The 118,992-nt window shown below is 38.7% G+C and overlaps 7 protein-coding genes across 8 annotated transcripts; 3 read left to right on the forward strand and 4 right to left on the reverse strand.

Moving 5' to 3' along the window:
* Positions 1-13,099: 13,099 nt before the first annotated feature.
* On the reverse strand, positions 13,100-16,042 carry apoda.1 (apolipoprotein Da, duplicate 1). The gene is made up of 5 exons (XM_032564636.1): positions 15,932-16,042; positions 15,684-15,821; positions 14,771-14,892; positions 14,585-14,670; positions 13,100-14,497 (listed from the first exon to the last, which is right to left on the reverse strand). Exons 2-5 carry the CDS (start codon positions 15,798-15,800, stop codon positions 14,262-14,264), a joined length of 561 nt encoding a protein of 186 aa, XP_032420527.1. The 5' UTR covers positions 15,801-15,821; positions 15,932-16,042; the 3' UTR covers positions 13,100-14,261.
* Positions 16,043-21,162: 5,120 nt separating this feature from the next.
* On the forward strand, positions 21,163-22,872 carry LOC116722079 (apolipoprotein D). Its single transcript, XM_075074329.1, is given in 7 exon segments — positions 21,163-21,324; positions 21,404-21,537; positions 22,157-22,278; positions 22,380-22,413; positions 22,415-22,463; positions 22,535-22,623; positions 22,625-22,872. Coding segments are annotated over 6 exon segments (579 nt in total). The 5' UTR covers positions 21,163-21,324; positions 21,404-21,417; the 3' UTR covers positions 22,790-22,872.
* A 1,246-nt stretch (positions 22,873-24,118) lies between these two features.
* On the reverse strand, positions 24,119-25,157 carry LOC116722232 (apolipoprotein D-like). Of its 2 annotated transcripts, XM_032566437.1 has the most exons (5): positions 25,123-25,157; positions 24,893-25,025; positions 24,697-24,818; positions 24,540-24,625; positions 24,119-24,432 (listed from the first exon to the last, which is right to left on the reverse strand). In XM_032566437.1, the coding sequence occupies exons 2-5, from the start codon at positions 25,010-25,012 to the stop codon at positions 24,191-24,193; spliced, it is 570 nt and encodes a 189-aa protein (XP_032422328.1). In that variant the 5' UTR covers positions 25,013-25,025; positions 25,123-25,157; the 3' UTR covers positions 24,119-24,190. The 2 variants fall into 2 exon arrangements, with proteins under 2 accessions (XP_032422328.1, XP_032422329.1); XM_032566438.1 differs by lacking the exon at positions 25,123-25,157 and having other exon boundaries at positions 24,893-25,115.
* Positions 25,158-31,887: 6,730 nt separating this feature from the next.
* On the forward strand, positions 31,888-41,393 carry samd7 (sterile alpha motif domain containing 7). The gene is given in 10 exon segments (XM_032564891.1): positions 31,888-32,156; positions 36,459-36,595; positions 36,765-36,888; positions 37,863-37,987; positions 38,082-38,163; positions 39,018-39,312; positions 39,314-39,695; positions 39,781-39,896; positions 40,535-40,645; positions 41,157-41,393. Coding segments are annotated over 9 exon segments (1,575 nt in total). The 5' UTR covers positions 31,888-32,156; positions 36,459-36,492.
* Positions 41,394-42,755: 1,362 nt separating this feature from the next.
* On the forward strand, positions 42,756-55,115 carry sec62 (SEC62 homolog, preprotein translocation factor). The gene is made up of 8 exons (XM_032566174.1): positions 42,756-42,849; positions 47,296-47,404; positions 49,335-49,440; positions 49,626-49,815; positions 50,474-50,569; positions 50,644-50,704; positions 50,777-50,896; positions 52,106-55,115. The coding sequence occupies exons 1-8, from the start codon at positions 42,814-42,816 to the stop codon at positions 52,609-52,611; spliced, it is 1,224 nt and encodes a 407-aa protein (XP_032422065.1). The 5' UTR covers positions 42,756-42,813; the 3' UTR covers positions 52,612-55,115.
* A 482-nt stretch (positions 55,116-55,597) lies between these two features.
* On the reverse strand, positions 55,598-72,393 carry nadkb (NAD kinase b). Its single transcript, XM_032566173.1, is given in 13 exon segments — positions 55,598-56,358; positions 56,450-56,532; positions 57,646-57,803; positions 57,886-57,985; positions 64,458-64,627; positions 64,723-64,825; positions 65,474-65,559; positions 67,649-67,757; positions 69,417-69,546; positions 70,079-70,162; positions 70,247-70,326; positions 70,328-70,541; positions 72,218-72,393. Coding segments are annotated over 12 exon segments (1,476 nt in total). The 5' UTR covers position 70,541; positions 72,218-72,393; the 3' UTR covers positions 55,598-56,198.
* A 3,189-nt stretch (positions 72,394-75,582) lies between these two features.
* On the reverse strand, positions 75,583-108,706 carry skila (SKI-like proto-oncogene a). The gene is made up of 7 exons (XM_032566172.1): positions 107,778-108,706; positions 86,636-86,731; positions 86,086-86,174; positions 84,264-84,406; positions 81,950-82,329; positions 80,708-80,938; positions 75,583-79,756 (listed from the first exon to the last, which is right to left on the reverse strand). Exons 1-7 carry the CDS (start codon positions 108,681-108,683, stop codon positions 79,502-79,504), a joined length of 2,100 nt encoding a protein of 699 aa, XP_032422063.1. The 5' UTR covers positions 108,684-108,706; the 3' UTR covers positions 75,583-79,501.
* Between the last annotated feature and the right edge of the window lie 10,286 nt (positions 108,707-118,992).

Consider the following 118,992-nt stretch of genomic DNA (forward strand, 5'->3'; position numbering starts at 1 on the left):
ATATTGTCAGATTTTCATTCATAATAGCATCTATAATTTTGCTATTTTTGACCGAGTCACAGTGATGGGTTGGATTTTCAGACAAATGAACAGCCAACATAAATTTCAATGGTATTTATTTCTTATGGCAAAAAAAGTATTGCTTTTTCAGCAGGCAACCCTCTAACAAACATATGTGCCTATTAATGGCAGAATTATTTCTAGTTTTTATATATATTTGCACATCTACTGGTAACAACAGAAAATGAACTTAAATTTAAAATTCAAATTGAAAAACTAAACGTCCACCAGTTTCAGCAGCTGTTCCGCAATGATGCCGACCATTTGGTCGTTCATCTCTGTGGACAGGTGTCTCTCAGGAACCGTCTGACTACTGGTGACTCAGCCCTGGCAATTTTCACAGTTTTAAATTAACGCGACTGTCACTGAGGGAAACATACTGTTGTGTTCCTTGGCAGGAAGTCCGTATCTGCCTGTGCTTGGAAATCAGACAGCGACAGATGTCAGCCAGAAACAACCATGAAAAGTGTAACTCATTGGAGATTAAGGGTAAATAAAACGCAGGTGTTTGGTAGAAGAATAATCCTGTCGTAATCTGATGGTCAAAACAGATTAAGCAGAGTCAAAGAGCATATAAAAACTCATGATTTGACTGTCAAAACTGGCAACTTGTAGCCAATTTGAGCTTGTTTTTTTTTTTTTTTGGTTTTTGTCTTTACTAATAGATATTTATTCTAAAAATGTGGATTTTTCAATGGTTTGTCCAGACTGAGAAGAAATATCCTAAATTAAATTATTTAAATTAGTTTGGCTGTGATTTTCAGTCCTTAGCAGACTGGAAATTTGCTCACTAAAATATACAACATATCTAAAAAAAAATTAGAAGAACAAATATGTTCATTTAGATTTGCTGAATGAAGAGGAACTAAACTTGATTTAATTCACACACGTGTGTTTTCGACATAATTGCTGTCAAAAAGGTAGAGAGCAGAATTCATGGTTCCAATAACTACAATTATTATACAAATTAATACAGTTATTGATGTAGAAATTTCTAATTTAATACATTGTTTATAATTAATTGGAATCATTCTGCTCCCACCATGTCTGTCATTGTGATGCAGTTTTTCTAAAATGGTATTGACTACAGAAGTAATAGAACGTGGCAGTTTTTAACGAGTTTTTTTCTCCAATGTTTTTCCCCGTTACTTACATAATCCTGAATCAAGAAAACTGACCTCAACTACTAGTTAATGAATTTATACCCATCTAACCAAAACAACAACCTAAAGCTACATAAACTGTGACTACATTAGGAAAATCACCGCTGTTGCTCCTCTGCCAAACCTTTGGCCGTGACTCAATATCACACTTTTCTTTGCCTCTTGCTCAGATCTTTGATGTTCTGTTTAGGTTTTTCGATATTGAAGTCAGAAGATGTTGCACTGGTTACTGTGCAACGAAGCTGTTCAGTAATTCATACTAATCCTTTTCGTACATCTGTTGGACGTTGCTGACAGCTCCGTTTTTAGTTTTGCTGAGCCTGTACAGACGGCTTTGAAAATCTTGTTTGCAATTTTATGTTCTCCATAAGCCTCTATTTGCTTACAAAATCACCCAGAATAGTAATAAAGGTACATACCACATAGCTGTGCATGTGACCTTCATATCTGGTATTGATATTCAGAGAGTTTCTCTATATGAAGTCACTTATCAGATATCCTCACATTTAAATGCCATCTAAACACAAAAAAAACATGTATGCATAAAAAATTCATTTCTTCTGGACTGCAGAAACTATTCCACTTCTCTTACGACTTCAGTAGAAATGTCACTTTTTTGCCTGGCTGATGTAATCCTCAGAAACGCCGTTGTTCATGTTCTGATTTCGGGTTGAGGTCCAGAGAACTACAAGTAAGGTGAGAACATGTTTCTGTTTGTGATGCTCACCCTGCACTCCGAGCTTACTTTGTGTTTAATGAGCATCGCTGCAGTTTTTCCTCACAGTCGGTGCAGATTCAACCCACAGTCTGCTAAATCATTACCTAAGCTATACTCACGGGATTTTTTTTTTTGATGACATTGCAATAGTTGCAGATAAATTTATGTTAAAGGTTTTAGTTGAAAGATACTTAGCTTTAGCTTAAAAATACTTAAAATATTTTTCTGATATTAATTTTTTTAAACATATCTGAAATAGTAAATCAAATAATAATATGCAGAGCTGGAGCTTCAACACTAAAGTTTCCCTCTTTCCAGATTTCTTCTGGTTTTGCTTTTTCACAATACCTACATGTTTTCCAGTCATCGCAAAACTTTTAAATACAAGACTGATAAAATGTTTTTAAATATTAAATTCTTTGATTCATTAGGTGAAGTTCTATAAACCTGTAGAATCGAGAACCGAATCAAATCAGATAAACTCATTAAAACAATTAACGTAACGAGCCACCATAAGCATACACAACACAAAACGTTTTATATTTAAGATATTGGAACAATCTAACAATGTTGTCCCTCTGAACTTTACAGACCTGCAAGCAAAATAGTCATTTTAAACCCAAGTGCTCAGCTTTTATTGTACTCCAGAAGTCTTAATTTACATTTCTGAGCACTTCAAGGACAGAAAGATTTTAAATTTTAAGATGATGAATGAATAAATTGAATTTATTTTTAATTAGAATGGTGTAATTTTTCTCTAAATGGTGACACATTTAGGATATTAAAATAATCAGACAGAAACTCATTTTGCTCAGAAAGGGTTCTTCTTATTTTTCACCAGAACATGTAAAGTCAAACAGATAATAATTCACTGATGTAGAAATCATTTAAGCCGTTAGAGTGAACCGTCGTTTATTACATGCCATCTGCAGAATTTCCAGGGGTGGCAGCACATGGAGTCTGTGTGCAGAACTATGTAGCTACAGTATAATTAAACTCTGAACAGGTGTTTCCAAGCACACTAAAACCCTCAATCCAGCCCCAGGAGTAGAAGAAAACACAAGCAGGATACAAGCCCATAATTTTAGCATACTGTATCCCTGGGTTGTTGGGAGTTTCACAACATCTGGAGAAGTTTGAGTTACTTTAAAAAAAAATCTGAAACTTGTGCCACTAACAAAGAAAATTATATATTATTAGACTGTAAATCATTATATTGCTGCACACAAAGTATGTAGAAAGGGGAGGAAAGTGCAGATTTCTTTCACCGTTCTCATGTGGACTGGATGCGGTCATCTGTGAAAACAACAACGGATTCATTACCACAAGCTCATAAAATAGAAAACAAAGATTTCCAAAAGTGGGAAATGATTACACTTGTGCTCGTTTTGAGGTTGCTGGGACCTGGGGAATGCCCTTCCTGTGAGTGTGACAGTTTATGAGACTAAAGGTTAGCAGGAAAACTGTAGGAATCTGTATCAACACGTAGCAGAAAATGTGCAACATCCTCCTGCAGGTAGTTGACATTTAACTCTCATTATAAACCAGCACCCAGGAAAACTAGCCGCATTTTCTTCCAGTGAATTTAGTGCTATTAGAATTTCACTCCCTGTATAAAAAAAAAAAAAAAGGTTCTGTTCAGAAGTTTGGGACTTATTTGAAAACCTAATTTAAGTCTTTTTGTTAAATTTCATGTTACTTAATACAAAGTATTTAAGGGTTAATTCCAATGTCAGCAACACATATTAAAAATAAAAGTCAAATTTTGTCAAACATTGGATTTTATATACCACAGCTTAGTTTCATTGCTATGTTGCAGTCTTTTCTGGAGTCATAATGTTTTTAACCAACTCTTCTGTGAGGAGAAAGTTATATGTCTTTGCAAAGTGCAAAACTGCAAGAGTGACTCATCAAGTCTTTACATTTTGTCTGCGCAGAGCCAGGCTATTTTGTGTTACTTTAAATTAAAGTAGTCTCTGTTGATGGGCTTTTATGCCTATATGTCTATTTTCGGTGAATGTTTCTTTTTTGTTCTGCCATCAAATGTTGACCTGTATATCATAAAATGATTCAAAGTAGAGATGCAAAGAGAAATCAGGGTGTGACGAGCAAAGGTGGGCAGTAACTGCTTACACACTTGTGTATATTTCTAGTACCTGTTGCACTGCATCCTACTTTTTTCTTGTAACACTACTTTTATTTGAATACGACTTCTGGCTACCCAGCCACCTCAAGTTATTTCACTCACTAAAGACCAACCACATGTTAACCAAGCAATGCAACAGACACACACTATGTTTGTACTCGCACTCCTTTGGTTTGTTTATCTCTGAAGTCTGCTGTGCCATTTTAAAATCACTAGTATAAATTATCACTGCAAGTATTTTTACACTTTTCTGTGATAGAAATGTATATTACTTACTTTTAAATGTTGATTTCTGAAACTGATCGTTGTGAACAGAAGTGGGTAGTAACTATTTACATTTTCTCAGTTATAGTTCTTTGTGGGGAAAATGTACTTTTAACAGTAGTTTTACCAGATCATGGTTTTACTTTTACATTATTAGTATTATTATGAAGTATTTCTACTCTTACTTTTGTATTATTATTCCACTAATAAAATACATATGCCCAACTTTATGTAAAATCATAAAGTTGCACGCATTATGCGTGTCAAATATTATTGCCTTAGACCAATTATAAAGAAATGATGAACGAGAATAGTTGGTAACTCTATTCTGTATATTTGTAAGGTTGTGTGTCTTCTGTGTGTATGCTCCTTTTTTCTAGCATGTTATTTAAAAAACAAAACAAAGTTGGACAGAACCAGACAGAAAACAGTACATTACGCCTAATTACAGCTTCAAAAGAGACTAAACAGAGACTTCAGTTTGTTTCTTTTTTTTACACACATTGTAAAACCAGAGTTGTAGTTGTTTTCGTACAGTTTCTGTCTCATTTATGGGGGTAGAAGGACATTTTAATCTCTTTATATTGACCCATCCAGATCTGAGACATTTTTCAAAAATTAATTAATGTGAAAAGACAGAGCATTTTATTAACAAAGCAGGAAATATATAAGCTGCTATCACTATTTCCAATCTTGCCACATATACTGATGTTTTAAGACATTAATGTTGGCCGCATCTGAGCATGGGAAAGTGGAATGAAGTCCTGTCATGTTTTTAATGTAGATGTGCCACTTCTTATACACTTTCAGTCTGAATACTGCATGCATACTGGGATTAATGGTGTGGAATTCATAGTGTCCTGCTGCAGTCAAAACCAGGTATATAACTTTTTTATGTCGTCTCGTTTAATTTTTTTTTTTTTCACATCAAAGGATCAACTGATAAGCTAATAATGACATTTAAATACTAAAAGTATGTGTAGTTGGACAGTTGTTGGTCAAATTATTCAGACAGGACGTTTTGGTAGTTTCACTTTTAATTTCAAGCATCCAGCATGCCGATTGAGGGTGCATTTACACCAGCTCTGTTTGATCCGCTTTAATCAAACTAGAAAGTTTGTTTGGAAGGTGTGAATCAAAAAGCAAACTAAAAACGTAACTTAGCTTATGTATCTAGCGCTAGCTGGAGAAATGGATCGTGGCTATTTTTCCCTAAGACAAGGGTAGAAGGTATGTCAACAGTGGCACAGACATTTAGTGAACGTGATATGTGAGGGATAATGTAGCAGATTTTATTCCACATTGTGATGGAGACCATGGGTTCCATCCCATGTTGATTATTGATATTATGTTGTTTTCAGTTCAAATGTGTTTGTATTAGTTTTTGTTTAGTTATATTGTGACATTTGGTGAACATTCTTTGTGGGGGGGGAGACTGGCCATCTTTCCTGTTCGGAGAATGTGGGAGAGAGGAGGAAATGTCAGTTCGTTTTGATTTAGATTAGTTCAATTTGAGTTAATTGAGTATTTGCCTTTCTGGGTGTGTCTCAGCAAGGTGGATCAGAGAGGGAGATGAATGCTCCTGGAGCATACCAACTTCCATTAAGAGGGGGAATACTCTGAGGATTTATATTTAGTTATATTTACTTTTGATTGACTTTAGATTAGTTTAATTTTAATAATTTGCATGCATGTAAATATTTGTTGGATCATTTATTGTTAGGTTTGTGTAAGTAGTGTTTGTTTGTCTTTTCTTTTTGGATCACCCCTTTACCTGGTGGAAGTGTTGGAACTTGCCTCAGGTATAAATGTCAGCTTCTTTGTTTCACTAAAGGGGAGGGTGCTGGTGTAATGAAGATTTGGAGCTCCCAAATAAATCCACCTCAAAGACATTTGTTGCCTCACTTCCTTCATTAAACGCAGAGCCTCCGCCGGTCAAAGTGACACACATGTCCAAAAAAGTACTTTTCCATCTCGTCTTTCCACATCCATAAAACGAAAAACAAACACACAGATGTGTTTAACCAACTCTTCTGTGAGGAGAAGGTTTCACTTTAACAAAGTCTTCAATAATGTACAACACCTAAAATAAAACATATAAGGCAAAAGATTTTTCAATTCAATGTTGATTAGTGTCTGCAGTAGGAGATGTTTGCTTTTCACATGGGGACAAGAGAAACATTTCTCTCTAGCAAGCAAAATGAACACCGACAGTTTGTCAGATGCAGCCTTCGTGTCACCAATGAAATATTTATGAACCTAATTATCTGCAGTAGAGGACAATATAGCAAACAATGTACCCATTGATTAAACTTTTCATTAGGCTTACCATGTTTATTGTCAGGATTGTTGCTGATACATTAAACATAAAGAACCACTGCTTAGTTTCCAGAGGCTTAAATATATTATAAAACTTACAAGGAACAACTTGTAAGGTGGAGTTGAGCTTGGACGTTTCCTATAAGGCTAAATACATTCAGGACAGCATAGTTGTTAGTGTAATTAGTTGCTGGTTCACATAAGGGTTTATTTTCTTTTTATGCATTTTTTTTACTTAAGCCACTGTCTTAACCTGTCAAACCACAATCATCTTTGGGACATTGTGGAACCAGGGAATTAAATGTTTCCAGTATATATGTTTTCTAATGTCCAGATCAATGGATAATGGACCCATGGAACAACAAATATAAAGATAAAAGCAAAAATGTTGCAGCAAAAACTTGGTGTAGATCATTTACTAGAATTTCTATTTTGACACTGAGTTCCTTGAGGAACTAAGCTCTATTTAATTCAACATGGTACAGTTGGCTGAATTAAATATCAGCAAAGGTAATGGGGTTGGTTCTCCAGACAAATTTCTGTTTTGTGTTCAGGGTTTTTGAGTTTAGTGGGCTGTTCTCTCGAGCACAGACACCTGGAAGCTTTTTATTTTCGCGTTTTTTTAAATAAAATATCAGACGCAAACAATCGCCGACATGTTTGGAGCACGCTTTACGTGATTCTTTCACATAAAACTCCCAAGCATATATCAAGTTTACTGTTGGGTTTTTTAAATGTTTTGGTGCCGGTGCTGTGCATGCACTTTAAAGTAGCTTATTTCCTCTTGTTAGATGCATTTTGTATTTGTATCAGTAATTTAATTGCACAAGTGTAAAGAATACATTTGCAGTTAAGGAAAAGTGATAAAATGTGATTTTAAGGTGAGAAAACTTGCCACAAGTTTGTCTTTCATCCTTGTAACTTGCATAAACAGCTGATGCAATTCATATTTTGGTCAAAATTAAATGAACATCAACATTACATTCAGAAAGATCATTTGTTTCTCTGAAATTAAACAAGAGACATCAAATCTCTAAGGGTGTATTCAGACCAACCCAGGATTAGATTCCTGAATCAGACTCTAATCCATTTGTCTAGAAAGTCAAAGTTTTTGAGGAGGTATGAATGCAAATTTGATTTCCAAAATTGACTTAAAAACCTGAACTCTGATCCGCCTAAAAACCGGTTGAAGTGGACTCTTAATACGGTAGAAAACCTGTCTGAATGCAACCTGACTAGAGACCATGTTTCAAAAGCAGGAAGTTAGGCTACAGTGCAGGACATTCTGGTCAATATACAGTATTACTTTCTGCCCTCTGGTTAACGAAGATGTTGTGTTGGTTGTCATATCAACGGGTTTGCATGCCAACACTAAGCAAGGAAAAGCAGAATATAAATTGTTTGAAGTTGTTTTACAACTTTTTGTCAGCTTATTGTCCCATTGCTGTGGCACTCTGCAGCAGCTGTAATTTTTAAACCTTTAATAAATGACAAAAACTGAACTAATTGCCTCGTTTGTTTAAACATAATCATCAAATAGGATGGAGAAATTTGCTTAGTCCTCTCTTGCATCTTGATAGAAACCAAACTGTTTATAGATTTATATCAAGGGAGAATACTTACAAACATCAGCAATTTTCTCAGCTTTAATTTAAGCCACGTTTATAGAAATTGGGCAAGAAATGAAGGCGCTGCGATCATTTTTGTGATTCCTGCTCATCCCGCATTAGAACAGCCTGGTTTAGTGGACAGACTCACCACGTAGTAATGGCGCCTACAGGAGCATCGCTAGCGTTAGCGGCTAACAGGCGATGTCCAGACTAATAATGTATATCAATGAAGAAATCCTACAACTGCTAAAATCTGACACTGCTCCGTTTTTGTGTACTTTTTGTGAAGAAGAAAGTTGGTTTTATGTCGATTCCTTCAGTAGTTCTTGGTGCAGCGCCCCCACAGGCAACAGGGGGAACAGGTTTTTCAGTTAGTTTTAGTCATTTGACACAGTGCAGTGTGAATGCGAGCTAGAGTTCTGAAAATGTAACAAATTTTGCAATTTTTGTCCCCAATCGAACCGAGTTTACCAGACTACACCCTAAATCTGTTTCTTCCAAAAGATTGATATTTTAGCTAGTAAAACATCAATAGCAATAGTGCCATTTTAAGATGCTAATAAGCAAAGAGCCTCATGAAGCCTTCGAGAGAGAGATGCACAATCCAATAAAGTTATTTTCCACAGAGCTGCTGTAGCCTGGATATTTCATAACATACAGTAAATGAGGCCAAACCGCAAAGCCATTTACGGCTGTGACTGAGGAAGAACCGAGGCGCATTATGCACCTGATTGTTCAGATTAATGAACATTTAAAATCTCTTTATGAATAATATGTGGGCCAGGGAGGATTGAGAAGTCGTGTCCATGAGGCAGTAAAATGGCACACATGTACATCAGAGGGGAATAAACGCTGTCACCTCGGATGAGCCTCGCACCAAGCACATCCACGTTGCTCCCGCCGAGGGGTCTGCGTCGAATCTGTGTCACACATGGTGTGAAACCGAGGCTGTTTGAAGCGAAGCCTTGGGACAGGGATCACACTCCGGCATGAAACGGGGTTTTATAAAAGAGGGGCGGGGAACGCTGTAGGTTTCAAGGCCAGTAAAGAGATTTCCTGCTGAGGAAACAGAAGAGCTCTGACGCCCAGGAGCTAATCACTGAGCGCTAATAGATTCAATCTGCCCTGACTGACAATTCCCCTATCCGAACATGACAGATTCCTCCTTAGTTCACTTCAATTCAGCCAACTGGAACAGACATAATGCATTTGAACATTTCTAACAAATGTTACATCCTAGAGCGTTGTCACTGAGTGTAAAGTTTTATCAAACTCTTTCGAAATATCAGTACTTGTAGATTTAAGCCTAGAACTTGCTAAAATGTAATTTTGTGTATTTGAATCCTTTAAAAATAATCTTTTTCTAACCAAATCTCAGAAGTCTCATTGCACAACGAGAAGCTGATGCAATCAGAACAAAGATTTTGCTTTCTGGCCGCCCACGTCCCAGCAGAGACCGGACTGAAGCTTTTCATCCAGCTGCACAGGAATGCTGGATGCACACTGCAAAAATAGACTGAAGTATCAGCCATTTTAAATAATTTAAGTTTGTTGTGGCTGTTATTGACTTGAGAAAAATATGAGCTTTCATTTTACTTTTTCATTCCCATGAAACTGCTGTTAGGATTAGTGTAGGATTTTCTCCCCCACCACTTTTATTTGTGACACAGGGGACTCCCTGGATGTGACATTATTCTCTTCTCAGGTCATGCACAGGGTAACCTCCAGTATATTGTGTTTTTGCGGCAGAATAACTTTGCTTTCTCTGCAGACGCAAGATTAAAACCATAAAGACACAGAGAACTCTTTGCTTCAACAATAGTTGAAACCTTTCCTTTTATATCTTTGAATCTTCTACTGATACGTTATCTGTGACTTAATGATGCGTTTTTAAAGTGAATCATGTGTAAATTATATATATATGTATATGTAACCATTTTCATATATGCATATACTGTTGTTTTGATATGTCAAAGACTTTAGAGGATATGTTTGATTCACTGTAAACAAATATTTCCTGTTTAATAGGGATTAAACATACATCCATATTCAATAAGTCAGAATATTATCAAAATATTTATTTCAGTAACTACATACATAATGTAGAAGTTTATAATATTGATATTGACATTTTCAGCCAAATTGGTATCGGTATTGAATCTATAGTAGCATAGAAAGATTGACACTTTAGTTTCAGATTCCATCTTGAAATTTTGTTTTATTTTTGTGTTGTAGTTTCTCAACTTTACCTCCAAACAAATTGTTTTGATTTGCTCTCAAATTCTAATATTTTGAGCTTAAGAAAAGGAAAAAGACATAAAAATCATGTCAATATATTGTTCAAGTAGTTTTGTACACACCTATAAACTTTGTCCAAAAAAATGACTCAAAGGAAAAACTTACAAAAACACCTGAAAGTCAGAAGTTTGAAAACTTAAATTAAAGCTATTCTGATGTTGGGTGATTTTGCCAAAACAATTTCCCTTTTCCCTGCTGTTCTGAGAGATAAACTTTTGTTGTGATATTTCCCAGCACTGGAAACAGAGGTGAGGTGCAGGCGGTTGCTGCCAGCGTGTCTCATGTATGCAGGAGACTCTTGACAGTTTTGTCCACACAGCTGGGATTGTTTTATTGGTTATAGTAAGAGTAAAAATAAAAAGTCCACAACTGTACTTCTGTTTTCCTCCTACCATGTATAATCCTATTTCCCAGAGGAGGAGTTAGACATCAGGCTTGAAAGAACTTTTTCTTGGGAAAAGTCTGTGGAAATCTTTGAGCTTTCAAAGTTTGAATCAGTTGAAAAAAGAACTTCAAGAATATTTATTCATTATTCACGTCAAACATATTCTGATCTTTTATGGTTTGTCTTTCCGTTTTTGTCAGTTTGGTTTCTTATTTATGTTTTTTGTGAGTAAAAACCTTGAAATATAGATTTGTTTGAATAATAAATATAGTCTCTGGAATACAGTAAAATTTCCAGGAGATTTTTTTCTAGAAGACTTTCGATAACATGTTGGTAGAGACCATTTATAGTGCTATAGTGTTGATGAATATCCTGTTTTTTTTTGTTTGTTTTGTGACTTTTACTACAAATTATTCTTTGACAAGTCAAATACATATTTTTAGAAATAATTTCTAAAATATTCAAAAGAAAATGCAGCTTTGAAAAGAGAAATTTATATTGGATGCTACTGACACGCTATTGGCTGGCGTTTGCAAAGCAGCCAATCGTAGAGCGGTATTCATTTTCCTTGCCGTTTATTGGCTGCACCTCTAAGCGGGTTTGGGTTTAATACCTCAATAAGTAGAATTAGATACTAGTGTTTGTCATTTGTAGTATTTGTTATGTTTGACCTGAAATTTACAGAAATATCTTTAACTAGTCCGACAAGTTTGTATTTTTAGGCTTGTGATTAGAATGGTTTGTGTCTTACCTTTTAACATACTTGAAAAAACTTTACGTGTGAATGAGTATTTGCTTCCCCCAGCCTGTCAGACAGCAAACATGCATCTTACAGGAACAAAAGCAAAGCCAGTCTGCTCTTTACTGGTAATACAACTAAAAAACACATTTAGAAAACAGCGTTGAAACAACAGACTGAGAAGAAAACGCTGCCTCTCACTTTTATTAGACCATCATTAACTCTTCCTGCTGCTAATCTCTGCTCCTCATTCAATCAGTATACAGCTTGTTATTCTGTGCAGCAGCTCCTAATGAACTTTCTGCAATTTGGCTCCTGATTAACACCTAAATTATCTGATGAACTACTTTATAATCAAGAATCATCAACCACAGATTTATCCACCCAGGACTTTTTTTCACAAGTTATTTATTTTCAGAGGAGCTGGTTTTATCTTTTGAAACCATGGTTAATTTACTTTTTAATTCACAATTATGCACAACCTACTGTTAACCTATTATGTAAAATATACTGAAGCTAAAACATTCCAGTTTTTATAAACTTATTTTAATATTTCTGTCCTGGTATCTGCTTGCTTTAGCAGTCCTGACATTGTTTAAGAGGATTTCTTGTCTTCTCTTTGCAGTATTTAAGCTGGCAGAGCTCCTCTTTGTATATCTGAGGAGTTTACATTCTTCTCTATGGGGGTAAGTGCCACATCTGAGCTGTGTACCCTATGATCCAGGTTTTACTCCCACTCAGCCCAAGCCTGCTCACTGTGGAAAGCCCACAGAGCTGTTCAGATTTAGTGAGCAAGCGTGATCTGTAAGTTTCATCTAATTAAATCTACAGTTTCATGTATAATTGTGTGCGTCTAGCGAAGCCTCTGTAGGTTGAGTCATTGAGTTGTTATTGAAGGGAACTATGAATGTTTATGCTGGTGTGTGTGTGTGTGTGGTGTGTGTGTGTGTGTGTGGGTGTGTGTGTGTGTGAGAACACTCTGCACACCGCTGCTGAAAAACCACCAGGATGCATCCTGGAGAGCATCATTCATCGCAGCTCTTCGCCACCTGCGTGGCCTCTGACAGCTCCCCCTCCTTATTATGCTGAACAATGAAAACTGCCACAACAATATAGCAGAAATTTATGCAAACATACAGCAAAAAACAACTGTGTCCTGTTTTGTTTGTGCAATCTAGACAGCAAAAGTGTTAGAAAGACAGGTGCACAAGTCACTGCACTGAAGAAAAATGCTGTATTTTAGTCAGATATCTTTTCCTCTCTACACAAAGATCTGTAAATGTGGATCAATAATTTAACTTCATCTATTAAACTTGCAAATACCTATTATAAGTAAACTTTTTATGCCTATTATTTCTTTTTATTTTTGTGCTGAATGTCGTAAAAATCACAAATGCTGTTTTTAAAACAAGGTTATTTACTCTGTCTGCAAGCTCAGGTACAGATAAACTCAAAATTACTGCAGATTTCATTTTTAAATGACTTTCATTCAACCAAAAATGTTTATTTATGGTGCTTGTATGTCTCAAAAGAAAATAAAACAACATCAAAAGAGCATCAAAGAAAAAAAAACATTTACTTTACTTCCAGTAAGACTGTTGATTGAAGTTTTAAAAAATAATTTAAACCAAAATCTGCAAGAGGTGTGAATAATCTTGACCTTAACTATCAATTATTTTTCAATATAAAGTCTTCTCTTTTTTTTTTTGCTTTAAAGTTAAAAGCCAACAGGAATCTGATAAGAGTTTTTGGCTACAAACAAAAAGTAATTGAGACAGTAAAGTGGTTGCATGAACACATTGTTTTAAAAGTGAATAATGAAAAAAAAAAATCAGTACATTGTTAATGGCAACAAAATTACAGCAAATTTATTTAATTTCTGAGATTCAATATTTAATAAAATATTAACTGTTTTGAAACAGAGTTTTTACTTTCAAAACATTTTTATTCTCTTATGCAAATTGTTTAATTGAAGACTGTTCCTAGTAGCACATTTTATTGTTCAGGCATCCATAGATTATATTCTGCAGTTTAATACATATTCCACAAAGGTTTTATATCAGTCATCAAAAACAAAACTGGCATCTGATTGAGGTGAATAATCCCAGAAAAATGCTTCACGTTAATTTGTCAAAAAAATCAACAGAGATCACATGTTTCCCTGAACCTAATAGGACTAATGAGATCCTTCATGTTTGCAGTTTGAGAGACTAATAGATCAATCAGTATCATGTGTTTTCACTGAAAAAAAAACAGCTGTTTCCTGCTAATAAAATTCATCTAGTCCACTGAGGCTTGCCTAATAAGAGATGTTTGATTAAAAAAGACTAAATGTTTTAGCAAATATTTTTTCAGATAGACATAAAGCCTTCTCATATCAGATTATGTACTGTAATCAGCAAGCAAACAGCTGAGATTACTCTATTCATTACAACTGCAATGAAATATTAAAACTCTTCTCTGTAGAAGTAAAGAGTGGGGAGAAAAAAAAAAACCTGCAATCGTTTCTCTTCTTCCACCAGCAACAGCGCCATCTTGTGTTGCTTTTCCGCCGCAGCCTCAGAGAGTTTTGTCACATCCCTGCTGCCTGCTGGGGATCATCCGGGTCACGTCGATGTTGTTGGTGGCGAAGGTCTCCCTGGCCTTCTCCACGGTGGCGTCCGGCAGGCTCCGGGTGCGGCCCAGGATCCAGGCGAAGTCCACATGGAAGAGCCTGAGGACGTCTGTGCAGGAGTACACCAGGGCAAAGTCCACGTAGTCAGTGGACAGGATCCAGTAAGGGGAGTAAGGGAGGACTACATTGAATAGACGCAGAGAGTAAAGTCAAAGGTCAGAACATAAACAAGAGGTGGTAATTTTTACTCCGATGTATTCCCGCTGACCGTAGGAGTAGGTTATTCCCAGTTTAGCTGGATTCTTTGGATCCTCTATCACTCCAGTCCCCACGATTTTCCTCACCTCTCCTTTTCTGACACACAAACACACACAGAGGTTTTACGCAGCGCTAAACGGTGCCAACAAGCACCTCCTGACACATTTCCACAAGGTTCCCGCTCGCAGTGACTCACAGTATTTCCGAGCTGACCACTCGAATAGAGTTGTCCGTCGTCAGAGTGAAATTGGTCTCGATGCAGCGGCCCTTCTCAAACTGGGCCGGCAGCTTGGCAATTTCAAACCATCTCCCCATGAACTGCGAGGGCCAGGGACACACAGGTTCAGAGGCAATTTAGAGCGGCGTGAGAGGAGACTATGAATAAATCTACATACTGTAATGGGTTTACAGAAACATGCGACAGGTTAGCTTTCAGGCCCGCTCTGTATCTGCAGTGGAAAGTCATTAAGTATCCTGCACTCTCGATTTTTTTCCTCTCAAGGACAATATGCTAGAGAATATCTTAGTGAGTCTGCACTTAAGCATCACTTTATGTTCCATTTCAGTTAAATAGTAGTTTTGCACTGTTTGAGAACAGATAAAATGATAAGATGTTGCTTCTTTGTGTTAAAATAGGAGAAATGCATGAACTATTTTTGATTTTGAAATACTGCATATTCATTGTTCAATGTATTCCATCTTATTTAATGTCAGTTTTAATACACAAAACTTTACCACAGTGAGATTTTGTTATTTTTAACAATTCCAGATAAATGCATTCCCGGCATTTTGTAATGTGAAGCATGACTTGTAAAATTTTAACATGTAATAATAATAACTTCACAGTTTAGACAGCAAGTAGATTTGCACAAATGTTTTAAATTCACTTTTTCAAAAAGGTTTTAAAAATATTAACGCCTATTGTAAAATTATTTTTAAAGACACCAAGATAGAGTTTTGCAATATTTTTAATGCTGTTTATTTCTAATGTTTGGTAAGAAAAAGGAAAGAAAAAAGCAACTTAAATTGTGAGACTTGACTGCTGTTGAAACTTTTGTAATCAGGTCAATCAAAGACAATTTGGACTCATGCTAGGAATCCTCTGTTACCTGTTTAAGGATGAAGGCGGGCTGGACTTCTGGTTCTGGACACGGACCCCAGTGGGGAACCTGAGCCCAAATGATGGGGATTACAAGCACAAAAATTGAAGCCAGAAACACCCTCATGGTAAGAGCAGGCTGCGTCACCTGCAGAAAAGCAACAAAAGCTGCTGTTATTCAGTTCCATTCTACAAATATTACACATTTTAAAAACAAAGGATTGTTTAAATTAGTCAGAGAAAGTACATTTATCTTACCGGTTCTGTTCTTCTTTGTGGATCCGTGTTCTCTCCTCAGAGATCTCAGGGTTTGACTCAGAGATGTTGTTCTCCACAAAGCTTTTGCTCATCTCTGAAATCAATGAGATTCTTTGTCTTTCTCCAGTTTTATTACTGGCGCAAAGCCGGTTATTACCAAATCAGAGTCATGGGTGACGCTCTGGCTGGAATGTCACAAAGTTATCAGAAGGTTCTGCTGCTTGAGGTGGGCTGCAATGGGAACTTGTGCTTTTTTTATTCTAATTTTTCAGCTTTTTCCACTGATTTATCTACAGTCAGAAGTGTGCATACCCCCATTACGTGACAAGGTTTCTTTCAGTTATTTCAAAGATTTTTTTCCATGTTCAAGGTGAGGATATATTCAAATTCAAAAATACTTTATTAATCCCAAAGGGAAATGAAGGGTTGTTGTAACTCATTAATTTAGATTCTTCAAAGAGTTATTGAACATCATAATGGCTGCTGGAATTTTCTGCAGCAGTCTGTACTGCACTGAAGATGAAAATGCCTCTGACTGAAAATGCTCTGCCTTCCCAAGACAGTTTACGCAGGTCAAAAATGCACCCAACGCTTCAAGTTCGGCGCCTGTGCACTTTGAATGCAAGCGCTTGACATTTTGCTCTACATGTAGCGTTTCATGCGTCTGGTTTACATTCAAAATCTATGTGGAGGCAAGTCGAGGGCGCATTAGATTTTTCAAAATTGCTGTAGCTGTTGTTTTCCGTTGCTGGGCTATTTGTTGGATGCGTTGGACGCCCTTGACGCGTCAAAACGCTCCAAACGGTTCAAATCGCGCCGCGAACGGTGCCCTTAACTCGCCTCTGCATAGACTTTGAATGTAAACCAGACGCGCCTGACGCTCAAAACGCATTTGGTGAGAACGCACCATTAGATTTTTAATGGAAATCTTTTAAATTGACCTAAATTCAATTAAAGAATATATTAATCTCCAAAGGGATTTATTGTTTTGTCTTGCTGGAAAATGAACCTGCTCCCCAGGCTAAACTGGTTTTCTTCCAGGTTTATCTGGCTTAATCTCTCGGATTTCAATTTGACCAGATTCCCTTTCCCTACTGAAGAAAAGCACACCAGAGGATGCTGCTGCCACCACCATACTTTGTCCTGGCGATAAAATGTTCAAGGGGAAGTAAAGAGTTTTGTATGTGGGCCAGACTGTTCAATTTTGGTCTGGTATGATAGGATGAGTTAAATTTAAATGCACACCGCACTTTTCAGATATCTTTTTATTTTTTTTATGAAGATTTTAAAAATGCTGCATTGTTTTCTTTTCATTTTACAAGTATAAAGTCCTGATAAGCTAACAATAAATCACTATAAATAATAATTTTATACTCTTATTGTTATACAATAAATACTGAAGTTTGTGGTTTCAAGACAACATCATGTGGAAAAGTTCAAGGAATATGAATATTTTAAACCTTTCGCTATTTTTTGAAAGGAATGGATTTTGTGCAGCAAGGACATACAAAGACAAGGTTAAAAACTTTAAATAATTTCACAGGAAACTTTAGATACCATAAAAATGAGAAGTGTTTGCTAGAACCTGAGTCGGTAACCTGACATTTTATTATCTTAAAGGTCCTGTTGCTGTTTGATAACACAAATATTCTAAAATTAACACAGTGATTTACATGCAGAAATCTATTAAATACTGTCTGCTTCCAGACAAAGCCCTCCGACAACAAACAAGATTAAACTAAAGAAGAAAAAAAGATCAAAAGGCTCAATTTCCAGCTAATATATCCAGCTTGTATTTCAGGGAGGAATGACTTGTTAGCTGCAGCCAGACACATCAAAGCCCCGTTAAAGCAGCAGTGGCTGCTTTCTGCCAGGACGGAGGCAATGAGCTCGACTGGTCAGAAGATCAAGGAAAGAAGCGAGCGCACAGCCAAAGGGGCTGCAGGATAATGAGGAAATATCAAAGAGCTGAGAAATGTATTAAAGATGCAGCATGCAAAGGTGGATCCTGAGGAGAGTTTTGGTCACTTTTAATCTTATCACAAGGATTGCGTATTTGGATTTTCTTTTTTGTGCTGGTCTTCTGTCCCGTGAGGTTTCACAAATTATAAAATTGCAGGGTTGTTTCAATTATGTTTCAGGCAAAACGTTCTTATGTTTGAATCCCTGCATGGAGTTGTTCGCCTGGTGCATGAGTGGGTTCTCTCCAGGTACTCCAGTTTAAGAGTTCAACACGCCAGGAGGCAATTATAAGTTTCCTGTGACCTTCATCCAGAAGCATACTTAGGGAAACCCTGTGGACCTATGATCTTGTGGTTTGTGAAGGCAACAATATGTCACTGCAAAGGTGATCTGTTGTTTTGACTTGGAGCAGAAAAGGAGCACTGACTTACTGAAATAGTTTCTTGTTTGAAATACTAATATCAGGTTGGCTGTTTTGTTGAATTAATCATACAACAGAACATATTTTACCTTTAGGATTGTCAGATATGAGAGTTGGCTCTGTGTTTTTCTCCACTAGAGGGCAGCAGAGGAGCTTTAATATGCTTGAGCAATGTGAAATCAGCGGATCCTTTCTGGAAATTAAACAATATCCTCATACTGAGTTTTCATGACCAGGCACTTGTTTCTGTTTTCATCCAAAAAGAAAGTTTTCAAAGTTTAAAAAAGACAGAATTTTATCTTTTATCTTCTAGCATTTAAGGCATAAAAGTTTGTTTCATTGACCAAACAAAAAGTAGATTTGTGTTCAGCAAATTGTTGCTGGTTCACATTTCAGCTCCACACCTAAAAGAAAAGGTTGTGTAACGGCTGCGGTAAAGACTCACATGCCAGAGCAAATGCAGCCTTGCTGCTGATGCCCCTGCAGCTGTGCACATATACAAGCTGTACATTACCACAAAGGGAGGACGGAAAACCCTGAAAGTGAGCAGCAACACACGTGCACTAGAGCTTGAGAATGTTTCCTGCTGCTGCTGAGGGATGACTGAGATCAAAACCTCGAGGACGATCTGCCACCTGAACTGAACCGACCGCTCTGATGGTTATTCAAAGAACATCCCAAGGAGAAATGTGTTTAAATCTGTAAGACAGGAAACTGCAATAGTGACTGGATATGGCGAGTTTATAGTTGAATCCGTAAAGGATTTGTGGTTGAACTATTCCCCTACTCATAAACTATTACTGTTTAATTTATAAAGCACTTTAAAACAGCAACAGCTGCGACAAAGTGCTGTACAGATCAAATCAATAAACATTAAAAATATGGAAAGGACAAAATAAAAAGACAATAGAATGCTAAAGCAGAGTTTATAGAAGTACTATAGCTGCATTTTTAGGAGGAAAGCTTGCAAGGCTGCAAACACCGTCTCCTCTGTTGTACAGGAGCTGCAGCATCAGATTCTTTTTGCTGCGCATCACAAACTAAGATGGCACCACGAGGAAAAAACATTATGTGAAAATGAGGAAGTTACAAACTGAATATGACTCAAGACATCAAGATCCGTGTTTGGATTTATCTGCAATTCTAGGTGTGAGTGTAAAAGAGTGTGGGAGCAAAGACATAAACCAGAACCAGTTACACCAGTTCTGCCAGCGGGAATGGGCCGAAATCCCAGCAAACTATTATAAGATGCTTCTAGAAGATACCTAAGACATTTTTCAGCCAAAACAAAAGAAACAGGCAAACTTCTGAATTAAAATGAACATTTAGGGAGGTTTTGGCCAACTGATTTTGCCTGTCATTGAGATCTGTTGCTTTGGTTATGAATATGGGTATAGATACCGGAGGGGTTTTTTGTTTGGTTTTATTGCGGGGTTTGACTTTGGGGAGCTGAGATGCAAAGGAGGGTTGGGTTTGTTGTCTAGTTTTATTTTTAATTTAATTTTTTTTTTCCTTTAGTTGAAAAAGCAACGAAAAAAGAGCTGAAACTTGTGCATTGCAGTTGTTTAGCTATACTACTGACACAACTGGCTTTCTTTATTTGAGACAAAATCAATATAATTCTTCAGAAGACATTTTGTTAGTTTTAGATCATGATATATTCAACAAGAGTAAATAATTTAACAAACCTAACCTCAAAAGATTTGTGTTATCTAAGTTTATTTACCTTGAAGCAGGTCAGTCGGTTGTGTAACGTCTCGTTCGTTGTCCATTAACTGAAAAGCATTTAACTTTATGGTTAAAACGTATATTGTATGTAATTTTCCACCAACACAAAAAGCCTTTTGGGTCTGGATGTTTTTAAAGCCAAAGGTCAGATTCAGGTGAAGGTTGGTGAGTTCAATAAATGTGTTGCGCATACAGCTGGAAGATTTTATAATCATTTTAAAACTTACCAGTTTCCTCTTGTAGCCTAACTAAGCAGCATTGATTTTTAGCAGAAATATTTGTCTCCCTTTTATTCTAGAATGAAGTTTCTTTCCAGTTTCATCCATAAATCCTCAAAAATGTTAAAATTTTCATCAACTATTATAGAAACAGTCATGTTAATTTGCAGATATAGTCCTAATCTGGTGCAATAAGAGCAGAGAAGAACAGATTAACAGTATTTTGTAGATTTTACAAACAAAAACTGCTATAGTGCACTGATGTAACTATTTTGTTCATTTTATTTTAGTTTTCTGAGCAACCCAGACCTGCAGGTTTCTATGTTTTTGTTTTTGGATGAAATGCTTGAAAGTCAAACCATTTTTACTTAAGGTTTTATCAACTTTCAGTCATCTGTAAAGTTATTTTAATTTAGACTAAATGAAGTTAAAACTCCATAATTTAGTGGACTAGGATATAAACCTTGTCAGTAGAAAGTCTTTTCCATAATTTTCAATAAACCACAGAAAATTAAAAGATAATAATGGAATAAAATCATTGTTGTGTTTTTTGGTTATGGATTAATATTTCATTTCATCAACATGCTTTTTAATGCTTAATGTCATGTCAGGCAAAACAAATCTTCCCCTCGTCTGTAAAATGGTTGAAAGTTGAAATATATTTTTACATTGGAGATTTTACTTTTATAACAAGAACTATTCTAACTTTATTTCAGATTATGATGCAAACAGGCAGTCAAATTTAAATAAAAAACATTTCTTAAAATGTGAGCCTGCTTGCAAGATTCTGCAGCCTTTGTAGAAATTAGAATTACAGTCAAATTTATGTTTTTCTTAAATAAATGTCTAAAGCTACTGGAGTCCAGATAAGTTCACCATGTACCAGACTAATGATGTAACCAAACTTTGTGGAGGTGAATATCTTTGGTGAGAGTCTGTTTCATTTGAATAGGTGCCAGTTTCTCACTTCATCAAACAACAAGGAGGGGCTGAAGACTGGAGACGTTTGGGTCTTTAAAAGCCTCCAGAAACGGGATGTGGTCACTCCTGCTGGTTTCACACAGGTGAGCAGTCGACACCTTCCTAAAGCAGCTGGATTTTGACTCGTCTTTCAGCTGCTGTTTTCTGTTTTAGTCTCTGCAGACTGAGGCGACAAGATGAACGCTGTGCAGATTCTTACTTTGACTATGCTGCTTGCTGCTGGAGGCAGCGACCAGCTTCTCAGGTCTGGAAAATGTCCAAATCCTGCAGTCCAGGCCAACTTTGATGCTGCCAGGGTGAGCAAAATTTGATCTAATGTGATAAAGTAGCCAAAAATTGTACTCGAGTAAGAGCAGCACTATTTTAACATATTCATTCTCAAGTAATAGTAGAAAGTAGCCAAGAAATGAAATAAAAAAGTATTTGGTAAAAAGGCGACTCAAGTACTGAGTAACTGATCAATCATTTTAATATTTTAAAATGACATCATCAGATTGACCAAAATATAAATTTATGCAGAAATTCTAGTATTTTATAGATCAAAGTGAAAATAATTATAAAATAAGGCTAAAGAAATATTTTTCTAAATCAGCTTCTTTAAAAAAAAAAAAAGATTATGAGACTAAGTGTCTTTATCTGGTGAATTTTTGGTTAAAATGTTTATCCTTTATTCAGTGGGAAGAGAATCCAGACGTTTTACTCAACTAATAGTAGCGATACTTTAAAATTACTGAAATAAAGTCAAATATACCGACTAATAAAAAGTCATTATTTCCCAAAAACATACTCCAGTAAACGTACGTAAGTAGTTACTACGCCACTCTGATGATGTGAGACAAACTCAAAAGTCCTGTTTCGTAACTAAGCTGCTGTTTTCTTTGTGTTTGAAGTTTAATTACTGTGGTTCCTCTTCAGTATCTTGGTAAATGGTTTGAGATCCAGAAGCTGCCAACAACTTTCCAGAAAGGTCAATGTGCCACCGCCGACTACAGCCTGAAGAGTCCCGGAGTCGTTGGAGTCTTCAACAGAGAGCTGCTGTGAGCAAAACTCCCTGCTTGTTTATGAACATAATCAGTCAAACAAAGTCCTGCAGCTTTTAATCGTGAACAGAACTGATTTATTTATTATTAACCTGCAGTGACAATGGAACCATCAGCTCTGCTGTTGGCACTGGCTAAAGTGAAGGACCCTGCTGAGCCGGCCAAGCTGGAGGTCTCTTTCTCCTGACGGTAAGCAATTTTCCTTCAGAAATGAGTCTATTTATTCAAGATCTTTAAAATTCTCCTGCTGCTGTTTTGACTCTAGACGTTCCTCCCGGTCCGTACTGGGTTCTGTCCACCGACTACGACAGCTACACGCTGATCTACGGCTGCACAGAATACAGGCCTGTTCCACGTGGAGCTGTCCTGGATCCTGAGCAGGAGGCCCACTCTGCCCAAAGAGACCATTGAGGATCTGCTCAGCATCTTGTCCTCCATCGGTGTCAGCGTGGACAAGATGGCCGCCACCGTTCAGGACGAGACTTACTGCAGTCCCATGAACCAATGAGACGGAGTCGTGTTAAGAAAGCAGTCCCTATGAGGAGCATCATCTTGTTTAAAGAAATGTGTCTTCTACGTGGTTGTATTTTATTTTGTGGAAATAAAATTTTTGATTCTTATATTCCAAAAAAGGTATTTTTTATTCATCATTTTGGTTCAATGGTTGCATTTAACATCTCAGTTTAAACTGTAAAAGTTACATTTAAAGCTTATTTTTATATCTTTAAGTTAGATTGATTTGTTTGGCAGGGAAAATATATAGTTAATTAACATTGCTGTAAATAATTGCCTATTTTTTTAAAGTTATGGAAAATGTATCTTGCTAAAAACAAGTAAAAGGCTAAATAATGACAAAAAGTTAAAATGCAAAATATGTGAATTCTGTCAATAAATATAAAACAATAAATACCATTATTATGAAAGTACAAGCATTAATTAAAACAACTTTAATCCTTCATTAGGATGGCAAAACATAAGTGGTTGCATAGGAATAGGAAAAAAAAACTTAATTTGTAAATAAAAATGTATAGCCAGTTTTCACCTGACATTGATTTAAAAACTAAATAACTAACAGCCACTTAGATTTATTTTTTTTTCTTTGATGGCAGTAGAGTTTAAGGTCAGTGCTTAAAAACTGTCTGACATACGTTTCAATCAATTGATTGAATCAATCAATCAATTCAAATAAAGAAAATCCTGTCGCTTCATAAGATGACAAAATTCATCTGATGCTCAATATTATGAGAAAATCTTTAAACAGGCATTTCATTATCCTGTGGCGGGATTGTTTAACCATCACAGCATCTTGGAGTCAAATTTCCTTCAGGCACATTTTAATAAAATAGGGGAGCTTGTTCATAAAACCTCCATGGAACAAATGACTACATATTGCACAAAGTTTATTTAATAGAAAATACATTTTTGCAGATAAAAGTAGTCAAACTTTATCCAGAATGCTATAGAAATATTTCTGTTGTTTTACACAGAAGTTTCAGTCATTAATGAATTCATTTAATAGCTTTGTAAAGAAGAACTGGATATAAAGATTTTGATTCATCATCTGTTTTATCCACACAGAGTTTAATATGCAGTTCTGCGAAAAGTATTTGCAACCTTACAAATTTTTTTTCTGTTTTTGGTGAAAATAATGCCTCAGATATTTTTCAATGTCAGGGAAAAATAACCAGAGTAAATACAAAACATTTCCATGTACGATTTTTAGTTGGCAAAGCTCAACATTAATTGTAGTTAACCTTTTATGTACTGAAGCAACATTTTCAATTATAAAACATAAGCCTCAAAAAATGTAGAACACCACTGAAACCACATTGTTTGTTTTGGACATGCAAGTTTATTAAATTAAGCTCAAATAAAGATTCTGCATCAATACAAACGCCACAATCTCATTCTACTGGTTCATGGCGCTACAGTAATCTGCGTCCTGGTTGGTGACCAGCAGCTTGTCCACACTGACTCCGATGGACAACAGGACGCCGTGCAGCTCCTCCAGCGTCTGGTCGGCCAGAGTGGGCTGCCTGCTCAGGATCCACACGAAGTCGGCGTGGAGCTCGCTGAGGTCGGTGCAGCTGTAGACCAGAGCGTAGTTGTCGTAGTCTGTGGACAGGACCCAGTAAGGAGCAGGAGGAGAGTCTGGAGGAGCAAAGAGACACAGCAGGCTGTGAGTAAACCTCCACCGCAGCTGGATTAAACACACAACTAGATTAAAATGAGCGTGGAAACCAAACGAGGGTCTGTACCCTCGAAGAAGTAGACCAGCAGCTTGGCAGGCTCAGTGGGGTCGGGTTTGGCGGTGCCGGTGATTACATCAATGGTCCCATTTGCACTGAAATCAAATAAAATCTTAAATCGGTGTTTATAAATACATCTGATCAAGTGAGAGTGAGTAAATCTCACAGCAGCTCCCTGTTGACGACTCCGACAACTCCAGGACTCTGCAGGCTGTAGGTGGCGGTGCTGCACTGGCCGCTCTGGAACGTGTGGGGCATCCTCTGGATTTCATGCCATTTACCAAGATACTGCAAAACAAGCAGATTCACAGTCAACACAAAGCCACATCCTGTTCTGCTGCTTCATCTAAAGGATTTCTCACCCTTGCAGCATCAAACTTCTGCTGAACAGCAGCGCTGGGGCATCTGCCAGGCATGATGACCTGAGAGTTGGCCGCCAGAACGGACAGCAGAGTGAAGGAAAACATCTGGAGGAACTTCATCTTTCTACAAAACCTTAAAGAAGTAGAAAAGATTCTGAATTTTACCTAAATTTACACAAAAGGAGAATCCCCAGAGTAAAATCCCGGCGTAGATCCCTGTTGTTTCCTACCTGTTCTACTGGGTAGTTGTGACGTTCAGCGTTGTGCTGCTGTATTTATAGTGGAGGTCGACTGCTGACCCCAGATCTGACCTGCATGTCACGTTTTTGTTTTATAAAGGTGTGAGATTTTTGGCATCTGTTCATGTCAAGATAGACGGAATTGTCACCAAACAGACCTTGGCTGCTGAACAAATATGTTTTCAATACTTTAGGTAACTGTATAGATTACAAAAATTATCTCTGAGGCTCCCTGTGTGACAGCGGTGTATTATGTAGTAGTTTTTACAGCCCTTTTATTACCTTCGTTAATTTTTTCCTTCTTTTTTTCTTGTTTTTATCCAATAAAAATATACATTTATCTAAGTGCATTTAATATGAGTAGGCAGATGAACCTGAACCTGGACCGTTTCCATATTGGCAAATCTTTCATGTCCAATTAGAATAAGAATTATCAACAAAAAAAAAAGCTAAATTAAATGGCAACAAGATACGTTTTAGTTGTTTTACAGAGTCAAGCAGCTGCTGGGAGGAAGGATCTCCTACAAGGCTACTTTGTGCACCTCGGACACAGCAGTCTGTCACAGAAAAAGCTCTGCAGTCAACAACAGAACCGAATAGTTTTTTTATATCATTTTGTTATATTAAAAGCATTTGAAAGCATAGTTACAGGTTACAGTGCTTTTTTGTTTTTTCATGTTTTATTCTGAAATTTTTAGCCAAATATTTAGCTGCATGGGTTTTGTGATTTACTGATATCTAAAAAGAAAACTACCCGGTTGCCATGATATCACAATAATCATGATCCCAAACAAGATTTCCCCCTTAAGGCGTGAAAGACACAAGGCTTTCGAAATTAGAGGGATTACAGCTCAGGAACAGGCCATCATGTGACAGAGGCAGAAAATGCAGTTCATCCGGACAATGGACTGTTGCTGTAGTTAGAAGATGGACGTTGTCTCCTCTTACCCAAGAGAATTTATAGCTGTAGCTGTTTGTTGAGGTTAAACCGGCTCTGATCCCTTCGCCTCACCGTGACTCCATAATGCTGGGTGCAAACAACACGGACAGGAATCCCTTATAAAAAGCTTACACCTGAGAGATTCTTAAATTAGCGGTTTAGATGTCCTAAAGCCCCTGTTCTCCTAATTCCTAAGTCCGTTATTTGTAGTTTCCGCTCTGCTTTTTCAGTAAAAATCCACTTGACTTCTGAACGCCCACATTCAGGCGCATCTCAGTAAATTATGTTATGATAAAGTTGATGTATTTTAGTAATTCAGCTCAAAAAGTGAAACTCATATGTCATGTAGAGAGTTCAAACATTTACACTTTATTATTTATTTTTAGTCTAGTTTCTAGTGCAAATATTTATTACACTTAAAATAAGACAAAACTAACTTACAAGTAACTTTTAAGCAAGGTATATGAGATTGATTAAACTAAATCATTCTTTAGTATTGATGAAAAAGTATTTTTCATTGGTAGATAAAATCACTTATGATAATATTTTCATGTTATAGGAGAAATAATCTGCCAAAGGAACTTATCAATATTAAGGAATTATTTACTTAAAACAAGCTCCTATAAATTACTGATAAGTTACTTTTGAGTTAGTTTTGTTGTATTTAAGAATACTAAAATATTTGCACTATCAATCAATCAATCAAATTTTATTTGTACAGCACATTTTGGCAGCAAGGCATTTCAAGGTGCTTTACATCATAACAAACACAAAAACACAAAGTTATGGAACGTTGAATCAACAATCAAAACATTACATTAAGTCCAGTTCCATCATTAAATTTATAATTGATTACGTTTCAAATACAACTCTAAACAGGTGGGTTTTTAGTCGAGATTTAAAGGAAGTCAGTGTTTTGGCTGTTTTACAGTTTTCTGGAAGTTTGTTCCAGATTTGTGGTGCATAGAAGCTGAATGTTGCTTCTACTCGTTTGGTTCTGGTTCTGGGGATGCAGAGCAGTCCAGAACCAGGAGACCTGAGAGGTCTGGAAGGTTGCTATGACAACAGCAGATCTTTAATGTATTATGGTGCTAAACCGTTCAGTGATTTATAAACTAGAACACTAGAAACTAGATAAAAATACTTGGCAAGATTTTGTGTTTTTGCAATTTTGGTGAATACATTACAGGTGATGAAAACAAATACATTTCAGTTTCCTCCAAAATTGTGTTATCACAGCTTCATATTTACAAAATAAAATGTGGAGTTTTTCAGCTAATTACACCAGTTTCTCCCACAGCTGTACCACATTTAACCTGATTGACTAATCAGGCTCGCTGTCATTGCCTTGGTATAAAAGCAGCTCACTGGTTTCCTTTATCAATGCTACTCAAGATCCAGTGGTTTCTTTTTATCGTAAGTTTTCTCCTTTTGTTAAAGCACTCCTCTTCTAACACAGTTGAGTCCTTTTCTACCACAATCCATAACAGAGACTGGGCTAAAAATAGGAATACCAAGGTGAGAGTCACATTTACCCAAAGGTTTACTTATGAGAAACAAAATGAAATTGCCTAGTCAAAGTCTTGAATCTGATTTAGATATACTGTGGCAAACAGGTCATTTATGCTGGAAGAAAAACGTTCCAATATGGTTCAGTTAACACAATTCTGCAGAAAAAATTAGGCCAAGATTCTTCCACAGAGACGTTAAAGACCTATCGTAAATCAGAGATGGCTAAGTCTAATCATAAAATGCTACTTTCCTCAACTTTTAGATGCATCCCTGCTTCAAACACGCCTGAATCAAATGATTGAATTCTCTGCAGGAGTCTGGTAACAATTCATTTAACTAACCGGAATTAGAATTCCTTTTATTGTTATTGTGCAAGAAAGAAAGCACAATGAAATTTAAAATGTATGTCAAATAATTGAATTAAATAAGTATATCTCAAATATAACAATATAGCAGAAACACAGAAACGAATGTGATGGAGTAAGGATAGCTGGACTGGACCACCTCTGTCCTAAATGGTTTAGTGTTGGATTAGAAAATTAAATCTTATGCACCTGGTTATTGTTAAAAATAGTTTGATCTCAAAACTTTGAGAGAGATTAAAGAGCAAAGACAGGTCGCCAGGGCAACACAGAGACACACACACACACACATGTTTGCGCAGCTATCTTTGCGGGGACTTTCCATTGACTTCCATTCATTTCTACAACCTAAACCTTACCCTTATCCTAACCCTAACCATTACATACCTAACCCTAACCAAAACTCAATTCACACCTTAATCCTAAATCTGACCCCTGACCCAAAAACAGCATTTCCCCCTGTGGGGACCAGGCTTCAGTCCCCACAAGGAGCAGTGGGTCCCCACAACGTAGTATATGTCAGGAAAATGGTCCCTACAAGGTATTAGAAACAAACGCGCGCACACACACACACAAGGGACAAACAACCATGTATCCACACACAAGGGCAACTCAGATTAACCAATTAACCTAACAGCATGTTTTCAGACTAGGAGGAACCCAGAGTACTTGGAAAGACCCAAGAAATCCCAAAACCTTAAAGGTAACAAATCGAACAGGGAAGCACTGACTTCTTCCTCCTGGATGTTTCTATTCCAGGATGGATAACTAGTTCCTCCAGCAAATTTAAAATCTGCCTTTGGTTGTCCTACTGGTGACACCTGCCAAGACTAGAGTCTCCCCAGAAGATGGAGCCCTTCCCCCTGCCTCAATGGCCCAGCAGCCTTACTGAGTAAACTCAACTAGCTGCTTGCTTGTATCTTCTTCTTTCACCTATATTCCATACTTTAAGATCATCTCACTATTTCTGGGGTCCAAGAAAGCAAAATGCCAGAACTTCAGAAACTGACAGCCACTCCAAAATATTGACTTTGTTGTCCATGAGAAATTTTGTAGTCACTTTTTTTTATGATGCTATTTATTTTGTGAATTGTGCCTGTATCTTCTTCAAATCAAAAATGGAGTCAAACGTTTGTGCAGAAAAAGTTTTCGTTTGTGCCGCTATAATTTTAAAGTTATAAAGAAATGTTTCCAGAGGTCATGAAAGGTCAACCAGCCCCCACACCTTCTTCAAATCGGACAAAATCAAATCCACTCAACTACGTTTGTGCTGCAAAATGTTTTTGTTTGAGCTGCTTTGGCCTTGAAGATATTAATGACATTTTAAAGGTCATTTTATTTTGTAAAAGTGGGGGAGTTGGTTGACCTTTTGATCTTTAAACTTTCATTAATATTTTCAAAGCCAAAGCAGCACAAACAAAAATTTTGCTGCACAAACTCAGACAAGTTTATTGACATCATTTTTGTCTGATTTGAAGAAGGTGGGAGGCAGTGGGTTTGGTTGACCTTTCACGACCTCTGGAAACATTTCTTAATATCTTTAAAATGATAGATGCACAAACAAAACATTTTAGCTGCACAAATGTTTGACATCATTTTTGTCTGATGTGAAGAAGGTGGGGGAACCAGTTGCAGAAAACCTCACCATACCATGATGCTGCCACTGCCATGCTTCCCAGTTGGGATGGTGTCTTCAGGTTTGTAAGTTTTCCACTTTTTACTCCAAACACAAACATTGTCCTTTTTCCAAACACTTCATTTATGGCTTTTATCAAATTAAGGAACATAACTCCAAAAGTTTATTCTTTTTTTTCAGAGTGCATTTGCAAATTACAATCTGGTTCTTTATTTAGTAATCACTGATTTTTCCATAATGTCATAAAGAGAAGCAGTGCAAATATGTGGCTCCATCTAACTCGAAGGTTGATTAACCTATCGAAGCTTACAAAGTCATGACATCATCATCATTTAGGCTTTCCTAAATTGTTTGAAATCATAATAATCTTAGATCATGTAAACTTCTATATTTGAAGAAGTTAATAAAAAATTATCTAAAAGAATATTTCTCCTTATTCCAGTTAGCTAAAAGAAATAATTTAGGTATTCTTAACAGACCCAAAACATGAAATCAAAGAAACTCGTCATCTTTTGAGTCAGTCATCTATCACCACGTTGCTCTTTGGGGATTAAACTGTTGTTGCTAAGATACCATTGTAATCTTGTAACTTGCTGTACATTTAACTGAAGAAATGTAAATGAGTTTACTTTTCTTAAAAATCTGATTTTGAATTGTTTCTTTGTTAAACATCAGATTATACCGTTGAATTTAGTGCTGTGATGATTAATAGATCTGCCTTATGTGGTTTATTGTCTTATTATTTTTTTAGCAAAACAAAAACTTTTGAAAACAGTCAATTTCACTGACTGAAAGTACAGAGATAAATTACTTGGGCTTTTTTCCAAAAGCCTAGAGTTACAAAAAAAGTCTGGCACATTAATAAAGACATAAGGGTAAAACAAATTATTCATTGTTTTTATGCCAATTCCAAAGCAAACACCACTTTACACCAAAAGTACAAAATAAGTTGTAATAAAGCATTTTCTCTCTAAGCTCTTATGTTTTTGCATTTCTGCCACGTTTCAGATCATAAAGCTAATTTTAAGATCTGACCAAGATACCCAGAGTAAATACAAAGTGCTGTTTCCTCATTAGGATTTTATTTTTTTTTTTTGAGGGAATAAACTTTCCAAATCAGTCTGGTCTTGTATGAGGAAGTAATTGACAACTAACATAATAAAGTCTTTGAGTGTTTTATGTCATTGTAGAGGAATTTTGTGCAACTCTTCTCTGCAGAATTGTGCAATTCAGCCAAATTGGAGGGTTTTTAAATATAAACAACCTTTTGATCAAGCAGATTTGGGTCTGGACTTTGAGAAGTCAACATTAATTTTTGACTCATTAATAGGTGGATTTGTTGGTGTGCTTTGAATTTGTGTATTGCTGAGCTGGAGAACCCAACAGGGCTTGCTTAATTCTGATGCTGATTGCATAAAAATCCTAATTTAGGATTTTTTCTGGTTGAGAATATACGTTCCATTGAGATATTGCACCCTACTTCATGTTGTCAGACAGGTTCTACAGTAATTTCCTGATGCTACACACCTCCCTGTAATTAGATGTTTGATTTAAAGTATTCTGAAATATGTTCTGGAAGGTTAAAATAATTGAAAATCTATTTGTGCAACATTGTTGTACCAATAACAATAATATAACTTTTGATCAAATAGTGCATTCATTCTTAAAGGAGGCTCCATTGCCTGCAGATTGAACAGAGGGGATTCAGATTCAACCCCATGTTGCACCCTCTATCCCACCCCTCCATATTGTTTCTGTTGTTTGGCTAATTTTCTTTGCTGCCCACCAACTGTGAACAACTAGCTCCTCACTAGGCATTAAAGAAAACATCATTCAAAGTGCAGACCCCTTCTTTAAGCTTGGTTAGCACAAACTGTCAGATTAGGAGGTCTGAGAGGATGATCCAGCCAACATTCAGTCGGATTTCTGACAAATTACCACCAAGCATGTTTGGGTCAGCTCTTTTGCACCCTGGGGAGCACAATACTCCTGACACCCAAACTAGACATGTGTAAAAAATAAAAAAAACAGAGATTACAAGACTGATCAGTGGAGCTGTTGCAGTCTACAAACAGCAGCGTTCAGTTTCTCTGCATGGTGCCACTAAGCAGCGAAGGAGGGGGCTGGCCATTTTGCCACTGGAAAAGGAAGCTAAGCATTTAGGTGTCTTAACTGTGGCCTAAAGTGCTAACACGGGATTAGTGAGGTAAACGTTGAAAGAGGTTTAGCACTCCATCCTTAGGGACCAGTGCAGCTTCAGTAATTACACATCAGTTGCAAGGTGCAGCGGGTGGTTGGATGGGAGATCATAGTGATGTCAGGACAGGGAGGGCTTACCGCAGGAGATAAGGCCAGCTAATGGAGATGAAATGAATCGGTATTTAAAAGGTCTCTCTTAGTTAAGGCACTTTGCTGGCAGCAGATTGTGCTCACTCCGCTGCCCAGTTGGATGCTGAAGGAGAGACAGAGGAGAGACAAGCTCTTATCGGTTTGAAATTACGTTCAGGTCGTATTTTTGTTTTTTCTTTTCACCTGAATTGCAGCAACAACACCTGCAAGCTCTGCCAAGGTAAAGGTAAGTCACTAAAAATGTTTTTTTTTCATTGCACAGGTTTTCTTTCAGTTTTTTTTACTCTTTTACTGCAACATATGCTACATAAACATAACCTCATGGGTTCATAAAATTTACCAAGCACCGAACAAGAAATGTATTTTTTTCTTTTTGTTAAAATTCCATGTGAGAAGCTAGATTGCATCAGCAAGAAGCTTTATACAACCAACTAATACTGTTGTAATTATTCTATTAATACGTACTAAAAAGCCTCAGTTAATCAAATACAGTAATTAGTTCAGCTTCTTCACATGGCGTCAGTAATAATCTGAAGGAAAAAGAAATAAAACAGGTTAAGCTAGCATTTTATTATGGGAAATTGTTTCTGACGATGATATTCACGATGCACAAAAGTCTCAAGAAATGCAATCTGCTTCATGCAACTGCCAGAATGTGCATGGCTCCAACCTGTGTGTGTTGGGGGATTAGGAAGGACTAGACATCGCTTCTGTCTTGTCTGATATGACCTCCTCAGGACTCTATCTAAGTTGTCAGCAATTTTTCTCTTTAATTCATTCTTGTAATGAGATTAACCAGGCAACTGCAAATCCGAGGAGTCCAATCCCCGGATTTGGCAGCTGTGGTGTGGCCTCTGCTCGCTGAAGGAAATACGGCAGAGGTGGTTGTTTTTATTTTTCTATGCAGCTCATCTTTCGTGACAGTTTCACTCGCACAAAACAACAAGATGGTTAAAATGTGCATGTAAGATTTGCTTACCTAAGGAAAGTGAGCTGAGGAGGTGAGCTGAAGTTCAAAGGTTCACTGGAGAATTCAAACAGCGATATGTGTTTGCCTGTAATGTATTGTGTTTGCATTTCAGTCAGTATATCCAATTTTTAAAAAGTATAGAGAGGAAAACTGATGAAAAAATGCCAATAAAACAACTCTCATTGAACTTTGCTTCCTCTCTTAGCTTTTGCTTTTATAATAATTAATTTTCTGAAGCTTATGCTTGTGTTTTACTGTAGCTACAATTGTTGGGTTGGTTCTTTTACACATATTTGGGTTATTGTGCCGGAACAATTTTGTTCTCTTAGGATAAAATTAATCTTTTATTTGCTACGTAAGGTTACATATGTTCAACATTTACTCTTTTAACCCAAAGATTTGCTCATAAAGTTAATAGGGACGGTCAGTATTAGAAAAATCACTTGATCACTAAAGCTAATGCTAGCTGTATTAACTACTAGTTAATACAGCTAGCATTAGCATTTACATGTTGACCAAAGGATTGTTCATAAGGTCAATATAAAAATGAAGTATTAGGAATGATCAAAAATTAGCTTTGATTTTATGCAGCAGTTATTCTCTTATGTTAACATCAGCTTTTTTTAGCGCCAATCTATGCTAGCACTAGTTCAACATTTAAACTTTGACCAAAAAATTGCTCAGTCAAAGTAAAATGAACAACTTAAATTAAAAATATGTTTATTAATCTTATGCAGCATTGATGTAGTCATTTCAGAGGATTCATTTTCAGCTAACATTAACCTTTTAGTTCCAAAAGTAGTTTGTGGCTCTACAACCATTGATGTTAGCAACGCTACAAACGTTGGACCACTTTTTTTATTAAAGAGTAATCTAACAAGTTGCTATTTCAAATCCAGTAGTCAGACTACAGTTACTTATCAAAATTACTTTGCGTTACTATTTTATTTTGTAATTAAATTTTATTTCCTCTAGTAACCGCCGTTTCTATGCGACAGTTATCAGCAGCGACAGAAACATAAACAATGGAGGGAAGGGGGAGATGCGCATTTTGTTGCTGGAAAAACAGGAAGTATTTTGAGTTTCGCTCGCCAAGTCCGATTATTATAAGCAGCTTTGGGCTTGTTTTTTTCTAAAGTCGCTTGCAGATTTATTGAGTCGCGGGTTGCGCTTTTTGGGCTTGGAAATAAGCAGAGACATAAACCCCAGAATTTGTCTGACATCCAGTTAGTTTTAGTCAGACTCTCCCTGTACATCATTTTCCAGATGATCCGTCCCGCTGTGTCTTTGTTAATGTTAAGCTAATATATTATCTGTGAATGACGTCGAGCTTCGCGTTGCGCTTCAGAAAACTGCAAACATCGAGACTAATACGAACAGCGCAATAAACGTGAAAACAACCACGAATGCGTTGTTGTTAGCAGCTGCTGAAAGTAACTAAAGAAGTTACTTTTAATGTAACTTAGTTACTTTCCAAATCAAGTAATCAGTAATTTAACCAAGTTACTTTTTCAAGGAATAATCAGTAATCCGATTAAAGTTATGCCATCACTGGTCATGGGTTCAATCCCCATACTGGCCAATTGAAACATAAAGGCTTTCAGAAAATCAACACTTCAAAATAAAAAAGACTGGAAAATAAAATCAACATAAAAAAAGGCTGGAAAATAAAATCAACATAAAAAAGGCTGGAAAATAAAATCAACATAAAAAAAGGCTGGAAAATATACCTTTGAGCATGTTGATTTTGAAAAACATTAGAATATGAGCACTTTTCAAGATCATGTAAGTTTTTCTTAAAATTAATGAAAACTCATTGTTATGTTTGTTAGCTCAGGTGGTCAGAGTGTGGAAACAGGAAACATAAAGTCCTTTATAGCTTTTTTTCTATTCAAAACAAACTGAACAACTTTTCACCATTAGAAATTTAGATTTTTTAGACTCTTTCTCTACACATTTCACAAATCTTAAATACTGTGTGTAAACCTTGGGGATTTCAGTTTCCACACCCGTTTTAGGAATAAAACTTTTTTTTTTAAATCCTTTCCATTGATTTGCTGATGTTAGTGGTTGTGACACGGATAAGGAAGGCGCTAGATGTGGCATGTGTTTGCGCCACATAGCTCCACATAAACCGATTGCTTCCCCAGATTTATCCCCAAGGTGTTTTTGGGACATCCTGGGAGCTAATGGAGACTAATAGGCTTAGCACTTAGAGGTGTATTGTCCGGGATGCTTACTGGCAAGGTTTGCTAAGGGTAAAACTCTAAACGTGCGGATTACCTCTAACACATCCCTTTAAAGTGCTGTATAGCCAGGACTTAGCTAATAGGATCCTGGGGGTTGCAGGGGCCTGGGAAGGTGGGGACGGGGGAGTGGGACGGGCCAGGAAGGTCAGCAGATGTAGGCAGCAGACTGTTGCAGGACTAACAGAGGGATTACAGCCCTCAGATTACACGGCTTTCAGAGGGAACTTGAGGGACTGTGGATAACGCATGATGCCTTGGGGCATTTTTTCATGGCAGCATTTGTCTGGAAGGAACTGGACATCAAAATAAAAGTGCACAGTTAACACTGAAAAACATAAATCATGGCCAACTTTAATCAGCCTAAGAGGATTCATTTAAAGGGGTGGCCAGAGACATTCATGTTTGCAGCTGCAGGTTGTCCCTTAATTAGCAGAACTGGATTACTGAGTCATTTACAGTATCATATTTTGTAATGGGATTTGGGAAATACGGGGAGGCTAATTTATTTTTTCCAAGCTGCAAATTAATGCTTGTCTCAGTGTGTGCTAGACTTGAATCGCGACTAAATGTCCTTACAAGGATAGAAAAAGAAGACAAAATCATCAGCAAAAGAGCAAATTTGCTGGCCTTTGCACAGGGAGAGGATTTGGATTTACAGATTAATTTTGTGATGAAGGTTACAGCCAAGGTGGATTTAAGATTGTTATTAGTTGAGTTTGAAAGGTGAGATTAAGGGTGAGAGGTTAATGTGGTGGATGACATCTCCAAGGGGAGCTCTAGAAAAGATCAAATTTAATGTAAGGAAACGTGTATATATATATATATATATATATATATATATATAGTTTTTGAAACATAAATAACACTGAGGTTGTTTGTTTATTTTCAGAAAAGATGAGAGAAGTCAAGGTTTCATGTTCAATTTTGTCACAGAACTTAGTAACTGCAGCAAACACGATTCAGATATTTGCTTTCATTGTTATTAAATGTTACCTTTTATTCATTTTGATAACAAACATTAGAAATTATTATTTAATAAAGTATTAAATGATTATCTAAGTTTCTATTAATTTCGATGCACGCCCCCTGTAAAAAAAAAAGATATCTGCTGCCCTCTAGCGACAAAAAGAAGATACTACAAGTTAAGCGATTGGGAAATCCAAGCAAGGAAAATGTACTCAATAAAATCCAAACTCAAAACATTTTAAAATAATTACTAATGAGTTCAACTTCATATGTTAAGGCACCAAATCATATTATATTAGGCCTAATATCTGAGAAAATCCTGTTAAATTCTGTTTATGAGCAGGATTCCTGTGGCGGTTGACGGTGGTGTGTTTGTGATGACCCCCCGGGAGCAGCTGAGGAAGATGACGGCGCTGGGCGAACAGGGGACTCTGGATGAGAAGCACTGGTACCGGCTGGTCAACGGCATGTCAGCTGGAGGTGAGGATCCAGCTCTTCATCCAAATCCAGCTTTTAGACTCAATATGTGGTGAATTTGGCAGATAGCGCCTGGAAGCTGTGGAGCATTTACAGTCAGAGCATGTTACAGTTTCCTGTCCTGTCAGACTGATCTCAATGGCCTGTGCTGCTATTTTCTCTGCTCTTGTAGAACTGAGGCAAAGACAGGAGCTGATAATGAGGAACCAGATGGCCATGGCGCCGCAGATCCTCGCTCAGGGCCAGCAGAGGCTGCAGGGGGTCCCGGCACAGTTCGAACCTCGATTTATGGAGAGGTCTGTGTCTGAATTCACCTACATAATTAAGTCTTCCTGCACCCGAGAGTTTTAAGCAGACATTTTAAACTTCTCGGAAATATCTATCTTAGTACATTTTAATAGTACAAAATTTTCAATTTAGCAGTTTTGTAATTTAAATATCTAATGAAAAATAATTTTATCCATCAGATGAAGGATGCAGATTAATTGAATTTTGAATTTAGAATAAATAGAAAAGTTATCCTACATCAGATATTTATAAAATATGATGTTATATTTGTCTTTGGATGCACTAAACTAATCTAGTTATTTGGACTGAGGGCAGAAATTGCTCTTTGGACTGTAACAATCCAGAATAGATCATGCAAAAAAGTTTAAAATAAGCAACAAAATTCAACATGGAAATGTAAAATAAGCTACAAGAGTGTCAAGAGTCCCTTCCAAAAATGATCAACAATGGAGAGATAAATCTTTTTCAACCACAAAAATAGCTTTACTGAGGTCCAGTTCATGAATATGTAAGTCTGGGGCCTTGAAGTCCTTTTAGGAAATTAAACTAAGTACTAAAAATGACAATGAGAAAGCACATACATTTTAGAAATGTTGCAAAAGATGGAAAAACAGGATTTGAAATTAAATAAAAGCTAAATGTACATTGGCTGTTTACACTGATTTTGTTAAGAGTTGAGGCTCTTGACCCTAATACAATTTTATTTTGTGGGTCAGAAGCTGGAAAATTTGTGAACTTCTGGTTTAGAGGGTAAAAAAGTGGGAATGACCTATTAGCATAATTTTAAGCACCTCTGAAACCTGAAAACAGGTTAAAATTAAAACAACTTAAAAGATTTTCCAGCACTATGAAACTGACAAAATGTGGAAAATGTGGAAAAAGCTGGAAAAATTAGATTTTCAACCTAGTTTGATTTTTCAACAAGTTGTTCCACTACAAGTTGTAGTGAGCTGCCTGACATCTCATCCTTTGACCTCATCAGGGAGTTGGTTCCTCCCACAGAGATGGTAACATCCGAGGCAAGGCAGATGCACATGGGGCCTCACCTCGGCCCACCTCTTCCGCCTCACGCCAACGTCCTACCTGGCAGAACCTTCCCGGGACCAGGTGAGCAGCAGTCTCCCACCTGAGAGGATATCAACCTTTGGTGTTAGGATTTAACAGGATGTTCTCCATTTTTCCCCATCTTCCTCCTTTTCAGCTGGCTACGGCTTCCTGCCCTCGGAGCCAATGGAAACGGTTGCCCGGCGACAGGAGCTCATACACAAGCAAAACATAGCAAGGTAGAGCATGCAGGACATCATCACCACACTGCGAAAATTCAAAATCTTATCAACTGTGTTTCGGTCTAGTTAGTGCAAATATCTTAGTACACTTGAAATAAGACAAATAACTTACAATTAACATTTTTGGCAAGATATAAAAGCCTGTTTTAAGTAAATGATTTCTTAATATTCATATAAAAAGTACTATAATGCAGAAACACAACATCTTGCCAATTATCTTTGGTATCTTATTACACTTGAAATAAGACAAAACAGACTTACAACTAACTTTTCATCCAGAAATAGGAGCTTGTAAATAATTATGTCATATTGTTATAAGTTAAACAATCTTTCAGTGGACCAAGACATTTTCCCCTTATTACAAGTTAAAATGTTTTGTTCCACTGGCAAATTCTTTCACTTATAACTAGTACTTTTTAAATCAATATTAATTAAGGAATTATTGATTAAAGACAGCTTGTCAACCATGCTGAAAAGTTACTTTGGTTTGTCTTATTTCAAGTGTACCAAAATATCTGCAGTAGAAACCAGATCAGATTTAGTTTCACTGGCAGATTATTTCACTTACAATAAGACATTCTTCCCATGTTCGAAGTGAAATAATGTGACAGTGGTTTTCCATCAATATTGAGGAATTATTGAGTTAAAACAAGCTCTGATATCTTGCTGAAAAGTTACTTGTAAGTTAGTTCTGTATTATTTCAAGTGTAATAAGATATTAGCACTTCAGACTCAATCAAATACATTCAGGAATGATTTTGTGTAGGGGGATCACATCCTGCTAAATTCTCTCAGCAACAGAAAGTTTGTTCCTACATTTCCACCAAATGTTTGTGCTAACTTACCTTCAGGATGGAGATGAATGCCATCCTGCACCAGAAGGAGCTGGAGAACGCTCACCAAAAAGGGCTGATGGGGATGGAGAATCCTATGTCGTACCATTCCAACCCCATGCTCTTCAGAGGCCGCCAGCGCATGCCGGACGGCCACGACGTCTTCGTCCACCGTCCTTCCCTGGATGAGCTGCACTCCAACAGCATACTCATGTCGGCCAGCCCCTACCCACCCATCAGCTCGCTGCACAGGGAGAGAGGGCGGAGAGCTGGGCGGAGGCCCGCCGTCCACAAGAGCACGGAGAACCAGGCAGGCCAACCTGAAGGGCCAAACTGAAGACAAAAGTGTAGAGCAGAGTCCAGAGGCCACATCTGGAGAGGAGAAAGAGCTGGAAGTGAAGGGGGATGTGGGAGAAGAGTGTGGCACGAGTAAAACACACCACCAGACGAAAACAGACTCTGAGCTGGCCACAGGAAGCAGGAAGAGCTACAAAGAGGGAGAGGCCGGGCTGCGTAAAACCTGCGCCGCAGCCCAGGACGGTTGTTCAGATATGACCAACGGGGCTTCCAATGATAAAGAAATACCCGGTCAGTGTTCTGCTTTCCAGGAAAAGTTCATTTACCCTTCCACTGGCGGAGCTCTCACAGGGATGCCTTACGTCTTCCCTGTCCCAGGAAACGGCTTCCTTCCAACTGGTGAGTCTGTAAAAGCAGTATGAGAATTACAGTTTCATTTAAAAGTATGAGATGATTTAATTAACCTGTCCTTTCTGCTTTCCAGGTCCACCAAATCTCTTTCTGAACGGCGAGGAAGTACCAGAGGACATAAGGAAGTGGACGGTGAACGACGTCTACAACTTCATCAGCAGTATACCAACATGTTCAGAATACGCTCAGGTTAGTCATGAGAACCATTTCTATCATGTTTCCTCTCTGTTTCTTTTCTTTGTGCTATAGAGCTGTACTATTACAAAATTATGTTTTTCACATATTTGCTAAAACTCTCATTGTGTTGTGTGAAACAAGTAATCTGTGAAAAAATCGAGCTTTTCCATCTCCTCCCAGTGCTATTCTTCAGATGCCATTGCCATCTGAAGAAATGCAACCCAAAACAACCAATCAGAGCCAGGAGGAAGGTCTTAGTGCTGTCAATCAACCTTGTGTATGCTGCTCAATGAGCTAATGATGGAGAAACAACTTGCCATTCCAGAAAAACTGTTTGGTGGCCATATAAACTAGCTTGAGCATTCATGGCAGACTGCGCTGTAGTGAATCAGATGTGTAGCAGAAAGCAAGGGGAGGGTGTGAGCAGTGTGTACACTAGAGTGATTGACCACACTAAGACCCTCCTTCTGTGGTCCTGTAGATGACATCAGGACCACAACGGGAAAGCAGAGGAGCCTGATCTTTTCACAGATTATCTGTCTCATGTTACACTGTCACGACAAAGTGACAGTTTCAGCAAATATGTAAAAACATTTTTTCTATAAATGTTACAAACTGCAGCTTTAATTCTTCTGAAATTATTTCTCCAGACGTTTAAGGACCACATGATTGATGGAGAAACACTGCCGCTTCTTTCAGAGGAGCACCTCCTGGACACGCTAGGGCTCAAACTAGGACCGGCTCTGAAAATACGATCACAGGTACACAGACCTGAAGTTAAAAGCCAGTGTTTAAAAAACTGGCGATTTTTTGCCACATAAATTACATTGTCATCTACATAACTATAGATAATAAACAACAAAAACTAAACTAGACCCATGAATACAAACATTTCCTGTAAAAGAACACAAAAACATACAAACCAAGAAATTAAGTCAAGAAATGGCTATAAAAAAGTAGCTATTCATTTAAAGATTTCCATATCTGTTAGTTTAAAATAATTGGAACAGTGACATAAATACAGGGTCATCTAGGTACTACACACACTGAGGAGGATTTTAAGGAACATAAAAAAAATCTCATTGCTCACTACAGTAACAAATTAAATCTTGGTTTAAAAATGTGCAACCCATTTTGATGGAGTACTTGTCTCTAAACCAGAACAGCAGAACCTTAAACTTAGAAAATGAGGAAAAGTTAAGCTGATTATTGCCATCATCCTAGGCAGTTTTCTGTATCTAACCTACATCTACTTTGCTTGCATGTCTGCAGGTCTCCAGAAGAATGGGCAGCATGATGTACATGCTGAACCTGCCTCTCTCCGGCGCCGCTCTGCAGGCCGCCTCCGAAAAGCCAGGGGACCGCTCACCAGAAATGGGCTCCCCTGTCAACTGCAACAGCGAGGACATGGTGGCGAGCCCGAGAGACCCAGAGGTCATCAAATCCACTGAACATCTTCATGAGGCGGAAAACAGTTCCCCTCCTTCAGCCAGCAGTGAAATGGCCTGATCTCTGCAGACACCAGGGACAAATATGAACTGAACCAGGTTCAGGCCCAAAGAACTGTTTCTTTTGTTTACATCATGAGTTAGTGTTAACGATGGTATTTTCTGTTCAATATGCCCATACATGTACATAGTAAATATATATATATATTTGCGTTATGAAGTGATACAATATTCTTCTCTTTCAATTTTATACATTATAGTTTTTGATTGTAGGTTTTAATTATTTTCCTAAGCTGCTGATTCTCTTTGTTTATTCAGCTGAGCTAAAAACAATCGAAATTATATGCTCTGCAAATATACCAAATCTATCCAAAAAAGTATTTTTGGTCTATTTTCAAGTACAAATATCTTAGCAAAATTAAAATAAGATAAAACTAACTTACATGTAACTTTTCAGCAAGATATAGTACCTTCTTTGAAGTCAATAATTCCTGAATATTGACAAAAAAGAACAAGCTACACTGGCAGATATTTTCATGAGAAAATATTTTGTTATAAAAATCTGCCTGTGGAACTAGTACTTTTTTTAAAAATCAATATTCAAGAATTATTGACTTAAAAGAAACTATTATGTATTGCTTAAAATTTACTTTTGGGTAAGTTTTGTCTGATTTCAAGCATATTTTGATATTTCCACAAGAAAATAGACAAAAATACTTGGAAAGGTTTTGTGTTTTTTCAGTGTGGGAAACATTTAATAATATAATAACGGCTTATTTTTTTCATTTTGCACCTACTGTTTGATACTTTTTTGCATTTATTTGATTAAAAATAAAGTCTTTTTCTACAAATTAATATGCAGTAGAATCTCTCTCTCTCTATATGTGTGTGTCAAGATAAAGTATTTAATGCATACAGCAGAATCACATCTCACACACAATGTTACATGCATCACTGCAATTAGTCCCATCCAAACGAATCTGCTGTAATCTGTAATATTCCCATTGGAGAGAAGTCAAAATGGCAAAAGAAACAGCGTCACCCAGAGGCGGAAATACGGCACTTGAGTTTCACATTTTGTAAATCTATACTAAAATAGTAATTAAAAAAATAATTCGATTAATTAACAAATTATTTTTAATGTGGAATGTCTTGTTTCTTATGAAAAAATAAATACTACAATATGCACGGAACATATTTTAAACATGTAAACATAAAAAGTACAATTTCTCCTCACCCTCATTTTAAACAAATCAAAAAATGAACTCGTACTTCAATGTTTTATTTTGCAATTTACTGAGCGGACCAAAATTAATTGAAATCGCTTAGCTTTGACCATTAAAACTAAAGGAAAAACTAAAGGTAATATATCCCATCGTTACTTTACGGGAGCTAAGAGTTGTGAATGCAAAGCTCTGTTTTCTCGCTGCCGATGAGTCTCGCGAGACTTTACACACGGGGTAGCTGAGTTGGAGAGGATCATGGCGGAGCGCAGGAGGCACAAGAAGCGGATCCAGGTAACATCACTTCATTCGTGATGAAATGTTGCTTCCGCCGGTTGGTACACTACAATTAAAATTCGGGGTCGGTTTGTACGGCTAGCTGTCGAATTTTACCCCTAACGGCAGCATTTTATGACGCAAGAGTCGTTAAATAACTGAGAGCAATTGAAGCTGTAAGTGGCTAACGGTTGCTATCATTAGCAGGGCACCGAAAATAAATATCAGTTTTTACTACGCTTTTTCTAGTATGCGACCTGTAGCACTCATACGTGTTTCCCCCGCCATTGAGAGACGTTTCTCCGCTTTCTGTCTTGCTCATCCTTGCAGTCGGCTTTCATTCTCATCGAGGCTGAAGTGGTTATAAATGTTTTCTGGCTAAGCTGCGTCAGCTCTAAGCACTGTTTACATAACGTGGGGCAATTTAATTAGTGAGCTGACACAATACATTTCTTTATAGGTCCAGGAAGATGAATTGTAGACCCTCTTTGAGCACCTTGAAGACAAAAACTATATGGACAGAGTACCTACAGGCTTCATTAACTTCGTCCTCACTAGAATACAACGTGCAGTTCACTTCTATTCATTTGAATTACAGTAAATAAAAAAAAAAATAGGACGAAGATGAAATATTGCTAGAAAATTCCCAGAATTCGTTCTTCTCAATGCTAACCTAGAAAACAAGATGGATGCCTGGCAGCTTGTAAATGTTTAGGTTGATCTCTAATACAATGCTTGTATTTACCTCAGTAATGCGATCAAAGGAATCTTGCCTCAAACAAACATAACTACATGCATAACTATTTTGTTTCGATTTATTTTATCCATTTGTTTCAAGGGGATTCATACCTTTTTAGCAATTAAAATGAGCCTTTAGTGTCTTGGAAAAGTATTTTTACAACCTGAACTTCACACACTGAAATCACTTTGGGATTAGATGTGATAGACCAGGGATTGTCTGTCTTCTCGATTCACTTAAAATTTGTCTACAGCATCAAAAAATACATTTATTAACATGCACCAAATTAAATGCATCTTTTATTTCGAAAGGGAATTAAATTAGACGAGAAGTTTTAATTTTTTCTTTAATAAAGTGAATTGTCTAACTTTTCCAAAGGGAAAAAAAAAAGCATATTTAGCAAAATAAGGCCATTTGACTGAGCCTTCCTCATAAATATCAAAAATATAATAGGCAACCCACATAATAATATAAACAGCTTATTTTGAAACAAAAAAAAAAAAGTAAATTATTTCTGTTTAAACGCCTTGTGTCATTGCTGTGCTTCCATTGTAGATATTCGGTGCAGATATTGCACAAAAACACAAAGAAAAACTGCAAAAAACACCCGTTATTATTGTCTTTATAATTAAAAAACATTCCTTACAGTACGTGTTTTCTACGAGCCACATGTTGAAACCATGTCTAAAATGAACATTATTTAAATAAGGTATATTACTTATTTAAATAGGTAAATTAAAACAAGTACTCTAGAATTGATCAGGGATTTAAAATAAGTATAAAGCGAAAACATTGTATTCCACGTGCTCAGACACAAGTTAGATTTAAAGTACATTCATATATAATATATTACTAAATGTCACTTTAGTTATTGTAAAATTAAATTATTTTTGGCTTTCTTTAGCAAGAACCATCCTCTTGGTCTTGTGATGCTTTTTGTTTACTAATGTTCTCTAACAAACTTCACAGAATGGCTGGATTAATACTGAGGTTGCTTTAAATACAGATGGGCTTTCTTTACTAACTAGGTCACACCTAAATGTGGTAGATTTTATTTAGAGGTATTACAGTAAAAGAGGAAAAATAAACTTTCTGGCCATGCTGAACTGTTGTAAAAACCATGTATTGTCTTCCTTCCACTTAACTACTACTTTGTTGGTCTATCACAAAAGATCCCAATATAATATAATTAAGCAGCGTTTCCTAACTCTGCTTGTCCTCAAGGCACGATGACCTGCATGTTTTATATGTTCCTCTGCTTCAACACGCCAGATTCATATGATTTCAATTCAGCAAAGCCCTGTTAATCAGCCATCAATTGAAATCATGTGTGCTGAAGCAGGGGAATTCCTAAAACATGCAGGGCAGTGTGACTTGAGCACAAGGGTTGAAAAACACTGGATTAAAGAATTGTAAGGTAAGATGTGAAAAATGTCATAAAAACTTAGGAAAGCACTGTAGGTTACAGTGTGGTACTCCATAATAACTATAATGCAGCACTGAGCATGCAGTTAACATTGTAAATGTGCAGACTGAGACCACAAAGCGACTATGACGTTGAATCAGCATTTCCTTAGAACAGCTGTATCATTCAGACCTGCTTATTTGAGAGAAGCTTATTCTCCTGTGATCAACAGGAGGTAGGTCCTCGGTCACACAAACCAACAAAGAGATTCCCTATTCCTGCCAGGTGCAACTGATCTGTCTCAGTTGGCTACTTCTCCAAACAAAGGGGTGTTTATAAGCGCGGTTGTTCCTCCTGGTGGGGATCAAAGCCAGCTGGACTGAACGAAGCAGCACAGAATCTCTAGATTGATTCTGCCTTTTTTTTTTTTGCCTTCGCTGCCATGTTGCTCAGCGCTGCTACCAGCAGAACAGACGACACAGATGTTGAATGAGGAGTGTGTGTCGTAGGAGGCCAGTATATTGCGTTGCTGTTGTCGCTACATCATCAATATGTGTGGAATTGCAATTGAAAAGGATTATTTGGATGTGATATTTGGTTGACTCCTCTACTATTTTCATTGTCATTCATTAAAAAAATGTTTTCCGATAACATTTGTTCATTTAGACGGACTTTCAATGTCCCTAGTTAGTATATATTAATAACCAAGATACTAAAGGGGAACAGTGCGGACGCTGTGATGACGGAAACGAGAGAAATCATGCAACCCCAGTAGTCAGAAATTGCTGCGTTGACTAATTACTGTCAGATTTTTATAATAAATCATATTTTTATGTTTAGTATTTACAACTTCTTGTCTGTTGATCAAAAAACTGGTTTCTGAAAATTACAGAGATGAACAAATTGAACCTTCAATATCAATTTGTACAGATTACCTTGTGAAGGGAAATCATAATGAATATGTAAGATCAGCATTTGTCAAGTATTATTTATTTTAGGAGCTTAACAAATGTCACACCGTGTGTAGAGAAAACAATATGTCTGAAAGAAAGATAAATTAGATACAAAAGATAAAATGTTATTGGATGTAACATTTAAAGTGTCTTCGGCATCTTCTATTAGTTTCCAACATTTCCAACTCTTCTGTGCCATATGGATGTTTCTAGCTTTAAAGGAAAAAAGAGGAACTTTCCTGCTTTGTTTATCCTTCCTGTTAGCTACTGAAAGTCTGTCTCTCTCACAGCTGAATTGAAATACAGATGTTTCTAAATACTGTTTTCTTTTAGGTAGCTTCTCAGACCTTCGTGCTTTCTCTGACCTCAGATTAAAAATGGCAACTTTTAGTTTTCTTCTTGCACCATTAGCACCCAAAGTAATCTCAGCAACACTATGCAGCCAATTTCCCTTTCCATCTCAAAAAAGTACATTTACTTAAGAACAAACTTATGACACAGCAATGCAGAATTAGCAAAGCAGGTGTTTTATTTTCTCTCAACGGATGTTAGAAGACGCTGGTTTTCCCTCATCACTTACCATCTCATGGGAGATGAGTAATAAGCTGTTAGAAACTTTATATACTGGTGCAGAACAGGTCTAAAAATGAATAGATGAATAAATGTTTGGTTGTAGCCAGTCAGTTCAGCCACGCAGGCAGCATTTCATACAGACCTCCAGATCTGCACCAACATTTTGATTGATTTCTAATGTCTGTTCACCAGGAATCAGGTAGACTCTTAATATTTCCACGGAAATGACCATAATAAAAACGGTTCCAAGAGAACCTAAACAAAATCTCCATTAATGTTCTGAATTTTAATAAGAAAACTGGGCTCTGTGAGGGCCACTCAAGAACTTTCAAAAGGTTTTTAGACCAACTTTCAACTGTCCATCTATCCAGTTTCTTTACATTATTCTTCCAAATTCCAACATTTTGCATAGAAAAAAAAGCACAGGAGGGGCAATACTTTTGGCTTTGTCATTTTTTTTTTAGTTTCCTCGTAGCAATTCATTACATTAATGAATATACTGACCAAATTTGTGGAGATTTTCTTTTTTCTTTCGGAAGAAGTACAAATACGACTGACTTTTATTATGGTTATTAAAGGTTTTGTGTGATTTATTTCTGATCTTAATGCTGCAAGATGTTGGACTCTTCCATCCCTCTTTAAAATACCAGATTTCATGTTAACTGTAATTTTTGCAGGTTAATTTTATGTTTGATACATTGTCTAGTTGCACTCAGTGAGATTTCTTTTATTTTAATAATAGGACCATAATAAACATCATTGTGTCTGACTCTTGGTGCCGTTTGTCTCTGCAGGAGGTGAGCGAGCCCACCAAGGAGGAGAAGGCGGTGGCCAAGTACCTTCGGTTTAATTGCCCCACCAAGTCCACCAACATGATGGGTCACCGAGTCGACTACTTCATTGGTTAGTGCTCAGCTTAACAAACATGAGGAAGACATAATGCTTGGTAGTTTTTGTTTGACATTTTTCTGCCTCACAGGGTTTATATTTTCTGTATTTTGTGGCACAGCTGATCCCATTTGTCAGTTCTTAGAAATGCTGTGAACTATTAAGCTGCCAGAATAACTTGTGAATGCTGAAGCATTGCCTGTTGGCATTTATTTGTAGATGTAGATCTGCACCAAAAACCTTCACATCAAAGTTTTTGGTGCAGTAGGGGTGAGCATTTATCCTATTTATTGTTATAAATTTCTTATCACGATAAGAATTTTAATTTATTGTTGTCAATAAATTCCTATTAGTGATGTTTAAAGCTCCCCATAACCGTCTTTACTGTCTGGATTGATAATTTGACTGTTTTCTCTTATGTTTGTTAGATAAATCCATCAATAAATATTTATACATTTGAAAATAAAGTGAATCTGTCCAATCTAATGAAACAAATCACACTTGTTTGTGTGACTGGTGTCCAAAAGAAGTGCGTTGCAAATAGGAACATTTTTCAAGAGCTGTAATTGCTGTGACACACAGTCACAGTCATACAGTTATCTAAAAAAGAAGTACTAAGTAGCAGTTATTGTCAGTTTTATAGTTGCTACAAAATATTATGATAAAACTGTAAGTCCGTATCACCCACTCCTACTGCTCAGAAATGTACAAAGAAATATTTAACTTCAGTAAAGTAGGGAATAAATGATTCATCCCAGTAGAAATATGTTTTAAATAAATTTGTATGCTCATAGTTTCATCTCAGTGTGCAGCTAATAAGTCTTTGTTCTGTATTTCAATCTAAATGTGGACAAACATGGATAAAATCAGGATGTTGTCTAGTTGGTTGCAGCATAAGACAGTGAGGTGATAATAGCAGCCATTCCTTCCAGCTCAGTTATTGTTCAGGGTTTAATTGTCTGTGGCAGCAGGCAGCCGTCTGCACAGACCAGACTCTCATAAACTCACTGCAGGTTTGTTAACTGAAGCAAAGAAGAGATAAAGACGATACCTGACACCGGCGTGGAGATGGAGGAGGAACAGCAACTTTAAACACATTTATCCAGAACTACAACGGCATAACTTAGAGCAAATTCATGCATTAAAATGGCACAGTCAAAGTCCAGATCTAAATCCAGTTAATAACCTGTTAAATTGACGTGAAGGTTTTTTCCAGATAATCTGATTGATGTTGAGCTGTCTGATCAACATCACTGTATTAGGGCTGAAACCGTTAATCACCATGAATGTATTATTGAGATAATTATCCACTGATTTAGTAATCAGATTTGAAAGAAAGATCATTTGCTGAAAGAACAACATTCTCAGAACAGTAATTGAGACAAAACTGTACAAAAAATTTTGCATTTAACACTATAAGTGTTAACACTAGAACCCTTTTGTACATAAATATGTTCTACTCAAAACTCCTCAAGTGGCACAGGTTTAGATTCACCTAGTTCAAATTCTGTAAACAAAAAAAATCCCATATTAAGCAGCTTTTACTGTGCAATTATTAATCTGTTAATCCCCAAAATAATCAACAGATCAGCCCTAATCTGTATTAATGTTAATAAAGTAATAAGAGCTGAGATTTTTACATGTTAGAAGTATTTGTCTAGCTGCAGATTCATGTTTTGCAACAAATGATCAAGCAATCACTAAAGGAATGCTATTACTGCACTTTAGGCAATAAAATGTTTATTTTCTTATTTTGAGCATAAATTAAATTGTTTATTTGCATCTTTTAATGTATTTCTGCTATTGTGTAAAACAGGCTTAAGTAAAAAATCTGCAGAATGTGGCCATTTTTTAAATTAAAATAATCAATAGATTAATCATTAACTGAAATAATCATTAGCTGCAGCCCTACAGATGTGACGTTTTACTGTTTCTCTATGTTTAGCCTCCAAGGCCGTGGACTGCCTGCTGGACTCCAAATGGGCCAAAGCCAAGAAGGGAGAAGAGGCGCTGTTCACCACCAGAGAGTCGGTGGTAGATTACTGCAACAGGTCCGTAAGCACATCCAACTTCAGGGTGGATCACTGAGTTTAGCAGTTTTTAGTTTCCAAAGCCACAATTTCTTACACTGTTTCTTTACATTTACAAATATGTTTATTTTATTTTGAAAATGGAAGACTTTAAGCAGTAAATATCACGTATATTTACTGCTGTGCAATATACTGCTTGTTTGCAGACTCTTAAAGAAGCAATTCTTCCACCGAGCTCTTAAGGTGATGAAGAAGAAGCCAGAGAAAGATGCTAAGAAAGAGAAGGAGAAAGAGAAAATCAAGAGTGACAGCAGCAAAGAGGAGGAGAAAAAAGGGAAGAAGGAGAAAGAGAAGAAGAAAGAGTCTGAAGTTGCTGAAACCAAGAAAGAGAAAAGTGTAAGTGACTTAGAAAAACTCTAGAAATGGACAGTAATTATAGGTTTTCTGCAGCTGCATCTTCATTACTTACAGTCAAGCATCATTTTGAGTCTGTCTAAAGCAAACACTTCCCCTTATAGATCCACTGGCACAAAATAATATTTGTTCTCAGTTACCTTTACTCTGAGCTGATCGACCTCAAAACAGTCAGTGAGTCGATATTTATCCAGCTGTGAGTTCAAACTTTAAATCTTCGAGGGGAAAACTTTTTTACCTCTTCGGCTTTAGTAAAGAAACATTTAGTGACGTCCTAAATATGCAGGTTGGATCATTTATTACAATCCTGCATTTTCCCTAAGAAAGACACGGTGGCATCTGTGACTGAAAAAACTACAAACCCCACAATTAATTAGGAGCGAGCGATATGATGAAAATGTATCAGTTTTATCAGTATTTCCTTACATAAAGTTCTCGCTCTTAACGAAAGAATAACATGATGTACGGAAGCTTTGTGTGAATCATATTTGATTCGGTTTAAACAATTTTGATAACTTGTCTAAAACAGAATTTCCATTTAAGAATGATGCTTACTATAACTTACAATTTATTTTAATTTCAAAAAGAAACCTCCACAATGAGGGTTGTGATTATAAAACAGTTTTTTTGTTAACGTTAGGATGAAAGCCCAGGAACCCCAAAGAAGAAGAAAGAAGTGAAGAAAAAGTTTAAACTGGAGCCTCATGAGGATCAACTGTTCCTGGATGGGAATGAGGTGGGAACCTCTGCATTTTTAAAAAGTTGTTCCTTCAGGAAGTGAAAAACGTAACACACATCTCTTTGCTGCAGGTGTACGTGTGGATTTACGACCCGGTTCATTTCAAAACGTTTGCGATGGGTTTGATCCTCGGTAAGTCAGGCCTGGAACCGAAAGGTTACTGCAAATGGAGGGATCGCCTCACCTTCTTCTTCTTCTTCTCAGTTATTGCAGTGATTGCAGCCACCCTGTTCCCGCTGTGGCCTGCAGAAATGCGTGTTGGAGTTTACTATCTGAGTGTTGCAGCTGGCTGCTTTGTGGCCAGCATCCTGCTTCTAGCAGTTGGTGAGTAGAACTGTTAAAGTAAAATATGTTACAGTTTCACTGTGTTTCTCCATTCAGTCACAATAATGTTTTAAAAATACGTTCATATGATGTTTGACTCAAAAACAGCTTTAGACGCACTAAATACTAAAATGTAACTAAAACCTTATCGCTAACTGTTCTCGTGTGTTCCTCATGGAGAACCATTTAATTCCAAATTAAAAGAATAAATACTGTTTGTAATAAATAACTACTAAATATGTAATTAGGACAAATTAATAGCTCAATAAAATAAAAATAAAATTATGATAAAAAAAATATCTGGAGCTTATTTTGTTAATAATAGTTAATTATTTCTCTATGTATTTTTTTTTACTTATTTTAAGATTTATTTATGCACTTCAATATTTATTTTGGGATTTATATATTATTTATTTATTTCCACCAAAAAAAAACCTTTTTATGTGGCCCTCCAGACTATTTATGTAGCTACACAAATAGAACCTTAGAGTTAACAGTTGGGTGCTTGAGTGTTATTTTCTAAATCAAATCAAATCAATTTTTATATTTTTCCTGCCAAATTACATCCATCAGTCCATCCAGTTTTTCCACAGTTGAGGAATTTCACATAAACTTAACAGATCCCTGCAATTTTTTCACACTAATGCATCTTTGTAAATGTTCTTCAAAAATGTCCTAACCCATTTAAGTGATGCTAACTCCCACCAGCAGGCGGCAGTGTTTCTTACTTGTACTACACCGGCTGCCTCAGCCTTACTTGATGCCAAGTTATCGATGTGGCAAGTAACAAAAAAAATCACATCTACCGTCATACATAAGTGTAAATTTTAATTAATAATAGTATTTAATTTTAAGCAGTACTTATTAAATGCAGAGGCAGGTATTTATTAACATTTTAACAGTCTGTTAATGGTTTTATCAATACATTCTGGCACAACCATCCCTTTGACAACATTTATAATCTTGATACTCCCCAAAATGACGATGAGTTTGACGTCCTGCTCTAAGGAGGTTTACGCAACTGATTCTTTAGTTAGTAAAGGTGGTGGAATGTGAATGCATGCCACACTTTTCAGATATTTTTTTATTAAGAATATTGATAAAGAATGTACTCATGCTATTTAAAAAAGAAAAAAACGACATTTATCAAAGTTTTATGGTGCGCTGTGAGAAAATGGCTACCTATCCAGTCGTTCCTTCTCTCCTCAGCTCGCTGCATCCTCTTCCTGATTATCTGGCTGGTGACCGGCGGACGGCATCACTTCTGGTTCCTGCCCAACCTGACCGCAGACGTGGGCTTCATCGACTCGTTCAGGCCGCTCTACACGCACGAATACAAAGGGCCGCGAAGCAGCGACAAGAAGGGCTCCGATAAGACTGACGAGAAGGACGGCGCCGCCTCCCTCAAGGCGCAGAAGTCCGACAGCGACGAGAAGTCGGACAGCGAGAAGAAGGACGCCGACGACGAGGAAGAGGATGAAGACGAGGAGAGCAAAGAGGCAAAGGGAGACGCAACGGAAGACCGCCACTCGGATACGGACAGCGACCGCCGGGAGGACGAAGGCTCGCAGCACAGCAACGGAAACGACTTTGAAATGATCACCAGGGAGGAGCTGGAGCAGCACACAGAGGAGGAGGAAGAGGAGGAGGAGGAAAACGAGGAGAGAGGAGGAAGAGGAGGAAGACGAGGAGACGCACGAGAGGAAAGAGGGTAGCGAGAGTAAAGTCCAGACTGCTGAGACATAAACTTCCTGTTCCATCACTCTCGTTTCCTCCCTCCCTCCCTGCTGTGATTCCAGGACCTGCTCGTCTGGCCTCTCTGGCAGCACAGAAGGCTCCGTCTCATGTTGTTGAGATCTTCCTTCCACTAAACAGAACCGGGATAGACACATCGCTCACAGTTTACGGCCATGATGATGGGAAAAATGTTTAAAAGAAAAAAAAAAAAGAAGAAGAAGAAGAAGCCTTACGGTGGAAATGATTCCTTTCCAATTAAATGTTATTTATGTTAAAATGAAACTGCTGTTTGCCTGAGGAACCTACCAGTCCAAAACACCGCCTGCCAGGGTCTGGGCATCATTTGGAGAACAAGAGGTCCGATCTGGATGATGGTGGGAAGTCGTGTTTGACCGGTCAGGAAGTTGGCCAAACTTCCTGACCGGTCATCTGGTGAGTCCGGTAGATTCCTCAGGCAGAAGGACGATCGTTGTGCCAGCTGTTCATCCTGAGCTCAGCCAGTCAGACCAAATCCACAAAACCACAGAGGCAGATTACAGGTTTGCAGATTAGTGCGGGTCTCTGCAGATTCATCTCAATTCATTAATTTATTCACTAATTCAATTCAGAGAGGAAACCTGTGTTACATAGATTCATTGCACATGTTCAGATATTTTACTTGTTTATTTTGATGATTATGTCTTACAGCTAATAGCCACATCAGCAGGCCAGTCCTTGTCCTTCTTCTATCCTTGTGGCTTGTGCAGTTTTTGTCATCAGGGTACTTTTTTCTTCCACTTAACTTTCTCTTGAAGCACTAATTCTTGCTTCTCCACATCTCATTTTTTTTGCTACATTTTAGTTCCACTCAACTTTCAATGAATTCATTTCATTCAAATCAGTTCCTTTTATTTTATTACATTTTTTTCATTAGCTGTAAGTCTTAGTCATCGTGTGAACAAAAATAAACTTTTGAAACATTTCACCGTGTAATAAATCTAAGTTTCCCTTTTTGAACTGAAATACTTTTGAACTCTAATCGATTGAGATGCATCTAGTTTTCTTTTTCTTTTTTTAAAAAATCATCATAGTGCAGTTGCCCTCTCAGTGTAAAATATTTCTTCATGTAATTTATCTTTACAAGTACATTTAAGCTACTGGAGAAAGCTGGCATGCTAAACATTTTTTTAGATTTTGTTAATACTGCAGAATTTGCTGATGAATAAACTCTATAAGAGCTAAAGTTGGGATCGAAACCAGATCTAAAGTGAACTCTAGTGCCAAACACACCAAATAACTAAAGTGATGCACGAATTAAACTCCTAGTTCTGTTTTATTGAGCCATTTATTTTGTAACTGCAGTGTCAAAAATGCTCTCAAAAAGCACAGCACAAAGTTGTTAGCATGCAGGTATACAGAGAGGATTCTGGTCTCAATGAAACCGTTAAAACTGCGTTCACACCAGACTCACCCATAGGAGTCGTTTCTAGACTTGCACAACCAATCAGTGGGCTTATTTTTTGAGTCCAGATCCGCTCACTGATTGGCTGAGGTTCAGTCACTGCGGTCCAAGCTGTTCTTTCACTTTTCTTTGGGTTAGAAGCTCTTTTTAGGCATAGCAAGGATTATATTTAAGTATAAAACAGAAATGTATCATTTATATATGGATTCTATTAATGTATCAGATATATGCATATAGTACTCAAAGTCTAAACCTATAAAACAACTTCTTTTCATTTGTTCTGTCATTGTTTTTATCTAAATCATAGAGAATAACTTTTAAAAGGTAGAATCTGGGAATGATTGGATTGCAGCATTATTACCATTATTATTTTTTATTAGATTTGCCGCTATGTCAAAGTGTGTGATGTGGTTGGTTGTGAGTTACCAGGTCTATTTTTCTCCCTCTAACAAAGAAACCTGAAGTTTCCTGTAACAAACTGATTAAAAGGTTTAACATCAACAGAGCTTTCTGTATGTTGTCTAGTCTGTGTTTAGTTTTTTTTTTTTCCTTAACGTAGTCCTAACGAGGTGCCGCTTTCTGATTTTCTAATTTGCATGTCGTCCTGTTTATCATTCTGTTTCCATCCTTTTTTATAATTTTTCCTCTTTTTTTTTTGTTTAAAACGGGCAAAAGTGCATCTGTATGCAGGAGATGCCAGCAGCTCAACTCTGATTCTTCACACAAAAACAAAACGATTCTCCCAGCTGTTCTTGACTGTTGCAAACTATCGGTCTGTTGTGTATCGTAGTATTACCCTATGCTGCTGCTGCTGCTGCTGCTTCTCGTCGCACATTTCCGGAGAAAACTCAACTGAAAAATGTAAAAAAAAAAAAAAAAAAAACTTCCACATTTTATCTCTGGTGTCTTTTTTTTTTACCACCTTGTCGATATCACTCTCAAGACTGTCTTCTAAGATATCGAAGTGTAATTTACTGAAATTGGATGTCTGGATTATATCTGTATGTTATCATTGCAATAAAAACCTAGAAAGCATCAAGAGAATATGTGTAGTTTCTGTTTCAGGTACTCCTGCCTCCAGCTGTTTCTGAATCTGCAGAAAACTCTGGATCTTCGTCACTTATTCTTGCAAACATTTTCCTTCCACTCAACTTTCTGTGAACAGCCAGTTTCTTCAGGTATTAGTCACCATTAGCCAGACAAATGTAAAGACAGCTAGCTGTCTTGCATATTTCTTTAAAAACATTTAGAATTTTTTTTAGCTGTGAAACAAGAAAATGTAACAGGAGTAACTCACTGTGTAATGAATCTATATAAAATATTTTACGTTTTTGGTGAGATTGCCATTTATGAAAATGTAGACTGTGCATATCATTGTGATAAAACATTACACAAATATATCATCACATGCTGCACTCTGTGGTTTGCTACATAATCATTGTAGAAGGTTGCAAAATAGCTTTGCTAATAACTTTCATCCTTCTTTTAAAGACTTAGCAAGCAAAGATCAAGCTAACAAAGAGAACAGTTGTCAGGCTTTTTATTTTCACATTATGGCTTTCTTTCTGCATCATTATTTGTCAGTTTCATAAACATGAAATTCACATAGTTGTGCTGCAGTCCTGTACAGTCTGAGTGCAGCTTTAGCTTCAAACGTAACTACAGTGCAAACAAAATGACGGCTCTAGATGCTGCAGGAAAACACAAACTTCAGGTAAGCAGTTAGTAATATTTTCAACTTGCTGACGTATACGAACATAAATATAACAGATACATTTAAACTAGACATCTATATGTACAAATTTACATGTAATAGGAAGTTCAGTCTACTTAGGTTTTATTTATTCAGGCTGTTTTTATGCTAAGTTTTTCCAATAGCATGCTGTTTTTTATGTATGGGGAGTGCTATGATCTCCTCAATGCTCATGTTGCATTAGGTGTCTGCATGCTCTCATAAAAATGACAAATTAAAACGCAGTGTGCATTAAGATACTATGACTCAGGGGTAAACTCACTATAACAGCCTGTACAGTGCAGCAGTGTTACACTGATCTGCCTCTGTCACAGTCTGGTGCTTTCTCATCATATCTCGGAGCGAACCTGATCTCCTCTGCCGTCGTTCTTTTAGTTCTCCGTGTCCGAAGAGTCTGAGACGTCAGCGAGTCGGGCCTGCCTCTTGCGAACGTTCCAGTGCAAGCACTGCGCCAGGCTTTCGAACCAGTCGTACACCAGGTCATGGCAGCAGATGGACGGCACGGGGTAACAAGACGTGGTGATCTTGATGCTGTCAGGAGAAAAAAAACAAAAAACAGAAAGGAGGGTAAGGAGAGCAGCTGAAACAGACCAGGAGCGTTGATGGAATGTATGAAATGTACCAGTCTCCATGCTGGATCTCCTGCCTCCTCCTGCCGTCAAACGACACCCAGACGTTGTTCCTCGCTTCGGGGGACAGAGTGATCTGTTGGCAAACAAAAAAAAGACAGATGGATGAAGTGAAAAAAAAAAAGATGTGGCAGCGCTCGTCTCAATGTCAAACAAATATGGGACCAAAACATGTAATGTTTTATATACACCTGTGTATCAAACCATAGCTCAGTAATTGACAGTTGAGTTTTGGGTTTGTTGGCTTTTGGTTTTGTTGGATAATTTGTATTTTTAGTAATTATCAAATATTTGTTATATCATGTAGTCTTGAAGTTACATTTAAATAATGTTTAATTATATGCTTTTCTCTTTTTCTACTATTTTAAGTAATGTTTTTGTGTGTTAAATAACTTTGATTCCTTCCTGTGACTTCCTTGAGATGCCATCAGCAAAGCCAGAGATAAGCGGAGACAACTCTTCTAGCAGAGTTTATTGCCCAGCAATAAACTCTGCTCTCCTGTGTGATATACAACTTGTTTTACTGGCCGTGTCTGGTATTTCAACTGGAACAAGAAGGATTTAGATTGTAGATAATATATGTCTAAACAGTAAAAGTTATTAGCGCTGCAGCTGTGTGTTGTCCTCCCTCTTAGAAGCTGCAAGCGCCTTGATTGTATACTTCATAGTTTCTGCCATAGTAGTTATTTTCGTTAGATCTATTTTCATATTTTTTTGTTGCATTATTGTTTTTCCTGTCATGATCTACCGTGTTTTTTTTACTTCTGATAAGGTCTTGCCATATTCTGTTCAGTCCTCTGTACTAATTATTGCTTGAAAGGTCTTGCCATATGTTCCTTCGTACTCAGTTTCTTAGTTTATTCTTGCATTTTGTTATGTTTCCCCAGATGTTCTCATGTTATGTGTTTCAGCTGATCTGCCAATCATGTAAGCTCTTGATTTTTCGCTGTTCAGAGCTGGAGTTTCTGTCTTCATGCCCTGACTCTTTGCTGAGTTCTCCATTTTTAAGTGATATAGTTGCGTACCGGCCCACTTAAAGCACTGGATGAAATTAAAACTGTAGATAAATGGGATATGGAATACCATCTGATAGCACAAACCTTTCTCCCAAATCTCTCCTTTTTCCATACGTACATAAACAAAAAGCCCTGCTTTTCGCTCTGCTTTGCTTCTTCACACAGAGTCTCACCATGAGCTCCACTCCAGCAGGAACCACGATGGGCCTGAAGGACAGGGAGTGTGGACAGATGGGTGTGACCATGATGGCGGGGACGTTTGGGTGGATCATCGAGGCTCCTGCTGCAGCTGCGTACGCCGTGCTGCCAGTGGGCGTGGACACGATCACCCCTGGAGGACACGGGACATTTTCACTCTGCTTTTGAGATGAAGCTGAACAAAAAGAAAAAAAAAAAGTGTTTTCTCGTCTCACCGTCTCCCTGGACTGAAGTAATGAGCCGCCCATCGAGGTACAAATCAACGTTGGACAGATAGGAAGACGGCCCTCGATCCACCACCACTTCATTTAACACCTGCGTCAAATCAGAAGGACTTTAGGAACACAAACACCACAAAACCTTTAAGTCTGGAAGTTTAACAAACATATGCAGAAAAACTGATAAAATGCAAATTTTGTAAGTCTGTTGTGCTACAGTGTGTGTAATAGTCTGTTTATAGTTAAATATGTTACTGCAGTGACATCTACAGGCCAGAAGCCAGAATGTGTTAATATTCAGAGACCAATGGTTTGATAGACACTAGAGCGGAAATGATTAATCCAGGGGTCTCAAGCTCCAGTCCTGGAGGGCCGCTTTCCTGCAACTTTTAGATGTGCCTCTGCTGCACCACACCTGAATAGAATAATTAGGTCATTAAGGTTCTGGAGAACTGATCTACACAAGGAGGAGGTAATTAAGCCATTTCATTCCAGTGTTTTGTACCTGTGGCACATCTAAAAACTGCAGGACAGCGGCCCTCGAGGACTGGAGGTTGAGACCCCTGGATTAATCAGATTATTGAAATAATCATCAACTAATTTAGTAATTAATTGCTGAAAGAACATACTCAGAGCAGTAATTGATCACCAGAATAATCAACAGATTAATCAATTGTTAAAATAATCGATAGTTGCAGACCTAGTTCTATGCATTTAATAAATGTCTAACAGTATTATGTCTTTAAAAATCAGCTATGTAATTTTTCACATTAAGAGAAGCAAATGATACTTTTCTGTTTCAAATACAATCAGTCAGGTCTTGCAATGCTTTTTCTTTTAAAATGTTAGTGTAAACACTGTGGATCTCATACTGACCCCTTCTTACCCTCACATTTAAGTTTTTGATGTCCTTCCACAATAAATATTCCTGACTGCAATCTCCTCCCATCTGAGGTCATTTTGACACAAAGCAATGATGCTGCATGCTTTTCTCTGGAGGTAACCATCGCTAACAAAAGGTTAGCGATGGTTACTAACCTTTTACCATGGAGACCGGGTGGACGTTCCCTCGCCGACCCATACACATGAGACATGAGATCATGTCTCATATCATGAGACATGATCTGTTAGCAATCGCTCTGCAAATTAGGTCGATGGGCTGATTTCAACTGGTGCTTATGGTTTGATTTCACCGTTATTAAATTTGCTTATTAATTTGACTCAGAGTAAAACTGGAACAAAATAGGCTTGTTATGCTAATAAATATTCTAGCGAGATAAAAGAAAATGACTATTTAGTTATCTCTTACTTTTCCAGACTCATTTAATCAGTTTTTATTATATTATTTATATTTGATTACAAAATAGATTAGTTTTAGTATTATTTTTGCCACACAATTTAAGAAACAACACAGCACTAAAATAGTCTTTTATTTACCAAACCTGGGTCAGATCAAAACCAGAATAGTCTGGATTAGATTATAAAGTGCAAATAACGTTTCTAAAGTCCAAAACAAACAAAAATTCAAAGCAAGATCAGTAACAGTGGATCCAATTTAAAACAGAAAGGAAAACATCTAAAGTCCAAATTAAAACATTAAATCGAAATTTTTTGTATCTTTTAACGTGTGTGCGTGTGTGTGGTGTGTGTGTGTGTGTGTGTGTGTGTGGGTGCGTGGGTGGGTGTGCGCGTGGGTGTGTGTCACTTAAAGCAAAATGAATTAAAAAGTGAAGCAAAAACTTACGTTTTGATTATCATCCCACAATAAACGTGATTTTGTCCTCTTGTTCCATGAAGTAAGAAGCGAAATCTTAATCTGTTTTCTATGTTTTTTAATGCCACTGCAAAAACAAAAAGTATTTTTGTCTAGTTTCTAGTGCAAATTTCTCAGTAGCACTTGAATTAAGAAAAAACTAACTTACAAGTAACTTTTCAGCCAGAGGTAGGAGCTTATTTTAAGTCAAGAAGTCCTTAATATTGATTACAACAAACTACTAGTTCAACTGGTAGATTATTTTACTTACAACAAGACATTTTTCCAACATATTAGTAAAATAATCTGCTAGGAGAACTAGTTGTTTTTTTTAATCAATATTAAGTAATTATTCACTTAAAATAAGTTTTAAAGTTACATCTAAGTTGTTGTTTTTTTATTTCAACTATACATTTGCATTAGAAACTATACAAAAAAAATACTTGGTAAGATTTTGTATTTTTGCTGCGTTTATCAAACTTATTCAGACTGGGGGAAAAAATGATTAAAGTCAGTACTTTCCCAGGTTTCCTAAAGACTTTCTTGGCCCTCTGTTACAAGGGCCATTTAGATGTTGCTAAATGCAACATCTGTGTCACAGCTGGAAAACAACCCAGCTAAACCTACATGAATTTCATTTATTAAACTGAAAACAAAAGCTGCATGAATAATTAGATACTGATGCACATCCTGGTTCTCCTGGAGTCTGCGGAGTGTAATCCCCTCTCACAGACGTTACGTTTCATTCGTGCTGTCAATAGAAACAACAAATCCTCCACCAGCAGACTGAGACTTGCAGTCCCACAGCCCGGAGGGAAACCAGCAGAGGACCCACCGCATAACAAATCACGCTCTGCACCTCCATCACACGGCATTCTGCACCGCTGAGCTGTGATGTCTGGCAGATGTGCTGACGTCAGCAGAGCTCAACTCAAACATCCTGCCTGCTGGAGACGGCAGACGTGATGTAATGTGAGGGTATAAGTGGGGTTCAGAGAGCAGTAAAAACAATTTATCACTGTACTTCACTGATGAGAACAAAAAAAAAAAAAAAAAAAGGAAAGAAAAACCCCTCTGGAGCGAGACGACGGGGCGGAGGGAGCCGAGCAGAAACTGACAAAACACAGACAGGTGCGCGAGCGCGTGCAGTCAGGCGTGTTGTTTAGTTACACTCTGTGCCAGACTGAGAGCATCAGGAATCATTAAATACCCATTTGGTGACGACTCCGCTTTTGACGCCACTGTCTCCATGGAAACGGACTCAACAGAACTTCACAACATCCAGCGTTCTCTCCCGTGTGTGCGGCGAGAGCTTTGTTATGACGGTCATCATGGAGACCGGGTGGATGTTCCCTCGCTGACCCATACACATGTTCTCTGTGCGCACAACAACGCTTCTGAGGTTAACACTGAAATCCCAACAGCTCGCTCCGTCAGACTGTGGTCGCATGAGCTCTTTGTCACGAAACCGCAGGGTCAGAGGAGCTAAACCAAGACTTTATTGGATTCAAAGAAATGTTCTGCATTTATTCTGCAGTAAAAAGAACTTGGACGATAAAGTAGGCTGCTGCACAAACACTAAATTAACTCTCAATCGTTAGAGATGCACAGAGAAAACGACAAGTGACTGGGAACAGATTGGTCTGAAGCTCAAACCGATGAGCTCCCTCTGATCAGCTCAAATGTAGTGACTTTCAGGTGTTAAGTTATTGAAAACACAAAGGACTAAAAAGCAATCTTAAAAGCTGTTTTTAGCAACATGTCAGGACATTTCAGGCTGAATGAGAGCAAGACTTTTAGCAGATAACAGAAAGGCTAAACAGAGAACAGCATAGTGGTTCTGTTTCTTCCCTTTTGAGCTTTAAAGATTGAGAATATAGCAAGTCGGCATTGGTCAGAGTCATAGTTTAATAATTAATTTCATCCTGTCGAGGTAATTGGAGTATGTTGTGTAATACCATTTTAAATCAGAAGTGTGTAGATGATAATAATAAACTATAAATTTACACACTGTTGGACTATGAGTCAGACAACAAAGTAAGAAACCTTTTAGTTTTGTTGTTTTTAGACATTTATTTTACTTATTCTATTTTATAATCTTTCATTTTTACTCAAACTACCTGTGGTGTTGCTTACATCATCCAGCCTAAAATACATTTTGTGACTCTGAAATCAAAACCACGTTCACACTGCAGCCTGAAGTGACCCAATTCCGATTTTTTTGTCAAATCGGATTTTCTGTTTTTTTTGCTGTGGTCGTTCACACTTCCAAAATATGCGGCTTGTTTACGTGATCTCCAGTGTGAACTGAAAGTGTCCCGCAGTGCGCAGTAGAGGGCGCCATAACGTCACACATGGAGAGCGCGCTCGGTGTTTTGCCAAACGCCATGAAGAAGAAGTAGTGCTCGGTGTTAGCGGAAGTAAACATGGATGCTAACTGCGGAGCATAACTTACGATTTTAAGGTTGTTGTCCGACCGGAGCCAAGTACAGTATCAACTTAATCCACATTACACTCCGCTATGGTTGCTATTTTCCCTCCCGCTTGCGGGCGCAGAATGACGTTTGTCGCGTATCAATGACGTTCAGGTCGGATGAACGTGAGCTGAACGTTAAATCACATTTGAATCGGATATGTTTCAGATATCCTGTGGCCTGGGTCGCATTCGAAAGGAATCCGGCTTGAGTTGTTCAGACTGTCGTGAAAAGGTCAGATACAGGTCGCATTACGTCAGAAGGAAAGGAATTGAGTCACTTCAGGCTACAGTGTGAACGCAACCTTAGTTAGAAAAAGTTGCCATAAGAGTCAGCAACATAAGGAGGAAAAGTTTTGCTAGTTGCTAGGCAGCAGCAGAGATAGATCAGCTTACAGTCTGAGACAAATCACAAAAAGCTGCAGACGATCCGTGGACGATGTTCCAGCAGTTAAAGAGAGTGAAGGTCAACACAGCAACAGGAGGAGGGACCGCTCGCAGCTGCGGTCGGTGAGTCATTGTAATTACAAATAAATACACAAAGCACCTGTGAAATAAGGAGCTACGGCTCTTCAGGAATGCACGTAATGCATTTCTTTTGCCATGTGGTTCGTCCAGATCAAGTGAAGGCACAGGAAAAAACAAGAGGAAAAATCAGGAATACGTTTTCACAATTACAAGGAATAACAATGGGCCTTTTTAATCAAACATCTGACATTCATTCCCGGATTCATCAATTTGGGTGGAGGAAACACTCACTCCCTCAGCAGGTGGCTCATGTACAAAACGTGCCTTTGAATAAAAATACGCCATACTTCCTTTTTCAAGCCAGAGATCAGATTAGAGAAGGCAAAGCTGTTATGTTACAGCTCCAATACATTCAGATTCTGCTTGAAGATAAAATATTTGGCCAGTTGGATGGACGTTCACCATCTTTAGTGCCCCAAACCTGATAAATAACTTAGTAACTAAGATGCTAAATAATGAATATAGAGCATAAATAGAAGAGTATTGCAAATGTGGGTTAATCCCAACAACAAACTGCAACTTCATGGCTGTTTTAACCATCATGGGGTTGATGGTAAAAACAGTCATTTAAATGATATGGAAATTGTTAATAAAGAGAAAAATATTGAACACAGTTCCATGTTTGCAATTACACATTAATATCCCTGTCTTTTAGCCTGGATGTCAGAAGCGCTGAAACGATTAATCGGATTAATCATGACGAATCACTTATTGAGATATTTGTCAATTAATTTAGTAACTGATTAATCGTTAACTGGAGTAATCAGTCTCAAAAAGGTCATTTGGTTAAAAAACAACACACTCAGAGCAGAAATTAAACTAAAACCATTTACAAAGTATACATTTTGGATTTAAATGAAGAAAAAATGTCTGTATGTAAATATGTTCCACCCAGAACTCCTCAAGTGGCATAGTTTTAGCTTCACCTGGTTCAAATCCTGTAAAAAAAAAATAAACATTTCTCCTATAAAGTGCCTTTTGCTATCTAATTAATCATCAGTTAATAGAATGAAATAATCAACAAATCAGCCCTGTACTGTATTGATGTGAAGTACAGCAGAAAGTGCTGAGCTTTGCTCATGTTGATGTTAGAAGCATTGTTCTCACTGCTGGCGATTATTTGCTACAAATGATCAATTCCACACTACAGGAGTGCTATGATACTACATTTTAGGCAATAAAATGCAAATTTTCTTATTTTGAAAAGGGATTTAATTATTTGTTCATTTGCATTTCTGATATATGTGCAATATTGTATTAAAAAGCTTAAATAAAAAATATGCAGAATGTGCCAAAAAATGTTTTCAAATAATCAATCATCTAAATAATCACTTACTAAAGTAACAACCGTAGTTTATTAGTTACTCGTAAACTCATAAAAAAAAGTATTTTACTTAATTTTTTTTAGAAAACTTGTATAAAGTTTTAGTAATAGAAATAAGAATAATAATTATATTTTAATGCTGCTGCTATGGCCGATAACCAATATTTATCAATATTACATATATTTCTCTACCGTTTCAACGCTTTTGGAAAGAAAATGGTCAGAAACAAATGGTACCAAAATGATATTAACAAATATTGGTTGTTAATATCGGCCTGCTTTTATTTACCAGACTGATGCTGATATGTTAAAAAGTGACTAATATCGGCCGACACCAATGTTGGGGCCAATATATCTAAAAACAAAACAATTTATTCTCCCTTTTTGAGATGTGAATCCAAGAAACATTGATGTTATCCTAATTTTCTCATTAAAAATAAAACAAAAACATTGCATTAAACAAGCTCAGTATGTAAACAGTGACCTCTCACCTGCAGCTGCAGGGTGACCTTCCCAGCCTCGCTGTTGGTGTGTCCATGAGGAAGGAGGCCGTTATGCTCCATCTGCGGCTCTCTGCTCTCCGGCTGCTGCCCCGTCCTCTGAAGCATATCCTTCACCACCTTCACCTTCAGACGGCTGCGCAGAGTGATGGCCGCGTTCCCTTTGACCCCACAGCACAACACACCCAGCTCCTTAGATTTTGTGCGTCTTGATTGAACAGATTGCTTACAAGTTTCACGGATAGTTTCGCTTTACCTTCCAACACTTTGGCCACTTCGGTTCTGTACGACTCAAACTTGAAGGGAGTCAGGAAACCCAGCGAGCCGAGGTGGAACGCCATCACTGGCGGGACGCTGCCCTGGAGAGGAAGAAACAGGAAATCTGTTGGCGTCAAAACTTTTCTGAACAAGAGATTCTGCAGTACAAATATCAGCAAAATCTGTTCAAATTCAGTTGCTGTGAAAATATTTTAAACTAAAACCTTTCTGTCACATCTGTGATGATAAGTGATGCACAAGAAACATGCAAAACTCCTGAGAGACATCATTAAAATACAGAAAGTAAAATTAGTGGATTCTGTGATGTGCTAAACTAAGTTTTAAACAACAGAAGTTTCCTAAACTTATTTTGATCAGGAGAAAAAATGTAGAAAAAGTGATTTTATAGCATAATTACTCCGTAATTATGTTTCTGAAAAGATCTCCTACATTGCAAATTAATTGGCTTTTCTTCAGATTGCTTTGCTTTTGAAATAACATCTCCTGAATGTTATTTTAGGCTAAAGGAAAATTATGGTAAAAATGAAAAACTAAATCCAGAAATCTAAGCAGACTGAAGAAAAACTTTCTTATTCACAAAAACTGAGATAAAAGCTCCTTAATCTTGTTTAACATTATTAATCTTGTCAACTAATGAGATAAATATACATCAACACTGCATGTTTTTCTTACAGAAGAACATGCAGATAATATCTTGCATCCATCTCATTTGATCAAAGTATCAATACCTGAAAGAGAGAAGAGGCATAAAGCAGCGTCCCATCGCCACCCAGACAAATGATCAGGTCGATGCAGTCAGAGATATCGTCATAACCTGAAGTCACAAACATTACAAATAAAACTTGTCATTGTGATGTAGAATTTTGGATTTTGGAACGACATCAAACTCATCTTCACTGCGTTCAATCTCCAAGTTGGAAAAATGAGCTATTAATTTTTCCAACTAAAACCTTGAACATTTCAAATTCTCCCACAAATCACGAAATAACACAATGGTGAAAATGGCTTCCAGTCAGGCAGTGGGAAAAAAGATGATTTATTTTCTTGTTTTGACACCTTAAAAAACTGCAGTACGTAGAGTGGTAAAAATCTGATCTACAGTACAGACCAAAAGTTTGGACACACCTTCTAATTCAATGGGTTTTCTTTATTTTCATGACTATTTATAAGGCAATAAATCCCACTTATTAACCTGACAGGGCACACCTATGAAGTGAAAACCATTTCAGGTGACTACCTCTTGAAGCTCATCAAGAAAATGCAGAGTGTGTGCAAAGCAGTAATCACAGCAAAAGGTTGCTACTTTGAAGAAACTAGAATATAAGGGCTATTTTCAGTTGTTTTACACTTTTTTGTTTAGTGCATATTTCCACACTGTGTTATTCATAGTTTTGATGCCTTCAGTGTGAATCTACAATGTCAATAGTCATGAAAATAAAGGAAACTCATTGAATTAAAAGGTGTGTCCAAACTTTTGGTCTGTACTGTATATGGCCAAAAACGCTTAAATTTGAACAAAACCTCAAGTTTTATCACCTCTACTTTTAAGTTAAACATTTTATGTAACTATCATTTCAATATAAAAATCACTTTTAAATTTGATAAAGAGGTTTTTGTATTTTTTTTTTATTTAAAAAAAGCAGAATTTGGTTGATTATGACTGATATGTACAAGCAGTTTATAGGTGTACATTGGCAAGAAGTTGGTAATTATTCTGATGCTGTATGTCCAATTGTCTTTATTACTATTATTATCCATAGATTTTCTTGACTTATGAGTTAGTTTGTAACAATTTTGTTTATGTAATTGAATTTATTTGTTGGCCCATTATACTGAACAAGCACATAAATATTATAACATGGCTTTAATTAACATTTTTTTGATAAATCCTTAAGTCAGTAAGTAATATATTTCATTAAATTGAGATAAAGGGTAGGATTAAATAGGTGTTCACTTCTTCCTACTCCTTTTCAAACAGAAAAGTTGTGGTAAACAAATTATTTTTGCTCTTGGTTATGTACATGTTTTCTCTGTCCTACTAATTGCTTGTTTTTAAAAATGTGTTTGAAATAAATAAATAAATCACAATTAAATCAGTAAAAAGAGTAAAACGTCCAAGTGGGTGAGTATTTTAAGAGGCACTATTTGCTTTTAAAGCAGTGTCACTATTGCAATACTTTTGTATGTTTTGAAGGATTTTAATGTCACAAAATGAGGAAAAAGTTCAAGGGGTGTAAATACTTATTTATGATTCTGTATGTTTCTATTACACGCAAGCAAACTGATAACATTCTGGTCCTTTTTTTACTTTCTTTCATAGATACAGAAATCTAATCCTTCTTTACTACTGATATAAAATTAGTATTATTCACATATTCACCAGTAACGTTAATAATTGCAATAAAATCCACCTTAAAAAAGCTCACGTTTGTATTTGGCTTTATTTAGAAATCAATTCTCGAGATAATGTAAATAAAAAGAGGATGTATTTACTTTTATCTCCGGCTTAAAATGAAACAAGAAGAAACTGTAGATCCTTTTTATAAGAAATAAACTATTATGACACAAAGTTTAAACACTCGTAGCACCAAATAACCCCACAAAAAGAGAATAAACAAAACTAGAAACTGGTGATTATTTATCAGTAACGCCATCAAACAAAGAGACAAAACATCCATAAAGTTAATTTAGGGGTGCTTCTAAATGTGCTAATTCTGTAAAATATTTAAATAAGAGCAGTATTATTATAACAGTTTTCTGATTTGAATGTCACACAGCATCATTTATATTTACATTTGTACAGATATAATCAGCAGAACTCTTTGAAGTGAATATTTTTGCATGGCAGTGTTGCGTCACAGACAGCTTGCATGGCTTTGCTATGAGACGCCCAGATGTCTCACCCTCTCTGAAGGTGCAGAGCTGATTGCGGATGGAGCCGAAGGCCTCGTCCTTCGACAGCGTGGCGTCGTCTGCTACCCTGCGCTCCACATACACCATCATCTGCTTCTCCTGAAGCACAAGTACACACTTTAGCCACAACACCGAATCGCGCACTGCTAGCTTGCGGCTCAGCGTGGTGGTGTTTGGATGAAATACAAACATGTCGACTTGCAGGTCGGCTCTGAACGTCTGGTTTTAGAAACATGTGGTTAAAATGCACCGCAGCTGCAGGAGACCAGACTGGAGCGTTCCTCTGCTTGTCTGAAACATTTCCTGGATTGATGGTGGTTAGATCCTGCTGCTCTTTGGCACCACAAATTCCTCAGCAGGAACTCATGTTCAGTGGAGGCGAAGAGGTTTAACCTTCTGCGCTTGGCAGAGGGACTCTTCTCAAAGAATGAACAGAAGATTCTGTCCAGATATTAAAATAAAAAGCAAAAAAGCGATAAAGTAATCACCTCCAAATATTAAGGTGGCGCTTCAAAAAGCTTGTACAAAGTACCCCACCATGGTGCACAAAGAAGTATTTTGTCTAGTTTCTACTGCAAATGTCTTCGTACACTTGAAATAAGACAAAACTAACTTGCAAGTAAATTTGAGAGATATAGGAGCTTGTTTTAAGTCAATAATTCCTTAATATTGACAAAAAAGTTGCAGTTTCACTCTTAACAAAACATTTTTACCATATTATGAGTGAAATAATCTGCCAGTGGATCTACCACTTTTTAAAAAATCTAATTTAAGGATTTTTAAAAATGTTTTACTTAAAACAAGCTCCTGTATCTTGTCTCATTTCAAGAGTTACTTGTTGTGTCTTTGTTATGTATGCAACATGCATGTAAAGGTTTAGGAAATCCATTCTGTCTTTTTATAAAGCATATATTGGTGTTTGAGTATATATCTTAGATTTACTTCTTTTATTAAATTGCACCAGATTTTAACGGGAAATGTTATGTTAATGTGCAAACACCAAGCTGACATAAACTTAACTGTATGGTTTACATAGAATACGAAACCAGAAAACACTACTGCATGCACTGCATTTTGTTTCTTGCTGGACTTTATGTGGTAACTCAGGAGTCAACTGTGGCACTTACAAAACCAAAAACAAAATGTTTTTGGTTATGGATGCAATTAGAGATGGTAATTTTAGATGTTTTTATGCAAAATCTGCAAACAATATCTACAATGAGCTTTTAAAAGTAAAAAAAAATTCTTCATTTTCCATATAGGAAATTGTTTTTTTCCCCCCTCTTGTAAGAGAGGATTCATTTTGTTTTAATATCTGTAAATAGAAATACATTTTAGTTTAATTTTTGTTTGCTTTCATAAATAAAACATTTTATGTAGTATATATTTAGAAAATCATTTTTTGTGGTTTTAGGAAGGTTTTATTTTGTTGCAGCTGAGTGAAAAGTGGCTGTTTGAATGGAAAATATTGCTGACTCCTATGGTAATCCAACACAAAGAGGTGCATAATTGTGAAATACAAGAAAAAAAGGAAATAAAAATACAAAGCACATTACAATTTTTTTACTTCCAATTCACAATTATGTCACTTTATCTGGCCTATGGCATTAAATCCCCCATTAAAAACATTAAAATCTGTCATTGCAACGTAATAAGAGGTGAAAAAGTGCAAAGTGTGTGAATATTCTTCAGAGCTCTGCATGTTTACACATTACTTGAATTAACCGCTGCGTGTTTGATCACACATCTGTCTCGTACCTCTACTAGAAACCTGCAGAGCTCTTTGAAAGGCTCGACCAGACTCTCGTCCCTGATCTTCCTGATGACGAGCACGTTGACCGGAGCTTTGTTCCAGGTGAGCCTCTGACTGACCGGGTCCTGGATGTGCCTGGGACACGTAGGAAAAATATTACACACACACACACACACACCAGGAAACAAACACAGAAATATACAGTGCAACACAATGACCCTTTGTCAGCAACAAGATACAAACAGGAAAATGTAAACTACCAGAGCAAATGTTCCACACATACCATATTTTCTGAATTAAATAAAGATTATTCCACATTTCTGAGAAGTAAAGTCGTTCATTAACTGCTGTGACTCTTAGCTGCAGCAGAGGATCCAGGTCAAATTCCAAATACAACAATAAAAATGCCTTTTCCTCCTTTTACCATTTGTCTTTCCTCTTGTTTATGTGGTAAACAGCAGGCATTGTAAAGATTATTCCACCTGTATGTGTTCAGAACCAAATCATTTCAGAACAGCTGACAGTAAAGTTAACCAGACTGCTTTAAAACGAGCCAAACACGTTACTTTCTCTTATCTAACTCAGTTGCACAAACTTCTCTGTGCCATTGATCTAACAAGCAGTCAGTGTACACAAAGTTCAGCTTATTTCGCAGCCTCATGCTTACATGACTGAAGTTGGGTTGGGAAGAATGCAGGCTTTGGGTCCAAAGTGAGTGGCTGGATACGGTCCATGCAGAAAGTGAGCTCTCCTGTGAGGAAGAGGATAAAAAAAGGAGGAGTTAACATCGCCTCATGTTTGGAGCAGCAGAAACCGAGCCACCTGGAGCACAGACCTCTTAGGAGAGCTTTCCGCTGCGCCGCACGATGAACCGGCGGGCTCCAAGTGCTCGTGTTGGCCTGGCAACCTCCGCCTGCTCCATCTCCCACAGCCGGTGCTCGTGATCATCCCCCCGCTGCTGTGACCTCTTCCCCTCCCTCCGTCTCCTAGGTGACCTGGACGGTTGGTCCCTGTGCTTTGAGGACCTGGTCGAGTCCGGCTGCTGATCAGGACAGCCGGAGGATCTCGACACGCTCCGGTCCAACGCTGGAAGAGACCTCGATGACAGACCGGCCTCTGAGTTCTCCATCCTGAAAAACAAAGAGCGCTTTGGAATGATTATTTAATCTACTAAGATTAAGGGAGAAAAGCTACAGACACCAGGTCCTATGTAGAAAAAATAATAATGACATAATGAGAGGCTTATTGACATATATCTGCAATGTCACATTAGGAGCATTGCAAACACAAAAAAAAGGGGGGGCGGGGGGGTAAATGTTTGCCATAAAACTCCATAAAATTTTTCTGATTAATTTCAGACATTTTCTAGAGATTTTTTGGGGGGAAATTTCTGAGTGAGAAAACTCAGAAATTTCAACGTTTTTTTCTAGAAAAGTTTCAAGATTAATTTAAAAATTAATTATTTTTTTTTATTCCAACTGACTTTTCAAACTCAAAAATTTCCAAGTTTTTTCCAGAAATTTTCTGAGATTATTCTCAAAATTTCTGTTTTTTGGCAGACAGTAACTCCTTCTGGTTTTTTTTCTATGTACAATGGTCCTAATGAACTGTCTGGAAAGGGTTATAAAACCATTCTATGTCTTTGTGACTTAAATGAACTACAGTAAGAGCCACTAATAACCAAATGGAGAAAACACTAAAGAATTTTTGACCACTCTACCAAAAATTCACCTTAATTTATCCCAAAGAACCCTCAACAACATATAAAGCACTGCAGAATTCACTTTCCTTCAATAAGATCAGATCATAAACCCTGACTCAACAACAAAAAAGAAACAGGGTAAAATATATATATATAAAGGTTAAAAACACTGCGGACCAAACTAAAAAACAAAAAACATATAAATAATAGTATCCCCCAAGACCTTTTTGGGAATTCATTCTTCCCAAAAATTACTTTTTTGTAATTTAGCCAACCGGACGGCTCTGCAGCTCATTAAATCTGAAGTAAACACAAACAAAAGCAAATGAAATGGGTTAACAGTGCTTGCCGACCCCTGATGGTGTCATCCAGGACATGTTACTGTGAAGTACCATTTCTGCTGACTCAGTATTGAACTCTGCATTAACAGTCTTCAGTTAGAGGCAGTTTGCGAGAGTTGCAAGACAGCCTGCTACTGGAGATTCTTCTGCACACACCGTCACCTTCCACAACAACTCTTTGAAGATACTTGGAAGTTATGAGTTAGGAAGACATTTAATTTCCCTTTGGACCAAATAAAGTATTTTTGAGTTTAATTAAAACAATTCTGCAATAAAAATATGTGCACCATATTCCTCTGCGGTTGGTTAGAAAACAGGTAGCAGATTTTAGGTTTAGTGAGAAACTACTTTATTACTTAGGATCGGGTGGGTTTGGATAGATTTTTGCTCTTGAGAAAAGAAATGAACATTTTAAATCTGCGTTCTACATTTCCTTTGTGTGGTATTAAAATGAGTTTAATTAACCTTAAAGCGTGACCAAAAAAAGCATAAAACGTAAAGGAGAGAAATCTGACAAACATGAAATATACGTCCCATTCATCGAAAAAAAAAGCACACACCAATCATTTTACATATTATCAACGTAGGCGTTTCAGATCAAATACTAGACAGGCGTATTTATAAGTCTAACCGGACGAACTGGAGCTACTTTTGTCCCAGTTTGAGTCAGACAACCTCGTTGTGTAAAGTACTGCGCTCCAGTAATGACTGTACCACCCGGATTATCTGCTGTCACTCACAAATCATTGACAGATACCGTTACCTAGCAATAGCTCCGCTAGCTAGCCGTCAGGAAACGCAGCAAAACTGAACGAAGTGACGCCTTACTTTTCCACAGACTACTAAACGAAGCTCATGTCGACCCAGGGACACGAAAGGCAAGGATGCATGCAGAAAATAACGACAGTATATTTAAAGAAGAGACATTAAAAAAAGAAAGATTACATAGCAGGAGCGATCTGACGTCACAGGAAGCTGTTGCGGGTGACCACTACGCGTTACAGCGCCATGTTTGCCCCAGCTGGCCACGCTCAGAACTACACGCAGTGTTACAGAAACTGGAATCAGTACCAGAAGATACTGCATGTTCTTTTGCCAAAACAGAAAAGAAAATATAAAAAATAGCAATGCAGCGGATTGTAAAAAGGAGTAGATACGTTTTGTTAAGGTTAACTGTGTTACACCTACAGCTAACAGAGTAATTATTGGAAAGCAAGTGCATCACTCGTATTTTGCACACAATGACTAACTTGATTCAGTGTAATGCATAAATAAAATGTAATAACAATCTTCTTTTGATATTCTCCTGGTGTTCACTCTCATGTCAGCAGTCAGTAACACACCAAGCTGAATGTTTGAGGTTTGAAAAGGGCAAAACTCCCACAAAATGCCAAGCTGTGATGTTCTCATCATGTGTAACGCATGTGTTTGATTTTAGTCATTCAAAGTGGGAATAATGTGTGGTAGTTATAATTTATTCCTCACTACATATATATATATATGTAGTGAGTATGTATATATATATAGAAATTTTAAAAAGACATCTTAAAAGCTCTAAAGGGTTTAAAATTTATGCTGGAAATCCACATTTCCAAGTATTTCTGAAAAACTATTTTATTTGTAACTTTAGCAGTTCAAATTTCAAGTTTCAATAAGATAAAACTAATAGGAAACCCTTGTTGTTTGATATTAATTGTTAGTGTTCAACAAGCAGCTGTAAACATTTACTTCAGTGCTGAAGCAAATTCAATCAAGATTTAAAATAAGTACATTTCTAGTAACTACATACAAAAAATATTATTTAAATTAGTAAATTACCTATTTTATCAGGGGCCTTTTAAAAAAATACACTTAATTTTTTCCCTACACTCCCACTACCACATTTAAATGTTTGTGATTGACTATGTGTCATGGTTTCTGAGTGAGTGACTGGTTTGCACATGAGTTTAAGTTTTGCGTTTTAGACAGAAAAATAAATAAGGTTAAATGGGATCCTGGAGGAAAATGATGAGTGTGTTGCCAGATTTCAGCCTGGTTTTGCTGTCAGCTTAGAGGTATTTTAAATAGCAAGGAAACCACATGATATAGCTATAAGTTCACTGGCACACTGTAGTGAGTTTGCTATTTGTTTGAAAAAGTGCAAGTATTTCAGAAAGGTCTGACCAGCTCTATATTACAGATTAAAAATATATTTAAAAAAAACATTCAGAGAGAGTTTCCTGCCAATTTAATATATTATATTACTTATTTTACGTTATAACGTCATTGGCAGAGGTAGACTTTATTTTACTGACTTGTAATTAATGAACTTAGTTTTCTACTCAACAACCCAACAGCACCTAGTGGTCATTAAGGGTATTGCAGGTTATAGGTTAACGCTTATTTAATCTTAAATGATAAACAGGAGTTTCTGGATTTATGCTGGGTTGGATTTAATTTTATTACATTGTTTTTCAACAATAAAGAAAAACAAACAAACAAATAGCATCCATAGACATGCAATAAATAATATATAGGAAAAGTATTAACAATTACAAAATACTTAACAACACTGAAAATAACCAGACACATGGAGTTTTCTACTTAAACACACATATGAAGAAAGGACACTCAATAGGCTGAAGCCAGTGCATGGTTAACCTATATTTATCTAATTAATAAAAACTTATCATTAAGATTGTCTCGATTTGACCCAAGGTATTAGCTTGGAGTCCAACTTAGGTCATTCTTAAATATTCATGATCAGAAACTCAACTTCTAATACTTTAAGCTAAGCTGTGACCTAAAGCTTATCTTAATTTTTAATAATCAGAAAGATGTATGTTCAAGATGTATACAACTGTTATCTAATAAGTGTTTTTCACAAACCACAATGTTCGCAGTGAAGGAAACTGTATTGGATGCAGCTCCCAGGACACGAGAGCTGCTGAAACACAGGTCCTTTTGCTATATGATGTTCAAAATATAGCTCTGAGTTTAAGAAGCATCATTCTACATTGCGTTGTCAGTAGCTGTGCTTTCATTAACCATATAATTGCGTAATTTGATATTTTGAAAACAAATTAGCTTAATGGAACCGCGCCAATTTTAAAAAAATGTGTTTCCGGTTAAAGGATGTGGTGTGTTTTTTTGGCTGAATCTTAGTTTATTTCACAAAATTGCAATGGAAATAATTTTTTTCACATCACGAGTCATGTGATTAACAACCGGATGTTAACACAAGGTCAAACCACGAAGAAGTAATTGGAGGACCGTGGCGTAGCATGGTTTTTTTAAGCATAAACAGACTTATTAACTCGTGATTTTAATTGTGTTTCTTATTTAATGTTATTTTTGACATTAGCAGGACACTGAAAAAGTTCTGCACACATTTGCAATAGAAAAGCAGCGACTGAACAAGAAAAAAAAAAAACCCATTATAGCCTAAAGGAAGTTCAGCTCAACATACTCAGTACACGTTTTCCAATGACATTTTTCCTGGTTTTCTTGGCCCCACTTCTCCTTCTCCCTGAGTGAATACCTGGACCTGAACGTTGCCTGGCTCTGCTTGTCAACAGCGTCCTGGTAGAGATTGTTTTATGTGCAGTCTGTCAGGCTTTGCAGCTACTGCAGGGCTTGGCAGCGTTTCTGCAGACAGCTTCTGTGAGACGAGGTTTTAGTTAAATTTAGCCTGGATGCACAAGACAAAACGCAGGACTTCAGAAGGAATGCTTAAATTTAAATGGAAAAATTGTCCTACAAAATAAACAAGTACCTCTTTAAATTAAATTATATGGCGCATCTTTTCACATTAATGTAATTTTACAGTATAAAGATTAAAAAAAAACCCTGCTTTGATTAGATTTATAAAATAATATTTAAACAACTAATTTAAAAGGTTCTGCTATGGAGGGCCTTGAGTTTGACACATATAAAGAATTAGATTTTCTCGAACTGTCTGTGTAGTTACGCTGCACTAGGCTGACCATTTTTCCTCACTTTCTTCTTCTACTACTCTCCAATTTGAATTATTTTCTGTTATTTCAACTTTTAACTTTGTGTTTTCTCTGTTTTTTTCTCTATACAAGCTACACCTGGTCTGGCATCCTGTCTGATTAAAATGAAAATGAAAGAAGCCCAAGACAACGCTTGTTTTGACACTACAGAACTTTACTTGAATTTGATCCAAGTTCATCGTCTATACAGAATTTATTTACAGGTTCTGAAATCAGGGAAGAAAGAGGGGGAAAAAAAATCCAGAAATAAACAAAAAAAAAAACCCCACTAAATACAACCGAGGTATCGGCTAAAAGCATTTACAGGTATGTCATTTATTAATGATGCTCAACAGTTAGAGATGCAGTGTCCTCTGCTTTAAAAAAACATCTTATATCACAACATGAGGTAGGAGAACAGTGTCTCTAATTCATGCAAGAACAAAAAAGTCTCATCACACTGTAGTATTGGCAACGTAGTATTCAATGGTCACACACACAGACACTGCGTTTCATGTTTGCAAACAGCACTGATGGGAAAGCAACAGATATAGGCTTATTTTTGCGTAAATTCCACCTTCGACTGTCAGTCTGAGCCTTCTGCAGTCATTTTCCAGGCTCCTTCTTTTCATTTTTATCAGTTTGGCAAAATTCACAACTGTACAAAACACGTCTAAGCTCTCAAAGCGCTGCAAAAAGCCAAAGAAAGGCCCAGCATGTCATCTTAAAAGGAGTTTTTCCCATCCTACTGGTTAGTAATAGATGCACACTTAAAAAGACTAAACAGCGCCCACTTGTGGTTACAATGCAAACTCCTCTGACAGTAGAAAAAAAAATACATCTTGGGTGAATTTTCTGCTGCAGAATCAAACAGGAGAATAAAAGTAATACTGATTAGCATCTGAATGGTTAATACATGATTTCAATGTGGGGGAAAAATAGTCAGACCAAATTATTCTACAGTTTACAATCTTTATGATCATACTGTGACTTCATATCCTGGCCAGCCTCTCAACCACAAGGGAGATAAAACTTTGCACATGTTCAATAATTCATGCAGATGAGCCTTTTTAAAAATCTGAGGAGGGAAATCTTCAGTCTTTTTTTTTTCTAACAATAAACAGATTGTAACTTGGCGACATAAACTGGGAGGGCAGCAAAACATGCAAACTTTTTTTTTTTCTTCTTTTTGTTTTTTCTCCAAAAGGTCTTCTTGAACAAATTTCTGATTTAGATTAAGGGAGAAGGTTCAAATAGCAAAAAAAAAAAAAAAAAAAAAATCTGTCATGATAAAATCCATAAAAACAACAGCGTCGGTTCTGAAAGTGGAGTAAAAGTGTGTAACAAAGTATTTTTTATTTTTTTTTAGTTTTATAGTTGATGTCTGAGTAAACCATGCACTTCATTCCCCCACATCCACTCCAGAAGAGTCCTTTTTCTTTTTTTTAAATAAACGAAAGCAAAACATTTAGGCCCAGTGGAGCCTCAGCTGTGGTCCAAATCATAAAACCTTTTATAGATTATTTATATAAGAACAGTTAATATATTAATGACTACCTTATTTACAAAGTGAATATAAATCTTTCGTTTATATGTTAAACATTTTTCTTTCATCATCTTAATAAATGTTTTCAATGCAACAACAGTAGAGTGTACATTTGTTCCGCCTGCTCTCTGTCCGCTCCTTCCGGTCCGTTTCTGTAAAGGGAGGCTGTGTAAGAAAATCTGCATCGAACAGGATGGAGCACAGTGGAATGTCTTATCAATTTGCATTAATAGCAGATGCATAAAAAAGAAGCTCAGTTTTTTTTTTGTTTTGTTTTTTCTTTTATATATACCGAGGACGATCCCGTTGCACAGTTATTTACACACGCACTCACTCGCACAGACGCTCACAGGGATCTTTTTATAGTGGTGATAAAAAGCGCTTCAGCCTGGGCATGATGGGATTCCTCCCGGGCATCTGATCTGGATGTGGGTCATCCACCAGAGGGGTCCCCCGACATCTGCTTCAAACAGGGGGTGGGGGGGGGGGAGAAAGCTCCATCGAAGTCGGGGCCACCCAGCCTGCCATTAGCGAGCCTCGGTGCTAAATGTCCACCGCTTCACGCTGCTCGTGAATAAGTGCAAACGGAACCCGAAACTCCAGCGAACCGCCAGCTTTCACCTGCGACCCGCATTCTTAGACGACAAGAATGTCTAACAACGAAGAGAGAGGCTCAGAGAGCCGCGACAGCCCGCAGCTTTGATCGTCTGCTGGGAACGCAGGGGCCACCGTTCCGCACGGATGGCTGCGACGCACCGACACACTCCCGTGTGTGCATAACACGTTGCGGGTTCTTTCATGCGTCGTCATGGTAACGAAGAGGAAAAAAAAAACAAAAAAAAAAACATCTGTGCCCAAACTACAGGATGGGCCGGAGTAAGATCAGAGTGTGATAAAGGGTGAGTAAAAATACCTCTGGTTGAAGGTTTTAATAATAGTTAGAAAAAAAAAGGGTTAAATTAAACGAGAAATGCAACTTTAATTCATTTTTTTTACTCGGTTTCAACGAATTTCCTGGTTGGGTGTGGTGAGATTTGAGGATTTTTATCAATATTTAACAGAAAACTGGCAAACTCCCATGAAGCTTTATCATTTATAAGATGCATTTACTGTTATATTGGTTTTATTGCATAGATTAGAGGACAAATCTAAATTAAACACTTGCTAAGTTAGTAGCTGCTGTCATTCTGCTCTTCATAGACTCACTGGTGAATAAAAAGCTTTAAAATATCTAGTTAATTAGTCAGAGGATGACTTTTCAAGTTCTGTAAAACCAAAAACCAGTACACAGCGTCTGGACCTTTGGTTGTTTTCAAACGATTGCTAGCTGGAGGGGTAGATTATGCTGAAGTTTTAAATTGTACCCAATTCCTAAAGTTTGATGCCATGACGTGGCCGACATGGACAGAACGGCTCCGTTCATTTCCTCTCCTGCTGAAGCTAAAGGTAAAGGTAGACTACTAAACCTGCGCAGAAAACGTCATCGTCTCCTTCTGTTTGCTGATTGGCCCTTTTGGAAAGCCCAGGCTAGTCTGTTGAAAAGTTGTAGCCTACTTTCAGTTAGTTAGTTGGCTACCAGTGTGGAGAGGTAATGTTTTTGTTCACTCTGATCACTACAACTTTTTTTGGTGTCACGAAGGGATTTGAACCATAGGAACCAAATGACGGAGAAATTTGAGCAGTTTTGAAAAGGGAATGTTTTAAAAACCTAGCATAGCTCGATGTCTGAATGACCCGTGCCCAGACCGAGGAGGACCAGCAGCTGGCCGGATGAGTGAAGAGGAAACCAATCTTCCCTCCAGGCTGTAGTATTTCATAGCTAAGTACAAGAAGTGTAGAGGGGTTTTGGGGAGAGGTCACACTCAGTCACTTCAACATCAGCGTCATTACTGGCATATTTTCATGAGGTCCTACAACATCTGCGAATGACAAATGTCTGCATTTGTACAGTAAAGGTCTTTTTTCCTCCATAAAGACTTAATATTTTAACATGATTATATTTATTTGTGTTTATAAGGAGTCCAAAAGAAAATATATATTTTTATATATATGTATAGAGAGAGAGATGTCATTTTAAACTCCTCCACTCGCTGATTGTTGAGGATCTGAGCTTCATGTTTACAAAGTCTGTAGGTACCGGCGGCCACGCCAGGTAGTAACATAAAGTGTCACCAGCGAGGAACAGTGGAGTCCAAAATCCAGAGTGTTCAGCTCCAGGAACCAGGGAGCAAGAAGGACGATGATCCAAGTGGGAAAGGATAGTGATGGAACTTCCTGTCTCTAAAGCAGCTGTTAGTTTATTAAAAACTATAAATTAAATCAAACATACATGCCCAAAAAGTCTTTAAATACTGTTTAAAGAGAGAACTGGGAATATATATATATGTAAAAAAAAAAAAAAAAGAAAACATAAATCTTGTAATGTTGTATCTTTTAAAAACGGGGATCAGAAGGGGAGCCTGTGTAGGGTCAGGCTGAATTGTTTGTGTCTGTAGAGTTGGCAAGTGACGGGAAGAAAATGTCGCCGTTACTTCAGGTCGGCCACAAGAGCCTCAGCCATGGAGGAGGAGCAGGGTGGGGAGTGGGCGTTCAGGGGTCCAGTGGAGGGAGTGAGAGGGGGAGAGGGGCTGCCTCCCATCATGCCAGACTGGGCCATCTGCTGCTTGAGCTGGGCGATGGTGTGCTCCAGCTTCTCCCGCGCCTCCCGCTCCCGGTGAAGCTCCTCCTGCAGCTCCTGCCGGTCGGCCTCGGCCCGCTCCAACCTCTGCCGCAGCTCCGACAACTGGGAGGAGACGGAGATAGAGGTCGGGTTAGGATCAAACACGGCAGAAAACCCCCTACTCAACATTTACACAAAATGTTACCAAACATTTTTGGTCTAGTTTCAAATTCAAATATATTGTATGAAGACAAAACTAACTAACCAATAAATCAATCACTATTACAGAAAAGGAGGTGACAGGTGTCTAATAGAGCCGATTCATCCCCTCAACATCCAACATGCAAATTGATTAAAGACATCAAATTAATAATGGAAAGACATGATACACATTCTTTTATTTTTTTTCAAGACTTCTGCAGAACTTAAATAAAACCAAATGAGGTAAAATATCCACAAAAAATGGCTTTAGAGCCTTATAATAGTAAGAAAGTTGTAACATAACATAGCAGATATCCAGCTTTTAGCTGCACTTTCACTGTTAAGCCACATTCATATTCAGGGTGAAGCAACTGGGACTGTTTACCATTAGCGCTCATATTTCACAGCTCAGAAATGGAGAGTGATGTAATTCTGTTTAGAAAGTATCTCTGCGTGGTAAACAAGACTAATGCTGCATGTCTGTCCACAGACTTCATTTCTTTCTAGAGCAGCTAAGATGAGGAGAAAATGTTGGGAGCTTTTCAAGAATCTGCTGAGAAGTGGAGTTAAAAGCCGTGTTGGTGAGGCGCTGAGCTCAGGCCAACATAACTCAGTCTGTCTCCAGGTTTAATCTCCTGGAAACCCAAACAACCTCTCCCAAGTGTGTTTTTATATTCTTACACAAAACTCAGAGTTCAAATATTACTGGACAAACATCTCCAATATCTGGCATATCTACAGAAGAAAGAGTGAAACATGTTTCACATACAAAAAAAAGGTTTTCAATGTAAAAATGGCCCATAAAACAAAGTTTTATGTTGCTGTAATTCAGTGTGACTTATTTAGAACTGGTGATGCATTTAGAGCTCCTACCTGAGCGGTGTAGTGGGCCTCCTGCTGCCGCTGGGCCCCGGGTTCGCAGGCGCAGGCCTGCTGCCGGAGCTGCTCCAGACGGCTCTCTAGCTCCAGCTGCTCCTGGCGGGCCTGTCCGAGCCGCCGCGCCTGCTCGCTGTGCACCGCCTCCAGCTCGCTGCGGAGCTCCCGCTGCTCCGCGCTCAGCTCCCGTAGCCTCGCCGCCTCACCCCCACGCAACGCCTCCAGCTCCTGGACGCACAGAATCCAAGACAAGAACGATCTGAGTAACGGTGATAATAATGATCTCGTACACTGAGCCTGCAGGAGAGACACTTTGCAATACAGCTTCTCCTCAGGGAGGTTAGACTTTGTGCTTCCACCACTGCCCAAAACCTGACAGAATCCAAAACTGTGTTTGTAACCTATGACTTGTATTTGGACATAGCTTTCAATCATTTCTGCAGAGAAAATAGGATTATTTTGTCCACTTTTACTCTGATGTGCCAAAATAATTCAAGTCTGACATCTCAGAGTAAATGCAGCTGCTTTGTGTAACCCTTAGAGGTTAATCATTAGTGACAATTACATTCTAGGAGAGTTATATCTTGTTCAGATTTTAGCTGTTGGAATTAATCCTGCATTAAATTTCCACAACAAAATGACAGAATTATCAGTATATTATTTAGATTTTCTCATCATTGTGTTGTAAACTTTTTTTATTTGCATCCTTTTCCACAAACATCAACCTCCTTTAAAATAAAATGCATCAATCCTCTTCATATAAATGTTTGTCTTTATTTTAAAATCTAAAAGCAGAAATAAAATGGTGGTTCTTTAAATGTGACCACAAGTTTCCTATAGTAGATTTTTATTTTAGAATTTTAAATTTGTCTCTTCACAATAGGTTAAGTAACATTTGTGGCTCTGAATGAGTTTTATTTAGCTGGACATGTAAAGATTTCAGACCACTAATCTATACCTAGAAAACACATTGAAGTTTGTTGCTGTAACTTTAAAAAGTTCAGGGAATATCAATAATTTTGCAATGTACGTGAAATTTTGTAAAAAAAAAAAAAATGAATGGGAAATTAGTGGGTATAAATAGAAAAATATTTCCTAATGCAAGTGTTTGGATGGAGAGAAGGCGGGGTGGTGGTTGGGTTGGTGTCATCTCCACGTCAACGACGCCTTTAATGATGGCAACAACAGTTCCAGTCGGGTTTATCTGCAGCTCGTTTCTGTTTCCATCCACCAACTCACCATTTCCAGCTGCAGCTGTTTCTGCAGGGTGGAGTTGAGCTTCTCCTGCTGCCTGCTGTACATCTGCATGATCTCCACAACAATCCTGTCCTTGTCGTCCTCCACACCCCCCACCGCCGCCGTCGCCACGGCGTCAGCGGCGCTCATGTCCTTAGACGCTGCTTCCGTTTCCGACGATAGCATCGACGCAGACCGAGGAAGAGATGCCGGAGGAGGAGTGTGGGAGGGGATGTGGGTGGCTTTCTTGCAGTACGGGCTGCTCGTCTCCATGGAAACTGCCTGGGTTTGGCTTTCCCGCTCAGTGGCCAAGGCAGCAGCCGCCGCGTTCTGGGATTTGGCCTCCCCGGCGCCGGCCGTGACAGGAGGCGACGCGTGGAGATCTGAGGAAGGCAAGAAAGAGAAGAGAGTGAGGACGGGAAGGGAGAAGATAAGATAAAAAGAAAAGCAGAGGAAGTGGTTGAAAGACAAGAAGTGCAAGTCGTGTTGGTGTGCGCCCGCTTAGTAACACCCTCACACAACCTCATAAAACATCACACTTCTTCCGAGGAACCAAACACTCGCCCACAATTTCTGTTTGTGTTTGCCCTCAGACACAGAAACAGGAATAAAGGTGAGCTGTGTAGGTGAGATGCTCCGCTGCATCTCCTTGTTTTTCTAAACTCCGGCTTGTTCCCCTGACTGCGGTCTTTAAGGTGTGTGCATCATGGGAAACGTTCGGCTGGATGCTAATCTCTGGCACAAATCATTATTCAAATTGATTCAAAGCCACAGAGCTAATATTAGATCCTCTATTCAAACCAGCAGTTTGGTAAAGAGGAAGGGAAACGCTGCACTACGGCAGTTCACGGCCTACTTTCTACAGCGTCTTAAAGGAGAAAATCCAGATTGGTCTGGAAAAAGGCAGGGAGGAAGGAGGAAAAGCTCACTCTGAGAGGAGTGGGCGGAGGATTTGACAGCAGACTGAGAGATGAAGGGAGCCAGAGAGGGAAGAGACAATGATGGATGGATGGACGGAAGAAGAGAAGTACGGGAACAGACGGAGAGTCGGCTCAGAGAGGTTGCGTTGCCGGCTGCCAGGAAAACAGAGAGACAGAGAGATGGAGAACGGAGGGAAGGAGGACAGATTGGTTGGAGAGCGGAAAGAGAAAGAGAGAAACACGCAGGCTGGCAATCAGACGGCGCGTTAATAACGACAGACTGAAACCGTTCCTCTGATTCATCCTTTTTTTTTTTATGTATATGTGAACGCACGGCGTGAAAGAGGAGGTCATCAGCAAGTCAGACGTGCGGCAGCCCGCAGTGCTGTTATCCGAAGGTCAACGAGTGACTCTGTACATGGGAGCGGGCTGCAGAGCTTTCAGTGCTGGAAGTTGCTGCTGAGCATGTGTCAGCTCAGAGTGAGCTGCGTGAACTTGATACGCCTGTCATTTATGCTTATGCTGCATGCAAACAGCTGCTGCTTCGCTGTATTGATGTCACGTATTTATAGCAGACACACATCAGACTGTGTCCAATAGGCAAGAAAAGGAGTTCTAATTAAATATGAAGGATTTATTTAATGGGGTAAAAAAAAAAGCTGCATTTGGAAATTATTTATCATTAAATTGGATCAAATTAATATTAATGAACCTTCTGTGTTTCACTCTTGTATTTGCTAACTGCTATTAAAATAAATGCACTCTGCATTAAGAGTTTTCATCAGCTTGTTAGCTTCATAATTATCATTTAAGCCAACTGCTTATAGATTTGAACATATGGTACATTCATCCAACATTTATTTATGAGTTTCATATCTGTAAGTTATTTTTTTCTTATCTAAAAAGAAATGTTGGGGCGTTATCAACTAAAACACCCTCCATACAAACACCTGTGATAGAGATGTGTAAAAAGGCTTAAAATAAACTTTAATCTTTCATTGCAGCAACAAAAAGAATCAACCTTTAATTTCCCCTAACTTTAATAAATGAAAGTTTTACTCACAATAACTATATTTTTACCTTGAAGAAAAAGCATATATCATAAGGGTTGCATTCAAAATTAAATATTAGTAAATTGTTGTTTTAAAGGTTTAAAACTACAACTATTTTGGGCATTAATTAATATTTTACTCTGCATTTTTCAGATTTCTGACTACCTTAATTTTACCGCTAACATTTAATTTTTTTTGCAAACCTTGGGTTTATTTCAGCATGTTTCTGCAGAAGAAAGCGACATAAAGTGTGTAGATATTCTTCTTGTCCCCAGTAAAATATTTTCAAACAAAAAGTGAATTTTTGCACAGGTAAGTTCACAGTTCGCTGTGTTTCCTACTGACCCATTGGTGGCTCTTCGTGGCCCAGCATCCTGCGGCTGTAGTGATGCTTGAGCAGCGCGCCGAACACGTCGGGGCTCATCTCCGCCTCCCTCCTCAGAGAAACGTTGGGAGCCACCATCTTATCGTATGTGTACAAGTAGTAACTGGAAAACAGAGGTGAAGAGTTAAAAATGAAGCATTTAAATGCGTGAAGATACAATACTTTTGTTTTACAGTGTAATCGCAGATTTTGTACACGCTGAACTTTTTCTAACTGTGACATGCTACAACTACAACTAAGATTTTATCAGGATTACATGCAACAGACTAACACAAAGCAGCAGACCTGGAATACTCCCACAGCATGATGGTCCCACTAACAGGTTTTACAATCCCTTTTGGTGAATTTAAAAGTTTTATTAAAAAAATTTAACTATCTCAGACCTTAAAAAACTTAGAATTATATCATATTGAAGTTAACACTGATAATGGATGCTATTTACTACCGAGGTGACTTCAAAAGACAAAATGCTTTTTTTAGGGGCATTAAAGTAAAATGGGGTGAACACATACATGTCACACTTTTAACATTTTTATATGTAAAAACAAAAGTTTGCAATCATGTTGTTCTATTATGTAAAATGTAAAAATACATGTAAGTTTGTGATTTCAAAATGTAGAAAAAAAAAGGTCCAAGAATCAGGAGTATTTTCAGGACTCTGTAATGTGTTCAAAAATATCCCCCATTTCTGCTTTAGGTCTCATAAAGGTGGTTTAGTTTCCTTTCAGCGATTTCACCAAAACTATAAATAGCAAAGAGTTATGGGCTCCAGAATGCTGTGTTGGCCTTTACAACAAACACGTCTGAAACAAAGAACAATCTCTGTTTGCTATCTCCTTTAGCTCAAAGCAGCGCGATAAATCTCAGAGCAGGAGCTAAACAAAACGCCGTGTGGAATATGGATATTCCTTATCGTGTGTTGCCAGGATCTCAGCCTAAACAGACCTTCAGCTTATCACAAACTTCCAGGTAGTGGTACACAACGGGGAGACAAATACTGCCTGGAGATGCTCTGAAGCCACTGAGTCAACACTCATCTGTGTGGCGCTCCGAGCCCCTCCCCCCACCAGCAGCCCCGGCTTCAGAGCGCACCGAGGCTGGAGCAGTGAACTAGGTTAAGCCTGACAGCTCAGCTGGGCTCTGTTCAAAACTCCACCAACCAAGACATTTCTGCTCTCCCGCTGGATGGGAACGAGGCGCTGCCTGTCTGCCTGCGTGGGGATATGAAGCTCCTTCACTTAAAACAACTGAGACCTGATTGAATAATGCAAGGCGGGCTTGCATTAGTCACGTGCCCCTCTAGTGGATCCCTGCGACAACCGAAATTGAACCTCGTCTGGCTCTGAACTGGTGCTCTAATCTGGTCTGTGCATGTAAACGTGAAATCTCATGATGCCACCAGGTGATTGTGGCTCTAATCTCTCCCTCCCATCCTCTAATTCGTCTAGCCTGATGTCTGCAAGAGTCTCCGTGGGAAGCAGTCAGACGCTGCAGTCGCTCCGTAAACCCTTTAATTCCAGGCTTTAATCTGGGAGAGATTACTGTGTTACCTAAAATGGAGCTAGAACTAAACAGACTGGAGCAACTGGGGAAGGGATAGCAGAAGAAGCAGCAAAGAAGAAATAGAGAACAATGGATGAACGGCCGTATTATTGGAGTAAAATGGCAGAGGTCTACTACAAACATACGATTGTATCTGAACTAAGCAATATGAGACATAACGGTTCAGAAATGGGCAATTTTTAGACTTCAGATTGCGTCACAGCAGGTGAGGTGCAGTACCTGGGATGGACCAGGGTGGGGTGTCCTGGCTCCTCCTTGATGTCCGTAAAAAGACGGTTGAACATCAGAGCCGGTGGGGATGGTTTCCCCTGTGGAAAAGAAAGAAAAAAAAGGATAAGAACAGCATAACTATGACACAAAACCACCAAAACACAGTCTTTCTAACATACTGCTATGGTTAGAGATGTTCTATACCAATTTACTGATCTGTGTAGGAAACTAGTGCAGACTGAATGAACAGTGAAACAGCAAAGTGAGATGGGAATATGCTGCACATCGCTCTCATTGGAGCCATAGTCCAATATGCATGCATACATGCGAGATGTGAGTTAGGGATTACCCATAAGGCATCAGCTGGGACGATGCACATCAGAGGAGAAAATAGTCCCACTGAATAGCCTTCATTTTAACTCGGTGAGTGTGGGGGGAAAGTGAAATTAAGAGTCTCGTCCAACAGAACAGAGCACCTTGCGTCCACTACGAATTAGCGAACGCAAGGTGTGAAAAGGGATAGAAGTGAGGGTCATGACCCTTAGGGGTGGATACTGACCTTTCTCGTAGGCTCTGTGTCGGCTAACTTGTCTGAAGCGGAGCAAATTTCCACCGAGGACTTCCTCAGCTGGCTCTCCTCTTCCTCTCCTGACTTCTAAAACACATGAATAGAGAGAGAGAGAGACGGCGGGTGAGTTAACACACAAATACCATCCAGAGTTACCAAAACCACAGAGACGTAAGGATGGAGACGAACAGAACACTCAGAAAACAAAGAGTCAGGTCCAACGAATCCATGGAAGTGATTGGTATTATAAATGCAGCATGATGTCAATACTCTGAAACGCAGATGATGCATATCTTTACATTACATGAACCCATTCAATCATTGACCAAATCAATGTGAGGAGCTGCCATAACTTTCTTCAGCTGAACAGAAACAAAACTAAAGTTATCTTAATGAAGAGGAATGATCTAATCAGCACTCAGCTTCACTTATTACAGCTAGAAACTAGTGATCAGGCAAAAATTCAGGGTGTAGTGATCAACTCAGACCTGAACCTTCAAAGACACATAAAAACAATTACAAAGTTGGTCTTCTATCACCTGAATAACATTTCCAGGATTAAAGGTCTAATGTCCCAGCAAGATCTAGAGAAACTAACTCACTCATTTATATTTAGTCACATTGATGAGTGCAACAGTGTCTTCACAGGTCAGCTCACAAATAGAGTTTTACACCTCCCGGAAGATAAATTGGTCTAGAATAGCAATGGGCCAGTTACCAGTGCAAAGATGTACCAATTTTTTTTTAAAGTAGCAGTTTCAAATCTGCTAAAATTATCAGTCAGGTTGTTCTACAACTTAAATCCCTTTAGTTTTAGGAGATGCCAGAGATGGCATCATAGTGACTAGAGTGTTTCTGGGTGAATCTTGGTCAAAACATTTGATTGGTTGGCCAAAATGAATCAAAATAACTATAAATAAATTATATACCATGTCAGTAGGAAAATAGGTCATTGCTTTTCCTCTCTTAAATATAACCAACTAGACAGTGTTGAGCATTATTGTTTCATGGTAACTACAACAAAACCATTGTTTTCACTAAAAATTTCATACTGTGAGAGTTTCTAACTGGTCTGTGCCTCGCTGTGATACAACACTGTGGAAAGTAAGAGAAGGCCTATAAATAAACCACAAGGAAACGCCTTGCCGACAGTCAACATGTCTTGTTGTCAGGTGCTTCTGTGCAGACATGCAGCGCAGCTGGAGTCAAGCTCTCGCTTCAAAGCACAGATGTACATTAGAGCGTCTGCAGATGTGTTCGTTAAATACCACTGCTCCCGTCTCTGCTTTTCTGGCTCTGTGTGTGTGTTCTGAACAAACACGGGGCCGCGCTCAGCGAGAGCCCACGAACTGACACAGTTGATGCTTATCTGTGGCCTCACAGCGCTCATGCACTTTGAAGCAAATCGGCAGGTAGCGCGGATAGCACCAGAGGAAAGAGAAGCTCTGGTGAGGTAGGGACAGGCGCAGAGGGGGGATGAAGACCAGAGGAGGAGAAAATAAATGAAACAAGGTTGTAGAAAGCATCAATAATTGACTCCCTTGCCTTTTAAAGCCATCTATGGTGAGCAGACAGCTTTTCAATCAGCTGGAGTAAAGGATTTTCCTCCACACTGATGCATTACAGACGCTAAGAAGAATGTGTGCAAATGAATGTGACACCCAAGTCCCAGTTATACGAGCTGCAGTCCAGCATCCGCCTGCATTCCTCTAGACATCATAATAATTCTCTCATCACTTTTATCCAATTTGGAAAACATCATCTTTTATTGCCTGATGCACACCCCCAGGACCTCAAGCCTTGTTCAACATCTATCAAACACAAACCCTGCCTCATAAAAAGGGAAGCCGTTTCTCTTGTTTTATTTCATTGTAAATTGAAGACGCTCTACCTAGTGCTAATTTGTGTGGTCCATCCTGCCAGCTGAGCAGGGGACTGTCCCTTATTTACAAGGCCATGACTGAACGAGCATGCAAATGGAGGATGGAGCTGGATGTGTAGCCAGGTGTAGTGTGGAAAGCAGGAGGCTCGTCCGCTCCAGAGCGCATTTGGTTGGTGGTTTTTTTCTTCTTTTTTTTTCTGCTCAGAAGGAAGCACTGCAGCGCTGAAAGGAGGGGGCGAGTGAAGGAGGGAGAGAGAGAGGGTGGGATGATGGGACAGAGAAAAGATGGAGGGAAGGGTTGAGTAATAAGAATGAGTTGGGAGAAAAAAACAAGAAAAAAAACACTGCAGTGGTGGCGCCTTCTCCTCGTCAGCTTCCTTCACTGTGAAGGTTGCGTGTGGTGTGTGTGTGTGGTGTGTGTGTGTGTGTGTGTGTGTGGTGTGTGGAAGGGGAAGACAGATGGAGAGCACTGAACTGAACAGACATTAACTTCAGGTCTCTCAGGGGTCTTTCATCTGTTTGACCCCCACAACAGAAGAAGCTCCATTACTGAGACCACTTATCTACTTTGCTCTATATCTGTGCAGACCAATTAGAAGGACAGGGCTGTTTGGGATTAGGTTTCATGCTTAGGACAAACATTGCCAGAAAGAAAATGTTAAAAGATTTTTTTTCACCCTTTGTGGCAACAACTGACAAATCTTCCACATCACTAATGAGGAATTCTGACCCACTCCTCTTTGCAGAATTTGCAGGGGCTTCAAAGTGTTAAAGGCCTGTTTACGGTGCATTCACACCCTAAACTAAATCTTGTTTAGTCCACTTTTTTAAAATCAAATTCTAGTTTGTTTTCCTGGGAAGTCTAGTTCATTTAGGAAGGTGTGAATGCGCAATATAACGCTAACCAAAAAAAGTGAACTCTAGTCCACATAAAAACCTAGATATTGGTTCAGATTAATTGAACTCTGGAGCGATTCGAATGCATATGTGAATGCCAAGCAGCTCAAAGACCGCTCCAAAAGCAGGAAACAAACTACTGCGCAGTGCATTGTATGTAAATACAACCAAAACAAACGCACAAGACAAATACTAGTGGGAGAAACGACTTGTGGTCTTTTGCCAGACAAAAAAGAAATCCTACAATTACTAAAATCTGATGCTACTCATTCTCCTTCAGAATTTCCTGTCACCGACCTGAATTAATGGTTGCATTAATTATTACAAGTCATCGAAAAAAAAGTGTTTAAAATGACTTTATAACCATTTCCACAATAATGGATCTCATCTGTTATTGAATTTCTTTCGACACGGGTCAAGGCTTGTAGATTTCTGAGATCCTTTGGCCTACTTCATGTTGTTGGACAGGTTCTATTTAATTGATTGCACCGATCTGGTAGTAAACAGGCCTGATCTCTGCTAGCAAAACTGAACTCAAGAAACGCCATTAATCCATTATTTACTTGGATAACTTTTATTCTCTTGTTATCTTTATCTACATTAAAATTAATTCGATGATTTCATAACATACATTCACAGCTCTCTACATTTGCTCATTCCTTTCCACTGCTGGTCGCTTGTCTCTCAGTATTTCCTGCGCACCTGACAGCTTTACACCCACCACCCACACAAGAAAACACACCCAGGCTCATTATCACTGCTGCTCTCTGCTCCTTAATGAACCTGGCCGAGTGCAAATGTTCACACATATCAACAACCACTTCCCCCCGTCTCGTTCCCTCAACCCCCCACCTTACTTAAGTAGCACGGATACCAGGCTGCTGCTTGGTCTTAATCTCCACTAATGAAGCACCTCTCTCATTGGAGACGCTCCTGTGACCAACACACACACACACACACACCCCCAGAGGCAGACGTGCTCACAAACAGCCCTTCTAACCCCCCGGATGTCTCCAGTCCTTTTGTCAGGCCGTGGCTCGCCTTATGACAATGTGGATTAGCATTCCACGCACTCGCTCAGCTGAACTCTGCCCTGTTGTTCCTAATCACCAGCAGTCTGCCTGCTGCTGCAGCTACACTCACGCAGCGATGCTGAGCGCTGTGCTCTAGACACAAACAGCCATGTGAACTCCCCACGGTGACCCACTTCCAAAGCCTCGGTTCAGTCTCCCGACTGTTGGGCTCCGGCACGTGACATTTCTGCAGCAGATGCACTGATGTAGCACACAAAAAAAGTGCTGTTTTGGGAGCACTATAAGATGCCAGGGTACTACACACATCCATGACTCTCCATCACTGTGCTCAGAGTAAAAGCACTTCATTTTTCTGCACGGAATGACATCTGTGCAGACATTTAACTTCCACCAGCAGCATTAACAGCATCTGGGCTTTTCTCTTCTTCCTTTTCTACCTGAACTTAGTTGCTAAAAGCATCTTAAATCAGAGGAGCATTTTTGTGTCTTTTAAACTATTTCTAGCTCAGTTTTAAAGATAGAAATGAAATTCTGCCACAAGGACAGGATTGAGTGAGTGATTGTTCTACTTGTGCACAAACATTTTAATCTATTTCAGCTGATTTCTGCACCAGATGAAGAATTTTGGATTTAAGAAAGGAAAGTGAAGGCTCAAATCCAGCCTCAAATCCGCTGCAGAGGGACGAGTTTCTACTCCGTCATTATTCTATTCTTAGCAATGTGTTCATCGATTAAAGGCGAAGGTGCCATGAACGCAGACCGACATGCTAAAACACAGAGACGCAGCCGGGTCAGAGGTCAGGCTCTCGTCCCTGGAGTCACGCGGAGCCTCCAGATGTCTACCGTCTAAACGCAACAGACATGCTCAAAGTTGACTCTTGGCTATAAATACGTGTGCTGTCTCCTTACATGCATAATGAACAAACATGCATCAGCAAAGTGCTGCATGTGCTGTTTAAATTATTTAAAATGATAGTTGAAGAATAAACAGACATTCGTTTCAGACATCAGTAATGTGAGAGAAAGTTTCCCAACTCATTTAAAGTACCATCCATGTATAGGTATGCAAAAGCTTTTCTAATTTTATCATGCCACAGCTACAATCTTCAGTGTATTTTATTGGGATTTTCCTTGACATACCAAAACAAAGTAATACATATCTGAAGCGGAAGGAAAAAACTGCATGTTTTTAAGAATTAGTTACAAATAGACAAGATTTGCTCAATTTTTTTGCCAAATCTTCTTTTCAAAAACGCTCAAACGCAGTCAGACTGGAAGGAGAGAATCTGTGACTATTAATTTTAAGGTTCTCCCATCCAAAGTTTGAGATGTGGTTTTATAACGTCTACGAATGTAACATAATTTTATTTTGAGGTTTTGGAGTATTTTATATGAATAAGCATTAAAAACTGTTTAATTTCCTCCTAGCTCACAATTATGTGCTACTTTGTGTTGGTCTAATCACATAAAATCTCAATAAAAACATATTGAAGTTTGCTTTAATGTGCAAAATATGAAAAACTTCAGTGGCATGAATACTTGCCTATACAAAGAGGCGGAAACAACCAGAGAAGAAACTATTTTCTGCCCTCATTAACCTCCCTTTACCACCAGCAATCAGGCTACTGACCTTACAGTAAAACAATAAAACCATATACAGTACGTAAAAACACACAGACAAGCACAACAAGTCTTGACAAGCCGAGAGGCAAACCTGATCAAGGATGCAATAAGGGTTAGGTCTGACCTTTCATCCTCAAACCAGTATAACCATTTTGTTTTTGCAATTTAAATCCCTCAAACCTAGACAGAATCATTTTCACCTCTAGTCAAACCAACACATCAGCGGTCGGGGTACTAAAACTGAAACTCTTAGAAGGCACCACAAACCCAAACCGTGACACTTTAACCCCCATCTGACCACTTTTAAACGGCAGCCATTACCCCGAGAAGAGGAAGTAAACAGCCTTTATTTGGGTGCCTTTCCTATCTGCTTCAGACAGTCAGCCGGGGGGGGGGGGGGGGGGAGCACACAAGTACTGAGACACTCAGTCACACCCTGTCTGTCTGTTTCTAAACCACATCCTGTACTGCTGCAGTCATCAGCTGTGTCAAAGATCAAACTGTAGAGACACACATCTACTTCCTGCTTGAACCTCGCAGAACACACAAACAGAGGATGTGCCGAAGGGTGATGCGATCTTTTAAGCCCGAGATTCTGGGCGTGGTTTGCTCTGGAGCGGTCCCACCTGGCAAATCGCACGAGGAGGACACCGGAGACCTTAATACGATGGTCTTAATCCAATAAGCCATTTATCCACAGACTGGGAGAAACACTTTGTTTCAGCAGCCAAATCGATAAAAAGCCACAGGGGAAGTGGGCAGTAAAGTGGGGCAATTAAACCAATATACTTTCCTTTTTTTTTCTTCTTTTTGTTTTTTTGTTGCCGTTTGCCGATTGTTTTTGTACTGCAGAATTATACGAGCAGACTTCAGATCTTGGCTCATTCCTGTAAGAATGTGTAAAGCAGGTCATTCGTCGATGGTGGTCTCTGTTTGATGTACGTGCAAGGGACCGGATTGCTCAACGTGTTTTTCTTTTGATTTAGCTTTGCAAAGACAGATAAGAGGCGCAGAAACAAAAGGAGTTTTCTGACAGGTGGTGACAGAAACTGGAAGTAAAAAAATTAATATCACAAAAAAAAACTGAGGCAGAAAGCCAAGACAAACCAGGAAACAAACGGTCTTTCTCTGTGTCCTTTCACTCAGATACACACATCTGTCCCACCTTTTATTTCTACACGTAAAGTGAAAGATCAGAGTCAGACAAACACACTGATAAGCATCAGCTGGGTTAGTCATGAACAAGCTTTCCTCTCACACACATTCACAAAGAGGGCAGATGAGGACAGGTACATTCCCAACTTGCTTTGGCTCCAGGCAGTGAGGACGGGTTTTTTGCAACACACGGCTCCTCCGTCTAGACGGTCAAACATGTGGTTTTTTTCCCTCCCCTCTTTTACTTTCCTTTCCTCCTTCCTGCAGGGCCAGAGTTCCAGTCGGCCATTTTACAATTTGCACAATCAGGGTTTGACGGCTAAAAGCGGCGGGGTACAATCGTGGAAGTCTGTGCTGGAAAATGATCAATCTATGCGCTAATAGTTCGCCCGATCCGCCTGGTGCCGTGACATGGCTTACACAAGTTTAATTTAGAAACTCAAACAGAGTTTTGTTTGTTGTTGTTTGTGAGCACTTTTTTTTATAGTTTTAATGTTTCCGGAAACATACGTCCCTAATCTTTATCCGATTGTTTTAAAACCTCAAAACAAGCAAATTAAAGTACATGCTGCTGGATGACACTTTTAAAAACTAAAATTGGTGGCAAGTATTGGTTTTGATGCATTTATTCAACAGGAAATAAAGTTCTACATTTTCAGTATATGACCTGCCAAATGTTTTATGAAACTTTACAGACATTTGAGAACAAACATTTTACCCTAAAAATAGTTGTACATCAGACAGACCTCACACTCTGCATCCTACACAAACAGCGGATTGTTTGTGAAGGATTTATTACGTTTCTCCTTAAACTGCTTCCAATTTAAGGAGAAACATCATATTTTCTTGCTTATTTCTAATTTTGGCATCTGGGCTCATGACCCAGTATAAGTTTAAAAACAATACGTTATTGTGTGAGTTCTTAGTTTAGTTTAGTTACAGATCTGCAGGGAAAAATTGGTTAACTTGAGAAATTTAGAGAAGTGAGATCCAGATCCAGATCCAAAAAAGAAGCTATACTTTCTACACTCAGGCAAAATTAATTACAAAGTCAATATTTTGTTAAAACAGTTTGACAGTGCTTTAAATAGAGAATTCAACATAAGCATGACGCATAAAAAATGATCAGTATTGTCCCGTTCTGTGTTCTGAACAGTGATGAAACGGTACGCCAAGATATTGTGGGCCATGTACATCCCCTGCAGACATTGCTTCATAAGCAAAAAGTACAACTGAATTATGTCACACTTCTCATCATGTGTCTGTAGAACTGTGACTAATAGTCCTATGCAGACAGCACATATTGCCTCATAATACAGTTAGAAAGAAAGGAAGAATGATTCACAGCTGTGAAATGGTGTCCAAAGTTAGTTTTGATAACTGAAATATTTTAGTTGCATTATTAGAAATAATTAGTGTAGTTTCTCTACTCAGGCCCTTTTATTCACCCTCCACTATTATTAGCACCCGCTAATGAACCTTAAAATAAGAAATTATATAATCTCAGAGGAATCTTTAAAGTTTTATTTCAAGAACGTCGACAAAGTGGTGGTGTAGAAATGCTTTTTTAAAAATATATCTTTACCAGGGGTGACAGAAACCATGGAGGGACGTATAGGATGATATAATTAAGCACTAGCATTAAATCAGCTGGGTCACATCTGTACTCAACATAAAAATCAGAGTGTATCCATCCAATGAATTAGAATATTATTGAAAAACCCATTTATTTCAGGAACTTTATCACTATGTAAAACATATTATGTTGCTTAATTCCACAGGTGAAAATTTTAAAACCTTTATTTCTGTTAATTATGATTATTTTCCTCCTCCTGGATAATGAAAATATGACATTCAAAATTAAAATATTACATAAAAATACACTAAATACAGAAAAGTATGTTTAACACCTGCCTAAAGGTTGTTATTTTCAAACACGCCTCATCTGAGTGCAAATTCTAATTTATTGAACATGACTGTATCTGAGTCATTAAAGAAATATCAACCATGCAGCATAGAGGATAGTCTTAGACTGCACTGCTCATGTGCAGAAATGTGCAAGAGCCACGTTCCCCTCCTTGGCGCCCCTGTGCAGAGATCATTAATTACCAAAGCCGTCAGGGCTCACCTGCGTTAGCAAGCCAGGCCCGGAGACAGAGACGGCAATGAGTGCACACAGATGAGTAAACAGACATCCTATCAAACAATGGCTCCATCAAACAGTGATGTAGGAGGATGACGCAGTTTACTGCAAGCAAACAAATACAGACACGAGCAGACACACTTCATGCTCCCAGGAGGACACATCGACTCAGAATGAGGCCAGTGGGCCCTTGTCTTGTCTGCCGATGACTGTACTCATCATCTGAGCTCTAACTGGGACACCGTTCACACAGCTTTCTGCGTCTGTGAGAGAACTGCAAGGTCTTTACAAACCAAAAAGGAAGAAATTCTCCACAATTGCTTGTAGTTTTTGCTCGTCAGAAGGCAGGGTACCGGTTTAACAAATCGTGTTTGAATCGGTCGCCTGGTTTTCTGCACAAGGGAGCTTGGCTTACTATTCGAAACGGATGAAACAACTCGGAGCGCTTGGAGACAAGAGGCGAGTGAGAGAGTCGTGGAGAGGACGAGCGTTGCTAAGCAGACTGAAAGCTGAGAGAGGCTGTCAGCAGGCCAGCAATGCACTGCTATCACTACAGAAAGAGAAAAACACAAAATGGAGACGTAGCCTGACCCGTTTTCAAGGCAAAACTAAAGTTACACAGTAATAAAGAGTTGCTCGGCTGTTAAACGTGTTTTAAATCACTATGTGCACGTCTAATTAGGACTAATTAATGCTTAATCAGTGCAGAGAAATCAGACGCTGATCAAAATCCAACAATTTTCAGCTTCATTTCCTCCAATTGGTGACTGACTGGTTGGAAAATCAAACATCTAATCGTTTTCCAATCAGTGAACAAATACTAAGAGTATCCAGGTCGCACTAACAGAGGTCTTCAGGGTGGAAGCTGTTACTGAAGGAAGAATATTCAAAGTGTCAATGAACTATTTAAAATGAAGTGAAAGGAAGATGTAAGAAGCAATTCACTAGAACATGCCAAAATACACTGCAGTTTGTTCAGGCTGCGGGAGAGCAAGAGAGAGCAAGACTCAGAGGAGTTTACAGGGAGGCTCAATAAAGGTAAAAGATAAAGGTAATTTTATTTATATAGCACATTTTCAGCAACAATACAATACAAAGGGCTTTACATGATTTAAAAGGAAATACAAACAAAATAACAAACCAAAGGAAAGAGCAAAAGAAGAAAAAGAATCTAATGTTGATCTAAAGTATGTAAGCTAGGTGCTCCTGTTCAGGGTTACTAAGTATCATCTGGTCTAATTCCATTTCTGGGTTGGGACAACAGGAGTCAATACAATACAGTATTGTTATAGACAGTGCTTTTAACCTCTGTCTGTAACGAAACATCATGGATTTGGAAATGTTTGCAGCTTTTCAGAAATCTCATCAATGTTTTAGTTTAACTAAGCTAACTGCTAATATAAAATGGTAAAAACAGCTTCGGTTGTGAAGTTTGTGGATAAAAACCTTTGTTACAGTACTGAACTGGCTAAACATCTATATTGATAAAAATCAAAAACTAGAAACTGGCAACAAGATTCTAGTTGGTGCATCTCTGTCTGTAGCAATAAATCAATTAATCACACGATAAATTAAAACAAGCTTGATAATTTCCATTTGCATGATGGTTTGTTTTTCTCGTATCTCTCTTTTTACCAATTGACTGAATGATGGTCTGGTGCATTTGTCTCAACTAGAAGGACAATCTTGTTTATTTTCTATTTTATTTGTTGATTTGGATGTTTTGTTTATTTATTTTGGATATTTAAAATGTCTTCCAGTTCTAGTGTTAAATGTTTATTAGAAATTAAAGTTTATTGGTCTTTGAGAAGGGTGTACTTGCATTAATATGCCATTACCTTATGATTACGTGAAAATGGTCTCAAGATAATATTTTTGTTTATATGTTAGCATGACAGTCCTAGATAAATCTGTAAATAGAACTATCCTAAACTGAGATTTGAGGTGCTTCTTTACTAGCAATCAATCAATCAATCAATCAATCAATCCTCAGTTTGGTTTCGTTCTGTTGAAGCGTGGAAAGCTGCATTAACGTCCGAGCTGTCACAGCCAGCAATGAGGTCGGAGGAGGGAAGGTTATAAAACTGTAGAGCTTCAGGAGATCCAGACCCAAGATACAGTCACAGTGTTACAAAGAGACGTTTTCACCTGGCTAAAATGCCCCGCAGGGTCAAATCTATCAGAGCCACATGGAAAGAGAGGCTGTTGAATTCAAACTGGCTCTGGGTACGGTGGCTGTTCTGCAGGGAGCTCAGGTCTCATTCATATTACATGTAGCCGCTTGTTTGAAGTCTCCACTGCTGCTACTTGAATGGACAGCTTGGCTGCGGCCTACACATCTCTGGGGCTCAACAGTCTTTCCTTCAGACTCACACATGAGCTATTTTTTTTCCAAGAAACATTAATATTTCTGAAAGTGTCTCTTTTTTTTCCTTCAGAGGAAATCTCAATCTAATCGAAAAATGAAGCATCCCTCAGTCGAGTCGATCCTCCATTAGCGGTCTGGAAGGCACAACAGTGAGCAGGAGAAGCCCCTTCGCCTCTGGAAAAACCTGGTTACGGCCTGAGTCAGAGCACTAAGTGAACGCACCTGGGCGAAGATCAAACTGACTGAGTGAGAGACCTGCGCCGTAATAAATCTTCGTCCTGGCTCCACCGTGACGCTGATGAGTGGAGAGCAGACCGCAGCACGGATGGAGCGCCGTGACTCATGCTGCAGGACGGCGGTGGGAGATGTGGGGGGAGGAAGTATCTTCTGGTGGCTGCATTTTATTCTGTATTTGTTTGTCTGACCCCTTGACTGCCTTTAGGAAGAGATGCGGTCTGCAACTTCTGAAGGGTTCCTGCGAGACCGTGACGACTGGCGAGTCATCATGGCGTTCCAACGTCACGGTAACAAGGACGTTCCGTCTCCCATAAGGTGCACAGCCTTGCTGAACAGAAAACGAGGCGGGGATGGCTGTCTGCCAGAGCAGCTGACAAATAAAAAAGGAAGAAAAAAAGGCAACCCTGCCAAAAAATCTGCATCGTTAGACTGACTGCTAGATCCCCTTCAACATGAGTCAGTCTTACGAAGAAATAGAGCACGGACGGCCTCATCAGGGATCAGGATGTGTCTCAGCCAGTTCATTTTGATAGCGATGACAAATCAGATGTCTGGCATTACAACGCACACATGTCACAGGAACTGGTTAAACTGTAGCCAGATTGTAAAAAAAAAAAAAAAAAAAAAAAAAAGGCAAACTGCTCTCTGCGAAGGATAAAGTCAAGGGTAATAAGACCCTGTTTAGAGCCAAGTCTCTCCAGCAGCAAGGCTGCAGCGAAGGAACAGGCAACAAATAATGAATGCAATTAATGCAATGAATTATTTTAGTAATCAATTATTCTCTTGATTAGTCTGATGATTAACCACATTTAACCACTTAAGTATTTTCATGTAAAAAGCTCTGCCCTTTCTGCTTGACTCATCAGTGAAGTGTAGGGCTAATCTGTTTATCATTTTTTGGATTACCGAATTAGTAATTGGACAGAAATGGCCTTTTCATGAGTCTGTACACTTCAGGTAACGATTAATCAATTTAAGAGATTAGTTGATTATTTCAATAATCAATTTGTCATGATTAATCTGATTAATTGTTTCAGCCCTACTGCTCTTTATAAGACTTACTGTCATTGCGGTGACACTTTTTGGCACATCGTCACCACTACAACTGCAGAACCACCACTACTAGTTTCAAACAAGCTGTTACCATTCACAGCTCATAGCTGCATATTGAGGTCAGAAACTTTTTAGTTATAGAGTTGATCTAGAGGGAGAAGCAGAACCAAGCCTCTATTTACAGCAACTAATTGAGCTGCTACAATCTCCAGAGGGAAATGAGGCAAAAGAAAACAGTGTATATCCTGAAGAAATATCAGTGAGACGGATAATTCCCAAGAGAAATGTCGATGCAGGTGGGATTAACAGTGAGATAAACATCACCATTTGGCAACGGAGGGATTGAAAGTAATAGAGGAGCGGGCCGAAGTGCAAAATGTCCCTTGCTTCTTTATGCTTCCTGGTTGCTAACTTTACAGTTTTGCCTCGAGCAAAATCACTCAGAGCTACTTGTGGGATCAGGATTTATGGGGGTAAAGAGACTGCCGACAGTGGAACGGGAAGAAAACAGTTGGGAGGTGTTTGAAGATTCAGTTAGTGGAGCAAAGGTGAGCCTAACTGGGGCCAAGCAGACCGAGTTTAGCAGGTTGGAGCTGTGCTGGGCTTTCTGTTTTCATTCGCCGTCTAGACTTGAGGGAGAAACTAACAACAGATCATGGAAACACTTAACTCGGCTGCCACTGTGGGTTATTAAAACATGTGTGGCCGTTGGACTGGAAGACTGCGGCCGGCTAATCTCAAACATTGCGAGCAGAATTACTTCCATGTTGAGATGGCCAGGCATTACCGCACGGGGTGATAAATTAGCAGCAAAGTGGATGGATGGGCATTCGTTTTAATACAGCGGCCCTTCTTTTTTCCCCTGGTTTCCCCGTGTTTGCAACATACATAATTGATCCGTGTGGTGGCTGGGCTTAATGTGTTGTGGATGTGCAGCGCGGCGGCCCAGAGGGACTTATGACACGCCTTTGATATCCTGTTTATCTGCTTGTCTGGGAGACAGAGGGCTTGAGGGGGGTAAATAAGCGACAGGGAGTTGGAGTGAGCTGCATATGTTGGTTCTCCTGTGGATAGCTTCATCTCTGGTTTTCTCAGTTTATGTCTTCATTAATCACCGTTCCCAGTGGGAGGAGCCTTTCAAATTCAAACGCACATTTCCCCACGCTGCCTGGACACCAACCTGCTCCTATGGCTGTCTCCCATGGAGACCAGACAGCGGACAGCTAATCTTCTCATCAACACGTAGATTAATTAATACGGAGACTCATCACTCTGGTCTCATGGAAAACAACCGAGGCGAGCCACTCGGATGCATCTCTTCTCCACCAATCAGTCTTGTTTGGACTCGCAGCTCATTACATGGAACTGCTGCTGATTTCACTCGTTATCAGGCTGGCTTTCCTTAGAAGCAGCAAACTGGCCTGGTGCCCCAAGGGGAGGAGGGGAGACGGGGCCAGGCGAACATGCAAACAAGCCGTCAGTCTGGGCCACTTTTAAAGCCTGAAGGACGACTGGGAGGGGCTTGGCAGGTTTGTTTAGTCTGTGTGACTGTTGGCAGACCTGGTAGAGGCTCCTGAGTACAGACAGAGCCGTTTCTGCTGCTCAAAAGTAAATCCACTTCAGGGTGAGCGTGGGCTGGTATAAGATTCTGACGGTGTAATCTTCAGTAAATACACCACACCGAAAAACGTTTAAAACAAAGATGCATTACATGAACTAACTGCTTTTATAATAATGTTATCTGCTTAATTTGTTTATTCATATTCTGACTTTGATACATACTGTAGATTTAAGTGAGGATTTAACAAATCTGCCAGAAATAAGAATTAGAACATTCAGATTCTTTTTTACCCTTCAGTAAATGCATCAAAACTAAGAACTGCTCCAACAAAAAGCATGCACTTTGATGCATAATTGAGGATTCTCTTGCAATTTGTGCATTTTCTGCTGCATACAAAAATACAACATCTATCATCAAACCTCCAGTACATTTTCCTTCGATTATGTGTGGTACATTCCCCTAGAGAAAAAGCTCTGACATCAATAAAAAAAATACAAATCTTGAAGAGTAGTTTCAGCCAAGACAATTGGTGCATATAAATAATAAATGAAGCCGTTTTTTTATTAATATTTTCTAAAGAATATAAAAATAGCACTTATCCTGTGTTCATTGGTCAGAAAACAATTGGATTTTTCTGTCTTTCAACTAGTTGATCAAGCAAAAAACTGTCCGGTTCCAGTGACCTGACCGAGGTACGAAATGACCAACCAGTATAGCAATTCTCCATGTTTTACCATAATGTAGAGACTGTGAGCTGCTCCTGGACTAAACCATGTAAAGACCTGAACTGTTCTGAGGCCCCTGAGCATGTGAAACCTAAAACCCCAGAATATTCTTGTCTATTTAAGACAAAGACTCAGAAATAATGACTTTGGCACTCCTCCAGCAAGCTGCAGTACGCTTACAGCTCTGTAATACTGCCACTGACCTGCTGGTGACACAACAGAGGGCCCCTCAGCGCGGCTCCTCCCACCTAGAGGGGCCCCGCTCAGTCCTTTGCAACAGGCAGCATGGTCACACACAACAACCATCAGCAAACTACAGTCGGTTCAGATTATAGATTTCTCTGTTCAACACCAGCAGCTCTGTGTTTAGTAGGAGAAACACCAAAATGGGGGTCTGTGTCCTGGTTGTTAGGTGGCGTGCATGTGATTGGTCACCCAGGAGGGCTGCTACTGGACAGATTGGAGATTCAGCTCAGGTCCTGCATTGGTTAATTTTCAACTGGAGGGGAGAGGAGAGCTGGGCCCCAACTCCCCCAGTAAGAACCGAATAGACATGAACGAGGCCAGTGAGGAGTTGTTTGTGCCTGAATAACATTTAAACTGGCCTGCGGTGACTTAACCTCCCCAACTCTTTCCCTCCCTTCTTCCTACATTCTCTCCAATTTTCTGGTTTCACTCCTCCTCTCTTCTTCCTTCTCTGTTTCGTGTCATCTGCATCTCGTCACATCCATCAAGGCTGCAGATCTGATCAATAACTGCTGGCCTTTCCGCCCATCCGCCTCGCAGACGCACACAAGTGGTCTTATTGCTTATGTAATGATCGACTTATCAGGTCATTTGACCGCTTATTTTGTTACTGTTAGCCGACTGGAGTCTTGGGGGCATTCAGAGATACTATGTGCACCAGGGAGGAAGGAGATGAGCGAAGGATTGCAAACCGAATGTTGGAAGATAAAACTTTTGAAAGTATGAACTCAAAGAAAAATTGTGATTAAAGGGAAGGGAAAAGTAGCAACAACGACATGGTGAATGGTTACCATCATGTTTATGGCTGTCAAGACACTTTGTGTTTTTAAAAAGCTGGGGTTTTGATAATTGCAAAAAGTTAAACCTCACAAGTTTTAATGATTCAAAGTCCTTTCAATCAGAAATCAACGGATGACCATAACAAGCCAATTTGAAGCCTACTTAGCCCCAACCAGTGATAACATGTGCCAACCCGTCACTCTGACCTAAAGGTGGCGAGCTATTAGTGGCTTGTGTTAAGCTGCTAACACCAGGCTGAGTAATCAAACACATAACCTGACTATTGAAACCAAACTCAAATATCTTGTTTATGCTACAATAAAAAGCTAATTCTTATGCTTTTTAGAGAACAGCCCTGCTTTTCACGCTGCAAGTCAAATTAACTTGGTTTTATTTTTCAATTTTTGTGTAAATACTGTGATATTTCTAGTCAAGGTTATCATACCGTGAGAAGCTCAACGCGACCCTCGCCTAATTAGCATGTTTGCAAAAATCCAATTAGATACGAGCATGACAGAGAGGCAGACGCAGCAGACTGCCCAGGAGCCAGCCAGAGACTACAGCTGCGCTGCTCTGTGGTAATGAAGTCACTGGTTTCCAAATAGCAAACAGAGAAAGCCAGAGAGAGAGATGCAGCTGTCTGCCGTCTGTGCCGCAGCCTCTGTGTCAGCCCGGCCGGGGGAGACAGACAGAGGGAAAGCTGTTCCCTCCGTCTGACTCCTCTGACTCTGGGCCAGCTAGACGATGCAAAACAAGGCCGGGGCAAATAAGCAACACATGTCAGGGGTTGCGCTCGCAGACGCCTTAAAGATACGCCTCCCGTATCAGGTATGAAACTGAATGCAAGGACTTTAAGAGAAAAAAAAAAGTGAAACAAAATGTTTGTTGTGGTTTTGTTGTTACCCGTTGCTTAGCTAAAACCGATGCAGCAAGGTGGAAAAAAAAGCAAACCTCAAATCTGAATTTGGTCTGTTACTTCCTGTCTTCTTTGGAAACCAAATAAAGGAAAGAATAAAAAAAATATGACGCCACCTGATGTCTGACTGTAGAGACTAAGCCACTTTCACAGGCTCATGCGGGCAAAATGAGCCCATTGTTTGTGGAGTACCAAAATAATCTGTTTAATAAGGCTTCGCCTTGCTGTTGCTGTCTGTTCGTGGCGTCCGTCAAGCAAATTTTATTTACACAGTAGGGATCTGCAGACAGGCCAGCCGGGCCTCCAGGCACAAGGCGCCATTTACAGAGCACAAGTCCTGGAGTTTTTAAATGCACCTACTTAAACCAAACACTCCGAACAGGATATGGGACTTTCTAGCCACTGAAGAGAGAAGAAAAAAAAAATCTGCTCTCGTGTGCGTCTCAGCACGTCTCACTAGTAAATGTGCACATTGACGCAGTGTGTCAATAAGGGCTCATGGGAAAAGGGGGTTCATGTTCGAGGCATGAACCAGAACGCAGGGATGCATGCATGGCTGGCCTTCTGTTCACATCCACTGGGATGTGGAAAAAATGAGTCACGCAGCCAGTGGAGTGGAGGCGGCTGGACACCAAGAGTCTGGAGGATGTTCGGGGTTGAGCGACATGTCCTCCTCATTTCCTCTCATTTACGCACATGTGCAGACGCAGATTGCGCTGCCATGGGAGGGGAAGCGCCATATTGTGACTGAGTGAAGCGGGACGCTGCCGGGTCACCGTGTTCTCTAACTATTGACCTTTTATACACTCATACATCCGCTCTCAAGAGGAGGGGAGGGGCGGAGGCGGGTTGAGTGCCATCATCCTTTAATGTCGAAAATCACCTGCTTCCTGGAGGACTTCCATGCCGGGATCTCTCCAGGAACATGGCCCCTTGTCACTTCGTACTTCCCTGAATACGGATACATTGACTGGCATCTCCGGCAAAGATGAGAAAAAATAAACACTGCTGCAACTAATATTTGATTTAAGTAATCAATTATTCTATCAACTCAGTAATTAATCGTACCATTAATCACACAAAAATTGGCACATATATAGTATCAGAAACACATTAAAAATGTAATTAAGCAAATGATTCAACTAATTTATTAATAAAATAGATATGTTATTGCCTAAAAGGCAATAACATAGAATTCTTGTAGCACAAGCTGGATGCATCTCCAGTTAAAAAAATATTTTTATCAGCAACATGTGAAAAACTCAGCTTTTTCTAGAGTGTAGGACTAATCTGCTGACTATTTTTTGAGTAATCATTGGATAGCAAAAGTTGCTTAATAGGATATTTGAACTAGAGGAAGCTAAAACTGCCACCTACGAAGTTCAGGGTTTAACTCCTGCTCTGAATCTGTCGTTCTTCCAGCAAACATCATTCTTTTAGCCTGTATACTCCAGTTAATTAATCTATTAAGAGATTAGATGACGATTATTTCAATAACTGATTCATCACGATTAATCCATTTAATCCAATTAATCGCTTCAGCTATAATCTCATTTGACCAAAGCACGCTAATTTAAAATCCCAGTAGTCTTTAGCAAACCACACAGAGTTATGTTTGTGGTGGTAGGATAGAAACAGCTTTTTTATGGCTTTACTCCAAAGCAAGGCATCTATTATTTCTTATGGTGATGCCACTCTTTACCTCGTTTACCGTGCTGCTCGCTGTGTGTGAGGGAAAGATAAACATGGCTCCTCATCCAGCCTACTGGCTGAAAGAACTGGGCATCTGTCTGATGTCCTATTTATAATCGAAGGGATACAGAATGTCAAAGATTACCAATAAGAGTCTCTAAAACTTGTCAACTTAAAAAAAATAGTTATGCATTAAAAATTGCTTTATTTACAATTATTTTTAAAGAGATTGTTACGGTACCACATACGATTTTGATAAATTAATAAATGTACTTAAATTGAAAGTTGGATTTTCCCAACAGAAGCAGAGGAACCAAGAAAGCCTATAAGTGATTCTGGAGGTTTCTAATGAAACTAAAGTTTGAAAAGGGCACAGTGGGGTAAAACGTCGTCACTAGTACTGACGTTAAAGAGAAAGTGTGGAAATCACCTCGGAGAAGAGACAGCACCTCGAACTGTGGTGAGACGCAGGCTCCAGAGAGCCTGACAAAGTGCGAGACAGAGAGACAAAAAATGTGTCACACTGGCCTCCAATTATCTACTCTTTACACACACACACACACACACGCCCACAAGCACGTACATGGAGCGACAGCGTCTGACACATAAAAAAAGCACACCGAGATGTTAGGACTTATAATCCAACATGACATTACAGATGCTTTGGTGCTTGTGTTGCCCGGGTTCATTGTTGTTCACTGAGTGCATTTCCGTTGCGGTAATAAAACGTCTTTTTTTTCCCAACCTCTGAGAAGAAACCTCTGAGTCGGAGAGATGGGAAAGAGGCGGAACAGGAATGCGGTCAGGATGCGAGACGAGACAGCAGACGGCGTTTCCGCCGCATCCACACGCTCCAAGTCAACCAGACACGGAAGAGGGAAATCATTTGTCTGTTTCCCAAAAACACAAACATTTGTGTGTTTGTTTAGGAGTCCATCTCTGCGCACATAAGCAGCCGCTTTGTTAGGAAAGGTGACAAATAAACCGTGTTAGTGAGGGTTGTTGGTTTTGCTTTGACTGTAAGGGAAAAAATTATCTCCATTTGTGCATCAAAGCGTGAACAAACCACAGCGAACAGACAAAAACATCCAGAAACAATACAAGAGTGAAGCAGTGGGAATGAGGGGGGTCCCATTGTGGTCAAAGGCAGGTCAGGAGACATAAACCACTGCATGGCAGGGGGAGAAAATCTACAGCTTTTCCCTCAGCGACTGTTGACTTTTTTATAGACTTGCTGGCCTTGTGGCTTTGATCATATATTGACGTGTTTTCCCCCCCACCCGCAGCAAGAAGAAAGAAAATAAGGAAAACTATCAAGCAATTCAGAGCCTCAGAGATGAGCTGAAGAAATTCAATGAAGCAATTTCAATTTCAGGTTAGCCTCCAGGTGAAGGGACTCTGAAAAATAGCTTTTGCGTGCAGATATTTTCCTTTCTCCAAGAAACACTTACTCCCGACAAAAAATGTAGATTGAAAAAAAAAAACAAATCTCAAAATAAGCTTGTTTAGGAAGCATTATGTTATTTTTTAACTGCAAAGGCACGTATGAAAAAAGAGGTTCCAATTTACTGAAGGCAAACTGGAGCAGCATTTCTATTCAGGCGTCCCTGAACCTCCTACGCCGAACCTTTTGTTGAGCGCCATTCCCACTGACCTGCAGGTGACCCCTGAGGGGACAAATGATGCACTTCTTCCTCAGCTGTAGCCAGCTGGACTAACTTAGGTCTGATCAGACCTGATGAAGCAGATGTCACCACCTGTCCCGGGACTCAGACACACTCTGGATCAACACTGGTTTAAGAAAACACTGGCCATAAGGCAGTCTGCTTCAGCCTAATAAATCAGCCACATATACAGTCCCTCCAGGAGGCAGCCATGTTTTTTGTTTTTTTTGGGGGGTGGGGGGGTTATTGAGGCCTAAAAGTTGAAATTGCGGCACATAATCTCCCAAAAAAAGACAGGATTTTAACATATTTAAAGTACAAATCACATTTTCAAGTACATTCTTGAAATAGCACCCTTGGTAAAAATACAATTATGTCCTGAGGAATTGCTAAAGTGCAGAAGAAGAATCAATAAATCCTACAGAACATCTCAAAATGGATTTTGAAGCAAAACAACCAAACAAAAAAAGGTAAATGTTACACACATGCTTTTATCGTCCAGGTTCATCTTTCAAGAGATGTTGTGAAACAGGAAATGAAATTAGAAGGGTGGCTTTTGGGGATTGGTCAAAATTCAGCAGAGTTGCAGTGATTGGTCAGAAAAGAAGGGCATTCTGAAAACGTTAAGGGGATTTGTCAGATGTGCAGAAGATGAATGGTGAAAATGCAAGTAAGAGCAAAACTTGCAGATGAGTGAATTTGCTTTAATAGTCATGATTGCAACATCACAACTTCCTGTAGGGACTGCATACAGGACACACTGCAGAAAAAACAGACATATTACCGCATTTCCGGTAATATGTCTGTCACAAAATATGTCACAAAAAAATATAATTTTTTTATTATTAGATTAGCCACCAGAGCATGACAATTTTCACCTTGAACAATTGGTCATAAACTCTAAGATCCAACCAGCAATCTGACCTCATCTAACCAGGTTGCAGTAACAAGCACACCCTTCAATGTGGAAGGTGCAACTGATGGAAGAAGGCTGGAAGCTAGCTATTTCAAGAATCAATGAGGCGCACTGATGTGGAAACTATTCAATGACAAGTTGGCCTCATTCAGGCTGTGACAGAGTGAGATGAAAGAGCAAGATTTTTAGCAGATAACAGGAAGAGTTAACATAACACACAACACAAACAATGCTGACTTACTTTGTCAAGGGAGCTCTTGAGCTGATAGTGGAACTTCTCTTTGACCTCGTCCAGCAGCTGCTTGAGTCTGGGCTCCTCCGGAGTCCCTTGGTACTTCCTGGCTAGCTGCAGGTAGCAGGGCCACTTGGCCGAATCAAAGCCCCAGTGGCAGGTCCTCTTATCAGGTGACTTGTGTGAATGCATGACAAACTTCTGTGGCGAAAAGAGCAGCTGGCACTCAACACACTGGATGCAGGGGGCCTCGGGTTGGGTGTAGAACTGGGGCACGAAGAGGCCCTGACACTTGCCCAGACACTGGTGCTCCACCTGGAAGCTGGCCTCGCTCTCCTTCAGCAGGCCCTGGGATAACAGTTTGCCGCTGGGGTCAGTGGGGAAGGCGGCACCGGGACGCAGCAGAGCGTTGCACAGCCGCTGCGCATCAGTCAGCGTGATGAGGCCGCAAGACGGAGCGTTGAACGGCAGGATGCCCAGCACCTTGAGGATGTGCAGCTGCTCGGCATCACAGCGGGAGCAGTAGACGTAAAGCTCGTCGCACACGGTGTTGATCTGCTGGAGCGAGAAGTCCCGCAGTACCGAGTTCAGCACCTGAGGCAGGCAGAGCCGCTTCTCGCCACCGACCACAAAGCAGGAGATGGATTCTCCTTCCAGCAGAGAGTGGGTGAGTTCGGTGGAGCTGTCGCAGGGAACCAGAAGAGGGCCTCCGCCCAGAACAGGCGGGGAGGGCAGGGGCGGCAGTCCCACGGGGGAACTCTCGTGGCCCGTTCGGGCCGAGAACGCGGCTGGGCCACCGAGGGAGCTCTGGCTGCTGAGGGTGAACTGGGCCAGCGTGTGTTTGAGACCAGGACTCAGGTCCAGGGCTTTCACAGAGCCCACGATGTGCAGTTCGCTGCGGGCCTCGGTGTCCATCTCAGTCTCCGTGGGCCAGATCTTCCATCAGCTCCTTCTTCACCTTGGGAAGTTTCGGGAGGGAGTCCAAGCCACGCCTCTTCAGATTGATCTCTGCCATCACTCGTTTCTTGATGGGCGCATCCTCCATGCGCTCCCTGTACAGCCTCTTCATGTTGCCCTTAAACGAGGTCAAGTCTTTAAAAGGGGTTTTCAAACTGGTCTGGGTGCTGGCCATGTCCGAGTATGGGAATTATCGTCCTTCGCTTTTACTTCTGTCGTCTGTTCCTTGTTTTCCTGGTTTCCGTTTTACCCCCTCAAGTCTTTACTAAAAGAAAGTCTTCTGATAGCTGCACACATGCATGATGGTTCCGGAAGGTCTCTAGGTTCTGATCCGCTGTCTAAACACAATAAAACAAAGGTAGTTTAGAAAAGACGACTCTACACATTGCAGCGTCTTTACATCCTTTACACAAACTTCACTGGAGTTTACTAGGGATTTAATGTGATACACTAACAAAGTAAAGAGATGTAAAAAAAATTATGTTAAAATGGTTGTAGGTATTTACATTTAATCCCTCTCAGTCATTACTTTGCAAATCTTTGACTGGACCATTTTAAGACACTTGATCTAATCCACTTCATTGTAGCTCTGGGTGCATATTTAGAGACATGAACTTCCACCTCAGTACTGAAGTAGCACTCTTCTAAACTTTAATTTGTAAAAGGATTTGAAAACCACATATTCACCTCATGGTGGCACTACTTTGTTTACTAACATAAAAGTCTTAAGTTTGTAGGTGCCAATATATATACATTTTAGGAAGTTTTACTCATGCAAAGGTACTATCCTGTTTAATGCGGCAAATTATCTTTGACAAAAGATAATTGAAAATTGTTTCAGAGCAGTAAAGGTTCACAAAGAGTGTAATGTTTTATGCTGCCTCTGCTTTGGACGGCAGAGGTCAGAGGCTTCCAGCATGGTCCACTGAACCAAATGGCCATTAACCCACTTCACACAAACACAGGAGAAAATTTACATCAGTCAAACCAAAGGGTTTCAAACCAAATTCTCAAGCGCAAAGTGAGAATTTTAACAAACCAGTTTACCAAGACTCGACAGTGCGAAATCCTCTACAACCTTGTCTTTTTTTTGGTGAAAAATAACTTTGCAAATGAAAAGTGTCCTTTCCAAACCAGTGAAAAACAACTGATAAAAGTGGTACAACTAACCAAGGCTGGCAGTTTTCTTAAGAGTCAAAAGTTCCGCTATATCAAGGTAAATAATTACAATCTGGTGTTCACAATTTGAAATGCAGAAATGATAGAAAATGCAGCAACAGAGCGGAAAACAAGGCACTATGACTTAATGATCAACTAATTATTTTCCCATGGGTAATGAGTTTGATTCGTTCTGGAAAACGGAAATACCTCTTCTTTTTTTTTTATTTTCCTCTCCAAGTCTATGCAGGTTGATGAGTGTGGGCGGTTTAATCTGAAATATTTGTGGGCTACAAGGAGCCACCTTCTCAGGACTCATTTGATGACGCTGAAGTTGGAGCCCGATCTAAAGTTTTCAAGTAGGTACTTGACTGAAGGACGATTACAATGCGTAAAATTAACCTGATGAAACCCAAATTGGAAAAGCACCATTTTAAAGCTTGTTTTCTTCTTCGTTGCCTAGCTTTTCAATGTGGTCAGCTTTGTCCAGGCAATGAAGAAGTAAAAAGTATATATATTTTTCCAAACAAAATAAAGGTTTTGCAAACCAAAAACTGTATTTTATTAGTTATTAGACAGCATAATTTTGTCCTATCTTTGGCTATAATCTCTGTCTATTTGACCCATATAGGTACTATTTTCAAGTTTATCCCCATCAGTGAACATTGAAGAAGCAAAAAATGACTTCAAATTGCAGATATTTTCACTTTTACAAACAAAATAGAAGTTTTGGAAATCACAAACTGTATTTTATAGAATATCTCATTAGTCTATTCTATCCAGGTTTGAGCTGTCTGGGTGTTACTGTTTTCAAGACGGGCATCACCTAAGGTGTTGACTGAAACTAAAAAAAAAAAAAAAAGTGTGATAGAAGCTAATTCTGGGTTGTTTTTTGTTAGCTGAATAAAGTAAGGGTGCGCAGCTCCGGTCCTTAGGGGCCGGTGTCCTCTGGTTATGAACCTTTAATTTGAACTGTCTGCATTTTCATAATCATTTCTAAGTTTGACCCGTCTACGGGGATAAAAATTTAAACATGACGCCTTTCAAAATCGCCCCTTTCAAGTTCAAGCTTGTCCAGATTCGTTTAATGCGGCGAAATAGTCCTTTATTCAAGCTGCGAATCGGATGCTAACTTCAGCCTTGGTTCATTATGATCCATTAATTTACGGCAGAAAGCGCATCGCCCGCAGAGCTTCACTCCAACAGCATGTGCATCCGTCTGAGAAGCCTCGCAAAAATCCGTAAACTTGATCTCCTTAATATCACTCCCTCCACTTCTAGTATCATTTTTGCTGCAAGGACACCGCGTAATGCCCCTGCTCTCCCCCCTCCTCCTCAGTCTGTAGCTGCTCTCCTCTGGCTCGGCTCTGGTATGCAGACAGTGCTGATAATGACATTCACTGTCTACGCTACAGTCTGGTCTGGCGCACGCCGATCTGCTGAGGGCACGGTTGGGTTTCCGACCGCGGCGTTTATCGGACGGGCGCTGCGGTCGGAAATAAGACTAAGAATATTCCACATTTGGAGCTGTGAACTCCAAATGTCCAAACGTTCTCACAAAAGATTTAAAAGAAGAAGAAGAAGAAGATCCTCGAATAAATTGCCTGTTGGCTTATTTAAAGAGAAATAAGCAGAAATGAAAACTGATTGGGAAGGAGTACATTTCCAGGTTATTCTCAGTTAAATGGAGCTCGGACAGGCTAAATTAAACTGACCCACCGGGCTCCGTCCACACACCGGCTGACTGACACACACCACGGTGTCCGCTTCGACCGACTCACACCGGGGCGCTTACTAGGACGAGCTACCCCGGCATAGTGACCGATAAGCAGGATAACCCAGCGCTAATATTCACCTCCTCCCTGATAGGGAGCGATACGGGAGGCTAAAGGAGATTAGCTTCACCCTCTCCGTTCGCAGCGGCTGAACGGAGCAAAACCAACCGTTAATCACAAACCGTATTCCGCTTCAACAACCCCCGCTTTAACCGACCCGTTTTAATAACTCAATGTTCTTCTATTATCATTATTATCATCATTATTATTATTATTATTATTATTATTATTACTATTATTCGTAGTAGCGATCACTTGCCTGAACGACGTCCGCGTCGTCCTCTCCACTCCGGGGTCTTCTCAGTACTGGAAAAGCCTGGCGGACCGTCAACAAGATGCAGATAGAGGCTCCACTACAGCCCCGTAACGTCACACTGCACACGGGCTGAGAGGCGGAGACGTCACCCGGCTGACGGAAACTATGCGGGGGTGTCTCTCGTCTGTCGGTCCTCCTGTCTGCCTGTCTGTCTAGCACGGTCTGAGACGCTGGAGTTTTCCCCCTCCAGCAGAGCGGAGAGGCACCAGGGGCGCTTCCAGAAACTTTTGTAAAGGGGGCGAGGGCACACAAACAAAAACATTTAAAACAGAAACTAAGGAGTTTCATTGAGCTATTTAGGTTAAAAGATAGGAATTCAAATTCAGATTATATATATATATATATATATATATATATATATATATATATATATATATATATATATATATATATAATACTGTATATATATCTTGGATATATCTTGGATATTTTTCATTTTTATATGTAATAACTGCACAGTATTTTTAGCCTTGTACCGAATATTTTTATTATTACTATTATTCTTCTCACTGTTAATCTTGATTTTTACATCTTCTTTTTAACACTTTAAGAACTTTTTTATGTGAACCTTTATACCTGATGCTGCTGTTACACTAGAATTTCATAGAATAAATGCTGTTTCTATTCTATTCTATTCTATTTCCCTCTCTTTCTATAGATATTATATTATATCATAATAGATTCAAGGTTTGCATTACATGACCACATTTAGCATAAATGTGTAGTTTAAATGTCAAATAGCTGTATTGTTTGTGATTACTCACTAATGATTATTATTATTAATAGTAGTAATATTGGTGTTGCAGCTAATAATAACAATTATTATTCTAATTACTCAATTATATTGCTGATAATCCAACTGATTTTCCGACTTCAACCTTGAACAAGCTTCTCTTTGGATAAATCTGGCATATTTACATGACTTATTCATGTTTATTAATTTGCATTGTCCCCTGAAAAAGAAAATAAAACAACTCAAACATGAGTATCAATCATACAAAAAATATAAACTGTCAAAAACACGCTTTTCTACTATATATACTTCAGATATCTTTTTACATTAAGCCAAAATAAAATGTTATTTATTCTAAAATCTACAAATCTTACAGATTAGAAATGATTTTTTTGACAGGATGTTAAACCTTTTCCTCCCTCTGCATGTCCTTGGTTAGCATTTGCTCTCTGTTTTGTTGACTTCCCATCGAGTTCACAGAAAAACGAGAGGACAAAAGAGGACACGCTCACTGGGTTAAAGGGAGTCTTTCTGTCCCAGAGATCCCCCTCCCCCGCTCGTCGTATGGACATGTCCTCCACAAGAGGTCAAAAGGTCACCTAGGAGGTATATTGTAATTTCAGAGAAGAAAGGAATTAATAAAAATTAGTGTTCGAAGAGGACAGAAATCCTTTTTAGTGATTATATCAGAAATTTTCTTAGAAAAGTGACTAAGTACAACATTGTACTCTTGAGACTGAATGAACGCTGTAACCTCAGAAGGTTATCATCCTCCGTCGACATTTTCCGGCGTTTTCTCAGCTGAGGCCGGCCAGCTGACCCGCAGTCTGCTGTCACACGTCTGCGAGAGGTCCGAGCGGCTTGATAAAGCTTCGATAAACAAAGCGGCCGGCCGCAACCTTTTCGCTGCAACCTCTCTATGCCTCACTCTCTGACAGCAAGGTCAGCAGTTGTATTATGAGAGCAGATGTGCATACACCCCCCGCAGCCCCAGAGAACAACAAGAGGGACATTGATTTTCCTGTAATAACATCACTCTGTGTTCTGCAGGGAGTAAATTAATCTCATATGTGCAATAATGTGACCTGTGCTGAATGTTCATCGAGGGTTTAAAGTAAAAAAACGCTGAAGGATGAGGAGGACGAGGAGGAAGAGGGTGGGGGGGAGCTGGGACTGGTAGACAAAGTGTGGCAGACGGGTGCATTCATAAGCCTCTCCATTAGCCGAGAGTCGTCCTAACTGTTATTGGACTTAGTACTAAGTGGACCCAGGAGGCAGACACCTTGCTGGTCGTCTTCATACATCTTGTCTAAGATCAATGGGAGATATTGAAATGTGTCTTGGGTCATTCAGTGGATCTATGTGTGATCTGGAGGTAATGATGCTTGCCGAAGCGGCAGTCTGAGGTCACACACCTTCACCGCAGAGCCGGAGCCGTCGGTCGGTTTGGGTCGGTCAACATGATTCTTCAATCTCTGGTTCTTAGCACAAGTACTCAGTTGGATTCGAACACATGAGCTGAGCATTTAGGGTCATTCCTAGTGGAAGGTCAATGCCTTTTGGTGTATCCAACAGATTGCCTCTTCCTGCTGAAAAAGTTTCCTCCCTCGGTGTGTTCAGGTTGACGTGTACATTTGGTTTTCCTCCACACACGAAGGAGTGTGGAGGAACACACTCCTCCACACACTGCATTTTAGACTAGCAGTGGTTTAACAACTCCAGACATTGAGTTTTTTCTGCCCGGCATCTACCAGAACAACTAGTTTGTTAAAAAGCAACTGTGGAAGTCTGCTCTGTGAGTATGAGAACAAAAATATTTAATAATAGTTAACAAAAAAGGTGAAAATACCACGTTTCTTAACTGTTCAACTGATACCAAACCAGCTGCTGCTTCTGTTTGGTAATTATAGTGCCATCTAGTGGCACAACTAGCAAACTGCAACCAAATAAATATACATGCAACCCAAATTATTCCAGTACAAAAAGAGTAAGAAAAGACATAAAACACATAAAATCAAAAGATAATACAATAAAATAGAAGTACAGTGTTGTGATATGGCTGCGGAAAAAAGATATCAAAGGCAAGGTTCATTCTTACTAGATGAAAACAGGAGTACTCTTATTTTTATGCAATTATTGACTAATTAAAACAATAAAAACAAACTAGAAATGTCGGAAATTGTGGGAAATGTTGCTTACTGTGTTTTTTTTTTGTTTTTTTTACATGAAATGCACAATATTCATTAGTTTTTTAGACTGAAACATCAAAATAAATGTTTTTTAAATCAATATTTTGAATTACAATTATTTATCAATTTTTTTTTAATACAAAAAGTGAGTCGTATATCAGACTTGAAAACAAAATTAAAAAAACATCTAGTGTCATCATAAGCAACAGTTTGTTTGTGTCAGCCTTTTAAAGTGTAATTAGCTCTTCTTTGCTTTATCTACAGCTTTGAGAAAAAAAACATGAATACATGAACTTTCCATGAGTGCTTTCTGTGCTGAGCTGTAATAAAACTCACAAAGGAAGTTGCTTCATCTAAATGCATCACATTTTGTTTCTCCTGTCATTTTGTCCTGTTTTTCTGGTATCTGCTTGATATAGAAGAGCTTATTGAAACCCTGTGGCACCGTCTGACTGGACTGACCTACATTACATTCAGATTCATTATCTGAAACGTCAGCGTTGCTACTGTACGTGGCCCTGAAACAACATATTGTCCTATAAATTGTCTGTTTGAAGCTACACAGACTGTCAGAAAACAAACCAGACAGAATCAGGCAGCATTAGTCTGCTAAAGCCATTTATGGTTAATGACACCTCTTACAGTACAGCGTTATATCAGAAATGACAAACCGAGCTGGGTAAGATGAGTGTTGCTGAGAGTGGATAGAAATGAGACAGACGGGTTTTCCAACATGCTGCAACATACAGTCTGACCTAAATTTTCAGATGATTTAAAAATATCTTCAAGGATCTGTCTTTTTCAGTTAGAAATATGCTTAATTTAAACATTTTTAGGTACTACTTTGCCCCCCTTGTTGTTTGCGCCACTGGAAAAGGTGTGCAAAAATCTTTTACTACAGTAGAATATTCTCACACTGAACAATTTCCAAAAATCTAACCTTTAATTTGTTTTTGTTCAGGGGAAAAGATAATCCCCTATTAGGAAGTGTCACACTTACCAACTCTCCTGCTGTTAATGCATGTAAAACCTGCTCAAGGTTGAATTTGATCAATTCTTTTTAAATGTATAAGGATCAGCGATTCACCACAAATCTGGAACAAACTTCCAGAAAACTGCAAAGATGCTGGAAAAAACATTTTCTTTAAATCTAGGCTTAAAACTCTCTTATTTAGAGTTGCTTTTGATTAGTAGCAACACATTTGCTTAATGATGGCATTAGGCAAAATCATTGTAGGTTTAATAATTGGTTCCTGTATTATGTTTGTATTGTGAAAAGCAATTTGAAATGCCTTGTTGCTGAAATGGCCGTTACAAATATACACAACTAGAAACAAACATTTTAGCTTCCAAATAACACTTGTAATTTCAGTTTTTAAAATAATTTTCTGTCTTAACCATAACTATACTTTTACTTTCACCTTTTAAGTTTAATTTCTGAAGAAAATCTCAACACTTCTTTTTATGTCTAATTGACTGATAGAGGTTTTTTTTTACCCCCAACAAAACATAATCTTAGTTATTTTTACTATGATTAAAACACATTTACATTTGTGATGGTAGGACAGAAACATCTTGACATAAAGATAACATCTAATGATTGTTGTACAGACTTGGTGAGCCCAAGATGACACTCTTAGCTGCAATTGTCTAGCAATAAGCTTTGGAAGTATATCTATATATTTTTTTACCAAACCTACCATCCTGATCACTTTGCGTAGTGGAAAGATAAATCTGAGTTCTCTGCCAGCATTTAACCCACAGTCTCGGAATGACAAGTGTGTGCAGGCGGTTCAAGATGTAAACAAGAAGTGATTTAATCAAATCTACCATCAAAAAGTTAAATAACATAAAACTATGATGTGGTTTTAAAATTCAGTAAAGATCAAATCCAGTTTTGGCACTTTTTATATTCAGATGTGCTACTGTTATCTATTTTCTATGGGTTTCTTTTTGTTTGTTTATTTTGAATCTATGTCTTTACACTCCAATAACATTTTTATATGTTTTAGCCTTTTTCCATCTAAGCAGCACATAATGTCATGCAGAGATCTGTTGCTGCTTAAGAATGTGTGTAATATGGTGGGTTGTGTGAAGCATCCTATGCAATGTGGTTAATATTTAATGTTCAAGTGATTTACATTGTAATTTATGCGATGCACATGTTGGAAACAAATTTCCTCTGTGGAACAATAAGGCACGCTTTACCTTAACAAGCAGGTTACTAATTTAAAGCGTCAATTAAAAACACACGAAGGTCTGACTACTTCTGGACTTTTAGAGTCATTAGAACCTGTCTGACAGCATGAAGTAGGCCAAAATATCTAAAAAAGAAACACATCATGACCCAGTTAAGTCGATGAGAAAGAGACTGGGGGAAAATGGCTTCCATGACTCAAAAAAACAAAGATACATAAAAAGCTAAAACGAATAGCCTGGAGCAGGCTATTTAAAGACTGGATATAAATTAAGTATAGATGCTGCATTAAACAGACTCTTAATGTTTAAAAACTTTCCAATGTGGCTAAATTAGAACAATTTGGTAAAGAATAGTGGGGCAAAAATTCTCTAAATGGATGTAAATATGGATGCAAAAGAGTGGAAGTGAAGAGCCAACGGCACTGACCTCATGGTTATTCCACCAAATGGTGATTTCTGAGTTAAAACATTAGTATTGTTGTTTCTAAATGAATATGAACTTGTTTTCTTTGCATTATTTGAAGTCTGAAAGCACTGCGTCTTTTTTCTTATTTTGACCATTTCTCATTTTCTGATAAATTTTTGCTTGGAATTTCAGAGACATGTCAGTAGTTCATAGAATTAAAGAACAATGTTCATTTTACTCAAAGATAAACCTATAAAAAGTAATTTAGCTGTTTCCAGAGCTGTTTGTTTCTGTCCGCTGAGCCTCCATTGGTCCCTGTTCTTGTCATTCCGACACGCTGCAGTGTTGCTCCCGGTTTCTCCTCAGCTAGATAAGGCGACTCCTCTGTATCATTAAAATCACAGATACTCCAGAAACCTGACAGGAACGCTGGAGCGCAGATGTTTGAGATCCCTCAGTAACTCTACAGTCAAGAACTAAACGCAGAGCCTCGACTGTGCCAAGTAGCACCATGTGACACTGCTGCAGCGTGTGTGTGTGTTTTACTAAGGGACTGCATTTAGCTCAGAGTTTGTGTCTTATACCAGTTAATTAATCCCTTCTGGGACGGACTAAAACACCCAACAAGACACGCACAATTAGAAGAGGATGTTTTCCCCTCTTTTGTCCCTCCTCCGTTTTAAACCATTAATTACACAAGGTTAGTATTTCCTGGGTGATGTGGAGCCCCCCGTGCCTGGGGGGGAGGCGTACCCCTGTTCTCAACCAGAGAGGGCACAGCAGCAAAGTCAAACGCGGCGCCGAGGGAATACAGAATTATGCCGAGGCATTTATCCTCGTCCCTGCATGCGGCAATGCTTGGTCTCATTTAGTCGCTACATAGAGGGGTCATTTTCTCTGGAATCTGGTTCAGTCCAGACGGCGAACAGGAGGTTACCGGAAGTGGGATGTGAAACAAGCCTTTCAAATCGAGTTGACGCAAAACAGTGGGCGCCGCAATAGAGGGGGCGCCAAAACAATTATTTGCTGTCGGTATTTTATGTACTTAAAGCTGCAGCTTGTAACTTTTATTAAAAATAATTATAAGCTTTTTACATATTTGTTAAAACTATCACCATGTTGTGACAGCATAAAATCAGACAGATAATATTTGAAAAGATTAAGCTCCTCCACCTCCCCCCTGTGCTACTATTGCCATTTGAAGAAAAAAACCCAAAAACATCAGAGCCAGGAGGAGCATCTTAGCGCTGTCCATCAATCTCGTGAATGTGCAGTTGAAAAAAGAATAGAATATAATATACTTTATTGATCCCCACGGGGAAATTGCTTATTTGTTGACAAGCTACTTCATCTAAGGTGCTATATATTAATAATACGAATATAACCATAAGAGGTGAATATTATAAAATATATAAAGTATTAGTGGTGTAA

Source organism: Xiphophorus hellerii, chromosome 6 (genome assembly GCF_003331165.1).
Source record: "Xiphophorus hellerii strain 12219 chromosome 6, Xiphophorus_hellerii-4.1, whole genome shotgun sequence".
Lineage (NCBI taxonomy): Eukaryota > Metazoa > Chordata > Actinopteri > Cyprinodontiformes > Poeciliidae > Xiphophorus > Xiphophorus hellerii.

What these genes read in the sequence shown, in the direction of transcription:
- apoda.1 (XM_032564636.1), bottom strand. Translation starts at nt 15,800, where the DNA reads ATGAGGGTGTTTCTGGCTTCAATTTTTGTGCTTGTAATCCCCATCATT. An exon ending in GTGGTCAGCTCGGAAATACT is followed by an intron (nt 14,671 to 14,770) that starts GTGAGTCACTGC and finishes TTTGTGTGTCAG; the next exon opens with AAAAGGAGAGGTGAGGAAAA. An exon ending in GGGAATAACCTACTCCTACG is followed by an intron (nt 14,498 to 14,584) that starts GTCAGCGGGAAT and finishes TATTCAATGTAG; the next exon opens with TCCTCCCTTACTCCCCTTAC.
- LOC116722232 (XM_032566437.1), bottom strand. Translation starts at nt 25,012, where the DNA reads ATGAAGTTCCTCCAGATGTTTTCCTTCACTCTGCTGTCCGTTCTGGCG. An exon ending in AGAAGTTTGATGCTGCAAGG is followed by an intron (nt 24,819 to 24,892) that starts GTGAGAAATCCT and finishes CTTGTTTTGCAG; the next exon opens with TATCTTGGTAAATGGCATGA. An exon ending in GTCGTCAACAGGGAGCTGCT is followed by an intron (nt 24,626 to 24,696) that starts GTGAGATTTACT and finishes ATTTGATTTCAG; the next exon opens with TGCAAATGGGACCATTGATG.
- sec62 (XM_032566174.1), top strand. Translation starts at nt 42,814, where the DNA reads ATGGCGGAGCGCAGGAGGCACAAGAAGCGGATCCAG. An exon ending in AAACCAAGAAAGAGAAAAGT is followed by an intron (nt 49,816 to 50,473) that starts GTAAGTGACTTA and finishes TGTTAACGTTAG; the next exon opens with GATGAAAGCCCAGGAACCCC. An exon ending in CATCCTGCTTCTAGCAGTTG is followed by an intron (nt 50,897 to 52,105) that starts GTGAGTAGAACT and finishes TTCTCTCCTCAG; the next exon opens with CTCGCTGCATCCTCTTCCTG.
- skila (XM_032566172.1), bottom strand. Translation starts at nt 108,683, where the DNA reads ATGGACACCGAGGCCCGCAGCGAACTGCACATCGTGGGCTCTGTGAAA. An exon ending in ACACAGAGCCTACGAGAAAG is followed by an intron (nt 86,175 to 86,635) that starts GTCAGTATCCAC and finishes TCTTTTCCACAG; the next exon opens with GGGAAACCATCCCCACCGGC. An exon ending in CCCACCCTGGTCCATCCCAG is followed by an intron (nt 84,407 to 86,085) that starts GTACTGCACCTC and finishes TCTGTTTTCCAG; the next exon opens with TTACTACTTGTACACATACG.